At 32.5% G+C, this 111212-nt stretch overlaps 4 protein-coding genes and 1 long non-coding RNA gene across 6 annotated transcripts; 1 reads left to right on the plus strand and 4 right to left on the minus strand.

The window, feature by feature from the left end:
* Positions 1 to 2140: 2140 nt before the first annotated feature.
* Positions 2141 to 3232, minus strand: LOC129946328 (iodotyrosine deiodinase). The gene is made up of 2 exons (XM_056056468.1): positions 2929 to 3232; positions 2141 to 2863 (listed from the first exon to the last, which is right to left on the minus strand). Exons 1-2 carry the CDS (start codon positions 3143 to 3145, stop codon positions 2160 to 2162), a joined length of 921 nt encoding a protein of 306 aa, XP_055912443.1. The 5' UTR covers positions 3146 to 3232; the 3' UTR covers positions 2141 to 2159.
* A 4652-nt stretch (positions 3233 to 7884) lies between these two features.
* On the plus strand, positions 7885 to 21357 carry LOC129947303 (uncharacterized). Its single transcript, XR_008781701.1, has 3 exons — positions 7885 to 8365; positions 20581 to 20940; positions 21006 to 21357. It is a non-coding gene; the product is annotated as an uncharacterized LOC129947303 (long non-coding RNA).
* Positions 19884 to 20852, minus strand: LOC129947302 (CCAAT/enhancer-binding protein gamma). The gene is made up of 3 exons (XM_056057818.1): positions 20747 to 20852; positions 20501 to 20624; positions 19884 to 20222 (listed from the first exon to the last, which is right to left on the minus strand). Exons 2-3 carry the CDS (start codon positions 20597 to 20599, stop codon positions 20001 to 20003), a joined length of 321 nt encoding a protein of 106 aa, XP_055913793.1. The 5' UTR covers positions 20600 to 20624; positions 20747 to 20852; the 3' UTR covers positions 19884 to 20000.
* A 9355-nt stretch (positions 21358 to 30712) lies between the features above and the next one.
* On the minus strand, positions 30713 to 34156 carry LOC129947463 (CCAAT/enhancer-binding protein zeta). The gene is made up of 6 exons (XM_056058025.1): positions 33769 to 34156; positions 33592 to 33706; positions 33180 to 33533; positions 31883 to 33118; positions 31053 to 31817; positions 30713 to 30983 (listed from the first exon to the last, which is right to left on the minus strand). The coding sequence occupies exons 1-6, from the start codon at positions 34054 to 34056 to the stop codon at positions 30751 to 30753; spliced, it is 2991 nt and encodes a 996-aa protein (XP_055914000.1). The 5' UTR covers positions 34057 to 34156; the 3' UTR covers positions 30713 to 30750.
* Positions 34157 to 43033: 8877 nt separating this feature from the next.
* On the minus strand, positions 43034 to 109670 carry LOC129946589 (uncharacterized). Of its 2 annotated transcripts, XM_056056836.1 has the most exons (6): positions 108815 to 109670; positions 75246 to 75310; positions 56941 to 56994; positions 46516 to 47545; positions 46224 to 46450; positions 43034 to 46165 (listed from the first exon to the last, which is right to left on the minus strand). In XM_056056836.1, exons 4-6 carry the CDS (start codon positions 47395 to 47397, stop codon positions 44920 to 44922), a joined length of 2355 nt encoding a protein of 784 aa, XP_055912811.1. In that variant the 5' UTR covers positions 47398 to 47545; positions 56941 to 56994; positions 75246 to 75310; positions 108815 to 109670; the 3' UTR covers positions 43034 to 44919. The 2 variants fall into 2 exon arrangements, with proteins under 2 accessions (XP_055912811.1, XP_055912812.1); XM_056056837.1 differs by lacking the exon at positions 56941 to 56994.
* Positions 109671 to 111212: the final 1542 nt, after the last annotated feature.

Here is a 111212-nt window from a genome sequence, read left to right on the forward strand (position 1 = left end):
TATATCCTTTTTGGAGCCTGAAGACGAAGTATTGGTTGTTGGTTAATTTAATTTAAACATGGCTTCATACCTCATATGCTATCTAATAACAACAAACCAGAATTCAACTTAAGTAGGTGTAATTTTGAAACCCTTTTTAACTTATTATGTACGATCAATTGGGATCACTTATTTTGTAACTTAAATATTAAAGAAATGTGAAACATTTTTTATTTAACACTTTTTGACTGTTTCTACAAAACGATTCCATTTAAAAAAACTAGTAATAACTTGAGTATTGCACCATGGTTTGATTCTCAAGTTAAAAACTTATAAAACAAAGACACAAAGCTTGGATAAAGTATAATCAACCAAGAACTGATGATGATTATAGGACGTTCATTATAATAAAACAACTTTTCACTGACTACTCTAACATCCTATATGATGACTACATTCGGAAAATTGAATTAAACCTTAAAAATAATCCTGATAGTTTTTGGAAATTCGTTAATCGTAAGAAGAAACCATGTGGGTACCCTAACTTAATGACTGATTCGAAATCAAATTGTAATGAGCAGAGAATAATTGCGAACATGTTTGCAAACTACTTCAAAGATGCTTTTGTAAATTATAATACTATTAATTTTTCTAACACATCTACCACTGTTATAAATTTTCCCCACTTAAATTATATCAATTTCGTTATAAATGAAGATACTGTCCTTAATAGTATCCTACATCTTGACGAAGTTTTAATCCTGGTCCCAAAGGTGTACCATCATCCATTTTAAAGAAATGTGTGCTGCGTATTAGCACACCCGTTATGTGTTCTTTTCAACACGTCTTTAAGTAACTCGCTGATTCCTTTTATCTAGAAGAGCTCCTTCATAATACCAGTACACAAAAAAGGTTTTAAAAACGAAATAATGAACTACCGATCTTTTGCTAAACTATCTGTTATACTTAAACTATTTGAGTCAATCGTATGTACCGTCTTTTCTTTTCACTGTAGTTCAATTATCTGTGATAACCAGCATGGTTTCGTTAAAAAGCGTTCAACTGTTACTAATCTATTTCACTTTACGTCCTTTTGTGTTGTTTTTGAAAAACGTGAACAAGTAGATTATATCTTTACTGATTTGAGTAAGGCCTTTGACAAATTGTGTCATAAAACATTACTTTTAAAACTATGACAGCAAGGTTTTAACGACTGTTTCATAAACTAGATCTGCTCATATTTGCAAGATAGAAGTTATATTGTTAAATTTCGTTGTTGTTGTGAATTCTGGTGTCCCCCAGGGTAGTCACCTTGGTCCTATTCTATTTGTTTTATTTATAAATGACTTTTTTTCGAGCATACAAAATATATGCAGAAGACATTAAAATTAAAAAAAAAATAACTACATCTGACTGTCTTCTCTTGCAAGAAGACTAAATATTATTCAAGGAATTGTCCAATAATAATCGTTTTGTTTTAAATGTTGACAAATGTAAAACCATGAGTTTTACATGCGAAAAAGTTCCAATCGTTATAGTTACGTGTTTGATTTTTGTCCTTAAAGTAGAGTATATGTATTTTCTGACTTGGGTGTTAGCTTAGATCCTAAACTAACATCTAATGAACATAATATTAACTTCATAGTTAAAAATCAAATAGAGTTCTGGGTTTTATTAAGAGATTTGGCCGTGGTTTCATGATATTCATACATTACCGCCTTATTAACAAAGACTTTCTCTTATAAATCTTCCTTCTTCAACTAATCATAGGATGTACTTACAGTTTTGTTTCATTGTTGGAATAATAAACGGACAAATTTCATCACCATCAGTTCTTGGTTGTTTAAACTTTAGTTTTAGTTTTTCAAGTATAAGACTCCAGAAACCATACTAATTTTAGCAGATCAAACTATGGTGTACATAGCCCCTTAAATCAATTAATTGACATCTATAATAAATTTTACTCTTGTATTAATTTATCAAATGATAATATAAAAAGTATGAAAATTATAGATTGAAAGTATATATTAGGAATTGTTAACGTTATTATTTAACGAATTATAAATAAATAAAAGAGCTCAATACAAACACCGTCTATAGCATCCTTTCTATGAATTTTAGCAATTACAAACTTTTTTTTTTTAAATAAAACACTTCGCACTTCTTTTTAAATAATTTCTTTAATATCTAACCATAATATCATCCAAAGCCTTTCGTTTTAAGTTTGGCACTTTGCAATCCTCCGAAGCATATCCAACCGGAAGTAATACTAAGAGTTTTTCATTTTGTGGTCTATTCAATAGAGTTCTTAAAGCAGGACCACAATTTAACGGTGTTGTAACTAACGAATTCAATCCAGCTGCTTGTAATGCACACAACAGGATACCCGTTGCAATAGAAACCGATATTTCATTATAATAATGTTGCTTTCTACTACCATCAGCTTTAAATCCATAGATTTGCTTAAAAATCAATATAAGATATGGTGCAACAGTTAAGTACTCCTTAATGTGATCGGTGCGTAATGGTCGCAGATCAGCTGTCCATTGGCGGTGCATACGCTGACTGTAATTCAAATATTCCTCAGCTTCAATTATTTCTCGAATCTGTGCCTTGATACTAGGCTCACTTATAACACAAAAAGTCCATGGCTCAGTATGAGCTCCAGATGGTGATGTTCCGGCAGCTTTGATACAAGTCTCAATAACTTCGATTGGAATTGGTTTGTTGCTGAAGGAGCGAATGCTTCTACGATCATTGACAACCATGTAAAAATCTTCAGCACCACCTGGTAAAGTCATCGAAGCTCCTTGAAATGGTATGTGTTCGGATTCTTCCAACGAGGGAGTGTACTCGTCGTTTTCTTCATCATCTTTGTAATCAGCTTGAAATATAAAACCAAAATACTTTTTAAAGATTTGATCATCAAAACGCCAAAGCCAATATTACCTCCAATATATTCTTCCCCATCGAGTTTGCTTTCCTTCAATTCAGTATCGTTTGTAGTTATATGAGTTTTATTAAAGTTTTTGAAGTAGAATATTCCCAAAATAACCAAGAAAACCGGCAAAATAAACTCCCAGTGTTGTATGATAAGAGATTGTTCGATTAAAATTGGGATCATTATTTTGTTCAAAAAGACTTTTGATCGCCAGCAAGATTTCATTTATAACTGACATAGGCTTCAAACTAAACATATTCGCTGTCTCTTATCTATAAAAAAGCCTTTTTTCTTAAAGCTTATTTCATTATTATTGTTTTGTCTGACAATGTATGTAAATACGGTCAAGGCGATGCAGAATCTACATACCTATAGAAAAAAAAATAAAATTATAGATTAGCTTTAATCTAAATCAAACCCAATATACATATATAAGTTTTACGCACAAGGCATTATTTATTATTATAATTATTTCAAACCAGACAAAGTTTTTAAACAATCAAAGTTATTTGAGAGTAAAACATTTAAAGATAAGCTTTTTAAAGCAATTGTTTCAATTATATGCCTAACAATGATTTCCAATACCAATAAGATTATTACCTGAATTATTGTCTTTCTTTTGTATTGTTTCATATCAGAATTTGAAAGTTCATTGCCTTTCTGCAGCAGGTAATTTGTGTATAATTTGTCTAAAGTAAGTAAAGCGAAAGATGTTTCAAAACTGGAAACTCTCATGTCTGTAATTTATATTAAAATTATTAAATTAAATTTAATTGGGTGGCGCAACAGTCCGTTGTGAACCAGGGCCTAGTGACTTACAACTCTCAACCATTCCTGTTGTCAGAAATGGAAGGGACCTACAATTTTGGACCGAATCCGAACGGCTTATTTGAGAAAGCACTTTTTCAGGACAAGAATTACTCTTGAAGGATTTTTGTCAATTCCTCGCAAGAGGCAGTACCCGCGATTTTTTTTTTTTAAATTAAGGTGGCGCAGACAGGGATTGAACCCAAGACCCCTTGCATGACAGTCCAACGCACTATTTTTTTTATAATTCATTTTTATAAACTCATTCTTAAACTTATCTTAAGCTAGACAAAAATTCATAAAACTAGCCTAGTTATCCATAACTTACAACTAACTTAATGGTCACATACGGACATTCTAAGAACTAAGTTCTAAGTTCGAAATTGTCAATTCTGTTGATTCGAGCCCCGTTGTATAGGACCTCGTTGGCATAGTAATGCACATAAGAGGATTCGGCTGTTCGATATAAGCCGGTACAGCGTCGTAAACACTGCCGCTCGAACACCCGAAACTTCTCCATCTGGGAAGGGGCAACGTTGAACCACACAGGACAACCATAAACGATCATTTGCCGTATGAGCATGAGGGCCATGTAGCAAATTACCTTCACTCTGGGGTCAAGCTGACTGCTAAAAAACAGCCGTTTCGTCAGAGCGAAGGCTCCTCTGGCCTGGTCAGAGCAGCATTTATATGTCTGTCGAAATATAACAGTCCAACGCACTAACCATCATGCCACGGGTACTACATAATTTATATAGGGTTTTCCTTTATAATTTTTGGTTACATGAAAGACCAATTAATGGATGTTTATTTTTCTATAAACAGCGCCACCACGGCATCAGTTTCAGCACTGTATCATTCTAATGAAATTGCCTTTAAAGGATTCTCAAGTTTATGGCTGTAAATTCATTACTCCATAAATTCTATCTTCAATGTTGTGTGAAGAAAAAAGTCTGAATGTGTTCAATGATAAAATATCGGGGTTTTTAGTTCTGAATATTTAAAATTTTAATGAAGTATTGTTACTTGTCAAATGTCAACTTCTAAATTGACATCTGGCAATAGCCTGCTATTTAAAATAAACCCTCTTTTTGTAAAAAACCTATTTTAAGGTGGTTTTAACATTAAGGTCATTATAGACGACTTATTTAGCGTTGGTAAAATGATGAAATGTAGAAATAAATCGCCTTCAAAACAATCACTTAACTGACATTTTGGCCACCACTTCGAATTAAAAAATCACCTCAATGTGATTTCATAAACAAAATTTTAAAGGAAAATTTTTGCCAGACAAACTGTTCTTCAAAAACAAAACCTACATATCAACAAAAAGGAAGCCACTTCAAAGTTAAATAGTACTGTTTGTCCTTTGTTTCTTTATGAATGTGCTCTTTTTCTGCCACTTGCTCACTACTTGTCCTCATTTCCTTGCCTTATGTTCTTAATACAAAATTCTGGCATGTGAAATAGGAAGAGCTTTTCACCTGCCAAAAACTATAAGTATTACCATCTTTCACTATCAATACAACTATACTACATTACTTAATACTACTACTTCTATGAAGCTTATTTGTAAATTTTTCGAAAGGAAACAAATATTTCCATCAAATTCTATGTGTTTGAAATCTAAAAAGAGTATTCTATTGCTGGTCCATAAACCTTTTTTTATTAATTACACAGTATAACAATTCTGCTTTTAAAATGAGGGAAAATTGATCTTTTTTCAAAATGACCAATGGAAAGTGACATGTATTTTTCATTCTAAAATAAAGCTTTTTGACAATCACGAAAACATTCCCTCTTGTTTGTTTAAAAACTTCAAATGTCAAACTGGTGATCGAAGGATTATTCTCCCTTTGGACTCTCTCATTTCAACTCACAGTTAAAAAGAGACATAAGAGAGGTGCAGAGATAAAATACAATGAAATGTCAAAATAAATCAACTTCATTTAGGAGCTTGTTTCTCTATTGGATAGTTTGTATTTAAGAAATGTAATATACTCAATAACTAAATAGGAGTATTTTTAAACAGAGAAATATGTACTAGTTAGCCTGCAATGGCATCACTTTAATATGCTCCATATTTATAAAGCTCCCCTTAGATATTTTTCTCTTTCCTTTCACAATACCTTACCCCTTCTACATTCTTATCAATTTCGTTTTCATCTTTTCTTTCCATGTGCACTTGCTAATTTGTTTAATATTTGCCTTTCTTTCACTCTCACATCCAATCATATGCAGCCCTTCTCATTTGCTTGCAGAAATTCGTTTTCGCAGCTGCTGCTACCGATATGAGGTCGCTTGCGACTCACACAGTAGAATTAGTAGCAGACAGAAGGCAGACAAAAGTTGAATAAAAAAAAGCTTTCGATAGAAAACCAAATCGAATCGAAAAGGAAGACCCAACACAATTGAGCGTGAGCGACGAGCAACACAAAGCAGAAGCAGAGCAGAGTACACCACACCATAAGAGTGAAAGAAAACCAGAAACAAAAAAGTTAAAGTAGTCTCGTTGTCAATTAAATTCAAGAATCAAGACAAGAGTGATGATCATAGACAAACCATATAAAGACCGGAAACAAATCTGTCATTCTGGTTTGCCTACAAGCTGAAACGTCTACTTACACGCACCCTTAAGTCTAACATCAATTCACCGCTGCTAACATCAATTCACCACCCTCTAAAGTCAATTCACCACGAAAATAAGGAATAGTGCTGAGAAATTCTTTAGGGGTGGCACCTAGTGGCTACGGCGACATTAGCTATTGCATTTTTTGGGAAGAGTACGATAGCTCAGGCGACAAAGTTTGATGACGGATTTGTATAGAACAGTTAAAAACAAGTATTTTTTACTACGGGAGCGGGTCTGTTTCCCCCCATTTAGGAGGTAGGGACATTTTAAAAAAATATGTAAGTTAAATGGAAACAAAATAATGGTAATACTTACAACTAAGTTTTATAAATTTTTCAAAGCCAACACTTTTGTCTATTAGCTTTTTTTGAAATCAAGTCAAAACTATGCAAATTAGAATAGTTCCTTGAGATATTACATTTTTAAATAAATATTTATTAATCGAAACATCTCAGATGCCAACTTAAGACTAAAATCGAAAAACATTTTTGCTGTTAACTGTCGTTAAATATTGTTTAAGAAAGACCTTATGATTTCTTATACATGAATCACTTATTAAGAAAACAACATGTTCCTACGCGATTCTATTGAAATGTAACATAATATTTAATATCATATTTTATGATCGAGAGGATCGTGCTTAATGCTTATTATTATATTTTGGTTCATATTTTCTAATTAATAATGGAATAGATGTGTTAATTTGCATAGTTTTTGAAAAAAATTGTTTTAAGCTCAAAATTTGGCCAAAAAAGGTAAAAAAAAGTTTTCAAGTGTAATTTTTAATACTTAAATTATCTATTATTGTTTTTAGAATTCATTGTTCATATTTGTTTTTGATCAAAAACTGAAAACCAGATGATTTTATGTCTTCTTGTTCTTGAGAAAATTTTCCTATCGAAAATGTTTAAAAATGCAAACATTGGAACTCATTCGGTCGTGCCCTTGGTACAATAATGTACCTACAGGAATGGTTTATACCTTCCTGGAATCCTTGAAGTGTGAGTAGGAACTTTGCGTTCATACTTTTTAGTAAAAACCAAAACAACTTAAAAAAGCACCTTCGAGTGAGTTCCAATGTTCTTATTTTCCTATCGAAAATGTTTAAAAATGCAAACATTGGAACTCATTCGGTCGTGTCCTTGGTACAATAATGTACCTACAGGAATGGTTTATACCTTCCTGGAATCCTTGAAGTGTGAGTAAGAACAATGCATTCACACTTTTTTGTAAAAATCTAAAAAACTTTTAAGAACATGACCAAGTGAGTTCCAATGTTCGTATTTTGCGGCATTTTAGTAAACAAAACAATTCGTCGTAGAAGTCAAATTCTCACCACAGCTATTTTAATAAAAAAAAAACATCTGTCAAAACAAGTAAATACACCGCATCGAATTGTTGTTGCATTTCAAATTTCAAAATGGACGTCATGACAAATTACAAATACAACAATGTAAACAAATGGGTGTTGGAGGGTAAAACGTACGAAAGATTCCGGTCTTTATATGGTTTGTCTATGGTGATGATTTTTGTCGCCATACGCTCTTGTCGTAGTCGTTCGTGCATTGGCTTAAGTTGGTTAATTTAAATCCTAATTTTAATTTCATTTCAATAAAACTTTTGAACAAGCAACGCAACGGTAATAGTTTCCTAAATTTTGGGGGTGTGGAAATCAATTAAAAGAAATAAAGAAAGAACTATGACATTGAGCTAGTTCCTGATTGGAAAAGTGGTTACATCGAATTTTGCGAAAAAAGTTCAATTTTTTTTTTGTTTACACCATTTTCTCCCTTAAGGGGGTGTCTAATTGTTTTTGTGTGTTTGGCTGTGCCTCTGTTGTTTGCGGTGACAATTCTTTGACATTCTACCAATTACACGCTTCTGCGGCGTGTAAATGTACAGAGACGGGAAAAAGCTGATTCAACGCAAAGAACGTATGCAAATTTTAGCAAGGAAGATGGACGAGGTCTTTTCGCTGCATACGGAAAAACTAGATTTGTTCGATGGTAAGTTTGGGGTTGTTTTTTTAATTTATTTTAATTTAATTTATTGCTATAAAACTTTTATTAAGGACTTCCTGCCACCCCCTCTATGATCTTGGCATGTCAACCTCTCCCTTGTGACACAGTCACTAAGAAATATGTTGCCTCTTCTTTGGTAGAATGTGTGAGATAAAAATAATTCAGCTAGCGCCGCAGCCGCTGCTGCCGCTGCCGGTTTATCATTTTTCATGTTGTGCTAGAATCTTAAAAAATCACATGCTTTAGCACTCGGATTCAAATAGAAATAAGAATACGTGTGTAATTTTATTTTGTTTGTTAGATTTAATTATTAGATTGCCAAGTGGTGCAATAGCTCAGCTCTTAACACACATAAAAAGAAGAAACAATTGGTGTCACGTTTAGGAAGGTTTTGTATTTTTGTTTCTAGTCAAACAAAAAGCAACAAGGTAGTGTCAAAATCGACACCATTAATTGATTTTCTTTGTTTATGAATTAAAAATTAAAAAGCAAACCAGGTCGTTCTCTCTCTTATTATTTTTTATCGCCACAAGGCCTCCTCCCTGACTCAATTCAAGTCACAGCTTTATTCGTTTATTGCAAACAAATTGAATGAGCTTATTGTTATTGTATTTCTTCCATAAACGTACGCCACGAGATGAGCAAGTTTCTGGTTTATCTGAATCTGATAATTCCTTTAAATGGGGGTTTTAATTGATTTTTTCTGCTTTCAAATTAAAGAAAGACGATTAAAACAGAAAACAATGGGTATAGATAGTAGATACATACATACATAAGTATGTATATACCTCCCTAACCTATTATAACTAGTTGATCTCGGTTGAAAAATAAAGAGAATTATACTTGAATTATTCCTCATACATAAATTTACCCTTTAAATGGTAAGAACTCTGCTTTCACATCAGGCAAAGTTAAATCGATTTTATGGTTAAAATTGTTGCTATTTTTGAATGCTATGTACATAAAGATGTATCTTTTATTTCATGTCGGTAGGTAGGTACGAAAATAGGATTTTAAAATCACTTCAACTTGTTATGTATCAGAAATTAAATGATAATAACCTTGGGGACCAATGCCGATGGGTTTGCAAAATTAATTTGTCGGTAAATTTTTTTTGAAAGGTTTATAGTTATGTTCGAGGCATGACTATTGTTTTGTACTCTTCATATAATCAAGTCAAAAAGCCAAAATGAAAAAAAACACCTACTCACCTGTTTTTTTTTTTAGTTTAAATGAGTCATTCTACTTACCTATCTGTTGAAATGCATCAACAAAAATTTAATCTTCAGTCTCAGAGAAAATTAAATTTCGAGCAATATAACAGTTAAATAAAAGTGTATAAAAATGTTGTCCAATTGTTGGATATCATATGTTTGAGTCATCATTACTTTGTTTAAAGTTAACATGCATAAATAAATTTATTTTTTCTTTTGACGAGTTGACCAACTTGTTTATGAAAGTAAAGTACATTTTTGACTCACAAAAGACCGGCCATGTTTTTGATTTTATTTAGTTATTAAGGCATTTTTTTTGGATCTTAATCATAAAAATAAACTTTCAAATAACCTTTAAGGACAACAGTTGCAAAAAACCTAACATAAAAACTGGGTTTATATGTTTATACCTTTGTACCTACCTTAAAATAGCAGTAAAGGTATTCATTTTAATCCAAAAAATTGTCATTGATAAATACGACAACAATTTTGTGACACACCATGACAAAAAAGACAAGCTAATACCTACTTAAAGTAAATCACTTCATCCGCTTTGTAGCAGTTAGTTGATTTATTACAATAGCTAAAAAGCAAAATAGTTTTATTTTAATTTAAAAAAAAAGAATAGCCTCTTTTGTAATTAGAGGAAATGCCATACTCTATTCTGTGTGTGTTCTATATGCATATGCATAGGTATACAATAGATATCTAACTATGCTTTGTCAGAATTGCAAATGAAAAAGTTCTTAAAGAGGCGTGTAGGTATATAAATTATTTTTCTATTTGCTCTAGGCAAACCTTGATTTGGATTTCTTATTGAATTGGTAGATAGTTTGATATAAAAGACACGTAATTATTCAATTATTATCTTTTAAGTGTCAAGACGATAATGGAAATGAGATTCCTTATAACTGTATGGCAGAGTCCACGAATTTTGAATTGGTCGAAGCGCATACGATTGTTTAGTTTATCTCTGCTGCTGGAAAAGAATATGCCCACAAATGTTTTACTGTAATCGTTAATATATAATTACATATACTTCTCCGTGTAAGAAACTTCTAAATCCTGTTTTTAAATTCTTTCAGACTATCATTGTCCACAATATCAATTGTTGATGTTTGGAAACAAAAAAAATTCGTTAGATGTGAAAGATAATTAATCATTTCTTTGAATATTTAAAAATTCTGTCTTTAACATGTTTTTTTTTTTTTGGGGGTTTGCATATTCGTGATAACGCATATTTTAAAAGAATTCCTAGAGCATGTTCATATAAATTAGGCGACCTTTCTTCAAGTACGAACAACTTTTGGTGGATTTTATTTACATATACTATACATACCATGAAGCAAAAAAAAAGTTTTACAGTCGATTTTCTTTTTATAAAAATGGAGTAAATTGCAATAAAAAAAAAAACAAAATACTCACCAAAAATAGGGATTTTTTTTAACCTCCAGATTAAGTAAAACACATTTTTTTTTAATAAATTATTTTAATACAAAAAACCTAATTAAATAAAGAAAGTCTATTTTATAAAATAAAAAAAACTTGTGCATTTGAAAAATTCAATTAAAAAACAGCAACATTTCAAAAAACCCAAATGGTTAAATATTTTGTATAATGTCCTTTTGCATCTAAGACCATTTGCAACCTCTTTGGCATTGAAAGGACCAATATTTTTATATCATCTGGCGTAATTTCAATCCATATCCTCTGTATTGCATCTTTTAACTGTTTTTTATTTTTTAACTTTCCTTTCCCTCAACTTTTATTCAACATTTGCCCAAAAAATTGGATTTAAATTCGGACTTTGAGGTGGACGAAGGGGTTATTTTTTCACTTTATATAACAACCATTAATTCACTTTTAACGAGGAATGGTTTGGATCATTGTCATGAACGAAACTAAAATTATCTCAAAGGTCCTATATTGATGCAGTACTTCTTAAATTATTTTTCAAGATGTTCAGGTAGTCAAACTTATTCATTGTCCCTTCCACAAATTGAAAATTTCCAACTCTATTTGCACCCCAATAACGCTGCCACCGCCATGTTTTACTGTGCAATTTATATTCTTCGGATTTAACGCTGTACCCTTTTTCTCCAACAAAACGTGGCCCATCGGATACAAAAATATTGAATTTGGATTCTTCGGTATAATTAACGGGATTCCAAAACTCTATCGGCTTATTTATATGCTCTTTGGCATATTGTAGGCGGTTCTTTACACTTATGGCGGATAAAAGTGGTTTGTTTCGCAGCGAAAACCCTCTAAACTCTTTCGAATGTAAAAAATGTCTTACCGTCTGTGGATGAACTTGGACAATTTTGTTTCTATTGAGGTCTTCCGCTATTTCCAATGTCGACATTTTGGGGTTACTTTGAACAATTCTTACTATACGCCTCTTTGTTTGTTTAGTATCAATTTTTCTCGGTCTCCCACTTTTACTTATAAAAAATAAATTAGGTGGCGCAACTGTCCGCAAAGAACCAGGGCCTAATGACTTACAACTCGTAACCATTCCTGTATGCGAGTAATGTTGTCAGAGATGGAAGGGACCTACAGTTTATATGCCGAATCCGAACGGATAATTTGGGAAAGCACTTTTCATGACAAGAATTACTCTTGGAAGATTTGTCAATTCCTCACAAGAAGCAATACCCGTGAAAAAAGTTAGGTGGGAAAGGCAGGGATCGATCCCAAGACCTCTTGCATGACAGTCCAACGCACTAACCATTAGGTACGCTACTCCCACTTTTACTTAGTCTTGAAAAAACTAAACCTTTCACAAAAGATATCTAAGTTTGGCCCCTATCTCATGTTATGTTATGTCAAGATTTTGGAAGAACTTGACAAACTTCGTCGGTGAGCGAATGACGCCCGGAATTGAATTCGCTATATAAGGAATTATGGTTTAAGACCAAACTAAAATATCAGCTGGTCAAAAAATATTCGCGCCTTGATAGTCCATGTCGAAATTCTTAACAACTCACTTCACAAAAATTAACTTTGTTTAGTAATATTTGTAGACATAATTTATTGATATCCAAGCAGCAATACAAAGCTATATCCACCACTGTCAAAAAGTTACTGCCATACTGGAGGAAATATAAGAGCTGACAAATAGGCCAAAAACAGATAAATGTTTCATCCAAGTCATATCGTAGCTATGTATAATCTATACGCCAATAGATCAAGTAAATGTGTGAATCCACCAAAGTTTTCATAAATCGCAAACAACAGGTGTTCGGCTCATGAAACTTGCAGGGTTTCGAATAATCTATGATCAAATATTTGCAAAGGAGACGGAAGACGATACGTACAAGGAAAATAGTTTTTCGACAACCTGTGCGAGGTCTCATCCTTGCAACCTTAGGACTTTTTGATGTTCACCTAAAAAATAGCTCCAAACCTAAATCCTCATCAAGTTTCCTACACCTTACCAACTCCTTACCATTTCTTCTGAAGCCCAGTGGATTTAAAGTTATCCGAGTGCGTTGATTTTCGGTCTACCGTAGCCTCACCCTGTAAAATCTTACGTAATGATATTTTGCATGGGGATTCACTTTAAACTTCCTGAAAGCTCAAAAATGCAATCAAACAATCTGAAGATAGTAATTTTCGAAAATGACAAAAACAATGTCAAAGAAGCGCCGTTTTGGTAAAGCCGGGAATATAAAGAGCGCAAACAAATTCAAATAATTTATTTGGTATCTAGAATAAATTAAAACAGACAAATAATTGTTTGACTGTCTATCCACTAGGTTCGTTGAAAAAGCAGTCTTCAAAATATAAATCTAAATATCCATCTTTTTAACATTAAGTGCGTTTTTTTCGTATTTCATATATGTATAGTACAGTGAGAAATTGCCAACAAAACGATCCGCAGTAACCAGATTTTTGTATTACAAATTGGTACAACTGAAAGAAGATTTGTCAAAATAATAATAAAAAAACACGCACAAATAGAAGAAAGTTTTGTGAAAATCAAAAGTTAAAATTAACTTAGCAAAAAAACTAACTAAAACTAATAAAATGGACAATTTTCAAAAAGAAATAAAAATAGTTCCTTTAACAATTGCAGGTTTGACATAAAATAAAAACTTCAAGAAGGGGGTTTGTTCGTAGACTACTACAATAACATGTGGCATTGAAGCGAATTTGAAGCTCTTCTCAATTATTTATATAACTGAGTTTAAATGAGCTTGATTTGACTCGATTCAGGTTGGGGATCGAGTTCTTCATTGTTTAACACGAATCAAACTATCTTACTTGCACTTTATAAGAAACATCGAAACACCATTTGCATTTAAGAAAGTGCTGTCAAACTTAATAATTTTTAAATCTTCTTGTGCGGTGGAAACACCAAAAAGATTTATTTAATCTAAACTAAGCTAAACCTTTAGTGAAAACATTGCAAAACTTAATTATCTTTTCTATTCTTGTAAAATAAGCTCAGTTAGTCCATTTTCACTAACAAAACTAAATAATATCAACAGTAATAGATTGATTTTTCCCCCCAATGGAAAACACACTGATTCCAAATGCACAACTACTCAACGAACACAGCCATCGAGATACAAATGCAATATCAATCGTACCAACATTAGAGAACGAAATCACATAAGATCCATTTGAGACTTGTATAAATGTCAAAAACCCATCCTAACTTTTATCGGTGTTATTCACGATATTGTTTTTGTAAAATCCTACTATACTATGGATAGATTTTCCAACAAAACACGGGTATTGAGTCTATGTAGGAAACATTTTTGTGCATTTCATACTGATTTGCCTGAGACAGAACTGCATTTTTTGTTTTTTTTTTCGAATAAAACTAAAGAAATTAAAAAATTGAAGTAGTTGTACCACACCCAATGACAAAACTATAATATTGTAATTATGTGTTCATAAGTTAAAAATAAATGTTTCATCTTCTACTCAAATTTGTTATCAATTATACAATATGTATAAAAGTGGGGGCACTTTATTTTTATACTTTTAATAGTTTTCGTCTTTCTTCAACAGAAAACTATTTTTAAATGTTTTAATTCTAACATAAAAAGGTATTTAAAAATGCAAAACTTTACGAGCAAAATTCGCTTTTAATGAATTTTCAATTTCATATTCGTAACATGAAACTAAAATCAGTCTGTTTTTGATGTTTTTTGCTGCAATTAAAATAACTAAATGTTCTTAATATATGGCTTGAACTGAAGTCACTTTGTAATTATTCAAAAGACTTTCGGATTGTTACAAGAGTAGATTTTTCATATCGGTCGAAACTCACAGTGTTGAAAGTTTTCCAACATTCATTCGCTCTGGTTTCTATGGCGCTACCAAATTTATTTATTTTTACAATGTAAATCATCCCATATATCATAGACAATCATTAAAAAAGACAATATATATTTTAAGTTAAAAAATTCAAAAAAATTCATAAATAAACAAATATTACAGAATTCATATCTTAAATTTAGACAGATACATAATTCACAAAAAAAACCTGAAAATTTCGTAAATTAACTAAGAAAAAAAACTTGTGTCACTTTAAAAAATCAAATCATATACAAATAATAATTCTTTCGATTTCAAATGGATCTTTTCGAACTGATTAAAATAGAACCAACAATTTCTGCCTACACATTTTCTATTGAATAATCGAAATTCCCGCCACAACTGCTGCAGCTTAATCACAAAATAACGATACTAATGGTATGACAAGAGCTAATATATATTCATACGTATATACAAACATAGCTTCTTAGTTTTAGACTGTCTTATAGAGTATATCTAATCTTTAATAAGTACACGTACTGTACATACAAAAACTCAATGACTGTACCAAGCAATATTTACAAAATTTTTAAAGAGATATTGTTTCGATAGATTTGGTTTAACACGTGCAATGAATTCACCATCACAATTTATGATAATTTTAATTATTTTCAGAAACAAAATTAGCTAAAATAATAATTCTAGTCAAACCACAAATAATACAAAAACAAAATTATGTATCTCTAGTTTCTTCTGTCTTAAGTGTAGTCAAACAGGGACATAAACATAATTAAACAAAATGTATTTTAAATAAGCTAAATATTTTGTAAGGTCAAAGATTGAAGTAGAGTGAAGACAATCTTTCTTAATTTCATTTAAATTAATGATTATGATGAATTCATGTAAGTGGTTACGCTATATACATATATGTATATTTTTTTTAACTATTAAGATCAATCAAAAATTTAAAAGAGTTTCTTTTTGAAAATTCGAGAAGAGATAAACAATACTACATTCTGTACTTTCTGAATATTATTCATAAAAATGTGTGAGCACCATCTCAAGCAGGTATTAGTATATCTAAGAAAAACAAATGAAATCGACCATTCTTTTATTTTCTTTCATCTGCCTCATTGCGTAGCGCCAAATTGTTTAAACATTTATTATTGTTTTTTTTTCATTCCTAGGAAAATAAAAATTAATAGGTATTGAGTAATAGGTTGCGTTTGTTGGTTGGATGAATCGAATAATTATTTTGTCTGCTTTAGCTTGGTATTTTCTTTATATAAAAATTCATTCATAAAAAAATAATTTCATCCGAATTCAAACAGTCAAGATGATGACGAATACATTTGTCAAGACAAAATATAGACACCCGTAATTGCATTAGTTGGCAAAATAAAGTTTTTTTTTATAAAGAATTTGAATCTCAACTTATAATTTTTCTATAACATCATGATTTTAAAATATGTCTCTACAAAATAAAAGCTGGTGTGCCACAGGGCTTCGTAATGTCTCCTTTATTCTTTCACATTTTTTGTCTTGTAAAACTTCTACTCCAATAAATTGTTTGGCTGACAATAGAAATCTTAGCTTTTCGATGCAAAAAGTGAGATGCCTGCATGCTGTCCCCTGCTTGGGCTCACTGTAAGCTTTGACGTGGGTGCAAATTTGAGTATATGCAAAGATATTGAAATTTAAGAAACTTTCGGGTTTGAAGTTTTATCATTTTTCAATTATCTCAAAAACTAGAAAACATGTTCCTTACTAATAATCAAATGTAATGTTAAGTTTAAAATTTGCGTGACATCGACCTATATGCTATGAATTCTTATTAACAAGCATACATGCTATGACCTAAATATTAAAGTTGACTCTTAACAATAAACCATTTTTGTTTTAAAATCAAACAAAAACTTAATGTAACTTTTATGGTTTATTATTTGTGATCCTTACAATATATGGTAATTTTTCTCAAATTTGAAAGCCCACTCTAAATTTGATTATTGGTAAGCCCCATAGAAACTAATAGTTTTCAGTGCTTGATACAGAATTAATCAGATCAGTTGATTAATTATTTATTACTAGCTGACCCGGCAGACCTCGTACTGCCTCAATGGATAAATGGAAGAGCTAAACTTTGGTATACATTAATTTCAAAACAAACAAAACGTATTGAATAAAAAAGCATTTTTTATTGAAGCATGAAGTTTTATTATTATTTTCGACACATTATGTTGCTTACTTAAAAAAACAGAGTTTTCATGAAATACTGGCTATTTATAAGGTTTAAATTTTTAGAAACAGACACATACTGTTATGATACAGTTTGTTAATCAATTTAAAGCTTTAAAGCAATATTTTTTGTTTTGTTTTGTGGTGCGTAAATAAACAAAGAAGACGGTTTTCCGAAGCAGCGAAACAGGTAAATTGTAAGTTGATTCCCCAAACTTCTAAAGACTGTCCTTGCGATTTATTTACTGTCATCGCAAAGGCCAGACGTACTGGAAATTGTAAGCGTTTAAAATCGAATGGTAAATCCGTTGGATTCATCGGTATTCACGGGATTGAGACATCCTCTCCTTTGTATTTTCCTTTTATGATTGTTGCCTCAGCTTTTTCACAGTCAGTCTCGTTCCATTGCATAGTCGGGGTTGGTTAATGTTACGCAGCATGATGACAACTGATCCTACTTTTAACTGCGAAATATAAGGTGATAATCCAGGCAATTCCGGTGAATTTAAAAAGTCCGTGGGATAGTTTACTACGTCATCCTGGTTCATAACGGTGTCGACTGATTTGAAATATACCAACAGTCGTTTAAGAAAATTCCGAATAGTCGCATTGACATCTTTATTTTGCGCTACCAATATTGCTTTTTCACCCAGCCAATTATCGTAATTGAACTTTTGCGCTATATCTAAGAAAACACGCTGAATAAGCTCCCCTTTTGAATCTCTGATGTGACAGAAATCTGTGGGTAATGTGAGGAATCCGGTCGAGGTGTCCATTGCAACTTTATTATTTCCAATATCTAACAACTGCTTCGCAAACACATTTGTAGTTTCATCATGTTGCAAAAATACTCGCATGTTAGTTGTTAATTGGAGTGTCATTACGCATTGCCACAAATTCGATGATTTTAGGCATGCATTTAGTTCATCAGCAATAGTTGATAGGGGAATAACTGGAAGAGTCTGACGAAAATCACCTGACAACAGAATCATGGCCCCACCAAAAATATGTTGGTTGTCACGAAGATTTTTGAATGTTCTGTCCAGTGCCTCCAGTGACCTCTTATGGGCCATTGTGCATTCATCCCAAACAATTAATTTGCATACCTGTAGAATCTTGGCTATTTTTGGCGGTGTTTCAAATTGGTGTTTCGGTGGTTTGCATGTTTAATGGTAATTTCAAGGCAGAATGCATAGTTCGTTCGCCTTCTATCAGAGTCGCAGCTATTCCAGATGAAGCCAACGCTAGATCAACATCATTCCGCGATCTGATCCTCGCCAAAAACAATGAAATTAAGAACGTTTTTCCGGTTCCCCCGGGAGCATCAAGGAAATAAATTCCACCAGATACACTGTTCACAGCTTCTATCAAAGTGTCGTACGCAATTCTTTGTTGTTGATTTAATTGTGGAACATTTGTACGAACTGTTTTGGCCAATGCTTTAATGTCGTACTGTTGTTCCCTTTGAAACTCACAAAAATTGCTTAGACAACAGTGAGTGATTATAATTTAATACGAACTTTATTGAATAGCAATGAAGTTCAAACTGACTCTAGAAAACGTTTGTATGGGAAATAGAAAAGGGCTGTTTTTAGGGTTTTCCCGAAATTATTCAATTTTTTCTCGCCTTTTAAACCTTTCCTATACTTTCACAAACATTTCAAGACTGAGATAAGATAAATCCGTTCAGCCGTTCTCGAGTTTTAGTGAGACTTACCAACAGCAATTGATTTTTATATATATTATTATTATTATAAGAAAAATAATTATTATGAGAATAATAATAATCAAATTGACTTTTTTCATAAATTTTGACTTTGAAGACAATTATTTCAAAAACTTGTCAGATTATCCTGGAGACCATTTTTTGACGTACAAGTATAGAGATTTTATGTTTAACTCAACAACACGAATGTGAAATCCTCTACACCACTTAATAATTCCCACTCGATGCATCTGCAGATATTCAAGACCAAGGCATCTCCTTTCTAATCCTATCCCACTTTCCTAATTGTTCGCATTGTGTTTAACACTATAAGGGTGTTCATAACCCATTGAGTTTGTATAAGCTAGTTGAATTCTTGCCAAGATTATGTCATATTACGAACTCAAGAACTTTGTTCTAAAAATAAATCATATTAAATCACTCTAACTCTTAACACTTGAGGATTATGGCAGAGAATGGCATTGAAATATGTCTACATATGTGACTAAATGTCCCAAAGAGAAAGTGTCTCCACTTATATTTTTAATTAAAGTGATTAAGTGCTTGCATTGCAGCTTTAAAACTTTTCAGCCTAGTGTACTCATCCAATAAACTAAGACATTTGATGAATCATTTCGTGTCTCAATTTTGAGTAGGGAAGGGGAACCAATTTGTGTATATTACGAGGTTTTTTCATGTATACGAAAAAAGAAAACGAATGAATATAGCACTTATTTATGGAACAGGAAACCAAGATGTATGAAATTGCTCCTTTATATTAGTCATTTTTATTTTGTGGATAGAAACTTGTATCAGTCGGAAGTGAAACCTTTTCGGGACCCCACAATAATGAATTTTTATTATCTCCATGCAAAACCAAAAAATTCACTATCAAAACAAAAACGTGTTCTGCCCCTGTCTGATCTCAAATTAAATTTTAATCTCATGATATTAAACCTAAGTTACTTGCTCTGTATGCTAAGATTAAAAAATGATGCAATCTTCTACTCACAATTACCGCCTTTATCTTTATAAATATTTAAAGAGTAATTCCATTAACTTGTTTCTGTAAGTAGTACTATATTTATATTTGTTTTTAACGATACTCTTATTCTAATATAAAAAACTTAAATATAACATTCAATGCTTATTCCTAAAAAACAACTTCTCTGGTCCTAATGAGAGCACAATTTTATTCGCTATCACTCGTTTCCGCAAGGATCTCCTCAATCAGCTTCTCCTTCTCCATGGTATTTTTAGCATTTGATAAAAGCAAACTCTTGAGTGTCTCGATATTTTTTTCTGTTTCTTTGATTTGCGTCTCAAGGCGAATGTTCTCTGTTTTTAATGCTTCCACACGTTGCTTGCGCTCGGTAGCTGTTTTGTTGGTTTTTTCTCGTGACTTTTTGACTGCCTGAAAAAAAGAAGGTTTTGCTAAATTAGGACACATTTTGTATATGTACATAATAAAATCAATGTCAATAATTCTGTAAGCAACAAATCTTGGCTAGAGAAAGATAAGACTGTCTCCTCTCATAATCGTGAATAGTGACCTCAAACAATCCCTAAAATAACCCAACCAAGTTCTATACTATCAAAACATGTTAAATGCACTAAACTATACTTATCAACAAAATAATATAAAATTATATTAATGCAATTTGTTTTTATTTTCTATTTTTGTTTACATACTTCATTATTTCGCATCCTCTTCTGACGATATTCATCGCTGCCGTCATCCGAATTACCACTCGATGCTATGGACTTCGCAGTTCTCCTTTTGGCCGGCATTCTTTCGCTTATAATACTTTTGGTTCTGTAACCGAGAAAACATTTAATTTATTTTCTAAGTTTATTTTACAAAAACACAAATTGCAGCCAAATAAGAAAATTTTTAGATGGAAAATACAAAAATTGTAATTGGAGTAAACCACTTACACGGAATAAAATGCAAAATTCGTGGTGAAATAACTAGAAATGTCAAACTGGCCAGCAGCTGTCAAAAGTGACACAATTTTGGAGCTTTTTTCTTACTGAAAAGAAAAAGCTTTTTCTTCGAAAGCATATCTTTGTGGAGTGTGTTCAGTGACCATGATACGCTACTAATGATAGTGGTGTTGCCATACTATGAGGTAATTATTAGTATTAAGTGGGATTGCTAATGGAATTTAATATTATATTTTTTTTTCTCAATTAGAATGAACGACCGTACGTTTGAAGAGGAAATTTCCATATCTACTATTATTATCTGTTGCAATTTGTGATATATGCTCAATAAATTATAATAATTTCTTCTTTCACAAAAGACGATATTACAAACAAAATGTATAATCAAAATATTATAAAAAAAAATAATATTGTAAAATATAACTAATTATCGTTTGTAAAACAAAACAAAAATTATCAGTATCCGTTGTAAGAAAAAAATAACTATTATTATGACAAGACTGATTGGTAATTTTAAATTGACGTTAATATTGTAATTATAAATTGCAATGTATAAGAACTATATTCATAGACTATATAAATAAATATTTAATAAAAAGTAAATTGTATTACACAATAATAATGGAAAATTATAGTTTTTATTTTTTATAGCAGGTAGAGATATAAAAATGTTTTTTTTTTTAGATGAGAGTAGTATTTGACAGCATCACTTTATCTCTCTCTTTCTCTTGTGATGCTTAAAAAGAGACGAGGAACTGGGGGGTTATTATGAAAAACGATTATCGTTTTTAATACAGAGTATTTGTGAAATTGCGATTACGAAAAACGATTGCACAAGCGCGTATTTGTAAAATTGCTATTACGAGAAACGAGAATCGTAAAAAACGATACTCGTATTTTTATTTACGAGTGCCTTCAAGCACTCGTATTTTTGCTAGACTAACCGATGAAGTTGGTTGTGCCATACTAACAAGGAAATACTGTCCGGTTCCTCTTTGATATCCACCCTCTGCCAGAAACCGTAGTGTTGCAGCTAATTTCAATACATTTGGTATGTAGAATTAAAACTAGGAAGGTGTGGATCAATCTTATACGATACATATTTAAACGCTTCGTTGTTCAGACGAAAAAGCTGCTTGAACCTTGAAAACATTTTAGGAATTTACTTAAATACAGCATGAACAAATTTTCATTTACTTACGTGGAACTTGAAAGGCTCATTGGGTCGGATGAATCTCTTAAGAGTGCCCTTGTTACAAGCATTTCTCCTTCGGGTTCAGATTCATCTTCGCTTTCAAGAAAATAATAGCAATGAAAAAACATTTTACCAAACCGAATGCAAATCAGATTTAAACTAATAAAACTTTTCCAACATTCACATTTTGACATTTGTAAGTAGGTGTGAAGTTACACCTAAAAAAAATACCATTTTTCATTTTTGGTTGGCAACATTTTCTTGATTCCATTTTCGTTTTTTCTGTCGTTCGTTTCGTATTTCATAATAAGGGCCCTGGTGTAGAGTGTAACCTCTGAGGTGAAAATGATCGGCATTACTGAAGATGATTTTTCGATGAAAATCTGGGCCATTTGGATTCATTTCAAGGACCTAATCAGCCCAATTCTAAATATTCCCGGGGAAAGAACTCTACTCTAGTAGAAACTAGTTCTGCCGAGAGTAAAATTTTCCTTATTTCGATTTCCCCGGGAAGACATTTTTCCCTTCGAAACCGGGAATGGAGAATGTTGACTTTCGAATCAGCTCTTCCGTACTGTTTGACAGGAAAAATAACTCCGAACAAAATTTTCATCATTCCAATTTAAAATGTTTTTTAATCGTGGCAGGGATTTTAACATAATATAAGAAAGTCAACATGTAAAACCAAGGACTACTAGAAGATCTTAAAGAGATAGTGCGAATCCCTTGAAGTTGCCTCAGTGGCTGTACGTTCATTAGTTTATTCAAATGTTGTCTATCATAATTTTAAAAAAAATCATTTTTTCTTAGGTTTCAAAAGTATTATAGACTAAACAAGGTTTCCTTTAAATATTTGTTGGATGTCCTCATCATGTCCAGCGAATCAACAAAAAAGCGTTTTGGAATCCCACCAATAATTAAATTGGGCGCATGTTTACGTTTTTTAGCTGAGGGAGGGTATCAAACTGGGGTCGGAAATGAAGAAAGTGTTGGTATGGCTCAACGATACTCATCTTAAGAAAGATCTGAGTATACCGCAGTGGCGCAGAGAGTACGACAAAATATAGGAATCAACCTTTAAACATATGTAATACATCAATAAAACATTAATTAATTTATTGAAAAGTGATTCATTTATTTATTTAATATCACATATTTTTATTTGTTTATTTAAGTAACCAATCTACGAATTTACATTCAACAGATTTCAAATTAAGCACATGTATAGTACAATTCAGTTTATAAATACATAATATTACATATTATATATAAAATTAAAAATTGGAAAAAAATTAAATTAATTAAAGTCAACAATCGACTTTTAAATAAGTTTCTGGACATTGATATATCCAAACTAGAATAAAACATATTAAATAAATTACAACATGCGGAAATCGGTTCACATTGTCCATATAGCGTATGATGGGAATTAATTGACAAAAGCGGTCTGGGTCTTAAGGAAAATGAAGGAGCATACAGGTGCAAGCAGTTAAGCAAGCTCTCACAGTCAATAGTTGAAGTCAAAATATCACGAATAAACATGACACTATACATTTTTCTTCTCGACTCAAGAGTTTGTATTCCAAGTAATAGACATTTCGAATTATAGGAATGATGGAAACCTTCTATATTGTTTTCAAAAATATTTGGAAGAGCAAATCTGAGAAATTTTTTTTGAACATTTTCAATTCTCTTTATTAAAATCAGTCTCTGCTCACAAGGTAAAGTGGCTTAAGTCGTTTTTTAACATTTTTCAGGGGAACGAATTTAAACTTTAAAAAAATATATAAGGAGAACCGTTTTGAGTAGAAATATGAAAATTGGACATAAACATTATAATTTTCTTCTCTTTTTCTTTACATTGAAGGACTAACAAAATAAGTTTAATTAAAGTTTTTATAAGCAAAATTTGTCACTTAAGCCCTTTTACCTGTTTCTAATTTGTTTATTAAATTGGCTTATGTTACTTAAGCCGGTTTTCCGAATTTCGTTTCAATTCTTGTGTGAGCTAACTTATACATAAGACGTTTTTTCCTTTTTTAAATTTAACTTCATTTTTACTTAAGACTTTTTTCTCTTAGGAAATTTTTTGTTAAGTTTTATTGAAATAAAAGTTATTATAGGAAAACAAAACATAGAAATAAGTTAATACAAAAATTAAACTGTAATAAAAGAAGATAGCTTAATACCACCTAGTCAAAAGTACCATCTTCGACTTCTTCTGAAAGATCCGGATGAAAGTCTGGTTTTGCTTCAGTGCAGAGAGTCTTATAAAAGTAATGAAACTGCTCATCAATCAAAGGGAGCAGTTCCATAAGATCTTGTTTTTTTGCTTCGTTGATTTTGTTTGGTCCATCGTACATCATTTCAAGAGGGCATGTGCTTAGTTCATTACATCCTCGTTTTTTAATATTGAGTATTTGAAATAGTTCTTGCTCGCTTAGAGAATTCTTATAACAAATGTTGAATGGAGCATCTGATGTGAAACGAAGCCATCTAATGTTCCTCTAATCTATTTTGTTGTTATTGTCATTAACTTTGCGAAAAATGCATTTATTTTTAACAATCGACCCAAAGTTGTAAAATTTGGATCGAGACATCTCAATTACATCAAATTTTGTTTTGGTTCCGACTCCCCGTACAAACTGGTAACAATCTCTTGGGTGGTGAATTTAGTAGTTAGTTCTTTTTTTCTTTCTTTCTATAATGGAGTGGTCTATGTCACATTCCATGTGTGTGTGACCCGGAATCAAAAATTTGTGATCAATATTCTTGGTTTCATTACAAACGCACATCAACATCATTATTGCAACCATCTTATTTTTATTTTGCCCGAAACAGTTGTGACTGTAAAAAGTGACATGCTCGGTGTCTGGTGGTAGAGCAGAGGGCGAATTTATATGTTCAAATAAGCATGAAGCTATCTCATTGCCACCTCTATTGGCAACAGCTTCATGCCACATGTAACAGTGGGGAGTTCCTTTTACGCAGTCGTGTATAGTCAAATTAAATGTATTTAACTGACGTTTATAAAAAGTTACCGAAGATTGTAAAAATGGAGTGGGAAGGCTGAAGATCGAAGGTAAAAACTTCCTTACCTCGGTGATTTTTTGCAGACTCGATATCCTTTTTTTTCGATTCATATGCAGAATCTGCGTCTCCATGGTGTTGCTTTAGCTCCAATTCAACCGATGTTAGGGCACCTCCTGTGACTGAAGATTTTTGTATAGCCAAAAAGTCACATTTAGTGCATGTATCTGCTTTTGGCTTCTTGAATTTTATATTAAGAGTCTTAAAAATCTCTGCATATTTTGTTAAAGAAATTGGGCTATCAGTAATATCTGATTTCAAACCTGTGATGATTGTATCTGTCAGCGCATTGACACTGTTTGTAGCTGTTTCATTAGCCACAACTGGCACAAATATCTCGGTTTCTTTATTAAATAAAGCGAAAGTTGACTTAGATTCATTCACTTAGATAATATATCTATAAGATTTTACCATCAAACTCCCTACGACGAGTTGAAGTTCTTAGGTTCTCCACAGAGCAGCTTGGAATTAAACCCATTTCATCTTTATGGAAAACGAACTCATAAGATACTACATTTATATAACTTTAAATCGAAAATAATATTTCTTTCCATCGTGAATGATCTGCTTTTTATTATTTTTTAAAAAAATATCTTTGTTTTCTTAAGAATTTAATACTTGTATACCAATAATAATAAGGGTATTCAATTTTATCTTTAACTTGGTTTTATGATTTAAAAATTTAATAACTATCCCGAAAAAAGGAGTGATTGTTGGTGTATAATTTAATAGTCACAACGTTTGGTTAAGTTTATCAAAGAAATTTTATTAATAATTTTCCGCAGCTAAATCCTTATCTTAGGGCCAGTTTTTCAGTGCAGGGTTAGAGTTAAACTCGAGTTAACTCACCAAATTTGGTGAGTGAATTCTGGATTAACACACACAATTCTTTTGATATTTTATCTTCCTTGTTTTGTAAGCCTTTTTGCATTCCTCCTTCACTTAAAAACTGCTTCTTGACGTAAATATAGACAAATCTTTTTCTTGAGTTAACAAATCCTGGCTTAACTCACTACTGAAAAACTGGGCCTTAGTGTTAAACATGAATACCCTTAATATAATGTATGTAGTTTATTTATATGTATTTTGTATAAAATGAAAATTAAAAAATAAAACACGACCAATCACATAATGTACATATAGTTATATGACACTTAAACTACAAAGACAGAGGAGAACAAACATACCTTTAGGTTCAGGATTCTTATTCTTAACGCCTTTCAAACGTGCAAGAAGAATCATTTGCATTGCTCTATTCATTTTGATTTTAAAAAACTTTTTGTAATAAATAGAACACAATTATTGCGAATGTTTTTTTTTGTTTTTGTTTAAAGCTTCTTTTTTTTTCTTTACATATGTAGGTATATATTATACAAAATTCTTTCACTTACAATGATTTAATAATATATATACTTATTTCACTTTTATCAAACGACCGTATTTACGCTTTCAAAACTCAAATTAGAATGGCTTATGTGTACATAAATCAGCAAAAACACTCTAGTAAAGATATAAATCCTTCGTACGTATCACCCTCCAAAACCCATTTGTTTACATTGTTGTATTTGTAATGTGAACGAATTCAACGAGAAAAAATTGACGTGTTTTCACGCATACATAGACACACTTCCTGAGGTTTTTGGGGAAATTTAATAAATAAGAGGAGAAATTACACGCACACTATGAAAAAGTTTATGAGGTTGATTTCCGGTTTAGCTTGTAGACAAACCAAAATGTCTACCGGGGATTTATATCTTTATATAGAGTGTTTTTGTAAATCAGTATCCCCTTTTAGATTCTTTTTAAATCCAGCATACTTTGATCGGAGTAAAATGGCTTATTTGAATTTAAAACAGCTTTTATTTGAAAAATGTTCCGGGTAAAGTGACTTACGTCCGTTCAACCGTTGTTCCAAACGAAAAAGTTTTTTATTTTTTTTTATTTTCTTTTGGAAAAGTGGCTTATGTTCTCATAGTTCAAACAAAATCACAGATTTCATTTAGGAAAAAAGGATTATGTCATTTACATTAGAAACTGAAAATGGAAAACCGGCTTAAGTATACATAAAATTTAACTTCAAATAAGATTTTGTTTTGGAAAAGTGGCTTAATTGTACTTAAAATTGTCTTCCTTATCAAAAAACTGAAATTTTAAGTTTTTTTAAAACGGCTTAGTTACACATAAGCCAAAACAAAATTAGATGAAAAAAGAATATGTACTTAAGACGCTTTACCAAAAGCAAATTTTTAAAATATACTGGAATTAAGCCGTTTTTACAATCCTGAAAGTGACTTCTAGATGGAATAGAAACAATCTGAAGACACAGAAATGTAGATAATTTTTCACTTTATTGAAATGTTAAAAAAAAATCATTTTTGGCTTAAGTCGACTTAAGCCACTTTACCTTGTGAGCAGAGAGTTGTAGAGCTCCAAACAACACAGTTATATTCAAGAACAGGACGCACGATACTGTAGTATAAAGATTTAATGGTGTAAGGGTCCTTAAATTCAAATGAGTTTCTTTTGATGAATCCAAGTAAAGAATTTGCTTTGGATACAACATAATTAATATGTAAGTTTAATTTCAATTTAAAATCAAATATAAAATCAAATTGAAACGGAAAATTATTTAATGAATAGTTTGGAATAATATTTAACAAAGGTCATTGTAGGCCATACAAGCACACTTGTCAACATTTAACAACAGATCATTTGACTTGTACCAATCAACAAATGAATTTAGATCATTTTGAAGCAGAAAACAATCATTTAAATTAGAAATTCGAGAAAAGAACGTTATGTCATCCGCATACATAAGGCAATGAGAATTTTTAAGAACATTTGGAAGATCAATAATAAAAAGTAAGAATAATAAATTAACCATATGACTACCTTCTGGAACACCAGAAGTTACTTTAATTTCTTTTGAGAAAAATTCCCCGATCTTTACATATTGTTTTCGACCAAGTAAATATGAAGAAAACCATTGAAGTGGCGGTCCATGGAAGCCATAAGCTTGAAGTTTTTTTAAAAGAATGTGTAAATTAACCCTACTAAAGGCTTTTACAAAGTCTGTATAAATTACATGAACTTGTTTTCGATGGTCTAGAGTATTAATGACAAAATTTGTGAATTCTACTAGATTAGAATCAGTAGACCTACCTTTCGAAAAACCATGTTGATATTTACTCACATGTTGCTTTATGATAGATTTTAATATATCTTGAACAAAGCTTTGGTACAACAGGTAGCTTAGTTATTGGTCTATAGTTCGTTACTTAGTTTTTTGATCCAGATTTAACCTTCCAACCACAACACATTTAAAATATACATACACCACAACAGGGGTGGCATAACACCCCAGCCAGGAATAAATTTAAAAAATTAAAAAAAAAAACTTTAAAGGACAACATCTAATTTTTATTCAAACACAACAATTCATACAACTTTATTAAAAACATAAAAAACTTAATTCATAAAAAAATAAATATTTTTACAAACAAACTGTAGAAAGGAAAATGAAGCAAAATCAAAATTACAGTTCGAATAACAATGCCTGGAGACACCCCTGTTGTGGTCGGAAGGTTAAAAATCGGATCCATGATAGAGACTTTCCACTAATGAAGGAAAATACTATTGAATAGATGTAATAGCGTAACAGAAATAGAACTTGCACAATGACGAAAAAAAATAGGGAAAAATCCTAATATATCCTTTTTTTTAAGTTTAAGTTTAAGCAAAGCATCTTCAATCTCAGTTAAGTCAAATGATATGCCAGAACAATTAAAAATAGATGGCAAGGCATTAATGTATTGATAATTTATTGTTGAAGATGTAGAAGAGTTATAAATAGTTTCAAAAAACTGTCCAAAAAAATCTACAATCATTTTCGGATCACTAGTTTTATTATTACCAAAAAACATAGTTGTTGGAAATCCAGTAGTACTTCGTTTAGTATTTATAAATTTCTAAAAAGATGTTGGAGATTGCTTTAGATTACTTTCAACAGAATGAATATAATTATAATAAAGAAATTTTGAAAGAAAAACAAACTCTTTCCTGAGACGAGAAAAAACTGTATAAGAATCATCGGAAGGTTTTTCTTTATATTTTTTAAACGCTGCATTTTAAGCATTTTTCAAATTTAATATTCGTTTATTATACCAAATAAATTAAAACAAAAAAAAAAACAAATTCATATGCATACACACTAAGCAATTATTGTAAAAACTTAAAAATCATAGAAATAAAAAAATGTCTTGAACTCTTAATTGCTCCATGCGTTAGTTGTGTCGTTTAACTTCCTAAATAATCTTGATTACTTTTTTTTTATTTTATAAATTTTGTCAAGAGCTCGGTAAACTTTTGTGGTGTTTCTTCTAATTTCTTTAGTTTCTTCAACTATACCCTGGACAGCCTCACATAACTCCTTTTGAGTCTTAAGTTCTTCATCAAAAGCTTCTGAGGCAGTCCTTTTCTTTGTACTAATTGTACTCGGACGAGGGTAACCCCTATACGTTATATTATTTACTGGTGTTGATTCTGGTTCGTCATACAGGCCTTCAACTACTAATTTCTGGAGGTATCCTTCAACTACATGTTCGTTTTCCGGAGATTGAACATTTTTTTTTGTTTACCTATTCTCTTGTTACACCTTCTATCGACTCTTTCATTCCAATTAAGTCGTAGACTGCCTGTATTATATTCGGAAAGATTTTGTTCCCTGTTTGGCCCACCGCCAGTACCTTAAGGTTTGTAGCAGCCTTAGATCTAACATGTTTTTTTTTTTCACTCCACACTTAAAATAATAACACGCACTTCTTAATAATAAATTAACGAACTTTCGTTTAAAAAATGTACCTTTTTCCATTCTGATATGTTTTTGCTTGGTGGCCTAGATGAATTTAAAGCATTTTAAGCCCTATGCCAAAAAATAACACGTCCTCCTTTCTTCCTTTCTGGAACCACAAGCAATATCGCGGTGAACTTCCATCAAGCTCAAGAAAATTTGAAGCTGGCACTTGTTTGTTGTTTTAGACCTAAAAAACTCAAATTATAACATTTATTGTTTTTAAAAATAAATAAAATTAACATTTTGGTTAAACTCCTCACCAAATTTATCGGGAAGAAACTCGCGCCCAACACATTTTTTATTTCCCTTCTTTTTACTCTTGCTGCATTATATTACTAATTTGTTCCAAACGCTCAAATTATTCTAACAGGTTCACTATTACGTACCGAGAAGGTGCTTTACAAAAGTACTTTAGTTTGCAAGCTTTGTCTAAATTTGTACCATTTGTAAGGCTATTCAAAATAAAACCTCTTATTGGAAAACCCCTTTCGTTTTACATTAATAATTATGACGGTTACTTTCATAAAGAAAAGTGTATTAAAAACCAAATTTTGTTCAGTTCTTTCTTAACTCAATCAAGGCTAATTGAAATTATAGCGAAAGTCTCTTGAAAACCTTGTTCCTGATATCGGTAAACTTCAAGAGAAACCCCCGAAATTGTTCACTTTTCCAATTTAAAAAATTGTAAACCCAAGCAAAGAAGCACACCAAGTTGGTAAAGATCGTTCTTCATTAATTCGTGGCCCGGAACCCGGAACCAAACATTTCAGTAGAAAATACATCTTTTTGTGAAGAAATTTGATAAAACAAGTTTACAGTTTTTTTTTAAATTTTATTTTTTAAACTAAAAACTTTTTTCTAACTTTTCCTCTTCTTGCTAAACTTTTTCGCTCCTCCACTTCCGCCAAATTTCTTTCCTTTTCCCATGTAATTTTTCGAATTCGACCTTCTGTTCTCTTCCCATTTCATTTGTTTGTCTGATGATTTATCCTTATTGTAGACAGCACTTGATGTTCCTTGACCCTTTGTTTTGCCGGTTTCTTCTAAAAGTTCAGCAAAGTCATCGGCAGCCGCAAACAAGGAACTCATATCTGCAAAAATTAATTAATCATAAATGAAAATCTATCTTTAAATTATTTTTTTTTTCAAAAGAAACTTACCACCACTGCCCTTAAGAGCCTTAGAGAAGTTCAAAGGTTTTTCTGATTTCTTTGACTTCTTCGACTTGGGTGGTTTTAATTCATCATCATCGTCTTCATCATCATTATCATCATTTTCAGATCCTGAAACGCTGAATTCAACATCACTACCTCCTTCGTCCAATGATATAGATCCCTCGTCGTCATCGTCACCACCAATCGAACCAGCTTCATCATCCGAATGATCTTCCTCTGGAATATCATCCATATCCATATCATCATCCCATTCATCATCGTCCATATCCTCATCGTCATCTTCCTCAACGGTTTTCTTCTTCTTTTTCTTCTTCTTATCGTCATCGTCCTTTAGTTCTCCGCCAAGTTCTTTCAAGAAGTCCAACTCTTCATCTTCATCCTCTTCGTCGGCTCCCTTTTTCTTCTTCTTGCCAAAGAATCCATCCAAATACTCTTCGAACTCATCATCATCAACGTCACCAACTTCATTCTCATCCTCATCTTCGCCCTTCTTTTTCGCCACCACAGCAGTCTCACGTTTCTTTTCCAAATAGTTGAAGATGAACATCTCGTCCTCTGTGCAATTGGACTTGGTCAAACTCTTAACAGGCTTGCCACGGGCCCCATACGAAACATATCGTTTGCTATGGATTGTTGGCAACTCAGCTGCATCCTTATCTAGCTTCTTCGGGTTCTTGAAGGCGAATCGTTCCAAAAAGTGCGGCAAACTGAAATCTCTGAGTGGATCTCCATAGTAGTCAATCCTCTTCTCTGGAAACAAAAGAAATCTCAAGTTAAGTTCAAATGATTTGAAGAAATTAAAAAAATGATCTTACTATTTAGAATGCTCTCGGCAAAGACCTGAACAGTGGGATGAAAGTGTTCCATCAGCATAAGCAGTTCCGCCTGCAGAGCATATTCCGCTCCAGCAAAGGCCGGGACTCTGTGATAGGGATCATATTTTGTGGCAGATATTGTACTGGCCGCTTCAGGTTTCTCATCCTTAGGCAGCTTGGCGTGATGCCAAGAGGAGCCCTTTGTAGTTTTTTCCTTTTCTCCATCTTCATCTACAGCTTCATCCACAGCCTTCTCAGAAGCCGCTTCATCCTCATTGTCTCCATCAATTGGAACATCTTCGTATTTCTCCTCCCCATCGCTATCAAACTTAGCTAATTCAGCGTCATCTGGTAGCACAACATTTTTGGGAGTGTTTTCTTCCTCTTCATCTTGCTTCAAGTCAAGCCTGGATCGAAGTAGTTTGTGTATGACGATCAGACAACCAGCAGCAACGGCAGCTGGAAAATACAACGACATCTGGAGGAGGCGTTTGATGAAAGCTTGCGCTCGACTCACATGCGAATCAATGTGTATGGCTCGATGGACGATATGCAAAAACTGTGCCGCCGTCTTGTTTCCAATTGTGGTCAACTCCATATCGAGCATCTTCCTGTAGAGGGCGTTGTAGAATCGGTCCGACTTCTCCGTCTTCACGGTGACCAGTTGCAGAAGAAGCGACAGAGTTTGGATGGATATTCGGATGTCTGCCAAATGGACCAGACGATAAATAGTGTCCTGCATTTCTTTAGTCATGATCTCAGTGCTTCCTGGGGCGGGTTGTGCCTCAACAATTGCCTTTTGCAAACACCTCAAAATCGCCTGCATGGTTCGATTATTGATAGCTCCCTTCTTGACCAGAACTTTGAAGAGGGCAAAGCAAATGTTCACCAACTTTGTACATACTTCGGGTCGTCCGCTAGGAGCGATCTGGGCGAGGAAGCACAAGGCAAAATGCTGCGCTCGCTCCGATATATTGTTTCGGAAGAGAAGCTTTTCTGCCTCTGCGGTAATGACACCACACATGTTAGGATGCTTGTATGCGACTTCGGACAGATGATGCAAGGCCTTCGAGGCTACTTTAGGAATCGGATCTCCTAACTTGTTGATGAGCATTGTCAGGAGCATCTGTTCTTTTTCGGGCGAGAAGGACAAGAGACGAGTTGCAGCAACGATAGATGAGGTCTTGTTGTTCTCTTGTCCAGTTTGGAGGTTCTGCTGCAGATTTTTCAAGAATTCTGGAAGGAAAATATTTTTTAATTTCTTAAATCAGGATCACTACATTTTTGAGTGACTTACCGAAATATTGATCTTTTAACTCGTTTTCGAAATACCAATAGGCAAAAATCTTCCTCTGTTGCTCCTTGGTTAGTGACTCGTCCTTCTTAAGTGCCTTCCAGTCAGCAGCACGCATCGGAATCGAGAGTAACTTTCTGTGGGCTGGAAGCAAAACTTCAATGATGAGATCGGTGAGAATCGATATCACTTCGGTGCACGACTTGTTGGACATCTTTGTGTAGCCAATGAGGGTCTCGAGTGCTTGCATATTTCCCATTGGATTGCTAGTGACAAGAAGAGCTCCAGCATTGGCACGATCCTTAGCTGTACCCTTGTGTATGGCAGTAAGCAACCATTTGGAATCATTTGGATTCTCTACAGAGATAAAAATGGATGAGAAACAAACTTCGTATTAATTTTGGAATTTAATTACTTTTTACAAAACGTGGCAACTCCGTTTCATATGCTGCTTTGCAAATATTGAACAATTCAGTTTGTTCTTTTTCCTTTATGTCGAGGATCTCCTCTGTTGATGGATACTGTGGGTACTGAGAGAAGAGACTTATTTTACTTTTCCTGATTTGGAGCATATTTTTGTAATTTTTCTTACCACTTGAAACCATTTCTTTTGTGATTCATTATTTGAGTCCGATTTGTATTTTTTCTTTAATTTTTCTTCTTTTGCAAAGAAGTCCTCTTCATCTTCCTCATCCTTGATTGCTTGTCCATTCTCTGAAGCAACATCGTCGTCGTTATCATCGGCTTCTGGATTTTCTTCGGATGTGGATAACTTTTTCTTCCTGTTCTTATTTTTGATCTTGACTTCGCTCAGAACTTCACCATCATCATCGAATATGATTTTTTTAGGTTTTACAGATAAATCAATAGCTGGTGGCATTTTGTTTAAATAAAATTAAATAAAAGGATTTTTGTTTTAAAAATTATGCCGAAAACCGATTGATTTGCTTTGAATCTGCTTTTGCTCCTCCGCACGTGTATTTTGGTTGTCTGTTTGTGATGACATTTCTTTGGAGGGGAAATGATTTTGATAAAAGCTTTTCATTTGCGTTCAGGGAAGTAACAGTGTAATTTCTTAAGGCTATGTTCTTACTGAGTAGAGAGAATTTCAATTTAATTAAGAATTGAAACAGAGCTTAAAAATGTTAATACGTCAAAATCGGTGAATTAAATTGCTGCAGAGTCTATATATAAAAACGTTTAGAAGTGTTTTTTGACATATTTATGGTGTTTTTGTGTCTTTCATTGGTAATCCAAAACGAGAAATATCAGTAGACTTCTTCAAGGCCATGGACATTTAAAAGGGAGACGTCATTGCAAACCCGACCCATTATAACAAAATCGTGTTTCTGTATTCTCGTAAACCTAATTTTTTGTCCTAATGCTTTTAAGAGAATATATTAAATTCTGAATCTATAATGTTATCACGGAACAGTTATTTTTACGTTCGCAATAGCCTAAAGATGGCATTGGAAGTTTTGTAGACAAAAGGTAAAGAAAAAAAGGTGAAATAGTTAATGTCGCAACTAGGTGCCGCCAACGTATAACCTCGCGATGATATTACTATAAATTTTATACACAAATTGTCATTCTGTAAAGAAATGTCAAATGTGTGAACTATGGCCGAATAAATGAAGGAGGAAGTTAAAAAAAGAGAAATCAAAAAATAATTATTTTATTGTTTTTTTCATCATCAATGAAAAATGACATCATCCAATTGGAGACCACAGATGTCTCACATTCAATTCCTGCCTAAACTTGTTGTGTCTTCTTATTTATTTATTTATTTAATTCTAACATTTGTGGCTGTATATTCCCAAAAATTTTACTTATTCCATTTTTAGTAAAGTCGTAGTTTTTTTTTAAACATATTTATATTTTTTTAAATTAAAATAGAAAAGTAATAGCTTTAAAGTGACACTAGATTGAAATTGCAAAATAAATTAGGAACATTTAAATTTGTTACCCTCTCCGGAGCCACTAGGTTTCGCCTATATAAAAACCCATGATGATAGTACTATAAGTTTTATATGCAAAGCTTTCATCGAATATTAATGCTTTCCTTTGGAAAATCTTTTGAATGTTAATGGAATGTTCAGAAAATTAAACCTGACTTGATATATATTGTTTTTGCTGACATACAATAACTTATTTAACCCTTTTGGGACGCTATTCAGGTGATGAAGTTAGATACATTTTTTATTTCAGAATTTGTTAAGGGGCTGTTCATGAGTATAATTTATATACAAACAAATACAGTTTTTATCGGCGTGACCAGGGGGCGTTGGTACATATGTGTACCATTCGGATAATTTCGTGGTACTATTAAATACCATTCGGCCTGTATAACACAAAATACAACACAGTCGTAATTTTGGGAAAGTTTGAGACCACCTCTGAAATTTGAGTTTTAACCCCTAAAGAGAAGTTTTAGGAAAAAAGTTAGTACGTGAAAAAAGTGAAGAGCATGTCTAGTTGTAAATGAAAGAAAAATATAAACTAGTTTTGTACTAAACATAAATTATTTATTTAAAAATCCAACAACAGCTCAAAATTGAGTTTTCATCAAAAAACCCTCCTCTAAATTAAATAATTTGTTTTACAATTCTGGACAATCTTCTTATAAGGTTTCGTATTTTTTCTTGTAGAATATTATTCCAGCAATTTTGTAGAGTTTCCCAAAGAGCAGATTCCGATGTTATGTGGTGATCCCGGACATTTCTGTCAAGCTCTTCCACTAAGAGCTCAATGGGTTAATATCTGGAAACTGTGGTGGCAACACCATTACTTTTAGAATTTCCTCATCTTCTTTTTGTTTCAGGTCTCCCCGGCAAAGTTTTGAAGTGTGTTTCGGGTCATTGTCTTGCTGGAATACAAAACTTGCACCGATTAATCGGAGTCCAGATACCAAAACGTGGTCTTCCAATATCGTTTTATAGACTTTTTTATCCATTCTTCCGATCACTCGTGTTAAAACATCCCCACTCCATTACTGAACCGCCTCCATGCTTTACACTTGGGACCAAACAGTCTGGTAGCATCTTCTGTTCAGCACTGCACCTGACGTACACTATGCGATTTGAACCAAATATGTCAAACTTGGACTCATCGCCTTATAAGACTCTGTTGAAGTCTTAATCTGTCCAATCTTTATGGGTTTTGGCCCATTCCAACCGTTTGATCTTGTTTTGGGGTCGTAGAAGTGGTTTCCGCACTGCAATGCGCCCAGAAAGTCCAGCATGCCTTAGCCTTCGTTGTATCGTTGATACAGATAATGGTTCTTCCCGGATTTCATTGATCTCGGCGCGTATTTCTGGTGCTGTTTCCTTTCTAGAACGCTTGCTTATGGTGATGATAAGCAGATCTTCGGTTTTCGTCGTAACTCTAGCATGTCCTGACTTCGGTTTATCCTTAAAACCGCCGGTACTAGAGTAACGCTGTATGGTCATGTGAACTGCTCCTTTGGATATCTTCAGTTTTGTGGCGATTTCTCTTTGCGAATAGCCTTTTCCAATAAGGGTCACAATGGCAGATCGAGTTTCAAAAGTTAATTCCTTAACTTTTCCCATAATGGGCACTTTGTTTACTGGAGAAGATCACAGTCTCAAATAAATTTAAATTTGATTAAACCGAGCATTATATACAATATTCTGAATATGTAGGTATTCAAATTTTACATTTTTTTACCCTTTAATATTATTAAGATAATATGAATATGTTAGGTACATATGTACTGTATTTAGAAAGTATATTGTTTTGGTACGCGTTTGTTTTTTAGACTTTGCACAATTTACGCAACGGCGCGGCGTCTGGCTGACGACCGCGATGACTCGATCTTCGTACCGCTGTTTTTGTGTCCTTGAGCAACCAAGTCCTATGATAAATTTACCAAATAAGTTTTGAATGGCATTTTTTGTCGATTCATTTCTGATTGAATAACCCATGCGTTCACTGCTGCCATCATTATCAGCCGGTAAAAAACTTTCTTCCATCATTTATCAGATTTTCGGTCGTATCCATAGAGGCCGCTCATTTGATCTGTCAGATCAACGCCTCCCATTATCTCTCTATAAAACCTAATAATTTTTGGGCAAGGAATTTGAATTTTTTCACCGGTCGTCAAGGTTGTTGCGAAGCACTATAGAACCTCTTTGGTATGTACGCATAAAAGCCCACCTAAAGATCCTTTTAACTTAGCCTCTCCGCTCTGCAATTTTCTTCCAAATTTGGGAACGTTTTTTCGATTGGACATAATGGTTCCCACCGATGGATATCCAATAGATTCCAATAATTTGACCGATGTGAAAAAGCGGTCAAAACAAAGGTTTACATCTATTTCATTTATCGTACTAGCTAATTTATTTACGACCCTCTCGCCCAAAGTTCCCTCAAGTGCTTCTAACTCTTTTCCGCTGTAAATGTTAAAATCATACGTGTACCCAGTTAGGGCATCGCATCGAAGCCACATTTTGATTCCACGTTTTACAGGCTTTAGGGGCATGTACTATTAGAGGTTACTGCGCACTTTGAATTTAGTAATTGACTCGTCGATGCTCTGATAAGCGCTATCTTGTCTGCAGTTTTGAAAAGTTTTTCCAAGCGTTTAACTAGGGCATTGACATAGTGAGTCTTACAACAGTCAGCTGGCTTTTCGGGTGGCGAGAAATACATTTTTGATTTAATCATGAGTCGCCAGTTATAGCATTTTTTACTGCTTGGTTTCCCAGCGATAAATGCGTTGACAAATAATCCATTAGCCTTGGCATCCGGTTGTAGCACATTGTAAACATACAACCAATGATTACTTCTATTTCATCAGCGTTGGTTGGATCCATAGTCTTGCAGCGTTTATTTTTTGATGATCTACGATGAATATCCAAGCGTTCGTTTGTGCACTGTGCAATATATGTATATGTAGACAGATCTTGGCCAAAGTTTGTGGAAAATTTGAAGGATTGAGAACGATCGGTGAATGGTCTGTGATACATTGCATGGTCGTGAAGAAAAAACTCCTTTTTTTGGAACAAATACACCGGTGACTATAGTCCATATTACATCCCCAGCTTGTGTATCACCTGTAGAACCGGCTTCACGAAGATTGTTATTACCGATTTTAGGAACAGATATCTCTTCATCTGAATCTTCCCCAGAGCTTGAATCCAGATCGTCTTCTGTTTCGGATTCATTACTTGGTTCTGGTCCACCCGAATTTTCGCCTTCATCATTCAATAATCTTTCAATTTCTTCGTGGTCCATTGAAGTCTAAGAACGAAAGTAGTATAATGCAGTAGCCAAAAATTGCGAACGGCACTTATAAGTACTAACATACAGGACGAATGGTACACTATTATACCAAGAACTTTTATTTGATGATTATTATTCTATTTTGATCCAAATCACTTAACTTTTATAATATTATCACACTTTATAAATGTATGATGTATGTAATCACAGTTTTTACCCAAAATATTTGATTTGTCTGCACTAAACTACAGAAAAAAAAGAACACAAGCTCGAGTTTCTGGCCTTAGTGCGAGTAAAAACTTTGGAATAAAATAATGTACAGTAATTGAATTTTCAGAAAAGGCGTTATATTTTGTTCGCAAAATACTCACGGACTACCTGGTACAAATTTGGTTTGATTATGGGGGCCCTGTGAAATTTTAGCCATTTTTGAACTTTAAATGGTACATATGTGTACCGTGCGTCACGAAAAGTGTTAAAGTAACAATGAACTATCAGCTGTCAATATTTTTTTTTTTAATTTGCTTAGATTTTATTTAAGGATACAGCATTTTAATAAATTAACCTTGGTAAATTCAAGCCCTCAGATTAAATTCACGAGCAGAAAATCTATTATACCTCAAGAAGAATAAACAAAAGACCGATGTTTTTTTACATAAATGTTATTTATTAATCCTTTTGTTGCTAAATATGTACTGGAAAAGGTCCACTTTTATTAATTTGAAAATCGATTGGGATTTTATTTTTTTCTTCATAATAATATATTTTTGTTCTTTATTTTTATTTTTGTATTTTATTTTTTTTCCAATTTTATCGAATGCTCATTGAATTATTTGATTTTTAAAATACACAGTAAATTAATATAATGATGTAACAAGTTTTTATTTTCTTTTTATTTGTTTAATAAGTTACTTTCAATAAAATATTTTAAACTGTTTTGTTTATTTTTTGTTTCTGTTTTGCATTTTAGCATCTACTTAATAGGTTGTTATAATTTTTGTTTTTTTGTTTTGTTTTTAAAACTATATGCAAAGTTATTAGTTTTGTTATTTTTGTTTGTTAGATAAGTATTATTAATTTTTTTCACAAAATATGTATAAATATATTGTTAATTCCATGTTTATTGAGCTGACAGCTGAGTGATTGTGTGGTGTTGTATTTTAATTTTTATTTTCTTCAAGTTTTATGGCAAGATTAAAATTATATAGAAACAAAAATAAAGAATTTTGTATGCAAATAATGTTTTATTTTATTTGTATGTATTTAATTTTAATTTTCAAACATTGAGCGCAACAATTTATTGTTTTTTTTTTGTTTTTTAATCTTAAATATATCTTATATATGTTGATAAATAAAATTAATAAACGATTAACAAAGAGACAAAATATAACATAAACGACAAAACTTACTTATAAACTTATTAACTATTTTATTTTAATTTTTTACTATTAATTAAATTGAATTTTGTTTTCTACAGTTTAAAATTAGTTTTTATATAAATATTGTAGTTTTAAATTGTTTGTCTACTAATAGTATTTTTAGAATGTTTTCTTGTTCTCTTTTTTTTTGTTTTTCTTAGATTAGGTAGGTATATAGGTATACGAAAAAATTATTATTAGAACATCTTTATTTTTTTAAATTTAAATTTAAACATTTATATGTTCTATAGTTAATAATATTTGTATTTGTGTCGATCAAAAAAAGTTAACACTAAATTTAAGCGTAGTATGATTTATTAATTTTGTTTATTTTAATTTTTTGTTTTTTTCAATTAAATTCATAATATTAATAATTTTTGGTTGTTAGTTGTATAAGTTCTTTTGTTTTTTTTTTTTTAATTTTTTATTAAAATTAAATTTATTTATATGTTTTATATATTTTTTTATTTTTATTTGTTTTGCGTGAGAAAATTTTGATATTTAAGTTTTTGATTATATTTCATTTGGAAACACTTTATTTTACTAAACTTTGTTCTATATAAAAAGTAGGTTGTATTTAAGGTGACAAAGATTTTGTTTTTCTTGATTTAATTTCAAAGATTTTTTTCGAGCATTTGAGTCGGTATTTATATGGAAAACATGATGATTGTAAGCAATAAATTAATTGAATTAAATAATGAATTGAGTTTTAATTTGAATATTTTTTTGACACTGTTTAATGTGAAAGTTTTATTTTTTTTAATAACATCTTTTTAAGAAGTCTAAATATAGTTTGTTGCTATAAATTCTCAATAGAAATCTTCATTTTCGTATAGTTTGAAAATTATTGCAAACATTTTTAAATTTAACATTTTTCATAGTACGGACGAAGTTGGGCTCAAAGGTAAACTGATGGGCATTCCTAGAAGCGCGGGTATTACGGTTAAATTGTCTAAGGGGAGGAATGAAACTGGCTATTTCACTAGAGCATAGTCCGCTAAAATAACGGTAAAAAAGGGTGAGGTAACAAACCTTGCGTCGATGTTCGAGTGATGTAAACGAGTTGATGATGTTAATGTCACCAATCATTTTAAAAGCTCTTTTTGGAATACTGTCCAAGAGGCTTAAATAAGTTACTGGAGCACCAGAACAGAGATGAGAGTTATATTCAAGTTTCAAAAGTATATAGGTTTTGTAGATTGTAGCCAGATCAGACGGAGAGACAAATTTCTTGCAACGTCTCAAAAAACATAGACATCTTGCGGCATTTTTGGCAACATCGCGTATGTGATCGCTCCACAAAAGGTGGTTGCTGATGCACATTCCGAGGGTGTCAAGATTTTCCGTTTCGTTGATGCAAATGCTACTCATAGATAGTCGCAAAGAGGGTTTATCTCGCTTTAACGATTCAAGACAGCATTGCGTTTTCGAAGCATTAAATTCCACACGATTTTTTATTCCTCATTGTACAATGCTGTGTCGGAATTTAATGAGCTAATCATATTTTGCTGTTGCAGTTCCACATCCGAAGAGGAGGGTTGTGAGTCTGGAAACGAATATGAAAAGCTAAGAGTGTTATCGTCAGCGCAACAATGTATTGGATTAGAAGTAGCTGACAGGAGATCATTTATAAAAATGAGGAAGAGGGTCGTAGACGAAACGGAGCCCTGGGGCACACCAGCGTTTATTTTATGAGTTTCAGACTTGAATCCGTCCAAAACAACTTGTATTGAACGGTTCGAAAGAAAATTTCTAATCCAACGAAGAAGAGATTCGTCGATACCGAAAGCACGCATTTTCGATAAGAGAGCAAGATGCCAGACTTTATCAAATGCCTTTGAAATATCAAGTGCAATAATATTACTTTCTCCAAAACGATGTAAAGATCTGTTCCACTGTTCGGTGAGATGAACGATGAGATCACCAGTGGACCTATTGCTATGAAAGCCGTATTGCCGGTCATTAAGAAGCTGATAATTAATCAGCGTTTTCATGACCTTAGAAAGAAGGGACGTTAGTGCTATCGGTCGGTAATTTGTTCGAGGAGAAGATTCGCCTTTTTTTGGAATTGGCTGAACAAATGCAGTTTTCCAATTATTCGGAACGAGCCCAGAAGAATAGGATAGATGGAAAAGCTTACGCAGTGGATTTGCTAGCGTGGAAGAACACTTCTTCAGAATAATAGCGGGGATACCATCTGGGCCAGCGGATTTATGAATGTTGAGATCTTTAAGAACTCTCGCCATAGTTCGAGTACGAAAAAAGATTGGTCCCATAGAATCATTTACGCGTTCAAGAACTGGGGGAATCATGACACTATCTGGTAAGGTGGAATTTTCGGCGAACTGCCTTGCAAATAAGTTGGCTTTATCAATAGAGCTAACTAAAGGAGTGTCATTGACAACAAGCGTAGGAACCGAGGAAGAGGAAGAATTCCTCATGTTTTTTACAAATGACCAAAAATTCTTACTGCCTTTGAGACATTGCAGTATTTTTCGCCATTATTTTTAGTCATGTAAAAATTTGGTCCTTCGAATATAGGCGTTGCAGGCCTTCCTGGCGTGCTTAAACTTCTTCCGGTTTTCCTAAGTTGGGTTGGCTTTAAAACACCGGAAGCTCACCTCTTTCTCCTTGATAACCTCTTTGCAGCTCGAATCGAAAAATGATTTAACCTTGGGTTTAATACTTTTAACCCTATTCGGGATAAACGTTTCCATTCCCAAATGAATCATACTAGAAATCATATCTGCACTGGAGTCTACGTCGCTACCGAGGAAGCATAGCGACCAGTTAAAGATCCTGAAGAAATTATTGAGACCGTCCCAGTTGGCTTTGTCGTACTGCCAAACGGTTCTCTTTGGAGCTCTTTCTTTAACTGGATTTGTTTGACACGAGAAATTAGCAGATATAACAATATGGTCCGATGTGCCTAGAGGCGTCAGTACACTGATTGTGTACTTATCAGGATCAGAAGATTAAAAATTTGAATTGGGCAGAAAATTAATAAATCATAGAGTAATAAAGTTCAGCTTTCAGTTAAAAACAAAATCATGATCAACTGTCATTTTGACATAAGTAGAATTGACTTGATTGTTAGGGAGATTTTTCTTTACTAACATTCCAGCCAACTTTCCACTAAATTTGCCTTAGTTGGAAAGCAATTTTTTAACAGTTGGCCAATTAGATCCTTAAAAATTGTTTTTTTTTTATTAATTGAAAGCTGAACTTCATAACTTTCTGATACATGTATTTATTTAGTGCACAACTTAATTTAAAGTTTTGTGTAAAAAGGTTCTTTTAACTATAAAACACAACTTATTATGTAATTTTAACCTGTTGAAGGAGCTTTTTTTGTAGACAATAATGTTGTTGGTCTGAAATTAATGAAATCTGAAACATTAACTAGCTGCCTTGATACTGTTGTCTGTTCAAAGAATGAAGTTCCCTTCAAATGAAGTCAATTAAGTTTTTTGATCCTGCCCATTATTTGTAATACTGAAAGACAGTATTATTTATGGTTCTATATCCCTTCTAATCATTTACAAGTACAAATTAAAACATCTCCTACACTTTTACTTATCTTTTTTTAACCTTCAAGTGAGAAAGAGATCAGACGTCAAAATGAATCGCTTTAGAAAAGTCAAATGTCAAAGAGATCTAGATATCATAGGGAATGCAAAATACAGAATTTATATTTCTATAAAACCTTCGAAATGCCCGAAAAAACTTGAAGAGATAAATAAATCTTTAATAATAAAACTTGTGTTCAATCACAAAACATTTTTTATAAAATGTAAAAAGTCATTTCGAATCCATTCTCAACTTTTTCATCGGATTCTGATATCGGTGTTATTAAGCGTGTAGACTTTTGTGTGCCTGTTTTGTAACTTGAACTTTTAGGTCAATGTACTTAAACTTCAAGATTATCGAAATTAAAAAATATTGTTAAAATTTAACCTATTGCTATTGAATTCGTGACTTTTAAGACAAATGAAAACTCCCATTGATTCGGTTTGAATGAAAACGTACTCGTTTTTGACCGATTTCTACAACCTAAGAAATTGTTTTTCTGATCAGCATATCTTATAGTTCAAAATGTTTCTTTTCGAAACATAGAATTGTTATGAATATGTACTTTTCAATACCCTTTTTAGTTTGTTGGGGATTCTATTATGAACATTTCGACCATCTTCAAAATATTTAAAAAGAAAAGAACGACTTCCTGACCTTCCTTAAAAATAACTACTCATTATTTTTTGTCTCTCGCAGAGTTTTGATCTAAATGGAGGTCAATTTCAAATGATTTAACTTCAAAAAGTCTGTAGTTTATGGCAGTGATTCTTAAAAACAGTACCAAAAATTTAAAAAAGTGACATATCTGTCAAATAATAATAAGTAGTAAATCCAAACACAAGTACCGACTTTAATCTCACCTAATTTAGCATAAATCTATTTTATTGTTCTACATCCTTTTAAAGGTTTGTCCTTGTACCATTTTTTTTGTTTTTTGTAAACCTGTATGCAATTTTATAGATTTTTTTTTTATAATGATATAGCTAAATATAAATTTTTCACTGCAATAACAAACGCATCATTCGAGTTCAATGTAAGTTAGATTTTAAATCAACTGTCAATTTGTAAGATTCTCATTGTCCATCTGTCAAAATATTGTCATTGTTTTGACGTTAATTTGACAATCAGAATTATTTAATTTTTGAAATGTATTTAGTTGATTTATTGTCTTGTTCACTCTGAACCCGATTATTTTATCTTCTTATAAATAATTTAGCTGAATTCACACATTCAATTTATCCTACTGAACACACCATCTACACAAATTACATAAAAAACACATTCTACTTATTTGCACGGCGCAGCGTAGTGCGTTGTGTCTTTTCATTATCGTCACGTGCATCGTCTCATCGTGCCCTACGGATACAAAATATAAAGTATTATCATCTCACCAGGAGTGCGTTTTGGCCTGATTTTGTCGTATATCTGTTTATAGTCAGGACCAAATTCTCATTCTATAATTTCTCTTAATAAGGCCGCCATGATCTCATAGCGGCACCCAAACAAAATTATGTCAACTGTAATTTTCGGCAGTTACATAGCCATTTGATAATTCGGGCATTCCGCTCGACAATAGATGGCGGTTCTGTCGGTCGATATGGCTGAGTTGTTTGTGGTTGGGTTTCAGTGCTATCAGGTAGGCGTGTCGAGTCCACCGTACTTACATCCGAGAAGAATACAGAACCCGATTGATCGGAATCATTGTCCGTACTGTAACGTCTCTTTGGTGGACTGTAGATCTCTTCGAACTTCTCTTCGTTGAGACCAAGCCGATCGAAGAACTTTTCTAACTGGGACATGCTTTCTGCTCGCCGGATCTTTTCCATTCCATTTGAGTTCTTTCCGCCACTCATTGGTTGCTCGGTCATTGGAGATCCTCGATTATAGTAACGATCACTTATGTCACTCTTTGATCGCAGAATAGGCTTCCGATCTTCATCTGATTCGCGATCGGGTGGGCCATAGACGGCGGTTGTGCATCCTCCACTGCCTCCACTTCGCTGTGATGTGCGATCATTGGAGGTAGAGTAACGATTCCGGTGCTTGAAACGAAGACACTTTTGTCGCTTGAAACCGGTTGGCGGAGGACTCACTTCGGGTTCCTTGAGGCAGTCATCTGTTGGCGTTCGGATCGTCGGGCTGTGAGTCTGCTTGTGAGGGGTAGGCGGTAGGTGGTGTGTTGGTGGAGGTGGATAGATCTTTCGTTGTGATGACGTGTGTCTAGATTCTTCGTAGTAACGTGTTATAGGTCGAGTTTGCTCGGGAGTGTAGTCGTCCTGAAAAGCTTCTGGAACCTCGGGGGTAGTGAAATTCAGCAAACATTCTGAGTCCTTTTGGTATTTAAGACGGCACTCAGGACAGTCGGTGTACCTCGACGAGCCCATTCCATAGGTGTAGTAAGAGTTTCCACTGTGCTGTGTTGATGAACCACTGTCCCGTCGATAGTCGGCTTGGTTAACACAAATAGACATCTTGTTGGCTTCGCGTTCGCCGCGTTGCTTGCAACATGGTTCACTTCGATGAGTATAGTGCCCGGATGAGCCTCCAGAATCCCGATTTAAGGAACTACCTCCGGACTTATTTGAACGGTTTCCACGGCTACAGCAGCTCAATACCTCACTATGAGGTGAATGTCGGCTTATCTGGGAGTGGAGATCGGGCAGGGATTTGTGGCTGTTGATGTTGTATGAAGGCGATGAGTAATCATGCTCATCTGAAGTCGTATCGTGAGAATGAGAATAGGATCTTTGGTATCTAAAAAATAGACTCAAATGAAAAATATAGTTTTAAAATGAGCCAGATCGAGACTAACCTTGAATTTTGCTCCTTGTCGGGTGAGCTTTCCACTGCAGCATATTCTGCAGGAGGGCTTATGGCCCGGTAGTCTTCGGTTAGAACCAATGGTTCATTGACTTCAGCTTCGTAGCTGTATATGTCTTCGTCTGAGGCTGGGTGTGGTGGCAGAGATTGAGGTGAGAGAAAAGCACTGGGAAACATCACCGAGAGATCACTTTGTTCATTTGAGGCATGTACCGATAACTAGATGACGAGTATTACATCAATAAGGAAACCTAAGTTTTGTTTTTCACCATAAATTAACTCACCTCTTGGTTGTATTTTCCACCTTGAAACTTACTGAAAGTGTCATACTTCTGTGGGTCATTGTTTTTGTATCTGTCGGGCATATGAATTGAACCTTCCTTTGAATCGGCATTGAGAAGCTTCCTAAGCTTTGTCTGCAGCAAATCGGAGCTGGAGGAAGCACTTCGCCGATTCGCTGGTCGATGATGAGGTGGATGCTGTTGGTGCGACTGATGCAATGTATCCTGTCGCTGTTGCGAATGATGATGATGATGCATTCCTCCGGCAGAGTGTGTCCGGGAGGGTGACATAATGCATCCTGAAGTATTCATATTCGATATTCGGTCACCAGCTCCACCCACAATAGCCACGGGAACATTGCCACTAGCACCAACGCCACCTACAATAACACCTCCACCACTAACACTACCCCCGCCTGCACCGGCGCCACCAGCACCACCCGCTGAATTGACCACACCGCGGAAATTCAATTGTTGATGCCTATCGAGGACCGTTTCGGACTTGACATAGAATGGTTTGCTCTCGGCCAAGAGCTCGACAGCCGATTTTCGTTTATGATGACGCCCTACCGTATACATCACAGATGAGTGCTGATAGTGATGATGAATCGTCTGCTGTGAAGAGCCCAAGGGTGAGCCTCCGCCACCGTACTGTGGCGGAGGCAGTGTTGCTGCATGAGTTATCCCAGCACCTGAGAGATACGATGCCGGAGGCATGATGATAGGATTATTGCCCGCAGGATGATGGTGCGAGTAGGCAGAGGGTGAGGTTACGTTTGCGGATCCACTATAGTGGTGAGTGGTGGTGGAGGAGTGATGGTGGTGGGAGCCTGTCATACGGCCACCATGATGACGTGGACTGCCGCCGTACACAATCGCAGCCATAATTGATTTTTATTTTTGACAGTGGTGTTGGAAATGATGGTTTGTTTTTCTGTTTTTTAATTTTGATTTCGTTCTCCTGCTACGGAATCCTGTGTTGCGGTTTGATATGAAGTGCGATGTTGTTGCATTCACCGTTCCTGGATTTTAGCTGAAATGAGGAAAAAGAAGATACATATACTGACGGTGGATACACAAACGGATTTAAATTAGAGGCTAGGAGTGTTTTTTTGTATTTTTTTAAAATGTGATTGTAGGAAGGTAGGTATATTTTAATATTCAGGAAAATGAAAATTCCTAGATGAAAACCAGAAAAACGAAAACGAGAAAGATGGAAAGGTATAAAAAATGGTTTTTGTTTTGCTGATGAAGATGATGGCAGCAAAAAAAGGATGTCTGACTTCAAAATGAGTTTTTGCAATGGATAGAGTCTACACTTTACAAAAAGTTTAAAGGAGATTAAGAAGGATGAATTCATGAATTATTATCCGTCTCGTAAAGATTCAACATTTAAGTTCAATGACATCTTTTGCCTGAATAATGCATTCCAGTTTTAAGAAAAGTTCTGAAGGTTTTTTTTTGTTTTTTTTTTTTTAATTTTTTGAGAACCGGAAGTCTGTCTAACACTGGATTTAGATTCCTTGATATCTTCCAAAGGAAATAGTAAGAAAAGGAAAGACTGCATTGCATGACACTGCGAATCCAGTAGACTTCGGATTCGTTATGAATAAATTGCATTCATTAAATATTTGTGAGTGTTCCAAAAAATTATTCAAACATTCACAAAACTCGTCGAAACACTAAGTGGACAGGACATGCAGCTTCATAAAGCCTAGTTTCTAAGGGATATTCATTGCGAACCTGGACACTATCCCAACGTTTCATCAACATTTAAACAATAAAAAATAGTGTTAAGCAGTATTCACATGAGCGCGACCAACGAACGACGAATGAATTGCAAATTGTGAGTTTACATACGCTCGAAGACATATTTCTACGCAATATAGTTTCTAATTGATTTATGATGCATACTTTTACTTTTCAATATCATATGTATATGTATTAATAAATTGAAGAAAACAAATTTATTCGATGCGAACAAAATTTTAGTTTATACGAACTGTCAAAATTTATTCGCTTTCCACATTATCCACACACGCAACAAATAAAATAATCGAGCGTACTTAACCTACAAAAATCATTCTTGTTTTGGTTTCGGTGGTAAATCGTGTTCATTCGCAACGAATTAAAAACTCTCATGTGAAAGAAATGTCAAAATCGACAAATATTTGTTCATTCGTTGGTCGTGTCATGTGGAAAGTGCTTTAGAATTGAACTGTCAAACTAATATACATTATATTCAATTGTATAAAACAGTGAAAAAATTTAACCATTATTTCTTTGTTTTACCATAAAAATCTACTGTCATTCTTACAAGAAGATGACATTTTTAAAACATCTTATATGTATTCCGAACGTGTTTGAATTTCCAACCGAAAAAGTCATTAAACTAAACCACAAAAGTCATTGTCAGCCAAATGTCAAATGGAATTGTTAAAGACATCTGACAACAGCTGAAATTTGTATGAACAGTCAATTTTTCATTGAAATGTATTTGTCTATTGTCAGCACTTTGGCACCAAATGTCAGAATGCTGACTGATTTATCAATACAAGCTGACTGTAAGATATAACAATTGTCTGTAATTAGATCAAGACCTTTTATTTTTGACAGTTCTACTTTTTCTTTGATATCAAATACTCTTTTCAATGCAACTCTATAGGCCTGTTTATTTCCTTCAAAAACTCTCACTAATAAACGAGTTTTCCACAAAAACAAATTAATAATGGCGGTAGGTAAGTAATTTCGGCCTTACTTTCGTTTTTTTTTCTTTCACAAAATGAATGCAGCTATGTATGATTTCTGTCAAAGGTATGAAATGATTCCAAACAATTTTAACTTTCATCAGAAATATCTAATAAATGCGATAATAATAAACTGTTGCATTACTGTATTTAATTACCCTAAAAACGGAACATCATCTTCATCAGTAATTCTTTATAAGATCGCTTTATGCTAATAAAATAAAAACATCAAGAAAAAACACTATAAACATCAAAACAGCTGATCATTTCCATCATTCACACGTTTGCATATTTAACCGAAACAGAAGTGGAACCAGTCGAAGTGATCAAAATTCTTCTTCACTCTGATGACCTAATTTAGTTCTTTCAGAATCTCATTTGATTATTCTTAAAACTTAATTTAAAATTCAAACTCTCACTTTATGGTAAATCAATTTCAGATGCCCTAACTTCGACTTCAAAAGATGCTGGCGATATGTACATATCTTTATATAGGTTCTTCAACTTCATCATAAGTATGAAGATATAAGAAATGAGTGAGAGACTTCAATGAACGCCCTCTTTCGTGATCGAGACTTACTGATAGAGCGTACTTCTAGAGAACCAATCACGAATTTTTTTTAAGATGCATACAAATCAAAATTTCGTCCTATTTTTCTCATTTTTTAATGATCTTAAATAAAAACGAAATTTTTGAAGAAGAAGTAAATAAATAACAAAGAAAAACATTTCATGACAGTTTAAAGGTTCCGTGATGGCATAACATAACATACAACTTCGTGAGCGTGACTTCTGACGCCGCCGATGCTGGAGCTGGAGTTGGGATGATGGGAAAAGAACAACATGAGTATACATATACTTTCTCTTATATGGGATTTTCATATAAAGTTTACGTTGCACGAATTAAAACCTGATTGTTTTTCTTCAATGAGATCAAAGTTTCATTCAACTTAACATGTGAGACTTCAATTGGGGTTATGAAACAAGATGAAATCTGCCCCCAGCTTCTGCTTCATCACCCAGGCACATAAACCCACTTTGTTGGTTTTGTTGTCATTAAAGAAAAAAATCAAAACTAAATGTTGCAAGAGTCCAGAACAAATCCACCATAAGATTTATCAACAGCAAAAACCCAAAACAAGAGTCATTAATTCATACTCAACTGATTTACATCATTTGTGTTGTGTGGATAATTCAATGATGGCGCGGTACCAAAAAAAACGAAAAGAAAAACTTAAATTTTCAACCAGCCCCAGCACTCCACCGCGCGCGCGCCGCTGTGCCGCACCGACCCGCGCCATCATCCATCGCCACCACAAATTTTGAGATTGGAAAAACTGCACGACACGTTTGCTTCCCACGATCATCTGTTTAGTTGGCTTGCGAAACTTGTTTTTGGCTTTACGACTCTGCATGCAACGCAAATAGCACAAGTCGCGCAATTGGAGGAGACTTATATTCAACTGTGCTGCATTTGATTTGGTATTAAGAAATACGAATATGTATAGATAGGTAGATTTATCTATTAATCTTTTAAAGTTGCTATTTGAGAGTAGGCGTTTAGCATGTTTTTTTTTTGTTATAATTTGAAATTTGTATTTTTTTATAAGCCCAATACTCATAGAAGTTGAACCTTTAATTAGATGAATATGTATGATGTCAGATTTGGACAAGCTTGATTGATGTTTCTTGAAAGGTGTTATTTTTGATTTGGTTTATGAAGATAGGGAATTATTATTATTATGGGGCGTTTAATGTACTTTAGTTGATAAATGAAAGAATTAGGTTTTTGCCTTTGAAGGTTCATATTGTATGTAATTAAAATTTTGTTTATACTTTGTTGGGCGCCACTTTGAAAATACATATGACTAAAAAATGGGTGCTAAAGTTTATTTTAAACTACAGATCAGAACTTACAAATAAAATAAGATCAATAGTCCATAAAATTATTACCGAACTTTTGATACTAGAAATTTGAGACAATATCTTCGAACATGGATTGTATCCGTCCTCACTTCTTTAATAAAGCTATGATAGTGCTTTATTGATAGAAAACAAATAAGGAACTTAGAACACCCGATCCATAAACTAAATAAGTCCAGTATAAAATCAGTGATGCGAGAAAAGTTTTTCTAAAACAAAAAATGAAGAAACTGAAGACTAGGCACCATACCTTAAGGAGTATTGTATACGAGTCTCACTGGTGAAAAATAAAGCTGTAGCTTATATCGTAGCTCGTAAAAGTTGTTTTTTAACTTACCATAGGAAGTTATTATAATGTGTCCGATTTGTCAAATTGAAAATTTTGATATTTCTCGACGTTTCAGTATCCCTAGAGTCCAAATAAAAGATTTTAAGAAAGATGTCTGTGCGTGCGTGTGTCCGTACGATCGTACATTCGCAACGTTTTTCGTTGTCCATAGCTTAAGAACCAGAACAGATATCGACTTCAAATAAATTTCGTTATACAGATTATAATGCAGAATAGGCTCTCAAGAAAATTGCGTGGGTGGTTTTTTTTTTACCAAAGCAGTTTTAAAAAAAGGTGACATTTTTGGCTAACCCTAAATATCTCACGAATTAATGATGCTAGAGACTTAAATTAAATTTTGTGTTATATATTGTAACGCGATTCCAAACAAATATATTTTTGGAAAAAATTCCAATTAACGATTTTTTTTTATAAATTAAAAAAACGTTTTTAACGTCTGGTCAGATTTTAAGAAAAATCTAATTGACAGTTTTTGTTTTATAAAAATTAAAACCTAAAAAAACATTACTGAAAATTGATAAAAATTGAATTTCGACTCAAATATCTTTTAAAAAACTTGAGATTATGGCTTCAAAATTATTTTAACATTCGGTAAAATTTTGAGAAAAATGTAATTGGCAGTTTGTTTTTATACGAAATAAAAACTTAAATTGACTTTCGATACAAATATCTTTCCAAAAATTTGAGATAATGGCTTTAAACTAATTTTCACTTATAAGAAATATTTTTTGAAACATTCGGAAAAATTTTAAGACAAATCTAATTAACAGTTTTTTTACAAATAATAAAAACCGAAACAAAAAAATTAATTAAAGTTTGTAAAAATTTAATATCGCCTCAAATATCTTTTCAAAACTTTGAGATATTATCTTTAAACTGCTTTTATTTTTTAAAAAGTATTGTTGTCAACATTCAGTCAAATTTTGAGAAAATTCGTATTTACAGTTTTTTTTACAAAAAAAAACTAAAAACCTAAAAAAAAATTAACAAAAGTTGGTAACAATTGATTTTCGATTCAAATATCTTTACAAAAATTTGAGGTTTTGGCTTCCAACTAATTTTACCTTATAAGAAATATTGTTTTCAACATTAGGAAAAATTTTGAGAAAAATCGAATTGACAGTTTTTTACAATAAATAGAAACTTAAAAAAAAATGTATAGAAGTTCGTAAAAATTGATTTTCGAAACAAATACCTTTTCAAAAATTTGAAATTATGGCTTCGAACTAATTTTTGCTTATGAGAAATATTTTTTTCAACATTCGATTAAATTCTGAGCAAAAAAGAATGAATAAACAAAAAACTTACTTTTCGAATCAAATATTTTTTTTCAAAACTGTGCGATATTACCTTTAAACTACTTTAATCTTTTAAAAATATTGTTGTCAGTAAAATTTAGCGTAATCTAAGCTTATTTATTATAGCTCTATGCAGTGCTGCCTATAAGCAGTTTTAAACTTTACATAGAAAGTTAATGTAAACGGTCGCATTTGTCGAATTGAAAATTTTAACATTTCTCGACGTTTCAAGGTCCCTAAGATCTAAATGAAAGGTATTAAGAGTGATGTCTGTGTGTGTAAAAAATACGTACATTCATACGTCAGGCTGTTAGGTTATCTTGGCAAGAAATTAAATCGTATTGGCTTCAAAATTATTATCGAATATAAAAATCCAATCCGAATTTTTCTTTGTAAGAAATATAAAACCTTTAAAAATGATGCTATAAACATGCAAAAATTGGTTTTTGACTAAAATATCTCCGAAACAAAATCCGATATTTAAATCAAATTTATTTTATTATATGCAAACTACTGTTTTTAAAATTTAATAAATTAATCTTAAAATTAATTTGGTCTTTCAAAAAATGTTGTCATTAATATTTTGTTAAGAGTTTTAAAAATGTTATGTTAGCAGACAGAGCAAATGGGAAGTAATCAGTGTTGGTTGTTCCTAGCCTCCTTTTCAAAATTGAATTTATGATTTATATTTAAAAAGAAAATACTCAAATACGAACTACAATAACTAGAAGTTTCAAAGAATATGTTAGGGGTAATTTTTTAGAAACTATAGGAAAGTTTTTAAAAAAAAAACACATACAATTCAATGAAAGCTTCATTCGAATCGATAGTACGGTCCATATAATTTTGTTTGAAGATTGTTTCATGCAATGTTGACCTTGACTTCGTCTCAAATGGTGAATCCACTTTATCCAATTTTGTCATACTCTTTCCAAAATTTCGCCCGGTATCTCACGAATAAATGCCTTATTGTTGCCTTCCAATGCTTTAATTGAAGCGGGCTTGTCTGTATAGAAATAAGCTTTAACATAGCCCCCCAAAAGCAAGTCTAAAGGAGTTAAATCGAACGATATAGGCGGCCAACTGACCGGTCTCAAACGTGAAATAAAATTTTCACCGAACTAGCTTCTCAATAAGTCCATTGTTGCGCGTGCTGTGAGGCATGTGGTACCGTCTTGTTAAAACCACATGGCAAATCGTACCAAACTGTGACTTTTTCTGGATGCATTGGTATCCCTTGCAATGCTTCTGGCTGATATTCATTCCAAAATCGACAATTTTGCTTATTTACGTACACATTGAGCGAAAAATGAGCTTCATTGCTCGATGGAAGAAGCTCGCAACAAACGCACGCATTTTGATAATAAAATTCAATAATTTGCAAGCGTTGATCGTTTGCCAGACTTTTCATGGTTAAATTATTGACCAAACTGAAGATGTTTGACAGTGAAACAAAGCAGGAAAATTGCGTCAGTTTTTTAAACCAGTGTTACCAAAAAAATAATAGCTAAAAAATCACCCTTTAAAATTGTGTTAATTTAAAATTTTAAGACCATAGCAACAAGCTTATTGAGTTAAAATCAAATTTCAACTATCAAATTCAATTTTGATAACATTTTTTAAAGTATAAAGTGATAAATTGATAACTAGACAATATACCTCACACTGGGCGCCAATCAATTAATATGAATGAAGTACCTTATTCAAGTATTAAAATCATTGTTTAAACCCTCTAATTGTAACCAATGATGATGTAATAAACCAACGCACATAACATCAATATTAACAAATAGATTTTGTAATAATTTATGGTGTCACACCTCCCAAATCACTTGCACACTTCAAATTCAGAACCATAGGGCGTTAAACTGTCACTTCTCTTTATTAAATCAATGCAATTGTCCCACCATATCCAATGGATCCTGTTCCCTTTTACAATATCAAATTCGATAATAAATCTCCACCAAAAATAACAATAATTCTTAGAAACTTCCTCCATATCGCTGTACGATTAGCATCTCTCTGGTTTCTGGATTCTGGATGATAGGTAGCAAGACCTATTGTGTGCCTCAACAGAACCTCGAGTAGAGTAGAGGGGTGTGACTGGTCGATGGTGGGGTTCAAAGTGTGTTCTATCTTGTTGTTGTGTATATATTAATCTTGGAACGTGTTAAGTCAACTAACTAAGAACACATCCGGACAGCGTCATAAGGAGAGGATAAAGTGCATTCAATGGGAACCTGCTTCCCGGCGACTTGAATGGCGGTCCTCACCGACACATCATTGAATTTGTATGCATATATAAATATATATATTTTACTTATACCCTTATAATTCTTTATATGGTGGTTATGTAGCGGATAGACGACTGTATCAGCGCGCGAAGCATAGCAGGGGTCTTTTGACGGACGGAAATGTTAATTGTCATGACTAGCTTACTCTCTGTCTGTAGTGTCTCTAGTAGGTCTGCTAATATGTATCTTTTTGAATGTCAGTTGGGCACAAGCACAATGGAGAGGTAATCTCAGAAGGATAGTAATGCGGTGATGTATAAAGATGAAAGTTGCATCTTTATCTATGCCTACATGCAAATATAACGAAGGTTTGAAGTCTTTATTGGTGTATATGGGAAGAAGGCCGCAATGATATTGAATATATTTTTTAAGTTTGAAATCATTGATGTGAAGAATGAAAATATATGTAAACAGAAAACTGGATGCAGGTGCAAGTGTTAATGATAGTAAAGTAGGCATTAAGCTTCTTTAAGTGGACATCATAGGTAGGTATAGTATTGATTTCTTCTTCGTTAAGTCGTCCTCTATATACATACATCAATTCAATACAATTCTAAAACAACGAAATCAATAGTTGAATGTTTCTTTATGTTTACTCTTTTAATCATAATTCTACAATTTTTGTAACATATACAAATATGTTAGAAAATGTTGGAAAAAGACTAATTTATAAAATTTGACAGCCTGGACAAATTATCGATCCCCAAAAGCTAGCTAATTGCTAATCTAGCTCGTAAAGGTTCAAAATTTTTACAAATTTTCTTACAGTAACAATTATTATCAACATCGTTTCTCCAAAAATCAACTAATAATAATTTGTGGCTATGAAAATGAAATAAAGTACCTAGACATACCTGTGAAGCTCTCAAATAAGCAACAACAATCTTTTTGTATATAGACCGCAAAACTAAAAAAGAAGTTAAAAGTAAATCGGCCAACAACATAAATTACTTACAAAATAAATCAAAAGAAACAACAACTTCTTCTTCGGTTTGTTGATTTTTGATGAATTAGGTACCTAGTTGTAATTTTTTTGCTAATAAATAATTATGAAAAGCTTTATTTTACTTTCAATAAATTAAACCTTTGAAAACTTAAAGGTAAAGTTTAGTTTCCTTAAAAAAAGGTATAATAAAGAATAAGTTCGATCTTACAAAGATCAAGAAACAGGGAAACTTTCCTTTGAAGGTACGGTAATTACGAAGTTAGGTGCTGAGAAATTGCATGGAATTGAGGTCAATGTGAAACCCTTTTTTTCACAAAGAATTACCTGGACTGCTAAAAAGTTAGTAGTACAATACTATCATACAAGTTTTTTCGGCAATATATTTAAATATTCTATAAGGTTTTCTTTACAGCGTGTGTGTTATCGGGTGATCAATCATCAATAGATGAGCACGTCAAAAATTACCAAATGTCGAGTTATTTCCTCCAAGTTATCGTATGCGATAATTTTTGTTGGTACCGCCTGTTGTCATATTGCTGCTAAGCTACTGTTTATAATATCCAATGCTGACCTTAAAAATTACTAGTTTATTGTCTGTCAACTTTGTACCCTTTATTTTGTAGCTTAAAGTATTGTATCAAGTGCAACTACATGCGACCTATTTAAAACACTTTATTTCACAACAATGGGCTTAATTAGTTTTTAATGACCAATGTAGAAATAAGTTACAACGGTAACTACAATAAAAAATCAGGTTACGTACATCCTACCTAACATAAATATGTATGCTTATTAGAAAGCATAAGCATAAGGTTTAATTTAAATACATAGTTTTTAAAAACAAATTCAATTAAGTCCATCAGTACCTTACCTAGATTCAATGATGATGAATTATTGAATTCTTGATCCCATTGAAATCAGACATCTGAAAAAAAATATAATAAATTGTACTGAATTAAAACACGGTCGGATTTTAAAGCGGATATTTAAAAACGAAGTATATGCAAAATTTGAAACCTTTTATAATTCCAGCTGATATTTTCTCAAATGCACTTTTCAACTAAATTTGTTGTATTGTTTGAGACTTAATAATGAATTCAGCTAATCAGCCGAAATCGAAATGATTAGTTCAATTGAACAAGACAAAAATAGTCCCTAGTCCAGTTATTTGTTAACAAAATTAAAAACATGTCTTAGGAAAACCGAAAGTAAAGGTTCATTCGTGATTTGAGGATCATATGCTAAAAGGAAATAATAGTCTTGAATTCCCGTTGAACTGACCTCATCGAAATCGGTATGTTAAAATTACTAAACCACGGGTCAGTTTTTTGGTACAAAATGTTTCCATGTTTCCAGCAATTTAATCTTAAAGAGGAAAAAAACTTTAAAAAAAAGAGGCTAGGATGCGACTCACACGGATAACTTCCAATCCCCTCTGTCGATTTATCTTGCTTAAAAGTTTGTAGGTTTTCGTGATGGGTTAAAAAAATGTCAGTTAAATTATTCTTAAAAATTTTAAAATTATCAACAATATTTTTCATATAAAGAAATAGTTTGGTTTGAAAATCTAGTTTTGTTGAATATATTTTTAGTTTAAAACAAATGTTTTTCAATTTTAGTAGCATTTTCTAAATTTGTATACATTGGATGAATGTGATTAATTTGAGAGATATCGAGAACGGAACATTAATTTTTACCAAATTTGTGCACTATTTTTTATAGATTTTTTATTTTTATCTGAATACTGAATATCAAAAACAATATTTTCAGTGAAATAAAATAAGTTTGAAGACTATATCTCAAAATTTTTAAAATATAATTGAGTCGAAAATCAATTTTTACCAATTTTTATTATTTTTTTTGTTTAGGTTTTTATTTTGTGTAAAAAAAACTGTCAACGCGATTTTTCTCCAAATTTGTCCAAATGTTGAAAACAATATTTCTTAAAAGTTAAAATTAGTTGAAAACTATAATCTCAAATTTTTTTGAGGGGACGTCAATTTTTACCAACTTTTGTTAAATTTTCTTATAAAAATTATTGATCGAATTATTTTTCGCTGCACAAAATTGTTTAAGAGATAAAATCATTTTGTATTAGTAAAATTTTCAAGGTGACACATTTTTTTTCAGTTTTTTTTTCAGGATTTTTTTTCAAAAAAATTTACGTTATATACGTTACAATATATCATATAAAATTTAATTGAAATTTTCTAGCGTTTTTGGTCCTTGAGATTTTAGGGTTAACCAAAAATGTTCACCTTTTTTTAAACTGCTATGGTAAAAAAAACGCCCACGTAATATTCTTGAGAGCCCTTTCTGCATCTTCCTTCCTTATTATATGCATAACAGAAATTATTTGAAGTCGATATCTCTTCTGTTTCCTGAGCTATGGACAACGAAAAAAATGTCGCGAACGTTATAAATCAACTATAAATCAACAAAACTGAAAAAAAAATTTTGTCACCTCCAAAATTTTACGACTGAAACATGATTTCATCTCTAAAACAATTTTGTGCAACGAAGAATAATGTTTTTGACATCTGATAAAATTTTGAGAAAAATCGAATTGACAGTTTTTTTATAAAAAATAAAAACCTAAAAAAACATTACTCAAAGTTCGTAAAAATTGAATATCGATTCAAATATTTTTTTAAAAACTTGAACTTTAGGCTTCAAACTTAATTATCTTATAATAAATATTATTTTCAACATTTTGAAAAATGTTGAGAAAAATCGAATTGACAGTTTTTTTACAAAAATAAAAACCTAAAAAAAAATGTATAAAAGTTGGTAAAAATTGATTTTCGACTCAAATATCTTTTCAAAACTTTGAAATAATCGCTTCAAACTAATTTTATCTTATAAGAACTATTGCTTTCAACATTTGCTAAATTTTTTAAAAAATTCGAATTGAAAGTTTTTTACAAAAAATAAAACTCTAAAAAAAAGCAATACTAAAAGTTGTTAAAAATTGATTTTCGGCTCAAATATCTTTTCAAAAATTTTAAATATTGGCTTCAAAGTAATTTTATCTCATAAGAAATATTGTTTTATACATTTGGTAAAATTTTTAAAAAATCGAATTGACATTTTTTTTACAAAAAATAAAACTTTAAAAAAAACAATACTAAAACTTCGTAAAAATTTGGTAAAAATTGATGCGAGTACATATAGACAAACTTTTAAGCAAGACAAATCGACAGACGGGATGGGAAGTTATAAGTGTGGGTCGCATCCCAGCCTCTTTTTTGGAGAAATGATAATTTTCAAATGTGTGTTGCACCGTTGCATTCATAAAACTGACTGTTTGGTGTACTTAATGGTTTGGTGGAATAATTATTTTGTACTTCTTTAAAAAAAGATGAACACGAATAAACATTACATTTAATGGTGACCACTATTGAGCCATCCATTGAACAACAATGAAGTGGTTTAAAAAAGACACAATAATTGGATCATTTAACGATCCCTTGAGTTGGCCTCCGATACACGGCCATAAATGTATTAAAAAGTCATCGAAAACTATTCCTCTAGATTAGACTATGTCCTTCCAAGCCGTAGCGGTCATAAAACGGACAAAATATTTCAATACTGTGCCTCTAAAAATACCCTGTATAATAGCTTTATTTAATTATATTAATCTTAAATTTTAAAAAATATAGATTCCCAGGCCTATAAATTAGACTAAGTCATAAACTTATGAACAAAAAAATTTACTCGAATATATATGCAATAAATTTGTGCATTCAATTCAATTTTATATTTTCCTCTTTCAAGAAAAACACCCTTTAAATAAAACTACCCAAACTCAACTTCTGTTAATTTGCTATGAACTGTCATCAGTCATAAAAAAGATCCAATCCTATAATTGAGTATTACACAATAAACAATTAACAACAATTTATTAAAATTAATCTTATCCCCTTTTCAACCAGTCAAATATCATTTTGGTAGGTAATGTTTCACCTTTTCTTTTATCACATACAAGACCCAATTCTCCAATTCGTACTACGTTACCTACACACGTTAACTCACCTTCGACATTTTCGAACTACCTACTTGAGCTTTGGTCACGACACGACCACGATTTCTGTGTTTCTGTCGAAAGTAGCTCTGCTCTTGGAACCTGGTTTTGGTTTATTTCGTCGTCGTTGTCTTTGTCGTTGCCGTTGGTTGTCAGCGAACACTATAACCACAAACGGCCTCATATAATAATAATGTTTATCTACATTAAAGTCAGCGAGTGTTCCTTCCAGATTTTATACCGCGTCTAATAAATAATTCTGTTTGTTCACACGCTGGAGCCATAGTCAAAACATGTGAAGACATTAAATGATATTATTTCGGGAATCATTGCGCAAGGCCCACTTAGGTTGTTGTTTTTTTTTATGATCTTCACTGATGAATTGTCGACATATGGATGGGTACCTTTCCGAAAGAAGTTCTAAAAGAATCCAGAAGTGTATCCAAGTCTATTATTGGTTTCGTAAGTGTGAATATTCAAAAAGATACGACACATTAAAAAACATGAAATGGAAAGATTTATTAATTGTTGGTGGATAAATTCAATCTGAAGAAATAAGACAACCTATTGAAGCCAACTGCGGGTTTGGATCTCGGTTGGAACGAGTGCAAATAAACTTAAATTTAACTTCATCATCGGTCTTTCGTTGCCTTCGTTGTCGCTCCGCTAGTCGTCGTAGTTGCACATATGAAGTGCACTATCCATATCCAGGGAACAAATTATAGCATCGTGGTTCGTGGACGTTATGTAAGCAAAGTACCAGACCAGTGCCATGTGAATTTGCAGCTCGTAAAATGTCAAACGTTTTTATTTTTTGTTTTAAAATTTGCTGGTCGAAAAAAAGTAGAAGGGACAACTTGTAGGCAAAGAGCCTTAATGTTTTAACGTTAAACACATGTTTGCTCCTTCTCGGGTTTAATGGCTTTTTATAAAAAAAGAATATGTAAGCGAGTATGGTTTTTTTTTTATCATCAGCGATGTCTACACTTTATAAAAACAGATGTGGCAGATGCGGTTGTATCTTACATATTATATTGTTTTAGTTTGATGTGTGCCTTGCATCATCTTACTCGGATAAATGATAGAACGAACGGACGTGGCATTCGACTGGAAAATTGGCATGAGATTAAAAATTCAATTGATATGTCTGGCATCAATTTGACGAGTATAAGGATGTAACAATGTTGGAATTGCATGTTGTATGGTTATTTATAGAGAATTTCTAAATTAGATGAATTTAGATAAACTACAAAAATCAACAACTGTAGATAAGTGGTTGTTTTTTATTTTAAAGGGGAAGAGGGAGTACTTGATTCTCCTGGATCACTTGATTCCTCTTTCAATTTATTTATAATGGTGTACATTTCGTTATATTCATGTTTTGGAAGAATGAAGGCTTTTTAAACTACAGCCCAATTAGAAGAGGTGACAAATTTCTTGTACCTTCGGAGAAATCCTGAGCACGTATTAGCTTTTTGGCAATGTTGAATATGTGATCATTACATAAGAGAGTTTTTGAAGCATTAAATTCCACACGGTTAATAATTTCCCATTTGAAATTGCTGTCGATAAAGGAATTCAATGAGGTTATTATACGCTGACCTTGAAGTTCTTCACACGACGTAAGGATATCATATCCTAGAAACGAATATGAAAAGTTAAGGAATATGTCGTTCGTTCGATCGTTTATTGAACGGAAGGAAAAGAGTTGGAGACAAAACAGAGTCCTGAGGGACACCAGCATTTATTTTTTGTATTCAGACTTGAAACCATCCAATACAATTAGTATTGAACGCTTTAAAAGATAATTTTTAATCCAGCAACATCAATACTAAAAGGATGCATTTGCGATAAGAGAACATGGTGACAAACTCCTTGAATTGATTTTGAAATATCATGTGCAAAAATCTTACTGTTTCCAAAACTATATGTAAAGATTTATTTCACTGTTTAGTTAAAAAACCATCAACTGTGGACCTGTTAAAAGCCATGCATTAAGTAGCTTTATTTCTTCGAGATATTTTCTAAACCGATGATTATTCAGCGTTTTCATTAACTTTATAGAAGATAGAAGAGTCCGAAGAGCTGAAAATCTATGAAAAAATGTCTGTTCACAAGGTTGGCAGAATTCATCCTAGGGTTGTATCGTCAGATGTCGAGCTAGTTTGACGTTGCGTCTGGACAGACGATTTATGATTTATGTATTAGATAATCTGGCAGCCATTGTTAGATGTTTTGAAAAACAACATTTGACAGTTTTAAACGTGTTCTAACAATTACTGGCAATGTTTATTACAATATTGTCACACAAAATAATACGTTAACACGATTGGAAATCATTTAGGACATTTGTGTACAAGATCTGGCTATCATCAGGGATAGAGGGGACCTACTGTTTCAGGCCGAATCCTACCGTCCAATTTGATATAGTGCCACCGGTACTGGAGTTAATATAATCTATGTGTCAATTGTTTTTATAAAATGCATGCAAGTTTATTTTTATGAAATCAATTTGAAGGGTAAAACAAAATTTACACAAGATGGCGTTACAGAAAAACAACAATTTATTTAATTTGCGATCAAAAATTGAGATATTCCTTGACTTTCATGAACACTCTTGACACAATGCTTTAATTTTGACAATTGATAAAGTTTCCTGAAACTGAAAACTTTAATAATTTTTTAAGTATTCTTCTTAATAAGCTTTAAATCCATTGGTTTTTTGGACACTCTCACTCTCACACTCTCTATCAATATAATATTGAAAACAACTAAACTGATTTTTCTTTATTAACTTCCCATAGGAAGTTATTGTAGTGGGTACGATTTGTCAAATTGAAAATTTTGACATTTCTCGACGTTTCAAGGTCCCTAGAGTCGAAATCAAAGATTTTTAGAAACATGTCTGTGTGTGAGTGTGTACGTACGTTCGGGTCGTTTTTTTCGTCGTCCATAGGTCAAGAACCAGCAGAGATATCGACTTTAAATAAATTTTCTTATACAGATAATAAGGCAGAAAGATGCAGAAAGGCTCTCAAGAAAATTGAGTGGGTGTTTTTTTTTACCATAGCAGTTTAAAAAAAGGTTAAAATTTTGGTTAACTATAAATATCTCATTTTACGAATACAAAACGATTTTATCTCCAAAACAATTTTGTGCAACGAAAAATAACGTTTTCAACATCTGGTAAGATTTTGAGAAAAATCGAATTGACAGTTTTTTTATAAAAAATAAAAACCTAAAAAAACATTACTCAAAGTTGCTAAAAATTAAACTTCGACTCAAATATCTTTTCATAAATTAGAGATAATGGCTTTCAACTTATTTTTACTAATAAGAAATATTGTTCTCAACGTTTGGTAAAATGTTGAGAAAAATCGAATGCACAGTTTTTTTTACAATAAATGAAAACTTAAGAGAAAATTTAACAAGAGTTGGTAAAAAGTGATTTTCGACTCAAATACCTTTTCAAAAATTTGAGATTATGGCTTTCAACTAATTTATCTTATAAGAAATATTGTTAAAACATTCAGAAAAATTTTAGGAAAAATCGAATTGACAGTTTTTTTTACAAAAAAAATAAAAACCAAAAATTAATAAAAGTCAGTAACAATTGAATTTCGTCTCAAATATCTTTTAAAAACTTTGAGAAGCTAGCTTTGAACTACGTTTATCTTTTAAAAAATATTGTTGTCAACATTCAGTCAAATTTTGAAAAAAACCGAATTGACAGTCTTTATACAAAAAATAAAAGCCTTATACTAAAACTTGGTAAAAATTTACTTTCGACTCAAATAGCTTTTCAAAAATTAAAAATACTGTCTTCAAACTTTTTTTATTGCATAAGAAAATATTGTTTTCGATGTTCAGTAGTTTTTTTTTATAAAAAACCAACAGTCCGTTTTTTCATAAAAAATAAAATCTACAAGAAATAGTACGCAAATTTGGTAAAAATTGATGTTCGGCTCTTGATATCTCTCAAATTAATTTCATTCATCCAATTTGTCAAAATTTCAGAAATGGTACTAAAATTGGTAAAAATGTGTTTTCGACTGAAAATCTATTCAACAAAACTAAATTTTCAAACAAAACTATTTCTTGATATGAATAATATTCTTGGTAATTTAAAATTTTTTAAGAATAATTCAAATGACAACTTTTTTAACCCAACACGAAAACCTACAAACTTTTAAGCAAGACAAATCGTTGGACGGGATTGGAAGTTATCAGTGCGGGTCGCATCCCAGCCTCTTTTCTCATTTGCGTTTAGAGACATTTTAATCGGTGCTATTACATATTAAATTGAAAATATTTAAGAAATATCCTCCTCGTTTCAAGTACTGGATACTTTTTTTCAATATCTATCAGAAAACTAAAGAAGTGCCTGAGTTTTTTTGCTAAAGCAAAAACATTTCTCGGCTCCAAAATCTCATCTTAGCTAGAAGCTTGAAATACATTTTACTCTACTTTGATATATCAAGTAGTGGCATAGTGGAAAATCAAAAAATTAAAACAAACATTTCTAAGTGTTATCGCAGGCCGATTCATAGAATTCGATTAAAATAATTTTGGCTCCAATATTTCAGCGTTTATGTTGACTTCAAACTTTCTTTTACCGCCTATGCTTTTCATTATTACTTTTTTATGACTTAAAGTTATTTGTTTTTCTTAGGTTGATTGATATATTTTTTTTGTGATAAAGACAATTCAATTAAATTATTCCGGGACAAAATTTTCATTTTTGGAATTAAAAACAACAAATCTCTAATAAATAATTGAGCTCAACTGATTGACCGCACCTTTATCTTTATATTTTACTTTATCTAAATAATAAACCCTTTCATCAATCAAAGATTAAATTGATTTTAATTTGTATGAAAATATACGAGTACATATATAGTTTAGTAAAATTATTACCTCTTTACACATTTTATCATTTAATGAGAATATTAACGGTCAATCGCATTAAATTTATCAGTAATTGGTGATTTACAAAATAAAAAAGAAAATAATAATATTAAATGGTAAATGCAATTCCACTGGAAATGCATTGAGCTTAATCAAATCAATAACCATGTCGTGTATATACGACTAATCTTTTGGGGTTAGGTTAAAGTGGCTGTCCGTGATGGAGTAGTAGGAGACACTTAGGCAAGTTTAATGTCCCATTGTGATAATCTTTTGAGGTCAAAAGATCGAAAATAAAAAACAAATAAAAGCAAATAAAACCACACCATTATTTGGAAATTATTGTCGTAATAACGAAAATAATAAGTTCAAGTTTTAAAGTTATAGTAAATGATTAAGACCTTAAGAAGATGTTCGAGTTCGTGATGGATGTTAAATTGTTGCTGACTATAATCACATTGTAGAAATAAAACAACTTTTTTTCATACAGAATTTAAGTCTCCATCATGGATAGAAATCAATGAACCTTTTAAGTTCTTTAGTGCACTTTAATATACGAAGACAAAGTCTCAACCATCCCAAGATAACTATACTATTTATCGGTCGGGATGAATAGGTCATCTTCTATGGATGGGTACGCTTGATTGCTCTCCAATTAAGAAGATGTCTTTTTTCATAAAGACAAATAATCTCATAATAATTATTATACAAATACTTAATCGATCCAATTACAAAAAGCAAGTAGACTATCTGAACTATCTTATTTGTTTTTGTTTTTCCTTTTGATGATGATGATGATGCTTTTTCTTGAGACAGTTCATTCCCTTTTTGGTTTAAATTGCAAAAGATAAAGCAGTCTTTTTCTTCTTTTACTTAACGTCTTCCTCGGTCGTAATCTTACTTCATTCAATTATCTCTAGTATACATTTTTTTGAACTCTGTGCAATTTATAAAAATTTTCTATTTTTGTATAACTTTTATGTTTTTTTTGTTTAGCTTCTTTTCTTCCTTCAACTTTGATTGTTTAAATGAGATGGAAAAATATTTAATCCAATTAATCGTGTTCAACTCTTGTTCCATTGTCTTGCAAGAAACAAAAACGCACACAAAAAAATTGCAGCTTTGCGTAGAAATGCAAAAAAAAATAAAAAACAACGAAAAGAAGTTCAATGAACAACTTGACTTATTAAATTACGTTTGATTCCACTTTCGCTTTTGTTTTATTGTAAGTAAGTAAAACAATTAAAATACTTTAGGTTTGGTTTGATTTTTGTTTCTGTGTTCTTTTTGTTTGTTGAAAAAAAAAAACAATTAATTGCGTGTGCGAATTATTTAATTTTTCCGCATGCACCCATTTGTATTTTCATTTCCGTAAAAAATGCATTATCATCATCATTAACATCAAAATTAACCAACCAAACCAACCAACAGATGTTAAAGTTGTTTTTAGCATTTAAAGTATCAAATGACACTATTAGTGAACTTTTGTTGCCATTATGACAATGTCCTCTTTAAAGAGTACGAGAAGTTTCAAACAGTCTACAGTTTATAAGGGACCGTAGACACTAAGTATGAATGTGAATGAGGAGCACCCAGGCTTAAAGACGAATTTTTATTTGTTTAAAGAAGAATCTTTGGCAAGCTGACATCTTTGTATTCATTTTGATACTGAACTGATTTTAAACTGGAAACAGAGCAGAGCTTGCTGTATTGGTGCTTTTGAGCAAAATAGCACAAATATTTAAAGATGAGTACAAGAACAGAAAAATTTCAAAAGCAGGACTTTTGAAACATTGCATTGGGTCTATTCAAACCGAGAAACAAGTTCCGTATGCATCCAGAGTGAGTTTTTGACATTATGACTAAAATTTAAGTCAATACCTTTCTTTGTTTTCATAAAACTTACATTCTAAAACATTTGTTATCAGTTTTTTTGTTTTTGTATGTTTTAAAAAAATATTGTCTGTTGGATTTTTTTTTAAAAACTCAATAAAAATTATCAACAATATTTTGTATATAATAAGTTCGATTTCAAAGTCTGTTTTTGTTGCCGAGATTTTAAGTTGATAACCAATTTTTATCGATTTCCGTAGTATTTTTTCAAAGTTTTTTTCTTAAATAAAAAATATTGGTTGGATTTTTCCAATTTTTATTAATCCTAAATATATTATTTTTGCAAAAAAAAATTTTTGCAAAACAGTTTATAATCTATAACCAAAAACTTTAATTGATATTTATTTGCAACATATTTAGTATACAGGACATCAACTTGTCTTCCTTTTTCAACATGATTATAACAATAATTTGCAAATAGACTTAAATTAGTACACGTTGATCTACCTTTTACAAAACCATGTTGTTTTTGAGACAAAAAATTCTTTGAAGCAAAATAAAGTCTTTGGGTGACCATTTTTTCAAAAAGTTTTGATATTGGTCTATAGTTCTTCACTAGGTGCTTAAGACCACTCTTATAAATTGAATCTAAATATGATATTTTCCATTCATTAAATAAAACACTAGTTTGTAAAGATTTTTTAAAAATAAGGTTTAAAACACTACAAAGTGAATACACACATTTTCACAAAAAAAAAAAAATAGGAGGAGTCTTATCAAGGACAGGTTTTTTTGACACATCAATTTCTTTTAAGCTATCCAAAACATCTTGTTCTAAAAAACTCTGTAGTGACAAACAAACATGATTGAAAAGTCGATAAAAGTGGGTCCATTCGTCTGTCTGTCTGTATTTCCTCGACTTTACAGCCCGCAGACATTTTTTGGTAAAAAATCGAACATTCGAACTTTCTTGAAAACGAACCTATATATATTTTTTTAGATTTTCCTAAAATTTTGTTGGTCTTTCAATAAAAAAAAATTATTTTGGTATTGCTCAGAAGGATACCCTCAAGAACCATTATTTTGGGTTAAAATTTTCTCAAGAACTAATCAATCGTCAAGTACCCGTGGCATGATGGTTAGTGCGTTGGACTATCATGCAATGGTCTTGTGTTCAATCCCTGCCTGTGCCACCTTAATTTAAAAAATAATTTTCGCGGGTACTGCCTCTTGCGAGGAATTGACAAATCCTTCAAGAGTAATTCTTGTCATGAAAAAGTGCTTTCTCAAATTAGCCGTTCGGATTCGGCCTTAAATTGTAGGTCCCTTCCATTCCTGACAACAGTACTCGCACACAGGAATGGTTGAGAGTTGTAAGTCACTAGGCCCTGGTTCACAACGGACTGTTGCGCCACCCCATTTGATTTGAATCAATCGTCATATTAAATAAAATAAATAAATAAATTGGGTGGCGCAACAGTCCGTTGTGAACCAGGGCCTAGTGACTTACAACTCTCAACCATTCCTTTGTGCGAGTACTGTTGTCAGGGATGGAAGGGACCTACAATTTTAGGCCAAATCCGAACGGCTAATTTGGGAACGCACTTTTTCAAGACAAGAATTACTCTTGAACGATTTGTCAATTCCTCGCAAGAGGCAGTACCTGCGAAAATTATTTTTTTTTTAAATTAAGTTGGCACAGGCAGGGATTAACCCAAGACGCCTTGCATGACAGTCCAACGCACTAACCATCATGCCAGTCATATTGTCTCAATAAAATTTGGTGACAAAAAATGTCACTGAATTTATATTTGTTTTTTAAAATAATATTTAAATTTTTTTTCGAAATTTGATATCTCTAGAACGGGTTGTTAATTTCTTTAGAAATCGAAACATAAAACGTTTTTTAATAAGCTCTAAAAAACTGTACCCTACAAATATGAAAAATAAAAAAAAACGTTCTAACGATTTTCAAATAAAAATTGAAGGTTTCAAGGTTTTGTTTGAGAAATAAAAAGGCATTCAAATTTTTGAAAACGAACATTTTTTTAAATTTCAAAATACAGAACATATTTTTAAACTGACTCTTTGGATACAAAAGTATGAGTTTTTTGGCAATTTTGTTGTAGGTACATTTTATAACTCATATTTCATAATTTTTCAAAAACAAAATATGACTCCCATTTGTAAAATTGATAGATTTGGACACAAACGGTAGAAACATATACAAAAAATTGCTATACATTTTTGTTTTTGAGTATTTTTTGGTTATGTTTGCATTTTGTTTCGAAACTCTAGAAAACTTTATTTTTTCATACAAAGTTTTAAAGTCATTCCGTATTCTATGAATGATGAATAAAGGATAGAGGATGAAGTTTGAATTCATAATAAAAATGAATATTACTCTGTTTAATAATTTTGTAACTACTCGTATATAAACCGAAAATATACTGAATACGGTTTCTTAGCTACATGTAAGGTAAGTCCATTTTTATTATAGGGTGAACATTCGCGTGTCATAACTATTCGATTTCTGAATGAGTACAAAACTTGAATCAGAGTTAAACACACGTTCTGGAAAAAACGTCTTCTTTAAAAATCATAACCTTTTATTTGAAAACCATATGTACATACATATAAATGACACTCAACCTCAACCCTTATTGAGTTTTCAATAAACCTACCAGCAGATTTATGAAAAGATTAAATTCAATAGATTAGACCCGTGCCTCTTAACAATAGGTTAGGTATTTATACAGGTTATTGTTCATTTTGCTTGTTGGTAATGAATTTTTGTTTTAAATGATGATTAAATTTTATCCCATCAGAAAACACGAAAGATTTAGCGATAGCTACATTTTTTTATCTCAAAGACACGTACAGGAAGTATATTCTCAAGTATAAGCACATGTTAAATTCACAGCTTCTGTATTCAAAGCAATAATGTAAAAAAAAACACGACTTAAAAATGTTTCAAGTATCAAAATGCGTGTTCAAATACATTTTGTTGCAGTCAAAGTAATGCCTTGCGGAATTAAATTCATTTCAGCACAAACAATAAATTACTTTTTGGTTTGGAAAATAAGGAAGTAATTAGGTGCACAAAAACTCTTGATTGCATAAATAGGTAAATTTTAATAAAAAGTGAAATATCTAACCCATAATCGTCATGAACTATATCTTTAAATAGGTAAGCAACTAAGTTACCTTCACCAAATCTGTGTATTTCAAACAAGCAAAAGTCTTATACTGTTTTCTGACAAACTGACAACAATCCCGGAAGACTCAATTTCCCATTTGGCACAAAATATATAAACTCAGATAGTTACCCATAAATCTTGGGATTTGTCTCTTTGCCTTATATATCTTGCTGTCAAGGATGTAATCTCTAGTCGACCCATTAGACTTCCATTCCAAAGTGCAACCAATGCACAGTCATTTTGTATACAAAGATACAGATACAAATCAGGACCACAAACCACCAAACACCAAGCATCAACCACCACTCTGCCACCATCATCACCTCCTACCGCCATCAGCAGGTCCACCACCACCGACCCACAGACCGACCGACCAACCGTCACCAGACCAAAGACCACCGTAAAAGAGGAAACATGTTCCACTTCAGTGCATCTATATTGTAGGTACCGCACAACGAGAGCCAGACAGCGAAAATGTTGAAATAAATTTGATTAGTGGCAGGCAACTTCAATCTTTAACTAACTACTGGCAACTGCCTGGTGCCTGCGCCTCGTGAAGGCAATAATATCGTCTGCCTTTTTTCGCCGCTGACGCCCGATTTGTCCCAAAATGTCAGTGTAGAGGAAAAATCACAAAATTCACTTCCCAACATCTATAACGCTGAAAGGGCAAATTAATTTGGTTTCTGTGCCGCCAAATAAGCGAATTTGATTATGGATGCAAATTCAGAATGGTGGCGGAATATGCTTTACATGGCATCAGAATCAAACGAATCTAGAACAACCCAAGAGGCATTCAGCTACAGCTCTCATCCCATTTGGATAAATGGCTCACCCGAGTCCAGAACTCGCTTTATCTACGAGTATATTACGTAGTCTCTAGTGTAATTTCTATGCCCAAAGTACCGTAGAATAGTTAACAGAGGAGGGCAGGGAATACGAGTATATAAATAAATGCACTTTGTCTAGATTTGTTTTGTTGATGTAAGTACCTATAGTTGGATTAAAAGATAATGAAATTATGTCATGGTAATTGGGAGCCAATTCTCATGTGCATAGGAAACTATTCATATCTGTTTTGGAATTATGTGACGAAGTCTTTTATTTAATCGAAACTGTATAAGCCGACCAAAGTGAAAAGAAAATAATTTTCAATATTCATATTTAGAAAACAGAATTTGAAAAACAAAAAAAATTATTGTATTGTTGAGTATTTTGAACGGCTCAATTATTTAGCCAGAAAATATTAATGTTATATTTGGAAGGATTTCAGCTTTTTTCGAAAATTATTAATTTTTTATAGACTTAGAAGTCTGAAAAACAAAAAAAGATGAGTAACAGCCTTTCTAAGGATTCTGTTTAATGTCCTTTTTCTTCATTCTAAAAGAATTTCTGTTTCTGTTATTGCTTCAACAAATTTCGCAAAGATGCTCTAAATTTTAATAAAAAAGCTGATAAAATCTAATATCGAACTTCTACCACAGAAAATGAACATCGTATTTTTATAGCCAAATACAGGAAGTTCGAAAATACACCAATTTCGTGTTTGGAAATAGGAACTAATTTAAGTCTTATTAAAAAAGCTAATTTTTTTTCAATTAATAGACATGCCAAGATATACACGTTTAGTTATCACGTTTTTAAATCAAATAGAAATTTATTAAGTAGTTTTTGAAAGATTGAGGATCGTCGTGTGAAAAAAACCGTTTTACCAATGGGTACCCTTGAAAATGTTAAGATGATAGTTTTTATTTTTGAAAAATCCAATATTTATGCAACGAAATGAAATTTTTAGTTCAAGACATTTAACCAATTAAGTAGGATTTTTATTTGGACTTTAATTTTTTAAAACGATTTTTTTAACGCCAAAAAATGTTATAACAACGAATGTTTTGAACAAAATGATCTAAGTTTGAAGTTAATTTTGTTGTTCCTAAGGCTTTGGAATCAAACATCAATTATTATTTTTGGTTAAAAATTATGATTGTTGGTTTATTAACTTCACTTCAAAAGTTACTAATGGAATCATTTGGATTTGTCCAATTCAATTGTTTTTTAATTTATCGTTGTTTCAAGATCCATCGAATCTTAATCAATGGTTTTTAGAAGAATGTCTGTGTGTACGTTCGTTCGTATGTTTGTACGTCCGTTGGGAATACCTTTTGACAATGAGATATTGACTTGAAACAAATTTTGTAGGAGTTCTTGACCCCAAATATCTCACGAACCAATAACGCTATCGACTTCAACTAAATTTTATTTCATACATGGTGCCGGCGATTCTATGTCAGGGTTAATTTTAAAAAGTTCAAATAATGTTTTAAACGTAACAAAATATCATCAATTTTTATCAAATTTGCGAACTATTTTTTGTAGATTTTACTTTTTATAAAAAGGGACTGTTTGATATCACGTTTCGATAGGAAATATGAATACCAAGTGCAATTTCTGTCGTGCATTCAAATAGCCTAAAGAACCACCAGGTCTCTGCTGTTCAGAAGGAATGATGTCAGACTTTGATATGGAATCTCCTACACGGATTGAAGAACATGACAGACAAATTCTTCAGGGCAGGAATCATCTTTAAGAAACAACGTATGATGCCAACGAACTTTCAATTTTCGTTCAAGAAAATGAACAAAATTAACCAACGACCAGCGATTTCTATATAACACTGTAATCGACAATGCGATGCAGAACAGTAGTAAAATGTTTTTTCTTGATGCACCTGGCGGGACTCGAAAAACGTTCTTGTTCAATCTTTTGCTTGCTAAATTTAGAATATATGGACAAATTGCATTAGCAGTAGCATCATCTAGGATTGCCGCAACATTACTACAGAATGGAAAAACCTCTCACGCAACTTTCAAATTGCCTTTAGAAAGCCAAGAGCTTCCACTTTGTGGTATCTCGAAACAAAGCTCAATAGCTAAAGTGCTTAAAGAAACGACGTTTACATTGTGTGGTACGAATCGACTTTGGTAAATAAAGGTGGATCGTACACTTAGGAATTTTAGAACTGAGTAACGTCCGATGAGAGGTGTTGTGATACTATTTGCAGGTGTGCCAAGAGGTATAAAATCGTCGTTTCTGTGGGCTTCTGTCAAACTTTTAAGATTGACCACAAATATGCGCGTACATTTGGGTGGTGATAGTAATGCAGCACAATTTTCAAGATATAGGAAATGGAAATATTTTAAATAATGATAGTGAAGTACTAATAGAACCAACATTTGCAACTATTGCTTTACTGGACAAAACGAATTAATAGCTAATGTTTACCCGCAAGTCACCCAAAATTTCAGAAAAATCGGATGATTGGTAACGTGAACGAGTGATTTTAGAACTTTCAATGTTTGAAGCCCATCAACAAACTTATCTTTCTATTGATAATCTGACTGATCAAGATGATGCTATTGATATTCTAATCGAATTTTTGAATTCTTTGAATACATTAGAACTTCCTTGGCATAAACTAGACTTAAAAATTGGGGCTCCAATAATACTTATGAGGAATTAAATGCACCGAAATTATGCAATGGTACTAGATTACGGATAGTAACTATGCAGAGGAACGTGATTGAAGCTAAAATTCTTTCCGGCTCAGCCCAAGGTCAAAGCGTTTTCATTCCCAGGATACCGATGATGGCTAACGAATACCCGTTCAAATTTAAACGAGTACAATTTCTTATAAAGCTTTGTTTTGCTATGTCTATCAATAAGGCACAGACAGTGATGGTTGCAGGGGTTGATATCACAAATCCCAGTTTTACCCACAGACAATTTTATGTTGCTTGCTCCCGTGTCAGCTCGGTAAAAAATCTGTATGCTTACAAAAAAGTATTATACCATAATAGAAATATGTAGAGAGATAATATATAAATTAATCAATAAAAAAGGTACAATATATGAAAATAGTAGTTTTTCATCCTAATTTTGTTATATAAAATAGTTGAATGCCTCCCGGGTATAATATACAATTTAATTCAAGTCTTTAGAGTTATTAGTTCATGAGATATTGAGGGTTAACCAAAATGAACCCTTTTTGGCATTATTATCTGTATAACAAAATATATTTGAAGTCGATATCTCTACTGGTTCTTCAGCTTAGGACGAAGAAAAAACGTCACGCACAGACATCTCTCTAAAATTTTTTTATTTCGACTTTAGGAACCTTGAAACGTCGGGAAATGTCAAAATGTTCAATTCGACAAATCGGACCGATTACAATAACTTCCTATGGGAAGCTAAAAACTCCTTAAAATTGGTAAAAATTGATTATCGACTCGAATATCTTAAGAACAAATAAAGCCTTTGAATTCAAATTTATTTCATCTGGCAAAAAACATTATTTTTAGCATTTATTGTTCTTAAAAGTCAAGTTTTTGACTTGAAAATCCTGAAACTTTTGTTTATCTTGTTTAAAATGTTGTTATTTACATTTGTAAGACTTTCGGAAAAATCCAATGGACAGAATTTCGGAAAAAATCCAGTTGACAGTAAAATTAAAATAAACAGAAATCAAGAAAGTACCAAAAATTAATTGTTGACTTGTTGTTGATCTTAGGCACATCCAATATACATAAATGTAGATTTAAATAATTTTTAACTTTTAAGCACAGAGTTTCTTACAAAATTAAACTTCTACCAAAATACTTTTTTTATTATATATCTCAGAAATACAATTTGATTGGATATTCTTTAAATTTCTTTAAGAGGACAAATTTAACTGCTTCAAAAAATACTATTTAAACAATGCGAAGTTTTAAGTGTGGGTTGCACCCATCCTCTTTTTCTTTATTTATACCACTTCTGTATGACGTCATAAGGTGCAAGATACCGTTTGAATTGATTTTGAAGACGGTACATCTACTTGTTCTTGAAACACAGACATCTCTTTACCACAATAAATTTAGATTATAAGAAACGTTAAACGTCAAAAAGTCCAACTTTTATTCCATGACTCTCTATAGTTATAGTAATATAACACCAAATTGTTTTAGATATAATATTTTTGTTCATATTATAGGTCGTTTTTGTGGTAACATCTATATCTTCTTATTTCAAACAAAATTTAAACATCGAACCGCGTCGCCTTTAAAAGTACAAAAATATAATGACCTGATAACTAACCTTCTCTACCAAACATCAGTGACGGCTCTCGGCGCCATTACATTTAAAAACAAAATTTATTAAATCAAAAGTACTTACCTAACTTTAAACAGCGCTGTTCACATCGATTTAATTTATATTATTCAATCGTTGTCGCTGCATTTCTAAAAAGAAAAAAAAAGTTATCAATTAATTCCTTTTTAGAGCAAAACAATTATTATTAATCAGTAAAAAGCATCTATACACAATCCAAACACCAAGTGATCAATAATAATTGATTCTTCAAACAATTTCCCAAACCACTTAACACAATATAAAATTATCATCTCAATTATTTTGAGTAACAACAACAAAAAAAAAAACCCTTAACAGTAGAAATTAAAATGTACGAGTATCTCTTTCCTTCAAAACAGCCGACGACGACGACGCCCATGATTCTCTTTAGAAACGGATGTTAATTATTATAAGTGAATTTCAAAGATGATGTGTTTAGTTTTGAGGTATTTTATGTATGCAGAAACCTATAAGAGCTGAGCATCACGAACGATGATGAGATAGATACCTTCAAAGCACGAGAGTTTGAGGGTAGCATAAATTAATCTTAATCAAATAATATTATACCTCTGTAAAAGGTAAACAGATATCTCAGCAATAGATATAGACTAATGATTATAATGAGCTCTACCTAGATGAAGTTTTAATCGATCAAATTGCACATCAATTCAATATCTAGATATAAACTTTGTATACAATTTTGCCCTTTAGTATTAAAACATAGTCTCCGAACTTCTGTATAGTGGATTGTTTGCTTCATATAATTTGGAACAAAATTGAATTTTTTCCTTAAGTTCTTCTGTAAATATGTCGTTATTCTATCACATTTAGATTTATCCAAGTTTATTGATCAATTTTACCACTATTCTACCATCACCTGTCTCCTTCCAGAGGAAGATTCTTTTTTTTATATCACAGGAAGAAGGAAGTTTGTCGTGATTTGATTACTTCTTGGCAACTGAGGATAATGTGAGGTATAGAGAAGATTCGCTGACAAACCAGCCACAGCCAGAAAAGAAAAAAAAATGTTTTGTAACGAGTTGTAAATGAGTTTACGAGAATTTTTCCGGTATACGTTACATCCCAATACATGATACGTTCGCTACCACTAACCAAACATTGTTAACAGTTTGATGGAATTAATTTTTCGGACAGAAATTTTATCGAAAGAAGAATCAATTGAGTTTGAATTTGAAGTTGATTTTTCTTTTGTGTGTTTTTTTTTCTTACAAATTAAATTAAAAAGGAAAACTTTGTATTTAATGTACCATGACATTAGATGGCTTAACCAACGAAGCATTAATTGATTGCTATTTTATATTTTTCTGATTTCTATATAGTTCCGTATACATCAATGCGTGATAATGAAATCATCAGCATTTTCATAACCAACGAAAATACAAATAAGGTGAATAAAATAATTACTTATTCTTAATGGAAATTCAATGCTAAAAATTTCATATGTTTTTTTTGTTGAAAGTTTGTATTAGAATTATTATTAGATATTTTGTTTGCCCTCCATTAATAAATATTTGTAGGTATGGATAAGGAAAAATGTGGAACAAGGTTTGTTATAATACGATACGAACAAGACGATTCGTAACGCATGAATTGATTTTGTTTGAAGGGCTCATCGAATTGTGTTGCATAGTATGATTTTCTTGCCTAAGTTTTCCCTTCAATATTGATAGTTTTCTATTTATATAGACATCAAGTTATTGCAAATAGTCAAGTCAATAAATAACTGGTTTTCTTGTGTAAACTGTATGTGATACGGTTTTCATTACGTCACGTAATGTGTCAGGAAATTATGAAAATTGTGTCAGAAAATTATGAAAAAGCTTTAGTGTTAGATATTTGTATACATGAATGATTAGTTATTTAACAAAATAAAACAGGACCCAAATGCCTTCTTTGAGGAACCCTGAAGGAATAACCAGCCTATTAAGAAGTAAAATCGCAAAACGTGACGTAATGCTTCATTTTAGATATATTATTAGGGCAAGTTAGTGTGTTTTAAGTTCAATTTTTTTAGCTATCAAACAAAATTTGCTAGATCCATTTTAAGCATTTTAGTGTAATTATGAGCGGGTTTTCCAAAAAAATGTAGGATACTAAAAATTGTTAAAGGTTCTCTTAATGTTATTTTAGGTTGAATTGAGTGACTTTTTTGATGTCAAATAGACCAGAAGGTTCTGTTAAAGGTTCATCATTCAACCTTTTTGTGCTCTAAAAGATTGGCAATCATCTCTTTAACTAACCAGAGAAGAGTTATGTTTTAAAGCAACTACTTTAGACATAGAATTTAAATATGAAAAATCAATAAACGGAAACACCTACAGCAATAAGTTAAACCCTTTTTGAAAACGGTAAATTTGTGTTTCCATTTATTTTATGATTACAAATTAGACTGCCAATAGTGTTAAAGAGAAGAATATTGATTTTTTTTAAAGACAACCCTAGTCCCAAGCACATTAGAAACAAATTCATAGGTCGACACTTCTTCTATTATCTTGAAGAATTTGAAAATATTCAAGGAAGCAGATTTGTAGGCTTCATAAAAGATTTTAAATGGCAGGAAGTTATTGTAATGGGTCCGATTTGTCAAATTCAAAATTCGAAATAAAAGATTTTTAGAAAGATGTCTGTGCATGTGCGTCTACGAACGTTCGTATGTCCGTACGTTCGCGACGTTTTTTTCGTTGTCCATAGCTCAAGAACCAGAAGAGATATTGACTTCAAATAAATTCAGATATACAGGTAATAAGGCAGAAAGATGCAGAATGGGCTCTCAAAATAATTGCGTGGGTGGTTTTTTCTTACCATAGCAGTTTAAAAATAAGGTGAACATTTTGGTTAAGCCTAAATATCTCTCGTACCAATAATGCTAGAGACTTGAATTAAATTTTATATTATATATTGTAACGTGATACCAAACAAGTACATTTTTGAAAAGCAAATCCAATACAAAATAATTTTATCTCCAAAACAATTTTGTGCAACGAAAAATAGCGTTTTTATCTGGTAAGATTTTGAGAAAAATCGAACTGACAGTTTTCTTACAAAAAATAAAAACCTAAAAAACATTGTTGGTAAAAATTGATTTTCGACTCAAATATCTTTTCAAAACTTTAAAATATTGGCTTTAAAGTACTTTTATCTTTTAAAAAATATTGTTTTCGACATTCAGTACAATTTTGAGAAAAATCGAATTGACAGTTTATTTTACTAAAAATAAAAACCTAACATAAAACAATACTAAGACTTGTAAAAATTTACTTTCGACTGAAATAGATTTTCAAAAACTAATGACATTGTCTTCAAACTTTTTTCATTTCACAGAAAATATTGTTTTCGATATTTAGTAGATTTTTTTATAAACATCCAACAGTCCGTTCTTTTCATAAAAAAAATATCTACAAAAAATAGGACGCAAATTTGATAAAAATTGATGTTCGTTTCATTCATCTAATATGTAAATATTTAAAAAATGGTATTAACATTGGTAAAAATTTGTTTTCTACTTAAAAAATTTTATAAAAACTAGATTTTCAAACTAATCTATTTCTATAAACGACAAATATTGTTGGTCAAAATTTTCAAGAATAATTCAACTAACTACTTTTTCAACCCAACACGAAAACCTACAAACTTTTAAGCCAGACAAAATATTGACAGACGGAATGAGAAGTTATCAGTGTGGGTTGCATTCCAGCCTTTTTTCTTTTTGAAAAAATGAGTGATATTCAATGGCATATCATTACCAATTCAGAGCGAATAAGAACGCTATCAATCGATATATCATTTTGTGGAAAATAACTGGCCTAGTGATATTAATGAAGATATTTTTTCGAATTATGATTAAGAATTTCTGGAAGATGCATTTAACGTTGACTTAGAAGGTCTAATTTTGTATTCTTACTGTAAGTCGAAATAACACATATCACCATTCCAATTAAGCCTGTTCTTTGCACCAGACTTATTAATTTTACTAAACCCTTTTGTTTGAGCATCTACTTGCGACCGTTTAACCGACATGTATTTTGTTAGTTCATACATAATTTATAATACCAATTATAAAATATTAAATGTTAAATGTTAAGAAATTAATGCATGACAGGATCATCAGGATCTTAACGATGTTCGAACGTCAACTCTTTTGTTTGCAATTAACATTTTGTATACAAATTCGCTAACCCATGCTTTAAAGTTACAACTCGTTTTTTTGATGACAATCACTGTTTGTAAGAATAAAGAATACCCTTTACCTTACCATTTTTCTTGTAGGTGAAAATTATGGCTCGTTAACGTCTACAAAGCCACTAGAAAGCGAAGGCTTGACAAATATGAATTAATCTTGCAGTTAAACTTCACAAAATAAAAATAATTTCGACCTAAATATTATAATTGTGTACGAGTGTGTAGCTATCTATTCGCAGTCTATTAAGTTTGTTTTTCTAAAAATAATAAAAATTGCATAAATATAAATGAAAGTAGTAAAAACATTTAATATTTAAATCTCATTCATACTGGAACTTAAAACGCCCTTCATAAATTTCCCTGGTAAATTCTCTCTAAGGCATGCAATTATTACGCAACAGTAAACCTTATGAGGCAGTTAAAAAGTGAATTTGTCTGTTTAAATTTATTGCTTTCTAAATATTCCCAAAGAAGCTACGTTCAACTTCATTGTAGTCGGTATATCTACTTAGGTGTATCAATTTCCTTCCTTTATCAAAAAAAAAAGAAAAACTATAAGAAGTTAAAAATAGCAGTAAATACAATTATCTGGTTATTGCTCCTATTTATAATCTTTATAAAGACTGTGCTACTATATTTCCATATTTCACCAAAGGGCTATAAATACACAAAGATTTAAGTTTCCATTCTTCTTATTGTTTTTTTTTTTTTTTTTTGAATAAGGTATTCACCTCGAAACGATAGAATACACGTATGTTGCACATAATGACCATAACGTTTCGTGAAAGTTATTCAATACCCTATCTTGTTGGCTGCTAACAATATGTGAATCACCATAAAGGTGCGATTGCACTAGTGTATAGTGTACATTAATGTCGAAGTACATGCAGAGCACAAATGCACATCGTCGACGTTCTGTGGCGGCATCGTGTATAGTAAATCACTGCCAAGTCAATATTCAATGCCAGTAGCGGTTTAGGTAACTGACAAAGGAAGATGAATCAATGGGCGCCAAGCATAAGTTTTCTGTAAAAATTACTTAAGTTTAATAAGAAAATCATTTTCTATCATGATGTAAGTTTTTTTTCCAATTTTAGGAAACAGAAGCATTATATTTTCATACTAGGCGCGAAAATTGTTCTCTACGTCAATGTTCATTACTAACCATTCCCTCCATGTCACTGCTAGTGGCGCTATGATTTCTTTAGGCTTTGTCCCTGACAACGTCGTCGTTGCCATATCCCCGTCGTTCTTATAGCTAAGCCCATGATGAAGACAACATGCAAGCTTAACATCAAGCATGCAGTGAAATATGAGATTCGCTTTGTAGCTGCTGGCTTCTTGGTTCAAAATCTGCCTGCCTCTTTTATATATAAAGAAGTAGCCAGAAGACAGATCCCACCAGCTTTTGCACCACCTTCAGTACCGGCACCGGTATATATGTACATTACACATTCGCATTGAAAATCCCAAAGCTAAAAAAGGAAATGCACCCACAAAATGAACGAAGCAGCGCTTAAACACACATTTCTACTTCAACGAATTTATCCACAAAATTCAATGCACCTTCTTTCAGCTTCAACCATGGATTTGATAGTTTGTTGGAAAGCAATGGGGAAGAGGTGGAGTGGGGTAGGATGGTGATCATTGAAAATGGCAAAACGTTTTGCTGAAATTTTATAATCTACGGACTTTTTCGCTTCCGGACGTTTTTAGTTTCCGATTGTATGTTTTTTTCTTTTTTTTCTTTACCTTTCTATTCAGTTTTTTTCCTTCGTACCGTTCTTCTTTTTGTTGTTATTTTTTTGCAGATTTGCTTTAAGAAAACAAAAGAATAGTGGAGGTTGCTTTTGTTAACAAATAGATTCACATACATACATATATGTATGCACTTGCATTTGGATCCAAGTAGAAAAAAAAATCTTGAAGCAAAAGATTTGAAAGACGTTTGGGTTTTTGCTAAGAACCTACAACCACATGACGCGACCGACGACGACGACGTGTGGCTTCTTTTCTTAAAGTAAAGGTAAGAAAAACCTTAGAAGAGACTAACAGACTTATCCATCAGAGTGTACGATTATATAGTGGCAGGTTATTATACTGATTCACACTATTTCTTTTGCTAATGGAAAAAGCTGATTCAGTTTTTTTCTTTTTGTTGCAACAATGTTTATGGTTTGACCTTATATGTTACTCTTTAAAGGTGATGGCTTAAAACTAGCTTGAAAGTCTTTACAAAATATTAAAAAGCGATAAAAAGACTCAAAGTTGGCAAAAATGTCAGTAAAATTCTTGTTAAAATGGTTTAGGATCTCACACTGTAATTTAGTGAACTCTGTTTTTTTTTTAACGGTAATCAAATTTCAGATTATATACAAGAATTATATACAGCTTTTTCAAAAGTCTGTAATTTCGAACTGTCATGGATTGTCATGATTTTATCTAAAACAATAATTCAGTAACGTATATTAACCCAGCCTGTAAATTTGTGACATCCGCTATTTCACACTGTAATTAATTGATGATTGTATATTATATCCTACACTGTAGATTAGGAATGTTTACTATCTCAGAGATTAATTTAAGGTCCTTTAGATTGTTGTATAAAAGACATTTTAGCCATCTGTAACCTCAAACTCATCCATTATCATGTCGGCTATAACCTGCTGTACCCTCTGCTGTAAATGAGAGTACAGAAGTCATATGTTGGAATTCAGTACATGCTCATATTTCAAACTATTCAAGATATTTTTTCTGTCATCGATTCTTTTTAGGTTATTTTTTGGAAGATTGTAATTTATTATCTTATGATGTTGTATACTGTAAATTTTAAATGTATTTTATCTTAGACTGTAATTGGCTTATGAATACTGTCTTACACTGTAATGAAGTAAAATTTGACATTTTAGACTGGTTTTCAATCTTAGCCAGACTGCCATTATGTTACGTCTTCTACCTCTGATGGTTATTAAGTCTATTATCTTGGATTGGTAACTATTTTGAGAAGAAGCTCGAATTTCAAGTATACTGTAAATTTATCAGAACAAAAACGACATTTTTGAATTATGGGAAAAATAACACTTTTATAATTTTTGTAGGGAAGTAATATTTGTAAGATATGCAGTCTGTAAATTTTAAATGTATTTTATCCTAGACTGTAAATGGGTTATGAATACTGTCTCACACTGTAATGAAGTAAAATTTGACATTTTAGATTGGTTTTCCATCTTAGCCAGACTGCCATTATGTTACGTCTTCTACCTCTGATTGTTATTGAGTCTATTATCTTGGATTGGTACATTTTTTGAGAAGAAACTCTAATTTCAAGTATACTGTAAATTTATCAGAACAAAAACAACATTTATGAATTATGGGAAAAATAACACTCCTATAACTTTTGTAGGGAAGTAATATTTGTAAAATATGCAGACTGTAAATTTTAAATGTATTTTATCCTAGACTGTAATTGGGTTATGAATACTGTCTCACACTGTAATCAAGAAAAATATGATATTTTGGATTGGTTTTCAATCTTTGTCAGACTGTCATTATGTAACGTCTTCTACATCTAATTGTTATTAAGTCCATTATCATGGATTGGTAACTTTTTTGGGAAGAAACTATAATTTCAAGTATACTGTAAATTTATCAGATTAAAATGGCATTTATAAATTATGAGAAAAAATAACACTTCTATAACTTTTGCAGGAAAGTAATATTTGTAAATTTTGTAGCATTATCAAGGATTTGATTTGAAGGAAACCTTTAAACTAAGTAACTATTTCTCTGACTAAACTAATTAATTGCTCATAACATGCACTGTAAATGTTTACGTATTTTAAGAATTCTTAATTAAGCCAATTTTAACTAATTCTATTGTTCTATATCGTTGCCCACATTAAAAGCTATATAAGCTTAATTAATCCAATCATTTCGAATGCTCTCCTCTCCTGGCTATACAAATCACACATAGATTTACCTTAATTTATATGCACCACCATCTGGTTATCAGTGCAATTCTAAATTAACAAATCACTTCTGCAGCATGCCTCTCCGTCGTCGCTGGTGGCCCTATAAAATCCCATTTATCTGCGTGTGTCGTTTCGGTTGGGCTGATGGCATATTGACCGACCATTATGTATGTTACAATTTAGACCCTTTTCTGATGCTTAAAAGAGAATATATCAAGTAACAATAATGTACACATCGTTATATTGGATGTTGTTGGATGTCCAATGTCCATGTCATATTCAATTGAGGAATTCATGTAAATTGGGTCAACCGCACATGTACCACACTATACCAAACCATAGATACATGAGACATGAGTTGAGTATCTAGTGGATAAATGTGTCGTTTCGTATATTTTATCTGTCATTTGCGAGCATCACGCAAAACACGCTCCCTACACTTAACGCATCCAACAACCCGCACTGGTTCCCTGTTTGATATATATAGTGTAGTATAGTTAGATACAAACATGTATAGGTATGTTGCTGCCCTAAATTGGAAGATCTACTTTCCAACTTAATAGCCAGAACATTAAGGCTTGGTAATTTTGTTCTCTAGCTGTAAGTACGCCCTGATACGAGTGTGTCTGTGTATATGTGAATAGCAACGAATGCGCGTGCAATATAGTCAAGCATGAGGGTATGATGTGATCATCATCATCATAGATGTATAAATGTATAGATACACGTTTTAAAGGCTGCCCTTTTTATCCCCAATTATCATTTTACGTTCGAACTGATTCGTTGTTGATGGAACCTCACGGACATCTAAGGGTGAAATTTATAGCACCCGCAATAATTGATGTCATTGACCAGCAATTAATCACTTCGAATCTAAATGCTCAAATTTTGTTTTGTCTTATGTGGTGTTTCACAAATTGAGCTGCGCAGTTAGTAAAAAGTTTAACGTTTGTATCGAAAACATAAGTTAAACCACAATATGCAACCATCTTGATATTTTTTGCTTCGAAAATTCAATTGAGATACTTAACGCAGATAAATGACTTCAATTGAATCGAATTGCTTATAAAGTTATGGGAAAGAATAAGGAGAACAAATATAAAAAAAAATCTTAATGATGGTGTGATTTTGTGCCGGCACATTTTAATAATTAAGCTTAATTGATTGGAGTGTAAAAATAGCTTTCTTGAATTGATATACTTCAAGGTTACAAAGAACTTAAATAGATAAATAAGGAAATACATAGTTTTGAACTGGGTGTTGATTTGTGTATTATCTTTGAAGAATCTTTTACATTTTGAAATTGATGGATATAATGGCGCCCAACGCGTGATTAATGCAAAGGAAAAAAATCTGTTTTTCTTTTTAACTAATAACATTAATCTTTGCAACGAATGATTTCAAGATTTTACAAGTCAATCGTAGTCATTAACGTGAGTATATGAGGTCATTAAACGTACAAATATTGTATGCTGATGTTTTGTCTCATCAATTTATCCAAATAGCAAACTTTGAGCTTTCAAATAAATTCAAAGCTTACATAGACGGAATTATCACTAAATATCATCAATATCATTGAGTTAACGTTGTGCAGAAGATTGGTTGTTTTCTTTTATATGTTAAAAGTTCTATTAACGAAATTCTTTAAATGGCGCCCAACATGAAACCCGAAATGCACCAAAAAGCTGATATAACAAATTCCATCAACCTTCTGTATCTTTACAAAGCTTTGCAGGGTGACTTCGACAAGATTCAGCAATATTGCGATGGCTGGAAGTTGAAAATCAACATTCAGAAATGCGAAACTATTTTGTTCAGGACTCCGCTGCATGGAGCCTCAAGTGTTACGAGAAAGAACTTGAAAAATCTAGTGATCGTTGGACCAAATCGGCAGCCACTGGCGAATAAAAGTGTAGTAAAGTACCTTGGCATCTGGTTTGGATCAGTACTTGTATTTTAACAGACATATGAGTGCTGCTCTGTTCAGAGCTAGGAGAGCCTTTGCCGTGACAAAACGGTTGTTTTTTAGCAGCCTTCTTTACAAAAGGGTAAAGGTGATTTGTTACATGGCCATTATCCGGTCGATGAATACCTATGGGTGCCCGGTATGGTTCAACGTTGCCCCATCTCAAATGGAAAAGATTCGGGCTTTTAAGAGACAGTGTCTGCGACAATGCCTTGGACTACACAGAACACCAGAGTCTGACTACAAACATTACTATTCCAACCAGGCTGTATACAACAGAACAGAATAGATAATCTCTTGCTGAAGCCTGGTAGGGGTCACATTGCGAGAGCGATGTCGTCGACTAATAGCATAATTTTTGGGGCTTACTACCCCAACAATGAGTACTACGAAAGTGGCAACATTCCGCTGGAAGCTTTTCTCTATTAAGATAATCGAGGGATGATACAGGATAGGGAGGCGGTTCCGCTCATCTACCACGTCAGCCGTAAAACTGTAGATAGGTGACTCCTTTACAGTCGAGAAGTCCTCGCACTGGACGGAGCCGAGTGCCTTCGGTTCCGTAGGACTGTTTCCGATAATCAAAGTGGCTCCAAAATTAAAAATTAAAAAAAAGCTTACTGTGGCTGTTCTAGTTTCTAAGTAGTTTTTAAGTATTTTTTGGTAGTATTATTGGTTTTTGTTAGTTTTAAGGAGGTTAAGTAATATTGTGGGTTTTAGTTTTTTTATTTAGTTTTAAGTTTTATATAAAATAAAAAAAAATGATAGAGATACCAAGTTTGTTTTTTTTTTTATTTTCTTGGTTTTAGATTAAGTTCTTGATATTTAGTATTACAATTGTTCTTAGAGCACCCGCATAGGGCCAATAAATAAGATATTTTTTTTAAGTTTTTGAAATTTACGCTAGTTTTTAAAGAATTTTTGTCCAGCTTTAAGATAGCTTTAAGATTTTGATCGAATAAAAAAAAAAAACAAAATAATAAAAATAAAAAAAAATAAAAAAAACCGTTGTTAGAATTCTGAGTATTGAATTCTATAGTGGCGCCCAACGCGAGGTTCATAATAATTGGAGCTTTTATATAAAAAATCTAAATTTGTAGAAAGTTATTGTATTATTGTAATAAAATAAATCAGGATTAAAGGTTTCAAGTCTCGTTGTTAAGAAATCACAATACGAGGGACAAAAAAGAGAAAAAACATACATTCTTAAAAGAAAAATCTTTGCATCAACTTATTATTCCAAAACGAGTTACACAGGAGTTTATTTGTATGTTTTAATTTTTCTTACTATAAATGGCGCCCAACGTATTATATCAAAGAAACACATTCTTAAAACCTTTCATAAGTCAATGCCTTTACACTACATCTCTTTTAACAAAGCAAAATGTTTAAAGAGCTCTTGATTTTTTACTACACGAAATTTTCCATTCATAGTCAAAATGCAACAGACTGTAAAAACCGATAAAGAACAATACTCGCTTGGATCGTATAGACTCGAAAATTCGGGGCAGTATTTCAAGTTATCAAAATTTAAAATCGTTATAACAAGTAAACAATAGAGGAAATAACTCGAAAGAGTATTCAACTGAAAATTTGGATAACTATCAACATCAGCAACAGGGGAATTCCCCCATTCTTCCTTCTTCATCACCATCATCATCAGTCCCGAAAATATTCGCGTAATCAACTGAAAGACCAAACCGAAACTATTTTTTTGTCTTGCTTTTTTTGAATGGTGCAATAACCAGGTAAGCGTTCCTCATAAGCCATCCCAATTCCAATTACCGAATGCCTTGATGCTGCTTGCTTGAATGCAAATAGTGAAATCAGCTGGTGCCAACTGCATGCATTTGTACAGAGAGCTAGCACGTTGCTCCCTTTCGTGGCACCACACGACTATGTACTGTGGGTAGCTCCTATAAGTGCTTCTAATATATACGAGTACACCATAGGTAAAGGCGGTGCAAGTCTATGTAGACGAAGTTTTATTTTATGTTATAGTGGCAACCTACTTTTGCCACTTCAATGAACTCCACAATATGATGCAATTGCTGCTGTGGTTTGCCATTCTACAATTTGTGCGTCATTCATTCACAGAGTAAAAGAGGAGCCTAGGATGAAGCTGAAACTGAAGCTGCATCTGAAGCTAGAGGCACTTGTGGCAGTGGCACTACTCGGCGATGCTCCAATTATGCATAGATATACATACATATAGTGAGCAGCCTAAAAACCCACCGCCACTAATTGAAGGGCTCTTGCTCTTCTTGTGGGTACTTTTTCCGTGGAATTTGTGGCAGATTCTGCCTTACGCGAGGAAATGCAAATAATAAACAATTTCATTTCATTTTTTTTTGTGTATCACTATACTTTCTAATGCCAAATGCCAAAGGAGTAAAACATTGCTATTATATATTTTTGTGTTTTTGTGCGCGATTGTGTAGGTATGTTTGTGTGTGAGAGCAGCATCATCAGCAACCACCTTTTGGAACTGGCATGGCATATATAGCGTGTTAAGAACCATACGATTACTTTGAATTTATATAATCGACTAATTACGAGGGATCTAGATACTGTATCTACTGCTATGCTATTATAACTATGTGTATTTCAATTGCTGCTGGGGCTCTGGCATCGTTCTCTATGTGAAGCAACCTCACTAAATAGTCTAGGTATAGTTATAGTTCTCGAGGACGGAACGGAAGAAACAAGTCAAACTAATTAGTAAGCCAATGCAATATGTTGAAGAGAAGTTGGGTATAGGAAGCCTTCGGAAATGATGTGTGTAGGTTTGCAAAACTTGGACTCAAAATTATAGATATTAGGAGCGAATGTTGATTGTATCTTTTGAATCAGTAGAGGCGTTGATGTTGATGGTTTAAAAAAAAAATACATATCTAAAGTGGTTAGAAATTAAAGCATTTCTTCATTCACACCATATTTTTGTTGGTTTAAGAAAAGATACATAGTACTAGTTTTGTGTCAAAATGAGGAAGAGATGATCAAAAACATTATACGTACTTATTTTGCTAATAACAACCTTTTTTTTCAAAAAGTGAATAAACCTTACTCAAATTGTATGAGTCAATTAAAAATGGCGCCCAATATGAGCCACCTACAACATAGACGAAAGCATAAGCATAATCATTGAACATGTTTATGAACTATATTTTAGATCAACTGTTTAACTATATTCACTGACCAATTTACAGTTTTTTTCCAGCCATAAATAATAATTTGTTATTATATCTTAAATTGTCACTTGAAAAATGAAAAATAATTCTTAAGGTTAAACCGACGGGGGTGTTAAGAAGGCAAAGGCATAAAAAACAAAATCATTGTCAATGGATTTGACTTTTAAATGATTTTGCACGGAATATAAATACACAAACATAGGTACTTGTATATAAAGAGGGTTGGTCATGGTATCATAATGCTTTTTTTATTATTTGTCTTTTTATTGATTTTCTGTTGTAAATGTTGGAAGGCCAGTGCCCTAGTTATGGAGCTCTTAATACTACTATATATGCACATGATATAATTCTCGTATTGAAAGATTTGAAAGTGAAAACTTTACCTCATCATTTTTCAAGGATTTTATTTCTATATTTTTATTTTTTAAACTTAAGGTCATTTGAATTGCATAAAAGTTTTGAGAACTAAGACAGTTGCAGAACATATAGTAGATTACAAATATTTCGAAGAGATTTTTGTTGTTTAATTTGACGCAATGCACAACGAATGACGTCAAATATTAAACATTTTCAAAATCTATGTTCGCACTGATTTAAACATCAAGTACGAGTGAAGAAAAAATCAAAACTGAATTCATGGACTCCAAAAAGACAAACTGTAAGATAGTGCTCATTTGGGCTCATGTAAAAACTAATCATTTTGATACCCTATTCTTTAATTTAGGTCCCACACAATACAAAAAAATACACCGTAATACAAACCAGACTTAGAACTTGCCATTGCTGTCCTTGAAAATATATGTATGTATGTACGAAATATGTCTTAAACTGTATTGTATTTGACTCGTAAAAAATTTGGAACTCGAGTTTTAATCCAACATAACATAACGAGCGTAGAAAAGTTGAAAAATGTAGATCCCCCAATTCCGTCAGTCACCCCTGCAATCCAAAACCAATCCTTCGACTAAGTTCAAGCTTGGAAATTAAGGTTTTGAACAGATTTGATCAGGGCTTTTTTTATAATGAAAAATAACATTATTATAAAGATATTATTTCTAAACACACTCTTCGATAAAGGGAAAATCCAAGGGATGTAGCCGTGCATTTATTACTTGCAATAAGCTAAATTTTTATTTAAAAAGTTTAAAGAAATATCCAATCGAAAATTAAAACTAAACATATTTTCTGTCAGATGTCTGTAAGATATCATGATTTGTAAATTCAATTTTGCTATTCTATAGTTATTGCTTTGTGAGACATTCCGGATCAACTAAATTTTCCAGTTTTTGATTAAATTTCAATAATTTTGACACATTTTGAATTGATTGGTTCTTGAGATAAGGAGAACGAAAAAAGGTATATCGAACGAAAATGTTGGGATCAGCAAAGGAGAGATGGGGGAAAGGTGTTTCCACTAATGCAAATCTCCAGACGGCAGCGGTCGAATTCTTGAGATAGAATCAACGGTGGCGTCTAAAGCTCCAATAAGGTTGAACTACTTAGTGAACACCTTATAGGGCTTCTACGACTTATTCGGAACCTAGAACTATAACGAGCAGCTTATCCAGCTCCCCGTCCTTAGAGTTATACTAAGGCCCTCCAGGTTGGGGGTTGTGCCGTCGGGGTGACTTCCTGACCACGTAAAAATACATTAGTTGCGAAGCACCAACAAGCCTCGGATACAGACGGATTCACTGTTGACAACCCAAGCAAACGAACTTCGAATCTGTACATGGAATACAAGGTTCCCTAACAGACCACATGCAGCCGAACAATTAGCGGAAGCCCTAAACTATCCAAGAAGTGCGATGGGATGGACCGGGAAAACGCAAACTAAAAGAATGTGATGCATAATTCAGCGACTGCTACTGAGAACAAAGACAGCGTCTATTTGGTTTTGGATTTGTTGTTGGAACTAGACTCAGCCAAAAAGTCTTGAGTTTCAACAATGTGAGCGAACGAATCAAGATAATCCGCATCAAGGCTAAGTTCGCCAACATAAGGCTAATATGCGCGCATGCCCCAATAGAGGAGAAAGATACACCAAAGAAATATTCTTCGAGCTCTTGGACAAGACTTATGAGCAGTGCCCTGGCTATGACATTTATCTTAGGAGATTTTAACGTCAAACTGGGAAAAAAAGACATCTTTCGTGATGGTGTTACAATCAAATGATACAGCCTGCGGGACACCACCTCCGACAACGTAGGATCGGCTGATCGATTTCGCTTTGAGTCGAGAAGCTCTGGTAGCTAGTACGAAGTTCATTCATATTGATATCCACAAGGGGACATTGAAATCTCCTGATCAATCAAATGTCAACAGATTGACCACATTGCGATCGACGCACGACACTTCTCCAGTATACAGGATATCCGAACTTTCCGAGGGGCCAACATTGACTCGGACCACTACCTCGTTGTAGCCAAGGTTTGTCTACGGATATCCCGATCCAAGCCAAAACAAGGAAGTTCTGTGAGAAGATTCGACGTTAGACGGCCTCAATCGCAAGAGACTGCCATGTCCATTTCCGATCGAGTCTCTAGTAACCTCTTAAGGAGTCCTATGCTGCCTGCATTAAGCTTTGGAAACCAGTTGCAACATTGCCTTGCAGCTATCAGAGATGCCGCTTCTGAAGTGCTAGGTTTCACACGACCATCACAGCGAAACCCCTGGTTTCACAACCGGCAAGCGCACACAGCGAAACAAGAAGCATACAAAACGCGCTGCACAGAAGGACCAGAACTGCTCGCGAGCTCTACGCGCAGAAGAGGAGAAAGAAAAACACCGGCTTCTTAGATGGAAAAAAAGAGAGCACGAGAAACGTGCGTTCGAGGACATAGAAGGATGTCACAACAGGAATAAGGTTTGTAAATTTTACCAAAAGGTAAAAAAAACCTCCCAAGGGTACCAGCCACGAACCGAAGCCTGTAAAGACGATCTGGGGAACATCGTAGTAGAACCGCAGTCGATGCTGAGAATATGGGAAGATCACTTCTCCAAGTTATATAACGGCGATGACGAACCAAATTCCGCTGTAAGGGAGATATAACAACTCAACCTAGGCGACGCAAATCAATAATTTCGCCTACCCGACCTAGAAAAAGTGAAGATAGCTATATCTAAACTGAAGTCAAACAAAGCTCCTGGGGCTGACGGCATCGCTGTCGAACTATTCAAAGCAGCAGGCGATAACTTGGTAGGGAGCATGCACCAACTCATCTGCAAAATATGGTCGGAAGAAAGCATGCCCGATGAGTAAAATCTCAGCATATTGTGCCCGCTTAACATTGCATATAAGATCCTTTCTGCCGTATTATGTGAACGTCTGAAGCCATTCGTCAACAACCTGATAGGTCCTTATTAGTGTGGTTTCAGACCAGGAGGGTCCAATATCGACCAAATATTCACACTACTGCATATTTTGGAAAAAACCCAGGAGCTTCAAATCGAAACCCACCATTCTTTATCGATTTTAAAACCGCGTATGACAGCATCAATAGGGAAGAGCTCCACAAAGCAATGTCTAGTTTTGGCATCCCTGTCAAACGTATCCGTTGTGCAGAATGACGATGGAGAATGCACGCTACTCTATCAAGGTCGGAAAAGATCTCATCGATTCATTTGATGTCAAAAAAGGTTTTAGACAAGGCGATGAACTGTCATGTGACTTCTTCAACATCGTTCTGGAAAGAATTGTGCAAAACTCAACCTTCAACACTAGAGGCACAATTTTCCAAAGGTCCATCCAACAACTCGGATACGCTGATGATATTGACATAATTGGAAGATCAAAGCTTGATGTCAGTGGAGCGTTTTTGAGCATTGCGACGGAAGCGAAGAAGATGGGTTTAGTGGTCAAAGAGGGCTCGACCAAGTATATGTTGCCATCAAAAAAGTACACTGATCAACGACGTCTTGGACAAAACGTCACCATGGACAACTATAACTTCGAGGTAGTTAAGGACTTTGTGTACCTAGGCACCGCTATAAACACAGACAACGACACCAGCGCTGAAATCAAACGAAGAATTACTCTTGCAAATCGCTGGTTCTTTGGATTTAGAAGGCAATTGAGGAGTAAAGTCCTCTCTCGAGCATCTGAAATCACCATCTATAAGACACTCATCATCCCGGTTCTCATTTATGGCGCTGAAGACCTCAACCAACTTAGGGTGCGAAACTGGGGACAGCTAGCTAGAGACCGAGCTGGCTGGAGACGCATGTTGGTTGAGGCCCAGGTCCGCCCCGGACTTTAGCGCCACCTTAGGTAAGTAAGTAGACAGTTCAGGAAGAAGTGCCATTCGTTTGACGGTACGAAAAATAAATATATTCTCCATCAACTGTCACAAATTGACAAATCGATTATCTATTTTTCATCAAGCATAACCCTATATAAAATAATAACGAATGATATATGTATATGTGAATATGTTTGTATGTATTGCATGTTTTTGCCTTCTCAAAGGAAAAATTTCCATCTGAATTAACACCGATAAAACTTAATTCCACCTGAGAGTATGTGAATGACTTTTTTGATAATCATATTTCTTATTCCTTTGGCACAAAAGCAAATTGAAACTCAACCCACAGCTAAGAGTACATCAGGATCGACCAACAACGGATTGATTTAACATTTTACAAACATCAGGAGCATAGCATACCTATACAAAAAACAAAAATGCAAATATTATTATATTCATGTAGGACATCTTTGAGACTTTGACGGTAGGTAAAAGGGACAACTTATCAAACCAGAAGAGTCGTTGTAGTCTCTTTTCGTCATCGTCATCCTCATCGTCCATCCAACCTTCCATGCAGTCATAGTCGTTGAAGTTACCCATAGGAACACCATAATTCAAATCAGTATATAACAATCATGCTCCAGAAAATATAATCACACACAAGAGAAAAAGGGAGAAGATATGACAAGAGATCCTCCACTAGGTATCTACTTTTCATCAAGACTCAGAGAATAAAGGAAGAAAATGGCAAAACCAAAGGAACCGTGCTTCCACCTTAATAAGGACAAAAATTGTTTTTTTTTTATTGTTCCTTCAGTCTTATGGTTCTTTTTTGTTGTTGTTTTAGGTATATTTTTGTGTGTAGTCGCCATTATAAGAAGAGGATGATATATCTACCTATTGTGAAGTTGCATGTCCTTAGGGTTGATTCTGGGGCTAAATTTGGAGTATATGTGGGTTGTAGATCAAGTGCTGATTCACCACTTATATCCAGGAGGACAACAAAGGCTTGCAATTTAAATAAACACAAAAAAACTATATTTATATATGCATCAAGAGGTTGCATACAGAGAACGAGAGGGATATAAGGATGCTGTACTGTACTCCATTTACGTAACGTAGGTACCTACTATTTCGTAAAAATAAACCTAAAACTAAAAATATTGCAAAGTATGATGCTTTTGTTGTACATCGCCCATACTTGCGCTTGTAAGACACATTGTAAAGCTATTCATCCTATATTCAAGTCTAAAAAGACAACAACAAGAAGGCTTTTAATAAAAAAAAAAAAAAAAGCCAACTCAAAAATTAGGACAACGAGAATTTTATTCCATTCGAATGGAACATTGTGTCACATTCAGTTTCTTTAAGAGTTTATAGAGTCGTTTGTTCTTCCTGCGGGACAACGACAACGACAGCAACGGGAAGAACAACGGCAACGATAATGATGGTGATGTGCATTTTATGGATGGATCATCTTGTTTGCCCAACAATAACAATACCAAAAACTGGGAGGAATAGCTTTACTACCGGTTTGGCTTCGTCTTTTAGAGCAAAGCTTATTTTACATACATACATACATATCCATATGTGCACATCTCTTAATGGGTGAATGAATTTTTAGTATCCTTGTCTATCTAGGATTTAGCATCTTCTCTGCATTTCTGGTCTGGGATCTTAGCGAGACGCTCTCCTCTTCGACGAAAAGCCATTAGTTGATGCAGAAGCTAAAACTGAAGCATGCACTGCATATAGGGCTGAGTATAAAGTCGTTCATAAATACATATATTTATATACATATGTATAGGTATCTTAAGTGTGATATTATATGTGACAGCAGCTGGCATGCCAGTGCGATGTGGTTGAACCTTAAGGGCACTTATGTCATTCAAATTTAACAGTTAGTGTGGATGTTAAGACTTAATGTCATTAGCAACGGTTTGTTATATTATAACTTAGACCAACAGCAAGCCAAGCAGCGCCCTCTATAAACCAACAACCCTTAAAAATCATTTAAAGCAAAACATGTTCGTTCAATACTTAACCCCTGTATGCACTGCTGCATTTGTTAGTTTTTTTTTTGTGTAATGCATTAAACCGCAGAAATGCATAAAACCGCAACTGATTGCATATAATGTTATGTTGAATGACCTCTAATAAATTATGCAAATAAAGATGTCAAACACCATAAGGATTAGCTGTCCTTTTTTGTTTGACTTTGTCTTTAGACTCTAATGTTTGCATAATGCAAATGTGTTAGCCATTTTTTTTTTTTTGACTCACTCAAGTTCTATGACTTGTGTGACTATGTTTTACGTCACATGTCAGAATGACTTTGTTTGTCTTTTGCACAAGATATAAGCTAGTCTGAAGAGACATCAATGGCAATGACGCTCTACTTATATGGCGCGTTCTAGAAATACATCAATAAACGAATTCAAATCACGTTTCAAGGCGATATGTGCGGTGTTGGAAGTTATTATGATGTGGGGGTTTCCGTTTAACTCAATTTTTGTTCATGGCATATATCCGGAGGAGTGATATACGTATACAGAATTGTTTTAGAGGAGTGATAGAGTTATTGCAGCTGACAGCTGTCATCGAAAGGTTTGTTTCTATGATAATGTTTCAAAGGAATTATAATTTAAATGGTTACGTATATAGGATTTAGAATTTGTATTTTTGTTTGTACATTTTATGAAAATATAAATGTTCCAACAGAGCTTTACTTTTTGCAATTAAATTTATTTTTAAATCAACTTAATTTTATAAAAATTTGAGGAAAATCAAATCATGTATATTTCTTCGAAACAAAATTCAAATAAAAATACAAAAAGAATGAAGTTTAATTTTTGTTTTACGGTCTCACTTAAACTGAATTTGATCGTTCTATTTGAAAAGCAGATGACAAACAAATATTAAAGGAATGGTTTTCAAATTCCGAGTAACACTTTAGTGTATTTTGAGCAAATATCGATTAGACTTTTATTAAGATATTGTTCTTTGGCCAAAAATTCGGTCAAAAAAACAATCAGTGGACAATGCCTTACCTAATGTTCACATGCATCTTTGTTGTTTAAAAGTTCCCCATAATATTTCCAAAGCTGTCGGGAAAACATACATATGTACTTCTTCTTAGGCATTGGAATTACCTCTGATACTTAAATTTAAGAAATTTGTTCGTATTGAAGAAGATTTCCTACTGTCACACTAATTGTTAACACTCTGTCAAGCTTCAAGCTTGAAAACAAAGAAAGAAATGTAAGATTGAAATTCATAACTTCTCATTCCGTCTCATTCAAAAATATTAATAACATTTTGTATAAAAAAATTCGAAGTAAATATTTTTTGCTTGTTCTCATAAGACTTGAGTGGAAAACCGTTTCTCATTAGTTTATTTGATATTTTTTGTATTTTCGTGTTTTGTAAAAAAAACTTGTCTATTAGATTTTTCTAAAATAAAATAATTTAGGTTAGCAACAATATTTTGCGTATGATAAAATAAGCTTGATTTCAATATACGTTTCTGTTCCTGATATAAAGCAATTTTTATAATTTTTGGTAGCATTTTTGTTGGATGTTTGTATTTCTTATAAAAATTATTTTATTTCGAATGGCCAAGATTAAATTTCTAATCTTTCCAAGAAATTTGATCACGTCTGGAATAGTGTTGAGGACTCAAGTATCCAATGTCAACAATCGTCCACCCAGTGCCTTTCCACGATACGTTCTCTGGAAAAACAATACTGTGACGTCATCAGTGGGTTAAATTCTCTTCGTTTAGATATTGACGATAAGTTAAAGGTGCTGATTTGGTCGGCAAACGGTCTGATAAAAAACTTGTCTGACCAGTTAAAACCTACTGACATCGGATACTGATTGTTGTTCTCAAAGTTCGTCATCCCGGCTCACCCACTCTTCCAAACAATTTAGTGATATTACAAACGTTAGACTCTTTAACGAAGTTGAAAACATTAATTGTATGCTTTCTCGGGTTTCAACCGTACTCATATCTATTGCTTACTATGTAAGTAATCAAGAACAAAAATATACAAATGTGCAACGTGAATTTGAAAGCCTTAATGTCCAATCACAAAAAATTGAATCGCTTCTCTACGACGTCATTAAACAACCCAGCATACAGTCTTTTGTTATCGGGGACGTATCCATTCGTGATTAAATCCATGTGGCAACCCTAAGTGCTGACTGTCTTCAACAATCTACCTCAGTAAATACCATTGCGGACAACAAATCAACAAATGTGGAAATTCCTGGAAGTTTTCCGATTGGAATTTGATACTCAGCAGGCTTGAATCTGCTAACAACACATGGCTCGTGTTGAATAATTGTCCCGGATATCCTGATGCTACATGGATTCGCTCATATTTTAAACGAGAATTCTGTGTCAATATCTGCGAATGTCTTAAATTGTCTGGAAGAAAATTCAAGTTCCTGATTCCCTCCAAATGTTACTGGATGTTTCATCAACAAAAAGAGGACATATACGACTTGGTCGAATTCGGCTTTCCAGAATGAGTAGCAATAATTACTTAATTAAGTCGAACAAACCCAAACCTAATCCCAAAATAAATATTGAAACCAACTGGACTCTTAGAACACAAATCTTTTCAAACTTTTCTCTCTCTAACCAACTTTCGTCCCTTAAACGGAAAACTTCTCCTACCTCTATAAAGCCTCCATCCAAACAAGTTTCAATTAACTCTTCTCATCCGGGTCTTCTTTTTTGCCCTCCGTTGGTTGATCGTTATGCCAAAATACCCGCGCATCCATCCATTTTCACACCCTTAACCCTATACTTCTTCTTCATCAGTTTCCCAAGAACCACGAACCACTAGGATTCCTTAACCCAATGATCCCTCCAAATATCAAGTTAACTAAAGATTTATCAGAGGCCAATACTAATGATCGGTATGTTATGTCCCGTCTTAGAGACCACAAAATTTACAATAACGTTCTTCTTCTCCTAAGAACTCCCCCCTACCAAACCTGCACTTAGGGAAATATTCTTAGATTTCATGATGGTCTTGAAATTTCTCCTTAAAAAAGTGAGAGAAGACCTAACCTCTTTTGCGTCCTCTATCTCTTCGAACGATTATTTCATATCCAAAAATCCCGTGCAGATATAAAGAAATACTATCGCTCCTAATCTGAAGACCACTTAAATGTCTTAGCCTTTACTATCGAAATGTAAGAGGGTTGAGGTCTAAAACGTCTGCTGTCTTTAATAGCCCCCAAAACCTTAGTTATGACATCTTTAGCCTTACCGAAACCAACCTCACACCCGATATCCTGAGTACCGAACTCTTCGCTAACGACCATCGAATGGATGTCGTGGAATGTGCGAGTAATACACATTGTCGTGGTGTGCTTTTAGCTATCACTAGTAATTTGAAAGTTCGTTACTCGATATTCCTACTTCAAACGAATTTGAAGGTGTATCAGCTAACGTTACACTAACTAAGTTTTGTCTTTTTATTCTTTGTTGTTATATTTCAGCCCAACAAATTAAAGCTGCTGTAAATGCCATTGATTATTTGTTTGAACAAGTGCAATCTTATGATTTGATCATCGTGCTTGACGACTTTAATCTTCCCCATCTCCATTGGTCCACTTCAGATGATCAGACATCCTTCTTTCCAATTAACAACTCCTCTGAATCTGAATCGCTGTTCATTAATTATCTGTCTGATTGTGGTCTTTTTCAACTAAATGGAGTAGCAAACTTTGTAGAGGGACACCTCGATCTCATATTCTCATCTGATTGCTATAACTGTGTTGTCTCCGTGAGCCCTCACATTCTCTCAACCTTGGATCGCTATTATCCTCCCCTTAATCTCTCCTTCCCCATTGGATTTGAAAACAATTTTTTTGAAATGGAGAATTAGAGTTAAGAGTTTTTCGAAAAAGTTTAACTAAAGACGCTCGCGTTATTGGTTCAAGAGATATTTGGGGTCAACAAAATTGTTTTTAAAATTGCACTCGTTCAATTTTCTAAAGTCCTTTTTGCATCTTTTGATGTTATTATCTGTATGTATATTATCAATTTCAAAAATGTATTTGAAGTCAACATCTCTCCACCGGTTCTTAAAACATGCCAGACAAAAATGGCATCCTTAAACTTCGAACGTAATGAGGTACGTACACACGCACACACATACATTTTTCTAAAAATCGTTCGAAACGTCGGGAATTTTAAAATTGTCACTTAGACAAACAAGTACTGACTACGATGGGAAGTTAAACAAAAATAGTCCACTATCAGTAAACATTCAATCGATTTTTAAATAAGTAAAAAGTAACTAAGTAACGAATTAATCGTTACTCAGTGAGATCAAACATTTGTTTGGGTCAAAAATCGTTATTTTTAAAACTAAAAAAATCAATTAATTCTGCTCTTCCGGTAAAAATCCCAAAAAGCCTCCAGTTTCAGAAAAATTGGAAAATAATAGTGTACCAAATGAAATTTCCCACTTGTTTGCAATGTTTTTGATAGTTCAAACCATACTTAGGTCTTTAAAAATGTATTATATCATTCAAAGCAAAACGGTACACTGAGGCGTATACTAATTATTTTTCTCATATTTTCCTTAGCTTCACTTTTATTATGTCTTCTGCAAAGATCTCAAATCAAGGATGCATTTGACTCTTAACTATCGTCTATACTCTAGAAAAACTAGTTTTGTTAAGAAATTGGAAATATTTTTACACACATTATTTAATAACATAATTTAAGTTTGTTTCCGTTAAAATTTTCAAATCGAGCAACTGTTTTGATAACCTTTCCTGCATTATTTTAATCTTTATACGAATCATACACATTTCCGATAAAATGATCCAAATAAAAAATTCCCGAATTTTAAGACAAACTCAAAAATAAAAATTGTACGGGATGTAGAATTAAGCCCACATTATTAAAGCTCAGTCAGTTTATTTTTCAGCAGCTATTATTGTGCTTCAATGATGTAATAGCTCATTAACATGCATCAACTAGCTAATAGCATAGATATCTGTCATGCTGCAAGGCTTTTCTACTGAGCATTCTATTGTCCGACCCTAAGGGCTATCTATAGCCTACACAATACACAATATAAACACGTTCACCTTAAAGTGACTACAACACATTTGATCAATACTATCCATCATTTTCAATTTTCTTCTATTTATAACTTCAATGAATCAAATGCTTGACCTTCTAAAGCTTCAGAAAGATAAATACCAAGATGTAGATAGAATATGCCCATAATTTTACGGTCTATAGGAGTAAATCAAATCAATGTGGTACAGAAGCGTACAGGTAGAGTTGAGGTTGTCTCTTAAGTATAATTATTATTACCTCTATCTTAAACCACACGACAGTTGATATTAAAGTTAAAAAGTTTATGTAATATGATATTCCGATGGTTTCAATAGACCAAAGAGAAGTTAGATACAATTTTGTAACTTGTTTCATTTAACTATTAATAACTATATATTACCTTTACCTATAAGTTTTTGTTTCGTTTTGGGAAACGAAAAATAAACCTCAGAAATCGCACACTTTGCGGAATAAACGAAAAGATTTTCATTTCGAAATTTAACGTGGAAGTGAATTTTTTAACTTGTAATGCAAAACTTTTCCATTCCAGTCTATGTGGCTGGAAACTTATTTTCGTTAGTTTTTTTTGTTGCTTCTGTTTTTTGATGAGAAGAGTGTAAATTTCATTAAAAATTTGAAGGAGTTTTATTTTAATTCAATTTGAAATCTTTCTCATTATTCTCGTTTTATCCAATTTACTCCTTTCCTGACTTTTTGACTGACTTCTTTCATTTGTAAAATTTATTCTCTACTATAGGAGTAGCTATAGTGGAAGGATTATATAGCCTGAGGTTTTGAGTTGGAATTCAGCTTAGTCGGTGTTAAAGTTATATTGAACTTTTCCTATCTATGTTGCTCAAAAAAACCAAAAAAATAAGTCCAAAAAATCAGGTGGTTCGTAGTGGAATAACAATAAATACTGCCTTTTCACTTCACTTTATCTTGCCTCCATAAACTCCTCTAAGTTCTTATTATAAATTACTATAAAATTACGGCCATATTTCTGGTCTAATTATCCACAACGTTAACTCCACAATTTATTCGGGAAAACCAGATTGTTTTAAAACTACCACCTTTACCTATCTTAATTTTGAACTATTAACCAGCCTCGGACTATTTTATTTGAGCACTTAACCTAAAGTAACAATCCATTAGAGACCTTCATCATTATGCAAATGAATGTAAATTTAGTTCACTCGAATGCACGAATTCATCACGAAAATAACTATTTCAAGTGTTTTACAAAATTTGTGTTTTGCTATACTTTTTTTTCTAAAGACTAAAGTCTTATTTGTTCAGTATCAACGTTGGTCTAGTCTTATAGGATGGAGTGGACGATGACTTCATGTCTTTATACATTCAGAAAAAAAAACGATAAATGGGCACAAAACTATATGTCTTTTATATTTTATTTAAATAAGTTATTTTTTTTTATTTTTACAACGCAAAAATGTTATAAAGGCGCCAATAAGTTAACGCCTTCGGTTTGTTTTGTAGCGTAGCAGCTTCAGCTTCAGCATCAGCGACAAAAGCAACCAGCCAAATGGGTAGGCGTCTAATTTAATCTATAAAAGCATAAAAAGAACCAAGTGGATTTGTATATCTTTTGGCTTTCTTGTGGTCTTTCAATTGGTTTTGAATATTTTTTTTGTTTTTTTTTTGTTAGACAAAAACATTGAATGAATTGAATATACAAACATTCATAATAACGCCTAGGCAAAATATGAATTTTTTCTTGTGTGAACTTTTGTTAAGTTTAAATTTTTTTGGTTCTTCTTTTATTTGTTGTTGTAGCTATGAATTGAATAATTGAACCTAATTGATGAATATAGATGTTGACAGTTTATTGATGATGAAAACATGAAAACATCTACATAACAAAGTCTCTTTAAAAACAATAAAAATGAAAGAACACGTGTTTCACATTGGGCGCCAGTTAACTATTAATGACAAAAAGTTACTACAAATTAACATTGTGTATACTCCATATCTTCACACTTAAAAGATGAGATTTAATGAATGAGAGCATCAAAAACTAATGAATCTTATGACCTTTTACTTAAGAACAAATACATAATATGTATTATGGTTAAAAATATAATTTAAATCAAATAATTGAACTTTAAATCATGTATATTTTGTAAGTACTCTGAAAAAAAATTTATTTTAATAGTTTTAATGCAATATAAACTCTTTGCTAACTAAAACAATAAACAAAAAAACAATTTAAAAAAGTTCCACGTTGGGCGCCAACTAATTATTACTAAATATTCTTAGAAAAAATAAAGTATTCGTTAGAATTAACATGTGATTGCTATCTTTGCACTTTTTGATTAGATTTTCCACATCCTAAACTAAAATGGTTCAAAATTATGTTCAAGTTCCATCAAAATCTCTTGTATAGCTTCAACCAAAAGTTTGTCATTTACCCTTTATTGCGAATGGCTTAAATAAGCAAGTGCAGTAATATCTACCATGCTACACGCCTCTTCCTCTTATTAACAAATACTCGCTGCAATAACCGTTAGAATTCAATTATGACATTGCTTATGTTTTTTTTCGCAAAGTCACACAACAGTAACATCAAAAAAAAGAAGCAAAGTAACTATAGACACGTTTGTTACCACGTTATAACGGGTCAGTCACTCGGAACAACAAACACGATCACCGACAATATCACATAATAAGTGTGGTGTGGTGACGGACTGTGGCGAGGACTATGACGATCAACTTCACGACCCGCAAGAACGTCGCGTCGCGTTGGTTGCATCGTAACTATAGCAACTTGCAATTTTGTATTGTTATTGCTACTTTTCTCCCAGAGCAAAGTTTTCATGGGCGCATGCGCAAATGTAAAGATAACGTTATTGTTGAAAACAGCCCTGATTTGCAGCATAATAAACAGCAACAAAAAACTCTCCTGCCGGCTTTGGTTGAGTGACAAAAAAATCTATTTAACAACTAAACCACGACAACGAGACGATGACATTACCTCCTTTACGTTAAGTGACTGTGTTCAGCAACGAAAACACAATATTGCAATTTACACGATGCATCGCATCACTATGCAATATGCGTGCATACTTTGAAAAATTGGAATTTTATTATATTATTATAAAGTTAGCGCACGTATTGAATATTAAAAACCACGCGTATGGTGATGAGGAAAAATTAACACAGCGACAACAAAAAAAACGGAAAAATTTATGGAAAACACGTTTATGCTACATAGACGTATAAAGATTACTGTTACAAGAGCATTTTTGTTTTCTTTTTTTTTCGCTGTCGTAAAGTTTGGTACATTCACATTGATTTTTGGATTTTTTTAATTTAAATTATGTTCAGAATAACAAAAATAACAACAACAACCTAAACCTTTCATCACTTTCTACTCTTTCTCACTGAACCTGAACTATAAAACAGAAACAATACCTTTTTACTTTTAATTTAATGACTTTACATAGATTTTGGAATAATTCAAAAGCATTTGCTGTACAAAAAACGAAAAGGGCAAGTGAAGTGAATGGTTCCAGTTCGATGCTTTACTGTACTGCTTTTTCTTAATAATGAAATGTATGTACGTATGTCTGTATGTACGTGTTTCAATTGAAGTCTTTTTGTATCTTCAAGAACTGTATAGTCCATTTTTCGTGTCATAATTTAAATAATATTTTTTTAGTTCAGAATTGAATGTAGTTTTTTTAAATCACTTCTGTAATAATTAAAATAACATTTTTTTTATTGAAAAAGAGAGAAGATTGTATAAATAAATTTAAATTAAAAATGAATAAAGAGATGATTTTTAGACTAAAAATTGATAGCAACATAAAGATTTCTAACATTTAACAAGAATATCAGACTTTCTGATTGACCATCAGCTGTTAAAAAACGATAGATGACTTTTACGATACAGTTACATTTCATTTGAATTTTCAGATGAAAAGTTGCATTATATTTTAAGTAAACATTTTAAAGCTGCTTGAAATATCAGTTAATGCATGAATGAAAATATAAATCCATTAAAAAGTGATGCTAACGACACCTCTTGGACCAAAGGAAATTTTATTTAGTGAATTGAACATCAATTCCTGAATTTGTTTTATATTTATTCAAAAAGAGGCTGAAAATTCGATCTATTGGTGTCCATATATGTAAATTTACTCTTGATCATTTTTTAGTAGGCTCTTAAAAATATAAATCATTGTATTATTTTGTAATTTTTTGGAGAATATCAGCCAATTTGATTTTAATAAAAACTGTAATATGTATTTATTCTTTGCTTCTTTAATTCACCAAACGGATCTTGAAATATATACATACAAATTCTTTACGATTGCTAAATAAATACTTTATTGCAATACATGTTAAATAATAATTATTTTATAATAAAACTCTACAATGGCAACAAAACATATTGATTTTCAGGAGATTCCACTCGAGAAAGTGCCACATACAATTGCCCGTGGGAAAAGCACTCTTTCCTTAGGTCGATACCAACTATGGAAAAAGTTTGTCCCTGGGATTTATTTATTGTTAGGGCAAAGGATATTTTTAAAGGTAACTAAAACCTTTTAAAAGATATGTGCAAATCAGTTGGTATCATAGGGATCCGCGGTACATGTGCGAGCTGACCGGTCACGGGACCCGTAATGATAGTTGCCACAATCACATTATTTCTTAATTCTTTGATCAATAGTCTTGTACCATTACACATATTGGGAGGACTTGCATTTCTTAAAAGCATAACAGGCGTACCTATTTTTAATTTTAGTTCATGAGGTGGCAAGCCAACTGTGCACACGGTTTCGTAACATTTAAAATCACCTGGTATTTTTTCAATAATAATTTTGTTTATCTCATGTACTGAATCGTTTTTGGGTGACAATATCGCCCTAAAACGCCAATGGAAATTTCTTACTGTAAGATTGTTAATGTCGGGATGGATTGTGTCTATATGAATTTCTAGGCTGTGAACAGTTTGAGCCAATTCAATATCCAGTGCTTGAGAGCTGTTTGCAATTGGAGTAGTAGATTTTCCGTCTTCTAATTTAAGTATATTTTCTGAGAAATTACCACCGCGGTTATTGCATAAATATGCCCTCATATTCGTGTGCAAATTAATAGTTTAGCCACAAAGGTGATGATTTGAGGCACGCTTTAATAACGTCTGCACGTGTACCTTTTGTTACAACTGGTAGAGTTTGGCGAAAGTCTCCAGCGAAAATAAAAGTTACGCCACCCATTATATTGCATGAGTTTCTTATATGTGTCTTTGAATGTGAGGTCTACTGCTTCTACATGAGCTCTTTGGCTCAAGGTGCACTCATCCCAAATAATCGACGACGTATCCTGTAAGAGCTTTCCCAGTGGGCCATTTTCACGGATTGAACATACAGACTGGTGATCTAAAGAAACAGCAAACGGTAATTTAAACGTAGAGTCAGCCGTTTTCACATCATAGGGTTGCAGCAATTCCTGGCGATGCCACTGCCAGTGCCTTTCTTTCGGATAATCGTACTTTTGACAATACTAAATTGACAAGAAAGGTTTTACCCGTGCCAACGGTCGCGTCCAAAAAAAAAATAGTTGACTACCGTTATTTTCCACACTTTCTATATATTTATATAATCTGTAATATAACATCTATGTACATATATATATTCTATAAATCCTTCCCTATTTCCATAAAGCTCGCACTGTGTTTAAACTTTAAACATGTTAACAATATTAATAACCCCTTGAGTGCCCGTTTATTATAAAAAAAAGAGGCTGGGATGCGACCCACACTGATAACTTCCCATCCCGTCTGTCGATTTGTCTTGCTTAAAAGTTTGTCTCTATGTACTAGTATCGATTTTACCAAATTTGAGTACTATTTTTTATAGATTTTATTTTTTAAAAAACGGACTGTTGGGTTCTTATATAAAAATCACTGAATATTAAAAACAATATTTTCTGTAAAATAAAATAAGTTTGAAGCCAATATTTTGAATTTTTGAAAAGCTATTTGAGTCGAAAGTAAATTTTTACCAAGTTTTAGTAATGTTTTTTTTTAGAGTTTTATTTTTTGTAAAAAAAACCGTCAATTCGATTTTCTTCAAAATTCTACCGAATGTTGAAAACAATATTTTCTATAAGATAAAATTAGTTTGAAGCCAATATTTTATAGATTTGAAAAGATATTTAAGTCGAAAATCAATTTTTACCAACTTTTGTTAATTTCTTTTTAGGTGTTTAATTTTTTGTACAAAAACTGTCAATTCGATTTTTTTCAAAATTTTACTAAATGTTAACAACAATATTTTTTGAAAGATAAAAGTAGTAAAAAGCCAATATCTACAATTTTTGAAAAGATATTTGAGTCGAAAATCAATTTTTACCAACTTTTATAAATTTTTTTTTAAGGTTTTTATTTTTTGTAAAAAAACTGTCAATTCAATTTTTCTCAACATCTTTCAGAATGCTTAAAACAATATTTCTCATAAGATAAAATAAGTTTGAAGTCTAACTTTCAAGGTTTTGAAAAGATATTTGAATCCATATTCAATTTTTACCAACTTTTGTTAATTTTTGTTCGGTTTTTAATTTTTTATAAAAAAAACTGTCAATTCGATTTTGTTCAAAATTTTACTGAATGTTGACAACAATATTTTTTGAAAGATAAAAGTAAATTAAAGCCAATATCTCAAAGTTTTGAAAAGATATTTGAGTCGAAAATCAATTTTTACCAACTTTTATAAATTTTTTTTTAAGGTTTTTATTTTTTTTAAAAAAAACTGTCAATTCGATTTTTCTCAAAATTTGTCCTAATGTTGAAAACAATATTTCCTATAAGACAAAATAAGCTTGAAGCCTAAATTTCAAGTTTTTGAAAAGATATTTGAATCAATATTTAATTTTTACGAACTTTGAGTAATGTTTTTTTTAGATTTTTATTTTTTATAAGAAAAACTGTCAATTCGATTTTTCTCAAAATTTTATCAGATTTTTTAAACATTATTCTCCGTTGTTCAAAATTGTTTTGGAGATGAAATCATATGTAAGTCGTTAAATTTAGGAGGTGACAAATTTTTTTTTTCAGTTTTTTTGATTTAGAAAAAAAACCGTTAGATAGATTTTTTTCAAAAAATATACTTCTTTGAGATCGCGTTACAGTATATTATATAAAATTTTATTCAAGTCTCTAGCGTTTTTTGTTCGTAAGATATTAAGGGTTAACCAAAATTTTCACCTTTTTTTTTAAACTGCTATGATAAAAAAACCACCCACGCAATTTTCTTGAGAGCCCTTTCTGCATCTTTCTGCCTTATTATCTGTATAACAAAATTTATTTGAAGTCGATATCTCTTCTGGTTCTTGAGCTATGGACGACGAAAAAAACGTCGCGAACGTACGGACGTACGGACGTACAGACGTACGGACGTACGGACGTACGAACGTACGTACACACGCACGCACAGACATCTTTCTAAAAATCTTTTATTTCGACTCTAGGGACCTTGAAACGTCGAGAAATGTCAAAATTTTCAATTTGACAAATCGGACCCATTACAATAACTTCCTATGGGAAGTTAAAAATAAAAAATATTGTAGAACATTATTTGTCCTATCATTAATTCTCTTCGCAGCGTATGCGATGAAAGACATTTTATGGCTAATTTTTTTACACCTTCGGTTGGTTTTAATGAAAAAAGAATTATTAAAATCGGTCCAGTACTTTTTGAGATTGTTCGTTCCATACAAAAATACAAATCTTTCCTCTTTATAATATTAGTGAACATAATGGGATTAGCTTTTCTTACACATCCATATCGAATGTATCGAACTTGTTTTATAGAAGGGGGTTCATATGATCAAATAGTTGTCCAAAACTACACCAAGTAAACTCCTTAAATTTGCTAGAAATAAATCCTAGCGTAGAACTAGCTTTAGAAACTATCAATACATCTACAATATCTATACAAAAATTATGTTTTTGGTCAAATAAAACCCCAAAAGATTGCCTGAAGTCCATGTTAATAACATAACATTCCGATTCACTTTGATAACAGCTAATGACATAATTATTTATAACACAATTGTCTATAAAATGAACAAATAGTTGCTTAGAGTCCTTTCTAAAGATCTTGATGTTATTATTTGTAAACCAAATTTAATCAGGATTGAAACGTCTATTGGCTTTTGAGACATGAAGAGCGAAAAAGAATATTTCGTCGACTTTCCAAAACCTCGAAAAACCAATAATTTTTAGATTTTCAATATTTTCCAATTGAAGGTTAAAAAGTCTAATCGGTCCAAAAAATCTAGAACTATCGAAAATTTAAGATTTGATGCATAGAACTACATAATTCTGATGTTCGTTACGAAATTGTAAATGGTTCAATACCTCAAATTCATCAAAAAACTGAACTGTTTCCCATCAACATTTTTGTAGAATAAATTGAAGTACTTTAAAAAATCTTCAAATAGAAAATATTTTGAAACTTTTTGATATTTAAAGATCTGTGTAGACTCGGAGACAAAAACGACCAGCTGATAAGTATGAAAAAAGTTAGGTAGTTTCTTGTTTGGTTTTTAATTTATTTCCCATAATTTTGTTTCGTGCGAAATAAATACTACATAAGGGTAAAGGAAAAAAAATAAATCTACTCTGAACAATAAAATTAAGCCTCATTTTCTTGTACCTAGCACTTTGTCAATATTTCATCACGATACCTGCTTATCTCCTTTTTCATAAACACCTCAATTCCCTCAATCTCAATCCATCCTAATATCTGTACCTTCCTTCATGGCAATAACTCTTCAAAAACATAAAACATTTATTACTATGGCGCTTAGCAGACAACGCTTACTCCAGCTATGTCCTCAAATAAATAAATAAACTACCTACAACGATTATATTCTATTTTTATGAATTTATTTAATAATTTTTATTTTAAGACTTACCCAATAATAAAATTCAAAACAAATCCTTTTTCAACAAAGGAAAAAAAAGGAAGATGTTAAAGATGCTTTGAAGTTCTAATTTAGCTGAAACTATTGAACTGGTTATAATCCAATGAAGTGTGGTTGTAAGTTAAGTTAAGATTTTAATTTTTAATCTCTTTGATATTTTAACCACACAATAAACCAAGAAGGTATAAAGAATTTAAAATACTATATTGAAAAAACAAGGATTGTTGTGTTTTTTCTTGCACTTTTCACTTCTTTTCCATTTCACATCACGAAGATTCTTCTTCCTTGTTTTTTTTTCTATTTTTGGTGTTTAACACATTTCTTTTCTAAAAATTTAGCTCAATTTACCAATTTAAAAATAATCACAGGGACATCTCCCTAAAAAACACAACAAATTAAAACTCGATTTTTTGGAGACGAACAGAAAATAACATACGAAACCGGGTTAGGCTATTCCCTGCATCCGTGATTCGGGACAACCGCCACTACGACAACCTATAAAACATATAAATATTTTTATATTCCGTAAACACTTGTTTCCAACTCGAATGCGGTTCAACAACTGAAAAACAGCACCAACGACCAACCAACCACACTCACTTTGTGAACGTTCGTCGTTGTTAGTTGAGCTCGTTCGCACAGAATCTATCTATCGTATGTTCGTATTCGTATGTTCCATTCAGATACTTTTATTTTGTTTTTTCTTTTAGTGCTTCAGATACAGATACTTTCGCCGCATACGAGAACGAGTACGAGTAGTTTAGTTTAGACGGGACACGGGAATACAGAATAACTTATGTATTCGTTGCGTATCGACTTCTTTTGGATCCATGCCTCTATGCTTCATCAGCAAGCTCCACTCCAGCAACGACAACGTTGTCGTCGTCTTCGGCGATATACCAAAAAGCCCTGCGCTGCTAGTCAAGTCAGACGATATGTCGTCTACCTCACTTGATTCGGTTATTTTGCTGTTGTATAGAAGGCGCAGAATGGGCTGGAATGGAGTGCAATGAAAATGTGATAATAAGCGGAAAATAAAATTGCATCAACAACACGACTACGATGAATATATCAACTAAAAAGAACAACAAAAAACACAACATACGACGATAGCTACGACGACATACAACAAAACTGCATGCATATTAATTGGACAAGAGAATGAGAAATGCAGAGATGATGATAAAATGGAGGAAAAATAAACAAAAAGGCAAAAATACGAATACGAATAACAACTCACAAGTAGAATTGTCATGATATAAGTTGTTGCATGAGAGAAAATATGCTAAGTCGAATGTAAGAATGAAACGATTACTAAGTGGCGCCCAAGTAAAGGCAGAAACTAAACAATAAACAAATGTTTTATTGGTGTTTATTTGAAGATTTGCGAACTTTAAAACAAATAAACATATTTAAGGGGTCAAACGCAAATATTTGACATAAGACAAAAGAAATGCAAATTCTCATCAGTTATTTTTGTTTTCTTTTTTCGTGTAATTTTAAGTACTAAATTTATTAAGTTATTTTGTGTTAACCATTTTTTAAATTTGGGATGAATTTATTATTCTTAAAATGGCTAAATACTATTGTTTGGTTTTGTTTTTGCCGAAAGTTTTAGGTTAGTTGAATTTGTCTGCTGAAATTTAAGATTACAAAAGGCCCACACTGGTAACTTCCCATCCCGTCAGTAATTTTTTCTTGCTTAGAACGTTTGTAGGTTTTCGTGTTTTGTTAAAAAAGTTGTCAGTTGAATGTGATTTTTAGACGATGTTTTTACTTCTTAAATAAATAATAATACAAATTACATAATTGAAATTAATTTGAAGTCAATATCTTCTATTGTTTTTTGAAGATTTCAATTTTTATGAAAAGAACGGACTGTTGGATTTTCACACTTTGATGAATGTCGAAAACAGTATTCTCTGTGAAATAAAATGAGTTTAAAACCAATATTTTTAATTTTTCAAAACATATTTGAGTCGATAGTAAATATTAACTAAATGTTTGGTATTTTTTTATTAACTTCCCATAGAAAGTTATTGTAATGGGTCCGATTTGTCAAATTGAAAATTTTGACATTTCTCGACGTTTCAAGGTCCCTAGAGTCGAAATAAAAGATTTTTAGAAAGATGTCTCTGCGTGCGTGTGTACGTAAGTTCGTACGTCCGTAAGTTCGCGACGTTTTTTTCGTCGTCCATAGCTCAAGAACCAGAAGAGATATCGATACAGTTAATAGAGCAGAAAGATGCAGAAAAGGCTCTCAAGAAAATTGCGTGGTTTAAATATCTTACGAACCAAAAACGCTAGAGACTTGAATTAAATTTTATATGAAATATAATATATTTTTTGAAAAAAATGCATTTAACGGTTTTTTTATAAATCAAAAAAA

Source organism: Eupeodes corollae, chromosome 2 (genome assembly GCF_945859685.1).
Source record: "Eupeodes corollae chromosome 2, idEupCoro1.1, whole genome shotgun sequence".
NCBI lineage: Eukaryota > Metazoa > Arthropoda > Insecta > Diptera > Syrphidae > Eupeodes > Eupeodes corollae.

Coding starts and splice junctions, on each gene's coding strand:
- LOC129946328 (XM_056056468.1), bottom strand. CDS start 3,145: ATGAAATCTTGCTGGCGATCAAAAGTCTTTTTGAACAAAATAATGATC. Junction 2,864..2,928: donor TGGGGAAGAATATATTGGAG/GTAATATTGGCT, acceptor TTATATTTCAAG/CTGATTACAAAGATGATGAA.
- LOC129947302 (XM_056057818.1), bottom strand. CDS start 20,599: ATGCCGGCCAAAAGGAGAACTGCGAAGTCCATAGCATCGAGTGGTAAT. Junction 20,223..20,500: donor AGAGGATGCGAAATAATGAA/GTATGTAAACAA, acceptor TCTTTTTTTCAG/GCAGTCAAAAAGTCACGAGA.
- LOC129946589 (XM_056056837.1), bottom strand. CDS start 47,397: ATGGCTGCGATTGTGTACGGCGGCAGTCCACGTCATCATGGTGGCCGT. Junction 46,451..46,515: donor GTGGAAAATACAACCAAGAG/GTGAGTTAATTT, acceptor CTCGTCATCTAG/TTATCGGTACATGCCTCAAA. Junction 46,166..46,223: donor GACAAGGAGCAAAATTCAAG/GTTAGTCTCGAT, acceptor TCTATTTTTTAG/ATACCAAAGATCCTATTCTC.
- LOC129947463 (XM_056058025.1), bottom strand. CDS start 34,056: ATGCCACCAGCTATTGATTTATCTGTAAAACCTAAAAAAATCATATTC. Junction 33,707..33,768: donor AAAAGAAATGGTTTCAAGTG/GTAAGAAAAATT, acceptor CTCTTCTCTCAG/TACCCACAGTATCCATCAAC. Junction 30,984..31,052: donor GGCTCTTAAGGGCAGTGGTG/GTAAGTTTCTTT, acceptor TAATTTTTGCAG/ATATGAGTTCCTTGTTTGCG.